Source organism: Malaclemys terrapin, chromosome 1, assembly GCF_027887155.1.
Source record: "Malaclemys terrapin pileata isolate rMalTer1 chromosome 1, rMalTer1.hap1, whole genome shotgun sequence".
Taxonomy (NCBI): Eukaryota; Metazoa; Chordata; order Testudines; family Emydidae; genus Malaclemys; species Malaclemys terrapin.
Window position 1 is genome coordinate 298579981 of NC_071505.1, and position 127439 is coordinate 298707419.

Here is a 127439-nt window from a genome sequence, read left to right on the forward strand (position 1 = left end):
TTTCATTTCCTAGATTTTGATTTTCTATTAAGCAGGTAGTTACACACACAGGAGTTGAGCTTTTTGCCCTCTGCTTGCACTGACAGTAAATGCAGAAGTACATGATTGGCCACAGTGGAAGACAGAACCAAGGGAGACGAGCAAAAGGCTGTGGTGATGGTGAGAGGAGACTGCATAAATCATCATTCTCCCTCACCAGCCCAGTCTCCACAGGTCTATACGAGCAGTGCTGGCACTTTGTTTGCTGATTGCCTCCTTCTCTCTTGCGGTCAACACACAAACCTACTGCCTGCCACTCAGCAGCCTCATTGCTGCTGACTCCCCTTTCCCAACTTTATTCTTATGTTATTGCCCCGATGCCCTAATTGAGCTCAGAGGCCCATTGTGAGGGGCAGTGTATAAAGAGAGGCAAAATACACAGCTCCGTCTTCAAAGAGTGAAGAGTCTGAACAAGGACAAAGACATAGCAGCTGAGTACAGAACATAAAGAGAGGTTGAGGGTGTGGGACTACCAAAGGGGTGATGACAGGAAATGAAGGTTACTCACTGGTACCTGGAGTTCTTTGAGATGGACTCTGCGTGTTCACACTCTGGGATGTAACAGCAGCACAGCTCTGAGGGTGAAACAGTTTGTAGCAGAGTTCATTGGAGTGCTCTTGTGTCCCCTCCTCCTACCCCTCTTCTCCCTGTGCCTGCATGTTCTGAGGATGAGGCTATACAGGAAGGGTGGTGCTTGGATTGCCTCCGTTCCAAGATTAGAATTAAGATTCAGAATAAAATGGTGAAAAAAAAATCCTCACATCTTGCTTTCTACACAAAAATCCACCCCTTCTGTAGGGTGACTCTGGACTCTCACGTTGGCAGAACCTTCCTTCCACCAGAAAGATTCCTGAACATTCAGTCAGCTGTGCTCAGACTTCAGAAGAACTCCAACCAGACAGTCATGTTCTTCCTCAGACCAATGGGCCTATTGGCCTCAGCTGCATACATAACCCCCCCTATACTTGACTCAGAGTGAGGACTCAGCAACACTGGCTAGCCAAACACTATCAGCCACGTTCAGACAGCATGGTCTTGAAAGTGACTCTCCCAAGAGAAGTGCTCCTGTTCCTTCATGGTGGATATGGTGTCTAAACATCCCGAAAGAAGTAATATTCAACCCCCCACATCTCCATCAGCAACTACCACCTCTAACACTTCCAACATGGAACAGGGCCCACTTCAGTGACCTAACAATTCACGGTCACTGGAATCACGTGGCGAAGAAGCAACATAGCGGACCACTCACTGGGTTCTCAGATCTTTCCTTCCTCACTTGAAAAGCAAGGTACTTTAAGTAGTTATGGACAACAATATACCACTCTACAACATGAGAGGGTATCTACTGTCATAACGGAAGTTGGCAGCACCAAGGAACTGGAACGGACATCTGGAATTAGTAGACTTGTTACAGTATGACCTGTGATGCTAAGAACCCCTTGATGCCAACTGGAAAAGGGTTCACTGTTCTGTGACAGCAACTCTTACCATGCCTGACAAACTCACCTGTCAGTCATAGTATTTATTAAGAATGTTGTGCGAAATGTTAAATGATAGCGAGGATCATGTTGGTCATTAATACCATTATGAAATGTATGCATTGATTATATTTAAAACATTAGGTCTTTAAACTGAAAATATGTCCTTATAGATTGTATGAAGGTGTTACTCCCCATCAGAGGTAAAAAACGGATATTGCCAGACAGAAGGATGTATTTTCAGATGCCTGCCTAGGTTCATATGTAGATTAAGCATTGTAAAACCACCACAGTGGAAGCCCTATTTACATGTAAAACTCAACATGAAAAACAGATTGATGGGGGGGATTTGAAACAAACAGTATGGGATGACACCTTTGAGCCCAGAAGGGGAATCCTGGTGGTCATCCTGTCTTTGGGGGAGAAAACAATTAGTTTTGGAAATATGAGGAGAAGCAAAAAGACATTTTGCCATCCTTCACTGAGAAAGCAAGTTTTTTGCATTAATGAAAGTTGGATCCTGGCCTTGTGGGGTAGTGATGCTGAGAGGTTGCTTGAGGTGAGAAGTTGCTTTAGACCAGGATTTTAGTCTGTTAAGTTTAGACTCTAAGAAGCACATTATACCTTTTGTTTTACATGTAACCTGTTGGTCTTCTTATCTTTGCACATTATTAAATGGTTACTTACTGGAATGGTGGTTCTTCAAGATGTGATGCAGACCTGTATTCCACTTTGGTGTGCATGCACCCAGTGCACTGGACCTGGAGAATTTTGCCTACCAGGACCCATGAGAACAGTGCTCAAACCTCATGGCCATCACCCCTCCACTGGCTATATGAGACGGCACCCTGACCCCCGCCCCCCAGTACTTTTGCACCAAATGTCAAAGAGTGAAGACTCCAATGCAGAGGGGACGAAGGGTGGGTGGTGGAATACACATCTGCATCACATCTCAAAGTCTACAGTTACAGTAAGGAACTGTTTCTTCTTTGAGTAGATGCAGCTGTGTATTCCACATAGGTGATTCACAAGCAGTACCCGCAGGAGGAGGGGCCTGGAGTCTACTTCAACAAGGATTGCAGGACTGCTCTACCAAAGTTTGCATCTTCTCTGGATGCCACGGTAACAGCATAAGGGTTGGTAAACATATGCACAAATGACCAAGTGTGTCCCTGCAAATGTCCAATACTGAAACGTCACTTAAAAACACCACCGACGTAGCCTTTGCCCTCATCAAGTGAGCTCGCACCCTTTGAGGGAGCATAGCTTGCGCTATTTCATATGTGGTCTTGATGCAGGAAGTTATCCACCTAGAGATAAACTGTGAAGAGACTCCTTGTGCCTTCATCTGGTCTGCATATGGCACAAACATATAAGGTAAACAATTAAAGGGTTTAGTCTTGTCCAGGTAAAAGGCGAGGCAGCACCTGACATCCAATAAATGAAGATGCTGCTCCTCCAGGTTTGAAAGCGGCTTAGGACAGAACACAGGTAGATACACTCCCTGGTTCAGGTGCTTTGGACAGCACTGTAGATAAAAACTTAGGGAGTGGCCACCAGGTCACTGTCTTTAAAGAACAGAGTATAAGAAGGCTCGGCCATCAAAGCCTGCAACTGACACACTCGCCTCATGGATGTAATAGCTAGAAATACAGTCTTTTGACACAGAAGAGAAGGAGAAGACCACCAATGGCTTGAATGGAGGTCCCATCAGAGCCACTAAGATCGTACTGAGGTCCCACAAAGGGACTCTCACCGGTGGGTGAAAATAAGGACTCCTTTCAAGAACATTGCTACCATGGCATTCAAAAATATCGACTTTCTCTGGATGGGTGGATGAACTCCTGAAACCAAAGCCAGGTGGACCTTCAATAAACTGAGTGCAAGACTTGAAGACTGAAGATGCAACAAGTACTTCAAGATGTTCTGAATACCAGTCAACATCAGTTGAACCCCACAAGCCAATGACCACAGTGAAAAACATTTCCATTTGGCCAAATAACCCAGTCTGATGGAGGGTTTCCTACTGTTAAGTAAAAGCTGTCCAACAACTTCCAAAATTTTAGCCTCCTCCTCCTCATTTAACCATGGAGCAGCCACACAGTGAAATGTAAACAGCTGAGTGAGGCATTCAAGATCTGATTGTGTTGCTGGTTCAGGAGATCAAGATGAAGAGGAAGAGATATGGGAGGCTGAATCAATAACGCCTGAGAACCAACATTGCCTTGGCCATGCTGGAGCAACAAGGATGACCTTGGCATGGTCCAGCTGGGGTTTGAGGATTACCTGTGGGATGACTGGGTTTAGAGGGAAAGAATACAGAAATGCTGTTTCCCAACCCAGGTGAAAGTTGTTGGCCAGGGAGCCTGGACTGAGCTCTTTCAAGAACAAAACAGACTGCATTTCTTGTTGTGTCTCACAATGAATACACTGATCATAGGGAATGCCCCAAATTGCAAAGATGGACCACAGGACACTGGGCTCCAGAGACTACTTGTGACTCATGAGTTGATCCTGAGCTCCAAGTAAGTGATGAGCCACCAAAGTAATGTTTTTTCCAATGCAAAACCACCAAAGCCTGATTGCTTCCTGGCAAAGCACTCTTGAGCATGCTCCTCCTTGTCTATTCACATAATACATCACAGTGGTATTGTCAGAATGTGTACCACTGAGTCCCCCACCCAAGGCGATCTTGAAAGGCATGACATGTATTCTAAATAGCCCAAAGTTCCAGAATGTTGATATGAAACATAGCTTCCTGTTCTGACCACAGACCCTGAGCTCTCAGAGGCCCCAGATGTGCTACCCAGCCTATCAAGGAGGCATTGGTGACAATGGTCCTGGTCAGTGGGGACCCAGTAAAGGAATCACCCTGGAATACATTACCCTGAACCATCCACCACTTAAAAAAAAGTCCAGGATCAGCGGAGGGAGGCAGACCAATCTGTTGAAGGGGTGATGAGTAGGATGATAAACTGTCCTCAGCCACATTTGAAGAGTGCAAAGATGCAACCTGGCAAATTGGACTACCTGAGTGCAAGCAGCCAGGTGACCCAACAGCCTTAGGCACACTCGAGCTGAAGTTAAAGGCTGGGAGTGCAGCTCTAGACACAAATGACGAATCTCCTGAAAACAGTCTGTTGGTAGACGTGTTCTCAAACTTGTAGATTCTATTAAGGCCCTAATGAATTCGACCAACGTTGACTTGTCTCTGTTAATAATGAGACCCAGGTGATCGTGTAAATGTAGTTTGAGGAATACTTGAGAAAGAAATTCATCCCTGGACTTGCCCCTTAGTAACCAATTGTGCAGGTCTGGGAAGATATGAATTCCCCTCTTTCTGAGGTACGCTGTCAATACAACCACACATTTGGTAAAAACCCAAAGAGCAGAGAACAGATCAAAGGAGTACCAGATACTGATAATATCAGTGTACCATGATAATGTGGAGAAACAGTCTGTGGCTTTGGAAAATCGTCACATGAAAATAGTGTCCAGAAGGTAAAAAAAGTGTCCAGAAGGTCCAGAGCAGCATACCAGTCATTCCGATTTAACGTATTTGATATTTTTGTTGAGGTTTCAGAGATCAAGAAGAGGTCTCACCCCTCCTGTAGATTTGGGAAACTGAAAGCACTGGAAATAAATTCCTTAGCCTCAGTGGGAATAGAAGTCATCAAAGGTACATAATATGCATGCATAGGTACAAAATAGAGATGCTCTGAGTGCTTTGCTGTGGGTGGCACTGAAGTCAGAGTACTCCAAAGAACCTTTACAGGCTCCAAAAATGCATCATTAATAAGGAGGGCTACTGTTCCCATGGCAGACAGCTGGAGAATATCCAGTAGTTTGTGAATATTCTCCTGCAGGAGCTCTTCCTGGATGCCTAAGGTAACAGCCATGTGCCACAAAAGGTTCTGGTAGGCCTTGAAGTCCCCTGGCACCAGGAGTGAAGAGGAGCCTGGTACTGCTGAATCATCAGGGCATGACAATGAAGTGATCAATTGCACTAGGGATGGGTCCTGGCCCTGAACTGTTAGACCTGGATGGGACAACTCCAGAAGTTCCAAGAGGGGAAGCTCAACTGATGCCTGAACTTGTGGTGGATCAGCAACTACAGCCACTGATGTGCCTGGTGATCTTGATCTGGAACGGGATGAGGAGTGAGATGGAGGAGCATGCCACTGATTCCAGGGAGGCCACTGGGGATACAAGTAGGACATTGATGGCCACTAGGCCCCAGACTAGGGGCCCCTGTCCTGACTTTGTGGAGTGTGCTGTTCTTGGTACCACGGATGCTTCAAGAATGGTCCTTGGCACCAATTGGGCAATGGATCTCAACGAGTCCTGGGTCTCTGGGGGCAGTGGTGGAGCTAGATCCAATGGCACAAGCAGCTGGTCTGACTCACCTGCTACCCAGTAGGAAAAAGGTACTGGTGCCAACGATGAAACTTGCACTGCCAGTGCCAAATACACCATAGTTGCATCTGATGCCAGGAGTGGGGCTGGTACCAAGGTCAGTGGTGGTGCCGCTGCAGCTGATGGTCAGAGGTAGGAGACGGGATCTGCCACCAAGACAACGTCGGTGCCCAGGAGTGTTCTGGTGCCAAGGAGGTCCTCAGTGCTGGGCCTGGCAGCGGTCTCAACTCTGCAGTCTGTGGCAGGGGGAAAACCAGGTTGCCAATGGACCCCGAGATTCTGCGACACGCCCAGACAGCACCAGCGAGGTCATGGATGCCGTAACCCCAGCAAAGTCCTGGATGTATGGGGAGTCCAGAACCAATGGGCGGAGTAGATCTGCTGCTGCCTGGTATGCTGCTGGCATGGAGACAGCTGGTGTCTGTACCGGATTCAACAGACCTCAAGGCTGGAACCAGAGTCAACAGTACAGGCTCCTGAATGTCTCTACACCATACCAGAGAGTGGTTTGAAGGATCTCCACCATCCCATGTACCAGCAGTAGTGTAGTGCTGGTCTGTACTCCTCTGAGACAAAGAAGAAGGGTCTCCAGGAGACCTGTGACAGTCCCAGTTGGTTTTTTTGAGACCTTTTCCTTGGTGCACTCGAGGAAGGAGAATGGTTTCTCCATCTCTCGGGAGAGATGCCAGCCCTGGAATGCAGAGTGGTGTCATTCACTGAACCCAAGGGCGATCACTGATCTGACATGCGCTGCGGTGCTGAAACAGGCCTCATGGCCTACTTGAGGAGGTGCTGCTTCAGGCAAAGGGCTCTAGCCACCTGAGTCATTTTAGTGAACAATTTACAGATGGAACACTGTGCCTTGGCATGACCCTCACCCAAACAGAGCAAACGCCTCATAAAAATCACTGATGGGGATTGCCCCTTCACACGATGGACAGTGTTTGAACCCCAGTGAGGAAATCACGTAGGGCAACTAACTATACTAACACTAACAGTAAACAGGGTATACAACAGGGAAAACGATATACAGAGAAAACACTCAGTAACTGAGAAGGGATTGTGAGATGAAAACCACACAGAGCTGCGACGCTAGCCCCGGGCAGTGAGAAGGAACTAAGGGGGTGGGGATGTGCTGCCTGATATAGCCAGGGGAGGGGCTACCACCACAAGATGGCAAGCACCATCCCCCTACGGATCATGCTAGACAAAATTTTCTGGCTCTGGCGCACACACACCTAAGTGGAATACATGGCCGCATCTACTCAAAGAACACTTAAATCTTAATCTTTGCAAATAAACTTATATTTGTTTTCTAAGTAGATTCCAGCGCTGTGTTGCTATAAAGGACCTGGTCCTGAGTTGTACCAGTTGTACCAGTCAAACTGTGGGTTCACGGTCTCTTTGTCTAATAACTTACCTGGTAATTACTGAGTGTCCAGGGGCTGGATACTACAGGGGGATGCTTCTGAGGAGTTCAGGGACAGGGAGACACCAAGTGTTAACCTGAAAGGCAAAGTAGGGACTGGCAGAGCCCTGAGGAGAGTAATTGAGTGGCTGAAGGGGTGGCAGTGTCAGGGAGCTGACCCTCAGCTACCAAAAGCAAGACTCTCTCTCACTGGAGGCAGGAGAGTAACACAGTGCCAGACAGTCCTGGACACCCTGAGAGAGTGTCACATGATCCTTCATTAAGGATTTGTCCTGTGCTGTGGCCTTAACTTTTGGCCTAGGTTTGAAGGACATTTTCAGAACCATCCCTGAAGGATCCAAGAGGGACACAGAATAGTGCTTGGCCCTGCTAACAGAACCTGTAGCTCATGTCATACCCTTATCCAGAGCTGGAGGAATCTGATCCAAAGGGTCACTTTCCATTAGGATGGGTTCCGCTAACAGAGGCAGACACCTGTGCGGTTCCATTGTCTCTGGACCGATGCCTTAGGATCTCTCGCTAGGTTTTGTTTTCACTCCAGGAGTGGATGACAGTACCTTCTGCAAACCCCCATTTCGAGTTTACCAGCTTCTGCAGGGCCAAACGGAGCCTCTAGGGGTTCCCACCAAGGGACAACTATAATTGGTACCAGAGCCCTCTGACACCATTTCCCACTTCCCAGCATAGTTGGAGTCAGGGGTGGGGACAGAATTGACTATTAGAAACTCCTGCTATGGCCAATAGGAAAGCTTCTGCATGGGGTGATACGGAAAAACAATTTGCTGGGCCAACGATGAGCCAGGGCTGATCAGCCCCTTAGTGGGAGGGGCAGGTTGACTCAGAGACAGGAGACTAGTTTTAGTCTCAAATTTAATCTTTGAGTTTGGAGCTGAGAAAGAAGCAGAACAGCTCAAGGACTCTCTGATTAATTTCCCCTACCTCTCCACAGAGGGCATCTTGGAACTGCTGGGCCAGGTAATTCCAGCCCTGCAGAGACCAGGGTCAAGAGGGGCAGAGATCCAACACCGTGCCAGCGATTGAGAGCCAGCCGAGACTCCAGGACTCCAGATCAGGAATCCAGGAGAAGACCCTACCTCACCCAAGGGCAAAGACATACTCAGGGGACCCTTTTTATTTAAGCTGGCCAATGTTCACTGAAGTACTCAACTCAACCTCAGCATACCATCTGCCTGCCTGGGAAGGTGCCAGGGAGGGAGCTGGGGGTTGCAAAGTTTTGTGAGAGTGTTGGGAGGTGTGTAACTGGTAAATTTGTTAATGTTTAGTACTTATTAGTTAACCCTAATCTTTTCCTTCCCTAGATCCTATTTTCCTGCTCCCAATAAAGTCCTCCTTGCTATACTATTATGTTGGGTGTGGTATTCCTTTGGTGGGTTTGTTTCATGTACTATATTGTGCCCTATTGTACTGGGCTTTACACGCCTTGTCAGTAACATTAACGTTCTCCAGGGACAGCACCCCCGTGTCTCGGGCAGAGTGAGGAGTCATCATACGAGGAGCACCACCTGACAGGAAAAGGAATCAGGACTCAACCCACGCAAGGAGAGGGGAGAAGCCACTCCGACTAGCAAACAACAGAGAGGAGGCTTGAGCCACACCTCAGGAGAGGGGATGCGTTCTGTTCCCTGTGGGAGTAGGGGCTGACGCTGGCCTCCCAGTACAAACAGAGCTGGTGGGGTTTGGCTGCTAGAGACTCCTGCGGCACTAAGGCTTGGGGGGCGGGTTTTGACACTTGCTATAAGCTCTTTGGGCAAAGATGCTGCAGATCATTCACCATAAGGAGTGCCCGCTTCCCCCAGGCAAGTCAGACGCTGCCTAGGAGCATCTTAAGTGGGGAACAAGCAGAAGAAGAGCAACACCTCTTAAATCCTGGCTTTTCCCTCTTCACCTGCACCACAGGATCCATCAGCCCACACCAAGATGAGGGAAAAGACGGTTACTCACCGTTGTAACTGTTGTTCTTCGAGATGTGTTGCTCATATCCATTCCATTAGGTGTGTGCGCGCCGCGTGCACGATCGTCGGAAGATTTTCTACCCTAGCAACACCGGCGGGTCGGCTGTGGAGCCCCCTAGAGTGGCGCCTTCATGGCGCTGAATATATACCCCAGCCGACCCGGCGCCCCCTCAGTTCCTTCTTGCCGGCTACTCCGACAGTGGGGACGGGGGGTGGGTTTGGAATGGATATGAGCAACACATCTCGAAGAACAACAGTTACAACGGTGAGTAACCGTCTTTTCTTCTTCGAGTGCTTGCTCATATCCATTCCATTAGGTGACTCCCAAGCCCAACTTAGGTGGTGGGGTCGGAGTGAGACATTGCTGTGTGCAAAACCGCTGATCCGAAAGCAGCATCGTCTCTGGACTGCTGCACTAGTGCATAGTGAGCTGTAAATGTGTGGACTGATGACCAAACCGCTGCTCTACAAATGTCCTGGATCGGAACTTGTGCCAGGAAAGCCGTCGAGGAAGCCTGGGCCCTCGTGGAGTGAGCGGTGAGGTGCGGTGCTGAGACACCTGCCAGGTCATAGCAAGTCCGGATGCAAGACGTAATCCAGGAGGATAGGCGTTGTGAGGAGACCGGTGAGCCTTTCATTCGGTCGGCCACTGCAACAAAGAGTTGCGTCGTCTTTCTAAAGTGCTTTGTGAGGTCAATATAGAAGGCCAGGGCCCTTCGTACGTCCAGGGAATGCAAACGTTGATCCTGGCGAGTGGCATGTGGTTTGGGATGAAAGACCGTGAGAAAGATGTCCTGGTTGATATGAAAAGGAGAAACCACCTTAGGGAGAAAGGCAGGATGTGGACGAAGCTGCACTTTATCCTTATGGAAAACTGTATAAGGGGGCTCGGATGTAAGCGCCCTGAGTTCAGAAACGCGCCTTGCTGAGGTGATGGCTACAAGGAAGGCTGTCTTCCAGGATAGGTACAAAAGTGAACAGGTGGCCAGTGGCTCGAATGGAGGACCTGTGAGCTTGGAGAGAACCAGGTTGAGGTCCCACGTCTGAACGGGCTGACGTTGTTGTGGGTACATCCGGTCTAAGCCCTTGAGGAATCTAACGACCATCGGGTTAGAGAATACCGAGGACGCGAGTTCCCCTGGGTGAAAGGCCGATATAGCGGCCAGGTGAACTCTAATTGAAGATATCGCCAACCCCTGCTGTTTTAGGGAGAGGAGATATTCCAAAATGAGAGGAATGGGTGCCTGCAACGGGGACATGGCTCGTTGTTCGCACCAACAGGAGAACCGCTTCCACTTGGCCAGGTACGTGGTGCGTGTTGAGGGCTTCCTACTGCTCAGCAGAATCTGTTGGACAGAGTGCGAGCATTGCTGCTCTGCCTGGGTGAACCATGGAGCAGCCATGCCGTGAGGTGGAGTGATTGCAGGTCGGGGTGACGCAGCCGGCCGTGGTCCTGAGAGATGAGATCCGGACACAACGGAAGCGGGATCGGTGTCTGAACCGAGAGTTCCAACAGTGTGGTGTACCAATGTTGTCTCGGCCACGCTGGAGCGACCAGAATTACCTGTGCCTGGTCTCTGCGCAATTTGAGCAGTACCTTGTGGACCAGAGGAAACGGAGGGAAGGCATAAAACAGGTGGTCTTTCCAGGGAAGGAGAAACGCATCCGAGAGGGAGCCCGGAGCTCGACCTTGTAGGGAGCAGAACACGTGGCACTTCCTGTTGTCTCGAGATGCAAACAGGTCTATCTGGGGAAACCCCCACCTCCGGAAGATGGAATGTATGATGTCCGGACGGATAGACCACTCGTGCGTCTGGAAGGACCTGCTGAGTCGGTCCGCTAGAGTGTTCTGGACTCCAGGGAGGAACGATGCCGTGAGATGGATTGAGTGGGCGATGCAGAAGTCCCACAGGCGAATGGCCTCTTGGCATAGAATTGACGAACGTGCTCCTCCTTGCTTGTTGATGTAAAACATGGCCGTGGTGTTGTCGATGAGAACTAACACACATCGGCCACGTAGGAGGTTGAGAAATGCCTGGCACGCCAGGCGCACCGCCATCAGTTCCCGAACATTGATGTGCAGGGCTAGCTGGGGTGCAGTCCACAGGCCCTGGGTATGGTGTTCGTTGAGATGGGCGCCCCAACCCAGAGATGAAGCGTCTGTGACCAGGTGCAGAGAGGGTTGTGGGGCGTGAAATGGCATCCCCTCGCAGACCACATTGTGATCTAGCCACCAGGTGAGGGAGGTCAGGACCGAGATCGGGACCGTGACCACCATGTTCAGGCTGTCCCGATGTGGTCGATATATTGACGACACCCAGGTCTGGAGTGGGCGGAGCCGAAGTCTGGCATGCCTGGTTACGTACGTGCAGGAAGCCATGTGACCCAGCAGGGTAAGGCACGACCTCACCGTGGTAGTTGGGAACGCCTGGAGCCCTTGAATGAGGCTCGTGATGGTGCCAAATCGGTTGTCTGGCAGGATGGCTTGTGCACGTCTGGAGTCTAGAACTGCGCCTATGAATTCTATTCTCTGGGTAGGTTCTAGAGTGGATTTGTCCTTGTTGAGTAGGATGCCCAACTCGTTGAATGTGTGCACTATTATGTGGACGTGAGCTTGAACTTGCTCCTTGGTGCGACCGCGTACCAGCCAGTCGTCTAGGTACGGGAACACCTGTATCCCTTGCCGACGAAGGTATGCTGCCACGACAGCCATACATTTCGTGAACACTCTTGGGGCCGAGGATAGGCCGAAGGGAAGGACTGCAAATTGCTAGTGTACCGCGTTTACCACGAATCGCAGGAAGCGTCTGTGAGGTGGGTAAATTGAGATGTGAAAGTATGCGTCTTTCATGTCGAGGGCGGCGAACCAGTCTCCAGGATCGAGGGAAGGGATAATGGCCCCCAAAGAGACCATGCGGAACTTCAACTTTACTACAAATTTGTTGAGTCCGCGCAAGTCCAAGATGGGCCGCAGACCTCCTTTGGACTTGGGGATCAGGAAGTAACGGGAATAAAATCCCCTGCCCCTTAACTCTATCGGAACCTCCTCTATGGCCCCCATGGCCAGGAGCGTAGAAACCTCCTGTATAAGAAGTTGCTCGTGAGAAGGGTCCCTGAAGAGGGACGGGGAAGGGGGGTGGGAGGGGGGGATAGAAGAAAACTGGATAGCGTATCCCCTCTCCACCGTGCGGAGGACCCAACAGTCCGAAGTTATAAGGGACCAAGCGCGGTGGAAGTGGGAGAGACGATCCTGAAAGGAGGGGGCTGGATCCTGGGGGATGACTGGGGTGCTGTCCTCGACCGCACCTTCAAAAGTTCTGTCTAGGACCTGAAGGTGGTCTTGGTGGCCCCTGGTTCTGACCGGGTTGAGGGCCAGCCCATCTTCTCCTACCACCTCGCCCTCGCCTCCGGGCCGAGTCTTGTCTCTGACGAGGCGGGGGGGGGTAGAAGCGCTGAGGCTGCGGCCTAAATGGTCTGCGCTGAGGGCCCACAACATGCATCCCCAGGGAGCGCATGATTGTTCTCGAGTCCTTGAGGCTCTGCAGCCGAGAGTCCGTCTTGTCCGAGAACAATCCATGTCCCTCAAAGGGCAGATCCTGTAGGGTTTGCTGTAGCTCCGGAGGCAAACCCGAAACTTGAAGCCAGGAGATCCTCCGCATAGCGATACCCGAAGCCAGGGTCCTCGCAGCTGAGTCTGCTATGTCCAAGGAGGCCTGCAAGGAGGTCCGAGCCACCTTCTTACCCTCCTCTACCATGGCTCCAAACTCTTCCCTGGACTCCTGGGGAATCAACTCCTTAAACTTCCCCATAGAGTTCCAGGAGTTAAAATTGTAGCGGCTCAGTAGCGCCTGTTGGTTCGCCGCTCTAAGTTGCAGCCCTCCGGCTGAGTAAACCTTACGGCCAAACAAATCGAGCCGCTTAGCCTCTTTTGATTTAGGCGCTGCAGCCTGCTGGCCGTGGCGCTCTCGTGCGTTCACTGATTCCACCACCAGTGAACACAGTTGGGGGTGGGTATACAAGTACCCGTAGTCCTTAGACGGGACAAAGTATTTCCTTTCCACCCCTCTCGCTGTGGGTGGGATAGAGGCAGGAGTTTGCCATATCGTATCCGCATTCGTTTGAATCGTGCGGATCAGGGGTAATGCCACCCTCGATGGGGCATCCGCTCCAAGGATATTCACGATCGGGTCGTGCACCTCCACTATCTCCTCCGCCTGCAGGTCCATGTTACGGGCCATCCTGCGCAGAAGATCCTGGTGAGCCCGAAGATCTATTGGAGGTGGGCCTGTGCACGATGTGCCCGCCACTGCCTCATCCGGAGAAGAAGAGGAAGATGCCTCCGGTGGAACAGGATCCAAGGGCTGGTCGTGGTCTCCCTGTTCCTGGGCTGGAGCATCACCTGTGCCTGGGTCCAGGGCGTCAGGTGGTCCGGACCCAGAAGCCTCCATGCCCCCTGGCGGAGGCCGAGAAATGGTGGACTCCGGGGCCCCTCTGATGGAGTGACCGGAGCGAGAGGTCGAAGCAATTGGAGCCCCTTGCGCCTGATGGTACGCCCACGGGGTCCAAAACGACCAGTGAGATGGGCCATGAGAATGGTCCTCTGCCATCTCCTGCCAATGGCCCAAGTCCTGTTCCTCGGCTTGCCCCTGAGGGGGGTATGCCGATCTCGAGAGGTCCTCCGAGGAGTGGGACACCGATCTCGATGGCCACGGCGGTGCCGAGAGCGTCGAGACGATTCCCATTGGCTGCGGTGCCGCACGGTGCCGGTCCGGAGATGATCTATCTCTACGCGGTGCCGGCGATCGGTGCCGGGACCGCGACCGGTGCCGATGACCTCGTCGGTGCCGGGGAGTCGGATCTGGACCTCGACGAGGACCTGGAGTATGCCCGGTGCCGGGAGCGGCCTCTCGACGTCGAGCGTCGACCGTAGTGGTGCCGAGAACTACGTCTCGACGTTGATCGGTGCCGACGATCATAGCGGTGCCGAGACGTAGAGCGGTGCCGCGAAGAAGATCTTGGCCGCGAGTACGACCGGTGCCGAGGCGATATTCGGTGCCGGGACTGCGAGCGGCGTGGGGACCTGCTTCGGGACCTGGATCGGTGCCGAGGTTCCAGCCCTTGCGATGGAGGGCGCATCAAGGCAGGTTTCCCCCTCGACTGGACCGGGCGAGTCAACGGTGCAGTCGGTGCCGGTGGTTGAGGCGGTGCCGGCTCCGTGAGAGCTATTAAGTCTCTCGCCGCCGCGAAGGTCTCTGGAGTCGACGGGAGGCACTGTATCACTGCCGGTCTCGGTGGAGACGCTATCTGCGCCGGACTCAACGGCCTCGGCGCCAGAGTCGACGGTGCTGGAGGCACCTGTTTCCGGTGCTCCACCGGCGGACGCGGCTCTACCCCCGGCACTGGGGGAGCCGGCGTCTTCGGCACGGATGTCCCCGTCTTATGGGCTTTTTTATGCCCCGGGGATAATGACCGGCGCCGAGGCACTGCTTGCGGTGCCGACGAGGTCCGGTGCCGGGGAGGCTTGTCTGACGCCACTCGCGTGGTCGTCATAGCCGGTGCCGCCGGGGCACTGCGCACCGAGGTGCTAGGTGCCGGGGCCTGACTTGTAGATGGAGCGTCCGGACTAAGTGCCGCCTCCATCAGGAGTTGCCGGAGCCGAAAGTCCCGCTCCTTCTTGGTCCTTGGTCTGAAGGCCTTACAGATCTTGCACTTGTCTGTTTGATGGGACTCTCCCAGGCACTTCAGACAGGAGTCGTGCGGGTCGCTCGTGGGCATAGGCTTAGCGCAGGAGGCGCACTGCTTGAAGCCGGGAGCGTTGGGCATGAGCCCGGCCCCGCGGCCGGGGGAGAAAGGGGGAGACGACCCCCTTAATCCCCTGAACTACTTAGAACAACTAGAACAACTTTTAAACTATTTAACTATTTAACTATAAACACTAGAACTATAACTATAACTATAACTGTGATACAACAAACTAAGCTAGGGAGAGTGGAGAACAGCTAAGCAGCGCTCCACAGTTCCAACGACCGTCAGGGGCGGTAAGAAGGAACTGAGGGGGCGCCGGGTCGGCTGGGGTATATATTCAGCGCCATGAAGGCGCCACTCTAGGGGGCTCCACAGCCGACCCGCCGGTGTTGCTAGGGTAGAAAATCTTCCGACGATCGTGCACGCGGCGCGCACACACCTAATGGAATGGATATGAGCAAGCACTCGAAGAAGAACTAATAAAATAAATCACTTATTTTACACAAACAAAATGAAGAAATCCAAAATAAGTAATGGAATGTACTGAGGTTTTGAAGAGGTTGGATTGACCCCAGAATGGTTCTGGTTTGTCTGCTACCCTGGCTGGAAAGCGCTGAGGCAGCTGGAGCACCCTGTTCCATGAGGAGGGATAGGAAGGGGAATGGCAGCACTCCAACCGGCACTGCTACAAACAGTTCCACCATCAGAGCTGCACTGCCAGTGCCTCTCTGGAGTGAGAATGTGTAGCGGCCACTTGAAACAGAGAATAGAGATGTATAAGAAAAGGGGTAAGGTATCTTTATAGTACCAACGCCTTGGAGAGTGATTTCCTGGTCTTAGAACTAGGGGCTGTGGAAAATAAATCTCTAGAAGCTACAAAAGAAACAACGTGAGGGGAGATCTTAGCCAAAACAGGGACTAAAAATCAAACTAAAAAACCAAAATAAAACAAAACAAAACCCCTCTACTTATGTCCTCTTCTGATTCTTCTTTTCCCACTTTGACTCCTTTCCTCCTCTGATCCCAGAAAGTGAGCTCATTTCCTACTTATCCAGCTAGTTGATTGTACCTCTGCAGAGTCAAGGCCCTGTGCAGCTTCAGCAGAAGAAGCTGCTCCACCTCCCATTGTGAGCAGGGCCTGCTCCTGTTGAGGGCTGAATGTGCTGCCAGCAAAGGACTGAGGAAGCACTGAGACTGTGCTGTTTTTAACTCCTTTTGCCTTCTCCATGACTCCTGGTATTTGTCTGCATGTGGTGGGGCAAAAAATCGAATAGCAGCCGGGGTGGTCATGGAAGTCATCTTGAGAACTGGGGTGTGTGTGTGTGTAAATAACAGAGTGTGAAAATCCTATTATTAAATTGGTTGTCATTCTGCTGTCAGCACAGCTAGCGAGAAGTTGCTGTTGCTGATCAAACCAGAGAAAAGGTGCAGTTTTAAAATAATACAGTGAGGAACTAAGGAAATGAAAGTCAAGTATCGGGGGGTAGCCGTGTTAGTCTGGATCTGTAAAAAGCGACTGGCCTGCCTCCCAAGGCCTCTGAAAGCGAGGGATCCTTGTCCAGGATGGGATGTAGATCACTGATGATGCGTTGGAGAGGTTTTAGCTGAGGACTGTAGGTGATGGCCAGTGGAGTTCTGTTGGTTTCTTTCTTGGGCTTGTCTTGCAGCAGGAGGCTTCTGGGTACATGTTTGGCTGTGTTGATTTGTTTCCTTATTTCCTCGTGCGGGTATCGTAGTTTTGAGAATGCTTGGTGAAGATCTTGTAGGCAGGTCCGGCTCCAGCATTTCTGCCGCCCCAAGCAAAAAAAAAGCCGCGATCGGCGGCAACAGTTCAGCAGCAGGTCCTTCGCTCCTAGAGGGAGTGAGGGACCTGCTGCCCCCGAATTGCCGCAGGTGCCGCCCCTCTCCCTTGGCCGCCCCAAGCACCTGCTTGTAGGTGTTGGTCTCTGTCTGAGGGGTTGGACACACAATAGCAGATTTAAAGGTAGCCATCCTGCAGCAAAAAAACTTCAGGACCAGACTCCAAAGAGAAACTGCTGAACTTCAGTTCATTTGCAAATTTGACACCATCAGCTCAGGATTAAACAAAGACTGTGAATGGCTAATCCAACTACAGAAGCAGTTTCTCCTACCTTGGTGTTCACACCTCAACTCTAGAAGAGGGCCTCATCCTCCCTGATTGAACTAACCTCATTATCTCTAGACTGATTCTTGCCTGCATATTTATACCTGCCTCTGGAAATTTCCACCACATGCGTCTGACGAAGTAGGTATTCACCCCCGAAAGCTTATGCTCCAATACATCTGTTAATCTATAAGGTGCCACAGGACTCTGTCGCTTTTTAAGGAAATGAAAATATATCTGCCTTGTCTGTATGATCTAAATTGACACAGAGCTGCATTTAAGTGCGGAAAATGTTTGAAGCTGAATATTGATTTGCAAAGCACAGTGAATATCTTTCACAAACTTTAAAACCCCCGTATTTTCCATTCATGAGCATCTTTTATTCTATTCTAAACCCCAGAAACAGGCTAATTGGCTTAACAAGTGCAACAAATGGCTTTCTATCGACAAAAAGAATCCTGTGAAATGCACATTACATTCATAAAGGATAAAATTACACTATTTTACTGAAAATGGATAAAGATTACTTTGATAAATCACGACTAATGTTATCTTTGGCAGATTAAGAACTTTGTGCATATCTGTGTGGGTTCTATAAATAGCGTGTTCTGAACGTCTTCTCCCTAAATATAGTCAGTGATCCTGCCTGGCAGGCATTTTCCTCTAATTTGACAATACCACATCTGTGATCTAGCTAGCAGTGAAAACTTTACTGACTGCATGTTAAACACTCAACAGATTAATGGTGTTTTTACTCAACCACTTTACATTAATGACACCTCACGCTTCCAACCATATCTTGCTTGATCTTTTAAGTTTCCTTTAAAACTTGAACAAAGCAGCCAAAAATAAAATGTATTTGAGAGAGTGAGGTTCACCTCTCAAATGCACATCAAATTCCTGTATGGGGTCTGTATCATTAATGGGTCAGACCCTGAGCTGTGGCCAAGGAATACTTCCTGCAGCTCAGGGAACGTGTATGCACGAGCATGTGCAAAGGTGCCCTTTGTGTACCCTACCTACCTTTGGAAGGCTCAGCACCAGTCTGGTCCCCTAGTCCTGGAAAACTGCACCTTTGCTGCTGGCCCCACAGGGGATGTTCAATTATCTGAGGATCACCAAGGTATAGGGGAGGCCCTAGCCATACTACCCCAGCCAAACCTCCGGTGTGAGGGGCCACTAAATTGGCTCTAGCCCTGCAGGGATGCAGCAGTAATCTTCAAATAGCTGAAGGGAAGATTCAAATAGCTGAAGGGATGCTAGAGCTGCACTAAACTGCTGTACCTAGGCTGAGTACCTGACCCAATGTATTGGTTTAGCACCAATCTGCTCCTGCATAATAAATACAGCAGTGAGGTGAAAATTCTAATTATGAAGTGGATACTGAAGTCCAACTGAGAAAAGCATTTAAGCCTGTGCTTCACATTAAAATATATTCTTCAGTCCCACTGATTTCAATGGGATTTACGCACATGCTGAGGTTCTATCTTGAACGGGACAAACAAAAGGAGAAATTTGATTGCCATAAAGGATCCAATGTAGATCTGGTTGGAGAAATTCCAAAACTTTTTTTTTCATTGGAATTTGCTGATTCATTGAAATCTACATTTTTTGCAGAGACTGATTTTGATGAAGTGCTGACACAACTCAGGCACAGATTCTAAATTTGAATGAAACCAAATTTCAAAGTTTCAAAATCCTTTGTGAAATGGAATTACCTTTCTCCACCCAGCTGTAATCCATCAGTACAAGCATCCAGTTCAAACATCCTGCTCAAGATTCATTCATTAATCACAACAAGAAAAGTTTTCTAACTATCTCACGAGTCAAAGGGGACCCATTGCCAGCTCTGCCACTGACTTACTGTGTGAGCTCGTGCAAATCATTTAACCTTTCTATACTTTACTTACCCATACACAGAAAGGGTATGACCTGCTCTGAAGTTTATTTATGGCTTGCCTTTAGATTGCTGTATGACAAGGCTAGGAATGTTGGGTTTTGTTCATTTGTTAACCTGTAAAAGAAACACTCGAAGAAGTACAGTTATACAATGCAACTAGATATTCTTTTATATTAGTGTTTCATAATCTGGGCTCTGAAAATCTTTTTGATTAGCTAAACATAATACATCTGTGATGGTATTCAGCCCACTTTCGTCACTAGTTAGAATTGCTGTATTTCTACAAAACAAATGCTTCTTGGGCAGCTCTTTCCCTCATTACAAGTGGGTGACAGTAGCTTTCAAACAGCTCCACACCCATGTCTGCACCATCATTTAGTCATAAAAGTAAGTTTTACCCCTTCATTTATTCTCAAAATGTTCTACCTTTTTTCTCACTGGAAAATGACTCAGCAAGGCAAGCAGAGAGGTTAAAAAAGGCAGTAATTTTTAAATTGGAAAAGATGAGTTGTCCTGAAAGCCTTTTTTCATTTTTTAAAAATTAAGCTTTTGAAATAACAATTAATCATTCTTTTGAGAGAAAATGCAGGGATAGAATCACAAATTGCACAGTAGAGCTGGTCAGGAAATTTTTAACCAAAGGCTTTTTCATTGGAAAATGTCAATTTATCAAAACAAACTTTTTATTGAAAGTATCAGCTTCAACAAAACTTTCTTCAGGAAGAAATGGATGGAATTTCTGGTCAGAGAGCCCCACTCCTCTCAACAGCCCACTGGTTAGGTCACACAGCTGTGATATGAGAGAGTCCGGTTCAAGTCCCTGCTCTGCCTGATTCAGACCAGTGACTTGAACCTGTCTCTCCTGCATCCCAGGTGAGTATTCTAATCACTAGGTTATTGCCTATTCTGGGGTGGAGACAACTTCTCTTCTGTCCTTTGTAAGGGGTTAAAAGAGGTGACAACAGCCAGCTAAAGCAGGGCATGATAGAAATTACCTGAAGCAGTGAAAGCATTTCTACTGAAGTTCCATGTTTTTCTCTAGTCTTTTATCTCTGACTCCGAAGGGGAAGTGAGGAATGGCTGGCACAGCTGGGTGGCGCAGGGAGAAACACTGTGGTGAGGATTCCATTAAGCTTACATTATATTTTTGTTGTTGCTGGGGCACTGTGATGTGGGAGTAAACAAAGTGAGTCTGCTTATTTCTGAGTGTACTTTTAAATAGATCATCCAGGGCTCCCAGAGTTTGGAATAGTCATGAGGTTGTGGTAGATTAAAAAAAAAAATCCTGGTGGAAATCAGAAATTAAAATCACATTGCTATTTTTATTGTCCTGTCTACATAGCACCATACACCGCACCAATCAACATAGTGTCTGGGGCAATATATAAAGATAAGATCTTAAGACAACATTTTCCATAAAGGACTCTACTATTTATCACTTAGTGTAGCACCAAAGTGCTACGTCCGATATCACATCATCTTAGACCTTAAAAATCACATCCTGAACATCTTGTTTTCCTTCCCCCACGTAAACTGTAACATGATTTTAGCAGCAAATCTCACAGACTGCTAAAATTCAGGATTAATACTTTATAACATTTGAAAGTTGACATTCCAAGCATTCAGAAAGTATAAAGCAAATGTTTTTACCACTCTCACTTGGAGAAAACAGCTGCTAAATTCACATTGCAACTGAAGTGGGGTAAAACTAAGCAAGTTAGCAATCCAGATGATATTATTATAAACTTTTGAAATAACTTGCCAAGACAAATTGAGATGTGTCACATCACTAAGCAGCTGGGATTGCCAGCTTTTTAAGAGCATACAGTATTTATTTCTTGTTCAGTTATTTCATGAGACATTGGCCTGTAAAACTCTGACTAGTTCCCCAATCTAGTGTTATTTTGGCACTGCCACAAGAGTCAATATGGCATGTCACAGATTTTTCAATCTGTGATTAAGATTAATCTAGGGGTGGGAAAACTTTTTGGCCTGAGTTGCCGCAACTGTATGGAGGGCGGGGTAGGGAAGGCTGTGCCTCCCCAAACAGCCTGGTCCCCACCCCCTATCCGCCCCCTCCCACTTCCCGCCCCCTGATTGCCCCTCAGAACCCTCAACCCATCCAACCCCCCGCCGCTCCTTGTCCCGACCGCTCCCTCCCAAGATCCCCTCCCCCTAGCCAAACCCCCGTTCCCTGTCCTCTGACTGCCCTCCTGACCCCTATCCACATCCCCGCCCCCTGACAGGCCTCCGGGACTCCCACTCCTAACCCTCCCTGTTCCCCAACCCCTGACCACCACCCTCAGAACCTCTGCCCCATCCAACTGCCCCCTCCTCCCTGACTGCCCCCCAGGACCTCTTGCTCCCTTACCCAACCGCCCCCTCCCCCACTCCCACTTAACAGCAGGAGCTCAGAGCTGCGACACCCGGCCAGAGCCAGCTGCGCTCCCGACGCTGCCCAGCAGGAGCGGCGGGCCAGAGCACGGCGGAATAGCTGCGGGGGAGGGGCCAAGGACTAGGCTTCCCAGTCAGGAACTCAAGGGCCGGGCAGGACGGGCCCACAGGCCGGATGTGGTGCATTATTTTCAAGTATGTGGGATAAGGTATCATAAAAACATAGGACTTGAAGGGACCTCAAGAGGTTATCTAGTCCAGTCCCCTGCACTCATGGCAGGGCTAATTATTACCTAGACCATCCCTGACAGGTGTTTGTCTAACCTGCTCTTAAATATCTCCAGAGATGGAGATTCCACAACCTCCCTAGGCAATTTATTCCTGTGCTTAACCACCCTGACAGTTAGGAAGTTTTTCCTAATGTCCAACCTAAACGTATATATCAAGAAGGCTTGAGCTGGCCTTATGTTACGTGAGGTAACAGTTGCGCAGTACAGGAGAGCTGGATTCAGAAGCCATTGTGGGTGAAAAGATGGCTAGTTTCTACATTGGCATTTCCTATGGGCCAATTTGCAGAGTGGTATATTTGGTTCAGTTCTAAACATGGTGCTGATCCACTTTTTCAGGACTGAAGATGTCAGGTTACAATAGCAGGATTTATTTTCTTGCTGACAAACTGGTGGCTCTCCAGATTAAAGAGATTGAAGTATCCTAGACCCCCATATGGAGGAAGAATACATTGTAAAAACATCAAGAAAGGTGTAACATGCCATCATGCACACACACACACACAAAAACACGAGTAAACACTTTTCCTGCTAACATGCCACCAACCTATCCCTACATGTGCACAATTTGGCGTTGAAAATACATTTTTTCTTCTGAATTCAGCTCAATTGTATTTGCTTTTACTTTGGTTCTATTTTGTGCATTGAATCATCTTGAAGTAATTACTTTTTTTTTTTAAATATACTGGCTTCCCCAATTTGATTTTGATAGACCATTAATAACATGAGTGCATCCACACCTGTTCAAATTGAAAGCAGTTGTACAATGGGAGCTTTAAAAACTGAAAGCTGTATTTAAAGAACAGATTTCAATATGCACAGATGGCAAAAAGTTTGTTTCTACAACATCGACATTATGTATCAGGTACAGTATTTGAAACCCAAGGCCTAAAGCATAGGCATGCAAATTCTGAAAATCTAGCCCTAAATCTCTATGGCTAAAAGTAAGCTGCTTCTAAAAAACCCAACACTTTAACACAGTACCCTATGTAATTTCAGCACAACATGGTATATGGGAAATGCACTATTATAGCCTACAAGTAGCAATATGTAAACCTGCTTATTAATAACATGTGAACCATATGTTTAACTCTACAAGGAATATAAACATGGCTCCTGCTACTATTAGACACTACTATGAAAGCAGTTTTTATTTTACTTTTCTCAGTGGTTACATATTATATCTATACACACACACACGCACAGGAAAACAAAACCTATATGAAAGTGTCAGGACACCTGAAGAAAAGCTCCATGTAAGCTTAAAAGCTTGTCTCACATACACCAACACAAGTTGATCAGATAAAAGATTTTACCTCAGCCACCTTGTCTCTCTAATATTGTGGGACCAACATGGCCTCAACACTGCACACAATGATAAGTGAAAGTTAGTCCATTTCCCCACCAGTAATCCCATTTGTTACAATACTTATGGGACTGCTCACAGGAGTAAATGCTAACAGGGCTGGCTTTAGGACCTGTGGGGCCCGATTCTGCGGTCCGGCTCTTCTGTGGCGGGGGTTCCGCTCCGCGTCTTCCATGGCACTGAAGGACCCCGCGCTGCCAAAATGCCATCCAAGACACCGGAGTGCGCCCCCCCCCCCCGCCACCGAAGACTCCAGAGCGCCCTCCCCCACCACCACCGCGGAGCGGACCGCCGCTGGGTGAGCCTAAGGCGCGGGGTCCTCTTACCCACGGGACCCGATTCCGGGGAATCGGCCTAAAGCCAGCCCTGAGCGCTAATGTTGAGTAATAGGGGTCTGCAGGCTTTGGTCCTTTCAAAGGAGAACACTGCTTCACATTTTCTGATGAATGTGTGTTACAGGATCAACATGGGCAGTTTTTTCCTTATTGACTTTTATTTTACAAATCGGAAACTGCAAATAAAAAGCTCATCTAGTCTTTTTTTCCTTTCAGAGAATAAGAGGAAAAATCAGGCGTCACCACCAAGGAAGACATAATCAGTTACTCTTAAGCTTTTATTGACTAATTTTCTCAACTATGATCCTTTGTTGTTCACCTCTATTGATCAAGCCAAAATTAGCGATTGATTTTCATTTTTTAAAGAAACAACTTTATGACCTTTACATTACTAACAGGAAAGGATGAAAGGGTTAGTTGAGGCACATCATGGAGAAGTCTCAGCATGGACTCAAGCATAGGAAATAACTTCTCACAAATCCTTTCGCAAGCTATTGACTGCTTATTGAAGTTTGTGGTCAGTTTCTGTGACTGGAGAAAATATTCATTTAGTCTTTCCTAAACTTCAAAGCCGAAAAATTGTTCAGTTTCATGCGTCTTATCACAAGCCCATGTTTATTGTCCTCTTACTACTTGTTATGCAATTCCCATAATTTAACACGTTAATTAAACAATAGTATACAGCGCGTTACACAACTTCAACAAAACTGTTTTCATACATATCATGGTAATGTAAAGACCAAACAATTTAAGATGTCTCACCTGGTATCAGATGAATGAAGTACTGAAGAATTGTTTTCCTTGGGAGCGTCTCAATTCAAATATGTTTTATGAATTGGGGCTGGGGTCTCCATATGAAGCTTTTTCCAGGCTTGCTGGATTTCTTTCCTTGCATGATGTTAAGAGTTCAAAATGATACCATACTTTTTACTCTCCCTTTAAATTATTTAAAGACCCAAAACACCCATAACATTCATGTTTATAACAGATCAGAGTCATTATTCTAAGATACTTAGGACACTTATATTTTCTAGTTCTTTTATATTATGCCAGTATACTATATACTAGAAAAGGAAGATGATCACTGCCCTGTGACATTACCACTGCAGTTGATTCCTAACATATAGTTGGATTGGACGATTTTTCTAGGATTACATTCTGAGTTGCTGTTCTTCTCTGCCCCCTGGTTCTTTTACAGACATACACTGGCTGTCGATGTGGCTGCTGATTAGCACATAACTGGTATGGAGGTGTATTATTTATATAAACCTCTACAGGTGCTGGTCACAGATTCGGTCAGGTGCCCCCTGCAGGCCATCTACTCCACTGCTATGAGGGGACTCCAAGTCTCTGGGTGCCTCATCCCCCCATGGTTTAAGCCTTCCTTGAGTCTCAGCAATTTTGCCCAGTATCTTGTCCTCCCTTGGCCTTTCTGGCACATTTCCTGGGCAATGACTGTCTGCTACCCCTACACAGTTTCTCTCAGCCCATGTGTCCTAGCCCCCCAGGACCAGTGCTGACCCCCAAGATACTCCAGTTTCTTAAACACACCCTGTCCCAGAATCTCATGGAAAAATGTGAGCCTTCTGGTTTACAGCTTAATTCTCTCAGGAGGCATGTGTAATTGTGAAGCATATAACACAGATGCATTGCCCAGAATCTAACACAATTCTCTTGTACTTAATCATATCAAGCACAAGAGAGTATGCATCAGTTAGAAAACAAACATCCTAGCTACAATGCCCCTCGCTAGTTCACCCTGCCCTTGGGAGGCCACCTGGGCTCAGGAAGGCAGGCAGGGTTTCCCTGCCTCATGCAGGCTGTTACATACTGAGTGGCTTCTCCCTCATGGAGTCTTCCTCCCCAGTCTCTCCCTCAGCATCCCTCAACTGCACCCTCTCTTTTCCTGTGTGTTTCCTCATTTAAATCCCTGCTTTCTTTGTTCTGTGTTTGGTAACTTTCTACTGCTCCAAAAACATCCCTCAGAGAAGACTGGTTTTCTTTAATGATAGTGCTTTGACCACACAAAGGTTATGCTAAAAACTGCCTGCATCCTAACTGTTAAATATTCCACACTGTACTCAGCCTGCAGTGTGCGCTTCCAGTATGTCTTGTCAGCGATAGTGAATCCACACATACAGGCTTACAATAACACAGTAATGGTCATGATACAATGTCATATCATCCAGAATTCATACGTTGTACAGAGTCCAACACAATAAAAAATAAAATACACAATACAAAATTCTATGTGAATGGTAGCTCATCCCATCTAAGTATGCACCAGCTTAAACCGAAGCACCTGAAACAACCCGCTGTCCACCTTCTACACAAAATCTTGGAGGAAAAGAAAACATGGAAACTGAGGTCTCCCAAAGGAAGGTTTCCCACCTGTGCCTCCTTCTTCCATAGTATAAAGATCCCTTATTGGTAACCTCTGATTTTCTGGGCAGGATTTCTTGAATGAAGCAAATATTCTCAATTTATAACAATGTTTTCACTGTCTCTTAACAGGTCAGTTGGAAATCCAGTAAAATTTCTATTATATATTTTACTCTCCTTCTGGAAGCACAGATCATCTGTAAAAATCCTACACTGGTCACCAATAACTTATTTAACAAAGGTAAGTAGTTCATTTCAATTTGTTCTGAAAGTACTCTCCATGCTAAATACAGGAAATACCCACAGTGATAAGATCTGCTTGCAAAGACAAAATGTAATGGTGACTACCATACAAAACAGTTCTTCATTTTCCAGTAGTACCCAAAGCCATTGCTGACACTCGGGCCACAACAGTACAGTTTTCAAGCAAGGATTAAAAATGACTTTTTTTTTTGGTTCTGTTTAATGATTTCTATTATTTAAAGAAAAAACATTTAATCAAACACAAATGGATCACCATTTCAGCTTCCAGAACACGAGAAAAATGCATTATGCCAACTAAAAACTATATTCCCAGTAGGTTTTACAGAATCATACAAGAGTTGTTGGGCTATCCGCAGGGTTTCTACAGAATTTTACATCCAGCCCACATTGTGAATGACACCACAGACTGCACGAGTAATTGAAATACAGTAGATTAATATTAACAACTCTTGGTTAATAGCATCATTTTGCCATGAGCCAATCCCGTCTTATTGACTTTAATGTTAATGGGATTTGGAGATTGTTAATAAGCAGCGTGCCCTTGCCAATGTTGTTCAGAAGAAAAGCACCACCTGCAAGCAGGTTTGCAAGGCTGCAGCCAGAGAAGGAAGTGCTGAACGTGCCTGCCCAGGTTGAAGTCCCAGAAACATGCTCGGGGCCATTGATCAGACCATCCCAACACTTCCTTCTGGGACTGCATCCCTGGAAACCTGCCTGTGCACAGGACAGCATGTGGGGAAGGAAGTGCTGGGACGTGCTGATCCCCAACCCCTGGAGAGAGCAGGGAGAGGTATGGTACAGCGCCACAGCACCACATAGAAAGCCCTGGCATCCACGCTGCAGCCCTCCTCCCCGCTGCTGCCTTGCCTACAGGCAGTTTTGCAGGGCTTCAGCCAGGGAAGGCACATCCCAGCACGTCGTGTCCTGGCTGTTGCCTAGCAAACCTGTCTTCTGCTTATTAGCAACTGCTGGATAATAGCAACTATTTGCTGGCAACTGAGGGGGTGCTAGTAAGTGGAATCTACTATATTTCCTATTCTTATTGGAAATGTGTTATACATTTTTTAACTGCCTAATGGTCTGAATTATTTTCCTTGTTAACAATGGAATATAATTCACAGTTAAGTTACTAACCTTCTAAATTCTCCTTTACATTTGGAAAGGCAATGTTTTGTTCTCTGAATTGAGATTGTTTTGGTATGGGCACCAGTAGCATCAAGAAAAGCACCAGAACCAATAACAAACAAAATTCATTTTCTTACCTTGTTCCAGAGACACAAAATCAGTGGGCTTTAAAGAATCTTAGTATGCCACAGTGCCAAATATTTTGAAATGACATACAGGATGTAAAGCTGATTTACTTCTAGATATTCAGAAGTATATCAGCTATATCCAAATTATGTACTATTAGGAGGGAAACTCTTTTGTTCTGTGTTTGTACAGCACCTAGCACAATGGGATCTTGGTCCATGACTAGCGCTCTTAGATGCTATGACAATACAAACAACAATAATATGCGTAGTTGTAATGGGCTGTTGAATAAAGCACCTAGGAATAGAATGGAAAAAAGCAGGGGGAAACAGCAATTAAGAGAGTATTGGCTAGTTCACTAATGATGTCAGAAGACAGTGTTTCAACATCTTATTCAAAGAATTAGGTGTAGTAAGTAGCAGACTATAATTTTTCATTTCTGATCAGAAAAGTTGTCATGATCCTTCATTTCCTTTCCAAGAATAAGTTAAAAATAATTATTAATCTATATTCTATTTTCTTGTTCTTGTCTATAGCAAGAACTCAACACAAAGTGTATAGAAATGGCCAGACTTCTGTTAGAAATATTAAACAAAACCCCATCACTGCCCTTCAAGGTAACTGTACGGTTATAATCAAAATTCAAAAATATAAAAACAGACTGCAAATATTGAAGGCTTTAATATTAAGGGAATGTAATGTTAAGTAACATTACGGTAAGTGTTCCGCAACATAATTTGGAAAATAAGTTTATGAGAGAAGTGATTGAACTTGATGAGGAGATCTGTGTAGTATGGTTTCTGGATCCTTATATTCATTGGCTGGATTCATCACAGCTGCATATATATCACTGTAGGCTCTGCAGACCAGTTCTGTGGACTGTTTTATTATCTGCTCTCTAAAAAACGAAAAAGTTATGTGAACAGAGTGTACAGTAAAGTTACGATCAAGATATTAAATCTATAACAGAATATATGTGGAAGATTTTCCACTATCCAAGATTTTTGGATGCATCACAAGTCCTTTGTTTCAATAGTGAAAATAATCAGCTTAGCGTTTACAACAAAAACGTTTTTTTGTCTCTGTGTACTATACACACGTAAGACCACATATGTGATCTTGATAAGCATGGAATAAGCCTCTTTATTTCTGCAACATGAAAAATTGCAAAAAATGGAATAAACTGCATTTAATTTGCATACATGATCTTTTTACCTGCAATTTGCTGGGACTGCTAATAGAATGTTAATCCTATCAAGCGGTTTTTCCTCAGCTACTATTTTTTTTAAATAAAAAGAATCTACCACCAAAATGTGTTCCTCCCCTTGTGATATCCTACTTCACAACATGGCTCAAATATGAGCAGGTATTGAAAGTTTCCCAGTTCTGTCCAGTGTATTGTTATATTTTACTTTGAACCAAAAACAGTATTAAGATTCTGTCATCTTGTTAATTGCCAGGGCTAGAAATGAATGCTACTGGAAGTAGGAGAGTTTGGAGACTAAAATCATAACACTGTGATTTCCAAAAAATATTTGAACATTTTAAACAATGAATTGGTGTGTTTTTTTTCATTCTACCTGTACATTCAGTTTGCTTTAGTTACCATAACAACTTGTCTATAGTTATGCATATCTACAGTACATAGCTAGATGTAGATTAACTGTACAGTAACTGTAACTTCTGCTATGTCGGTTCACAAACACTGGGAGTTCTCAATGATATCAGGATGATCATGGGTCATAGTCACATCTGGTGTAACATGCAGTAACTTCAGAGAAGACAGCAGAGTTATACCCACTAATGCCATGTCTCAATTTGGCACCAGGTCAGCTGGACTACTGGGATTTGAGAAGTTAAAAGAATCTCAAGACGTATGTTTGTAAGTCTCCAACTATTTTTCAACAAAATTTCCTACTTTTAAATATTTGAACACTAAGCAACAGAATTTATAGCAAATAGGATTAGCAGAAATAAATTATTATTAAACTGTATTTTCTTTTGATAAACTGCTAAGAATCAGGCGTTTGGATTTCCTAAATTTCTTGACTATTACAATACATGAAAATGGATCAGACACAACAGCAAATCCAGAAATCCTGCAAGTACAGGAATACATTCACATTTTCTGGGTAAACAGATAGCAACTCTCTTCTCAGCATATCCTAAAGATGTTAAACTGATGACATGTGAAAATCTTTAAGCAAATATTTTATGAAGCTACTCATCTGGAGCTGGCAAACTGAATTACATAAGATAATATTCAGTTAAAATAATTTGATGGAAAACCAGTTTATCAAAAATATTTCTATTAAGTAATGAACTGCATCAACACCTGAGCCTTTTCAACAACTGGTGTCAGTGGTGCATTTGTCATTAATTATGGCATTTGGATTTCAGATGTCATAACATAATACAATTTTTATCAATACAAACAACTGCATTTACTAAAAATAGCATCTTATTTCAATTTTCAGTTTCTGTTTTCCTACTCAAACTAAAATGGAACTTTATTATAGCCATAACTAAAATATTAATACATAGCTTTCAAATAAAGGAATTTTCTTTATTTGGAAACAAGTACAACAGGATCCACTATAAATATTTTTCCTGGTTATAGCGTTTAAATGTTACAAATCAATTATCAGAATGAATCAATAATACGGCTAATCTCCTGCTACAAACACATGTCCTGCTTTATAGAGACAAACAATCAGCTCTCAGCTCCCAACAGGACAGAACAAGTGTTCAGCACACTGGTGTGGGGCAGATTTATACCCCAGCTTGCCGTCAACTTAGTGTTTGCACAGTCACATCTGGAGTCTGGTATATTACCTTATAATTTGTTGTATTAACAATACATTTTAAAAAATAGGGGTATTTTGTACCCAGTTTTCACATTAGCTATTCTCTGTACAGTTTTCCTGATGTCCTGACATCATCAGGTCTGTCCAGCTATGCTAGCTGTGCTCCACAATCCTTTCTTTTCTCTGAAGAGTGCCACATGTACATCTAGTGATGTCTGCTTGGCAGCCTATATGAAATCTGAGATCACTGAGGTTGTCTCCTGACCCTGTCTGCCATTGCTGTGGTGCTGTTCCTCTGACTCCGGTCACAGCTCCCATCATGAAATTCCTCTGTTGCACAGAGGGTATGTAAGGCACTCTACCAAACATACACAATTTTCTCCAAGAACTGAGGGTGACAGCTATGGCAGGAGCAATCTAGCTGAGACTAGAGAGACTATGAATGTCTGTGGATAGAACATCTCGCTGCACTTCCCCTAAATCTCCTTGTTTCTCCAGGAGATTCCAACTCCCAACTGGGATCCCATGAGAGGGCACCTATATTTATAAGTCTGTGAGACCTCAGCTGGCCTCCTTTTTGGCCTTCTCCAAATACAGGCCAAGCAGGTGGTGAGTAGTGAAAACTGCTGCTGACTGATTAGGAACTGCACACACAATTAGTCTGTACTAAAACATCCTATTATTTTTGTTACTTAGCCTCTAATAAAAAGGCCATTGAGCTGATGGGCATAGAGACTGAAATACTTTACCACCCTTAGAGGTGGGCACTCTGTAAAACGGAGGCACCTCAGCTTGCAGAAGCTTACATTGCCACATGCCAAGTCTCTTAAAAAAAACATTAGGCAGGCAGAACTCCTGTGATACCAAACAAGGAAGAGCAAGCACTAATCAGCAGGATTCACCAACATTGCTAGCAGCAAGAAAGCAGGGGAGGGAAATGCTAATGATTCTTAAACTTTATGGTGGCAAAAATAATTTTTCAGTCATACATACAACCATTTTAATGACAAGACAGTGTCCTGTGTAATGAATACATAAAAATGGACAGTTAATGTTGCTGATACTGCTGACTTCTGTAGTATTAAAATAACAAATTTAATCTCATATTAACAGTTTTTCACATGATACTATATAATCAGTGTATTTTCACAAAGTGCCAAAAATAGTGGCAAGAGACCTTTTGATCACTGTAGCAAATCTAATTTTTTGAATATAAGTGTTATACAATGTCTTCATGAGCTTCATATTTAATTGGAAAGAAATTCTTGGCATATTCTAGCCTTAAGGTGGAGTATGCCCGTATTTGTCATATTTTAAAATATATTCATGAAAACAAGAGGAGAGATACATAATAAAATCCTCACTTTAATACTTCAAAGTAGAAGTCACAAAATTCTGCAAAAAATAATTGCAGCACCACATTAAATGAGACAAGAATATCAATATTCTACAGTACAGTGCAACAAAGCTGTAGGACTCTATAAAGCAGATATAGAAATTGGAATAAAAAAGTCTTCTGTGGGGAATTACATATTTCATATATCTTTGGAAGGCTTATAAAATAACTAAAACAATTTCCAACAGAGACGAGAAACTGACAATGATACAGGGAATATGTTCTAAATCAGTGTTTCTCAAACTGGGATCGCCGCTTGTGTAGGGAAAGCCCCTGGCGGGCCGGGTCGGTTTGTTTACCTGCCCCGTCCGCAGGTCTGGCCGATCGCGGCTCCTACTGGCTGCGGTTCGCCGCTCCAGGCCAATGGGAGCTGCTGGAAACGGCGCGGGCCAAGGGACTTATTGGCCACTGCTTCCAGCAGCCATTGGCCTGCAGCGGCGAACCGCGGCCAGTGGGAGCCGCAATCGGCCGAACCTGAGGACGGGGCAGGTAAACAAACCAGCCCGGCCTGCCAGGGGCTTTCCCTACACAAGCGGCGACCCCAGTTTGAGAAACACAGTTCTAAATATATTAGTGTGATTCATAGGCTCGCCAAGGCCAGAAGGGATCATTGTGTTAATCCAGTCTGCCCTCCACTATAACATAGGCCATAGAACTTCTCCAAAATAATTCCTAGAGCATATCTTTTAGAAAATCATCCAATCTTGATTTTAAAATGGTCAGTGATGGAGAATCCATCACAACCCTTGACAAATTGTTCCAATGGTTAACTACTCTCACCGTTAAAAAATTTATGCCTTATTTCCAATCTGTATTTGTCATGTCAGTGTGTTCATGGACTCCAGAGTAGCTACTTTAGAAAGTTATAAAATTACTCCTTACTAACTACTTGCTCAAGAAAGTGCAACCAAAACAAATTAAAGTAGAACCTAAAAGCATATCTGAATAGCATTTACAACTGAATAATTCCACTTCTAACATACTCTGCTATATTCCACTCAATCTATACCTTTTTAATGTGCAAAAGTACAGAACAAAGAAATTCAGTCAAAACACTTACTTCACAGTAGCACTTAGAAGGAAATTGAGTTGTGGCATTAACAGATTATCAGGAGCAGAGAGGTAACGATCAAACTGAACCTAGAAGAAGTAATAAAAAGTAAGAGCTTGGCAACATACACCACACCAAAGCACCAAGAACATGCTACAGACCACAACATGCAAATTTCTTCTAAAATGCAGTCCTCCTCTGAAAAGTGACTATATTAAAATGGCACCTTCTTACCCAGCCAATTAGCTCCTACACACACACACACACACACACAGTTAGTTGTATTAGCCCTACAGATACAACATAGCTATGAGAGAATTAACTGCTTTTTTTTCTCGCTATTTAGCCAACAACATTAACAACTATGGTGCATTTGCAGAAACACTTTTGCAATCCCACTGAACACAACTGAGTTGCACTGGTGTTAATTAACAGCACAATTTGAGAAAAAAAGGGCTGCGCAGACATAACTGAGGGCAGATTTTAGTCTGCAGAATCTTTATTAATAGTGACAATGCATGAATCAAAATATACAGCATGTCCTACACAACCCCGTTTGAGTTTTTTAAGGCTAGAACTCAGGAAAAAAAATTCTTTTTTCATTTATGAACTCAGCAAGTTTCATATGGAAATCAGTGAATCCAAGTAGCTGTGGAACTCTAAAATGCCATTTGCATAGATAATCACCTTTCCAGTGAACTGTACTTCAAAGGTTTACTGAGAAGATTGACAGTTCATTTATAGCTAGCTGTTGAACTGTGAGATTGCATCTGTGTCATTTAACTTTTGCATGTTGTTTAAGATGAAAAGCATTAACTGATAATTTGTTTTTAAATCTACAGTGTAATGAAACTTAACACCTCCCCAAAACAAAAATCAACTGCAACATATGCTCAGTACCTAACTTTTGAGCTTCACTGAACTACTTGCATAAAATGAAAGGTTTACTTTTCCCTATCATTTATAACTATAATTCCTGTATTTCAAAGCACTGAGGCAAAAGAAATCTCAGTGATTACAACTCATTAGAATTAATATTTGCTCTCAGCAATTCAAAATGTTTCACAGTGTAACATCATTGTAAGCAAAATTTTGTTTCTCAAGACTTAGAAACTTGATAGTCTTACTACCAGTTCACAAATAATTTTGTATTTGTACTACTTCAGTAGATCAAAGGCCCACTATTAGAAACAATTAAAATATTCCAAAACACAGTTTAATGGATTTTTAAATTTCAATATGAGTGTTTCAGAAGAGTGATGGGTTTCTTTTATGTGATGCAAGATTACTGTAGTTCAAAAAGTTATGACTAGGGCTGTCAAGTGATTAAAAAAAATTAATCACGATTAATCGCACTGTTAAACAATAATAGAACACCATTTATTTAAATATTTTTGGATATTTTCTACATTTTCAAATATACTGATTTTAATTACAACACAGAATATAAAGTGTACAGTGCTCACTTTATATTATTTTTATTACAAATATTTGCACTGTAAAAAACAAAAGAAATAATATTTTTCAATTCACCTAATACAAGTACTGTAGTGCAATCTTTATCACGAAAGTTGAACTTAAAAATGTAGAATTATGTACAAAAAATAACTGCACTCAAAAATAAAACAATGTAAAACTTCAGTCCTACTTCTTGTTCAGCCAATTGCTCAAACAAGTTTGTTTACATTTGCAGGAGATAATGCTGCCTGCTTCTTGTTTACAGTGTCACCTGAAAGTAAGAACAGGTGTTCACATGGCACTGTTGTAACTGGTGTCACAAGACATTTATGTGCCAGATGCACTAAAGATTCATATGTCCCTTCAGGCTTCAACCACCATTCCAGAAGACGTGTCCATGCCGATGACAGGTTCTGTTCGATAATGATCCAAAGCGGTGCAGACCAATGCATGTTCATTTTCATTATCTGAGTCAGATGCCACAAGCAGAAGGTTGATTTTCTTTTCTGGTGGTTCAGGTTCTGAAGTTACCGCATCAGACTGTTGCTCTTTTAACTCTTCTGAAAGCATGCTCCACACCTCTTCCCTCTCAGATTTTGGAAGGCACTTCAGATTCTTAAATCTTGGGTCGAGTGCTGTGGCCATCTTTAGAAATCTCACATTGGTACCTTCTTTGTGTTTTGTCAAATCTGTAGTGAAAGCATTCTTAAAATGAACAACATGTGCTGGGTGATCATCCAAGACTGCTATAACATGAAATATTATGGCAGAATGCGGGTAAAACAGGGCAGGAGACATGAAATTCTCTCCCAAGCAGTTCAGCCAAAATTTAATTAACTTTTTTTATTATTATTTATTAAACGAGGGCCATCAGCATGGAAGCATGTCCTCTGGAATGATGTCCGAAGCATGAAGGGGCATACAAATGTTTAGTATATGTGGCACATAAATACCTTGCCATGCTGGCTACAAACATGCCATGTGAAAGCCTGTTCTCACTTTCTGGTGACATAGTAAATAAGAAGTGGGCAGCATTACCTTCTGTAAATGTAAACACACTTGTTTTTCTGAGTGATTGGCTGAACAAGAAGTAGGACTGAGTGGACTTGGAGGCTCTAAAGTTTTATGTTCTTTTGTTTTTGAGTGCAGTTATGTAACAAAAAATCTACGTTTGTAAGTTATACTTTCATGATAAAGAGATTGCATTACAGTACTTGTATGAGGTGAATTGAAACATACTATTTTTTTATCATTTTTACATTGCAAATATTTGTAATCAAAAATAATAATATAAAGTGAGCACTGTATACTTTGAATTCTGTGTTGTAATTGAAATCTATTTATTTGAAAATGTAGAAAAACAACCAAAAATATTTAATACATTTCAATTGGTATTTTATTGTTTAACAGTCTGATTAAAAGTGTGATTAATCGTGATTAATTTTTTTGAGTTAATTGTGTGAGTTAACTGCGATTAATTGACAGCCCTAGTTATGACCCAACACAACATTACAAAATTTCTTTGTGACATGATTGCTATGGGAAACAGTTGAAAAATATTTTGAATTCTTCAAATCTTTGAATTAGTTTTGTAATAACACACATTACCATCTGTATCAAAATACCCCATTTTATTCTTGAATAATTTCTGAATAAGATAAATGTTCATTTTTCTTTTCTAAACAGTATAATTGATTTGTTAAGACCTACAGCTAGATGAAAACATAGTTAAAGGGTCACAGGACGAAAACCAAATGCACAATTTGGCTTAATTCTATTAAAAGTTCCTTCTCTCATAGTATATACCTACAACTTTAATTCAGTATATTATGCATGGTTTTTAGAATGTTTTTTACCTCTTAAAGTCTGTTGAATGGATTGAAAATGTTTATAGAAGAAATACAGATATTAAGCTCCAAAAACAAAACACAGATTTTTAGATAAATATTTTTGCCTTATAACTTGGACACTATTCCTTTAAAAGTCATAGCAACAACACAGCTCAACATGAAATTGCAAAAAGCTCACCATTGCAGCCTTCAGTGACACTGAATCCAAGCTAGGCAAGTTTGCCAGGGGCCCCTAAAAATAGGTAATCAAATAAAGCAGCCTTTTAAACAAGTGGATAAAATGTGAAAATAATCCTAGATTAAGATTTTATTGTAATCCAACACTAGATTGTAAACTCTTTGGGGCAGGGACCATGTCTGGCTACCTGTTATGACTATCAACAACTACACCTGTAGGTACAGGAAAGCAGTAAGTAATACATTCACTAAAACAGGCCATTTATCATTTCCTATCACTTCTTTAAATTAAAAATAACTAAAACTGAGCTCCTCATCTGTCCTCCCAACCACTTCCTCCTCCCTTTTCATTACTACAGACAACATCATTACAGTCTCCACCGTTTTGCTGTATTATAAATTGTTTCATGGAATCAGTATAATCTAGAACAGAGTTTGAAAATAGGCTTAGAATAGGAATTGGCCTCTGTTGACCAAAAAATCAAATTTAGCATCTTAATGGGGATTGCCACGTTTAAAAATGCTTGTTTAACATTATTTCCCCATTATGTTGGGGCATTCACACACATACACACTATCACTCTCTCTACTGGTTTAGGAAACAAGAACCCTAAATCTAGGTATCCTCCTCTACAGAACAATACACTACCCTCTCTCCAAACACATGCTTAATTTATCACCTTTAATCATGGGAACCTATTTGGAGAATTTTGAGTTCACTGAAGTTAAAAGATAAAGGACAAAAATCTAGCTGAAGAGAAAAAGGAATTTAATAATACCTGTAGTATAACAAATAAGCTATATAAAAAGATGAGTGGACAGGAGCTAAGATTGCAGGTTTTCAAGAGATAGTAAAAACTTATTTTTGTCACACTAGTTCTGACTGTCTTGAAGTTAGGATAGCCACAACAGAAAATAGATAGCATCACAGTTTCAGGCAAAACAAAGTACTCCATTGGCTGCTGAAAAAGTAAATTCTTACCTGCTCTGGTTTGTGCTGCTGCACAGATTTGTATATGCAACTTAGACCAGCTCTAGTTAATACACAGGAGGCTTGTTCATTTATTAGCGTATCCAAGTGTGCTTCAATCTGAAATTTGGAGGGGAAGAAATAGTTAAAAGAAACAAATAAAAGTTGTTCTTAAATTACAAAGTGACAGTTTAGTAGTCATCCAGAAAATCAACTCAGAATAAAAGGAGAATGAGCACCTAAGAATTCAAATCACATGCACTACGGAAAACCAAGAATAAAAAGTGACAATGTGGTTTATACCTTTTAAAAAGATTTAATTTGCAAAGCCAATTTGGATCTTGATTATTTTGCATTACCAGGGAACTCAGTGAAGCAAGATGTTTTGACAAAAGCTGAGGTCCCAATCCTGCAGTAAGCTCCACGCAGGCAGACCCTGTGCACAGATGAAACCCCACTAACTTCAGTGGGGCTTGGACACATGGGTCTGCCCACATTGTAATACTGTGGCCTAAATGCTCAAATCTGAAAAATCCATAGCCATAAAAGACAAATACTAATGCTTTAAAATTAAAACTTCAAAAAGTTATAGTAAAATATCAAAATTAGAATGATATAATGCATTGCAACTACATGAAAGAAATAATCAAATTCTTGTTGAAAATGCTGAAGAGTGCAAGACAAGATCAAACAAAAAATAAAATGAAACCATTAAGATTTCATGAAGAGAATAAAACTGAAACCTAAACCATGTTAGGCAATCAGTACAGGATTCAAAAGGCATAATTGAATTTATTTTAAAGAAAGAGAAAGTTAGCTACAAGCACCTATTCAAAAATTAGGCAATGAAGAGCTGTATAACTGTCAGCTCTGCTTTTATCATCTTCAGAAAAAGCTTCCTTATTACCTCTGAGATATCAAAAATGCCATATATTCATAAAATCATTTAACAATTTTTGTACAACTGCAACTTTGCTAGAGATAAAAACAAAGAACCCAAATCTAGTCAATTCAACCCAAAGGAGCAGCAATTTTCTTCTTCAGGTTTGAGTGGCCTTACAAAGATGTGAAGAAATATACTTTTTTTAATACATCATCCTCCATTTGCTTTTTCTCTCTCCTGGTCTACACAAGAAACAAAAACTTCTATTACAGCACAAAGAGTCCAATTTAATTTAATAGATATAGCAGATACAGAACCTTTATTAGGTATCCTACAAAACTTTGATATCTCAAGAGAAGAATCATCATTTTCTAATGAATTTATGGAAACTAGAATATAATAAAATACATCTTTTCCTCCTGATCTCTAAGGAAAGGCTAGTATTTGAAAATGGTGATTTCAATAATTTTCAAAGGTCTCTATTTTCCTATTCAGTAAATTATTCTTGATGAATACCCCCAATAAATGTTTCTGTTCTATACTAGTCTATCTCAAAATCAGTAACCTTCTTTTGCATGACCTCAAGACATCCCTTCCAATTTAGATCTAACTGTGAAATGTTTACAGAAAGTGAATGCGGGTTAGCAGCAAACATTTCCCACCTAGTCTCTAGATTTTGAATCGCAGAATAAATGGATTCCAGAAGTATCTTAAAAACACCACATTAGTAGTTTGGTTTTAGACAATCTGAATTTTTTTAATTAGTTAAATGGCCAGCTTCAAGTGCCAGAGTTTCTATTGCTAATGACATAGTGGTGATACTAAAGAGGGGTAAGAGATAACCTCCACAACGCTCTGAAATATTACAGGAGAGTCACTAATTAAAAACATGTCCAGAGAAACCCCTTGTAATTGTGCTTTATGTTGGGAAACATTTTAAAGAAAGACATGGGATGCAGTGCAGAGTTGCGGGCATAAGTAATCTATACATCTGAAAATGGATTGTGCCAAACGTGCCCCAAAATTAACAATCCAAAAAGCATGTATTTTAATGTCTTAGTGAACTGTGGATAGTGTTAACATTACTTATTAACTTCAAAATATTACAATATGTAAAATATTGTTTTGGCATGTTAAGTAAAAACAAGCACTAGGGAAAAAACTTAACATCTAATCCTACCATGGATATATCCCCATGTTCAGGGAAACAGAATTTGATTATTCATAATCATAGTTTAAGGCCAGAAAGGGTCACCAGATTGTCTAGTCTGACTGCCTGTATATCACAGGCCACCAGCACCTGCTCACTAAACTAAAAAAATCAAAATTAGATCAAAATATTACAGCCCACAGAAGACTAGACTATTATACACCACAGACAGAGACTAGGAGGGACTGAGGTGCACCAGTGCCCAATTTCCCCCACAGGGAAATGATTAAGTGAGCTATACCCACATAGTCCTGGCAAATGATCCACATCCATATGCTGCAGAAGATGATGAAAACCCCTCAAGTCACTGCCAATCTGACCTGGGGAAAAACTGCTTCCTGACCCTACATATGGCGACCAGTTAAATCCTGAGCATGAGAGCAAGAATCAACCAGCCAAGCACCTGAAAGAGAGAATGCTTGGTGCCAACTCAGAGCCCTGGCTCTCCCTGTCCAATCTCCAGCCATAGTCATCCCTGATGCTTCAGAGTAAGGAGATAAAAAAAACTTCACTGACTGATGATCATACTTTGATCATTACTCCTGGGGGAATTGTATGCCAAAAAGTTAAAAATTCTGCATCAAAAAATTAAAAATTCTGTGCACAATATTTTAAAATTCAGCATATTTTATTTGTCAAAATATCACAATATAATCACACCAGTTTCAATTATTTTGGTAATTTATTTCAAAATACCTGTCAGCAAATATGTCTAACAATACAGACGACAAAAAAGATTTAGGAATTTTTTTTTTCTTTTGACAAATAGATTCTTTAGTAGGCATATTAATACAGAACTCTTAGGGCCTGTCTACATTACCCGCTGGATTGACGGGCAGTGATCGATCCATCGGGGGTCGATTTATCGCAGCTAGTCTAGATGCGATAAATCAACTGCCAAGGGCTCTCCCGTCGACTCCGGTACTCCACCGGAGCAAGAGGTGCAGGCGAAGTCAACGGAGGAGCGTCAGCTGTTGACTTATCACACAGCGAAGACACGGCGGTAAGTATTTCTAAGTACATCGACTTCAGCTATGTTATTCATGTAGCTGAAATTGCGTAAATTAGATCAATCCTTCCCCCCCCCACACACACACAATGTAGACCAGGCTTTAGTAATAATTCATTTAAACTACAATACAGAACCGTATTACCCGCACCCCTCAGAAGCAGTGGAAAGGCTTGGGGGAGTCAGAGGCAACTGAAGAATGAGAGAGAGGGAAGTAAATTGCTGGGAAGGTGCCTGGGTGTGAACTTGGAGGGTTATTGGGTATGGATGGGAGAAGTAAGGAATGGGTATTCTGGGGGGGGGAGGGAGGGGGGCAGGGAGGGATTGCTAGGGAGCTTCCTTCATGCACACCCTGGCTGATCCCTAGCCTCTCCCATTCAGTCAGCCACATATGCCCCTGTCCCCATGTGTCCCTGCACCACATGTTCTTGCACCCCCGTCCACATCTCTCCACCCCCACTCAGACACCCCTCCCTCCATCCCCTCCCTGTCCCATGTGTCTTTGTGCCCCCACTCAGTCGCCTCCCTTCTCCCATGTGTCCCTGCACCCCCTCAGCCAACCTCCTCCACCCATCTCCATGTGTCTATGTGCCCCCACTCAGCCACTCCCTTCTCCCATCTGGTCCTGCACCTCCCCCACATCCCCATGTGTCCCTGTGCCCCCACTCAGCCACCCCCTTCTCCCATGTGGCCCTGCACTCCTCCCTTCCCCCTGTGGCCCTGAGCCTCCACTCCCATTCAGCCTCTGCCCCACTGGGGCAGTCTGTCCTGCCCCACTAGCCCTTATGAGCCTCTGTCTGTGACCCCCCAGCAACCCTACGCTGTCTGTCTCCCCATATCCCCAGTCTCCTGACTTGGCTTGACAGGTGCTGTGAAGAAAGCACTGCAGACTCTCTCTCTTCCCTAGCTGACTGGAAGTGGGCAAAAGGCAGAACTGCAGCAACTTTCCGGCAAAGCTATTTTCTGCAAAAAAATTAAAAATATGTGTGGCGCATTATGCATGCATGCAGTGGCGCAGAATTCCCCCAGGAGTAGATCATTAGGGATGTTGCATATTGGTGTTTACACTTCCATTTGTTTTAACTATATCAGATCGCTTGTCTTAAAAAAATGAGTGACTGGAATAAACAATACTTTCACTTATATTGGTTTACTTTCGGATAAAAAACCATAGGTCAAAATTTTCAAACCTGGGTGCCTGAAATGTGGCTCCTAAAATCAATATTTAGGTGCCTAAATAAAAGAGGTGTAATTTTCAAAGATACTATGTACTTTCAGCTGTCACTGAAATCAGTGGAAGTGGGGCTCCTCAGCATCTATGAAAATAATGCCTCATTTAGGTGCATATGGATTTAGAAGCCTAACTTTAGGCACCCATGTTTTAAAATGTTGGTTATGTCTGCTATTCACAGCTATAAAACAATATACGATAAACTTTCTACTTATTGTTGACACTTACCTGAAATTGTAACATTTCCAGACGTTTGTCAGTGAATTCAAAGAGAGCCAGGGTAGTCTTCATCATATATAGTGAATTTACCATGAAGGTTGCCATGTCAGCTGTGCCTAAATTACTAGCAGACACAGTACATAGCTGTAATAATGGATCTAGCACACAAGACAGAACCTAAAAGGGAAATATGAACAAGAGGAAAAAAATGTTTAATGAGACTTTAGACTTGCGGGGTAGTGGCCATTTTGCCTTTATCATCTATTTATTTCCCAAAACAAAATTTAAAAAAAATGAGAGGTCCCCTATTGAGATCTAATGAAAATAGCTCTTGACCAGCTGGTGATGAGCTACCAGACTAGCGGTGTGGTATAAGAACCTGAAAGGAACAGATTTTACCCTACCAGGAGATGGAGCAACTCAGAAGAGAAGATTGGTGGTTCACAGAATCATAAAAATGTATAGGTGGGAGGGGCCTCAAGAGGTCATCTAGTCCATCCGCTCACACTGGGGCAGGACCAAGCATATATGCATAGTATATGTGTATATATATATGTAATTTTAAATAAATAATTATCAATGGGATAATAGAATGTGGATATTGTAATAGGACATTCCATGCTGTAATATAACTGTCCATTTTATTAGCCACAGTCTTATCAGTATTAAAATCTGGGGGGGCGGGAGGAAGCCTATAAACAATTGCAGACAAAAACCGTAAGAACATAAGAATGGCCATACTGGGTCAGACCAAAGGTCCATCTAGCGCGGTATCCTGTCTTCCAACAGTGGCCAATGCCTGGTACCCCAGAGGGAATGAACAGAGCAGGTAATCATCAAGTGATCTATCCCCTGTCACCCATTCCCAGCTTCTGGCAAACCAAATTCATGCCTCTTCAGTATTTTTTATATTGAGACCAAATTATGTGCATATTTCTCTGTGTTCAAATGAACTCTACAAACTATACCTGGACAAAGTCAGCTTGACGCGCATCCAAAGGCACAACAGATGAGTCATGGGATGCCAGAACCTCACGTAGCAATGTGAGTGTTTGATTCAGTGCAGAGCTTGGGCCAAGATCCGGTGGTGGGAGTTCAACCTAGACAACAGATAGTTTATTCCCTACTTGTGTTATATTCACAGGAAATAATAAGCAGTATGTATCCATGTTACTAGGTACCAATCAGCTACTGGTAATGTCACACACAGTCAAGCAGAGATGGAGTTCAATATTTTGACACTGGACAGATCTATAACTTGTTCCAAAATATACTTGCCTATGACACCCAGCGTTACAATATCACTTATTACTTACTGACAGTAAACAAAACCAACCTTCCCCTAACATCTCAGTCATATCTAGCATTAAACTTAGTATTCAGCAACGTGCATCATGGGTGCTTCAAGAAATTGGCAAAATTAAAATCTGTAGTGGCTTGTAAAATGGAGAAGAAAAGTAATATAAACTTAAGTCCTTTTATTGAAGTTCGGAGTGCTGGAAGTCAGTCAATAGCCCATCATGCTATTTATACAGCTCTTCATAATGGACAAATAATTTAGACACCTTGTACAGTTTCCAGGGAAGAAAAGTAATCAGAGGAACAGAGGCTATCAAGTGGACAAAATTCTGCAATGAGTGCGCTACAAGTTCCCCACAGAAGCTGGGATAACAGAACTTTCTTAAATAAAATCAGAACCAAAAAGGGGGAGTATTCTGGTTAAGAAAGGACAATTTTCCTCTCCCTTGGATCTTGCACATAAGCTTTCATAATTTGTACATTTAGGAAACATTTAAGGCACTGTGAATATCTACCTGCTATTGGTAACAGGCTGAACAAATAGAAAACTTAGATCACATTCTTCTTGATAGAGTATAGCCCAAATGTTCTTCCACTTTAGCTTTCCAACTGAAATTATAATGAAATGTATAGGGATTCTATGACTTACCAATGGAAACCTAAACTACATTCAGGGGACTCATCCATCTTTCAACTTAATCTTGACTTTCTGACAGCTTTATACAGAATACTTTTCTGGTGATAAGGGAACACCACCAGTAATGGTATTAATGTGGACCAGTTCAGACCACATCACAAAACTATTCCATTTGAAAATGCAAGCCTTTCTGGTAGATGGCTTTGGAAAGACCAGCAGAGGACATGAGCCATCTACTCAGAGACATCATGTCTAAGGAGCTCTATACTGGATGTGTGCGATGGAAACTACAAGACCCATTGAGGTAATGGAATTCAGTATTCAAAATTCTATCTCAATGTTGGCAGTTAGTTCTGGAGCTTCCCACTGTTTGAGTGGAGAGATTTCAATCTCTAATCTGGAAAATGAGTTTGGGGATGAGCCATACATCCAGAGCACTTACTTATTCCAAACGTCTGCTCTGTAACATTGGAACTTTAGAGTCATTTATTTGAACTCAGTAATTCCAGCATCCTGATAGTGACCCAATAGATAAGGGAAGACATATACTGTACTAAAAAGTATAATAGTGTTATCTGAAATTCAAGGGGCAATGTGTCCAAACAGGAATTCAAGCACATGTTTCCACTGATAGGTCCAGACAGGCATTCCAGTACAAGGCTGCATTGTCTACCACAGGGCTTGTAGATATGGGAGCAACGAAGAGCCAAAACACCTCATATGAGCCAATTAGGCCAGAAATATTGATGATGTCTTGAGATATCAAGAAACATCCCAACTAGCTGCTAATTAAATGGTGCTTGACCCACACCACCTACCTACCTACAATCTTGGAGCCTAGGTCATACACACACACTGATGTAGTAATCTTAGGAAGAGGCAGAACATTGACTGAGGACATCAGTATGGCTTGAAATCCACACTAGAAGACCCCAGCACTAACAATCCTTTCTGAGATAATCAGAAGGCAAGGATGCTAACTGCACTGACAGAAGCAGCCTGTGCCTCTTCTTAGTAATCACAACTCTGTTCAGGGCATGAGAAAGTCATTCACATAAAGGTCAGCAAAATATGTTGGGTGATGCAAGTGTCAACATCCTTGCTAGAAGGTGGGAGTGCCTGTATGAACTAGTGCCACAGAATCTTCCCACTACCGTGGGTCAAGGGAACACACACTGGCAAGTGCAGAGTTGAGGAGAATGTGTCAAAGCTTATACAGTGCAAAAGCATCACAGTTGTAGGACTTCAGGCATTTAAAACCAAACAATGAATGTGCAGGGAACACCAGAAACCACACAATATGAGGGCTCAAACTACTAAAGGTGCCCAAATTCTAATGACAACAGTCCAGAAATCCAATAAGCCAAGGATATGCCAATACTCCCAAGGAGCTTGCTTACTTCATTTCAACAGTGCAAATACCACCAGCCACGTGAGACTCTAATGCTGATATCCTGAGGGCTCTGAGCAGCCATGTTATTCTGGTACTAAACCACAAGAATAGCAGAGGAAGAATCCAAAATTCCTAGACTTTTGATCTGCCAGCACAGAGCAAACAGAGGCATAAAGAAGGATGCATAGAGATTGAATAACTCTGACTATGGTTCTAAACTGCTCCACCAGCACTGATACACTGAATTCAAGAAGGCATGGAGAAGACCGATGCTGAACAGTTTCTTCAGGATAGGAATCCTGTGGGAGTGCAAGAAAGGTCCCCTGGCAACACATTATTCTGACAGTGCTGATGCGCTGAACCCAGGAGGCCCTGGGAAAGTCCTTTTGTTCAACCAATCTGTTGGCTCTGACATACAAAAGCCAAGGCAGCATAGGAAAGACTCCCTGACACTGAGCTCCTGTATAGACTCTTGTCCTTAGGAGGCATTCTTTGGTATTTAGTGGGGATGGAAAGACCCACACAACTGATGCACTGTGGAGAAGATCCCTTGCTACCAAACTTTGCCATAGGTGTCAATGCTTCAAGCCTGGTCTGGGGAACCAAGACAACTTCCCAGTGCCTATACTCTCCACAGGTCAAGATTTACTTATCTTCAGGCACCAAGCTGAGGATCTACATGTGTTACTGATGTACAGTATTACAGCTCCTGAGAAGCCAAATCAGAAGCCTGAACAGAAGCAGGAAAGAAACAGAAAAAAGATTCCAGCAAGAACTGAAACTGTGTTGGTTGAATCTGCTGGGAACTTTTATTGGCTGACCACAGAACTGGAGCCTCAGAGACACTGGAAGTATGCTCACTACTGCAGTGCTCTTGAACAAGCCCACATGTGCTACATAGGATCAAAAATCTTAAGAGCTAGGCGTTTTCCATCATAACTTATACTGAATTCATGAGGATCAAAGAGCGAGAATCCTGAACTCATGGTATCTTGAGAAAAACACACTTTGGTAGCTCTATGTACTAGTGACACTTTTTACTTACTAATATAATGTGGGGCACATCAGTACTCAAGATCAAGAATTGCTCAAATGTGATTCTGTTCTCTCCACAGACTACTAGACATAGAATGTAGATCTATCAAAGCAGGAAGCACTGCATCCATATTGTGAGACTCGACATTTCAGTTTAATCTAGACAGTCATTCTGCATTATTTACCTCACTATAGCAAAAGTACATTTCCAATTCAGCATTCGCAAGTGGTGTAAAAGAGCCCTAAGTCAAATTTATAGAGCATAGGCAGGAATAAATGGTCTAATCATCTGGATTCAGCATGTGAACAGTAACTAACAAAAATTGAAAGGTCCTTTAGAAAGAAAGCAGTTCCAGGAATCTAAACAGCAATTTATTTAAAATCTCCAGATAAATAGTTTAAGACTTCGGGTACGTCTTCACTACCTGACGTATCGGCGGGTAGCAATCGATTTATCTGAGATCAATATATCGATCCCCGAACGAACTCACCATCGACTCCGGAACTCCACCAGAGCGAGCGGCGGTAGCGCAGTCGACGGGGGAGCCGCGGCTGTCGATCCCACACCGTGTGGACCCCAGGTAATTCGATCCAAGATACTTCAACTTCAGCTACGCGAATAGCTATTCGCGTAGCTGAAGTTGAAGTATCTTGGCTCGATCCCCCCCCCAGTGTAGACCCCAGACAATCACAAATAAATTAAGCTATCCAGGGACTATTATAATCAAAATTATATTTTAACCACATCAGATTTATTTCTAGTTCTCAAACAAAAACAGTCTAAATAAAAAAGGGTTCATTTGGATTACAAAAAATAAGTTTAGTAATTACTTACTGGTATTCCTAAAACATTTTTAAAGTGATTTTTAATTGCTTTATACATTATTTTTATTTCATTTATATCCTTAATCGATATTCAATATCCTCTGAAACAGGCGTAACAATCAAAAGACTTAAGATCTTATAGTAGTTCCTTTAAAATAATTAATTCCAGCAATAATGAAGAAATAGAGGAAATTGTTTAACAATCTAGAAACAATAAAACAATAAGCACATTTTACTTTTACAAACAAGTATTCTCAAGTGGGCCTGCCAGGTGATCTGCACTGAATCCTGAGCAAATGGCATACTGTAAACTCAACAGACTGCTTTCTAGTGCTATAATCTTTCCTGAAAACCATAATGTTTTCAGAAACAGTTTCAGTGTGCTGGTACATGCACATAAGCACAATCCAATGAACTGGTAAAAAGGTAGGGGATGCTCCTACACACACTTTGAAGCACATTTATAAAAAACTGGATGATTAAAAACATAATCCTGTAATTCCCTCCTAATTACAATAAAAAAAAAAAAAAGACATTTGCCACTAACTTAAAATCAACAAAAGGCTCCAGTATAAATGTTTAGCTGATTGTCTGCATGTTTAAACTTTTGCAGAGGTACTGAAAATTAGTTACGACTAAACAAAGCACTTTATTTTATGGAAATTATTTTGAGTATACAGTTATGTCATCAATTTTGCATTTTTTTAAATCAATGTAGAATTGATTTGAATCACAGGAAATGCTACACTGGATCAGACCAGTGGTCCATGTATGAGATGCACGTTGTATTAATTTAAATGGAATATATGGGCCAAAGGTGTTAACATTATCCAGCCGCTGTCCAACATTAAATTGTTAAACAAGGTCCAGGGTTTGGTATACAGAGACCTCAGCTCTCTTAATGCCATGGCAAACACTCCCTTAAAAAACCTTTTAACTTTGTATTAAAAGGAGGAAAACCAGTTAAAGCATTTTAAATTTAAATAATTAGGTAAGGCTTTCATTTAACAACATCCCTTATCCTTTAGCTGGAGTTTTTAGAAAGAACCCCTCCCCCCCCCCTCACTGACAGTCTCACATGGTAACAAAGATGGTAATATCTGTCCTTCTGGTGAAAAGAGAAGCAGCAGCTAGCTGAGATGGACTGGAGCTGCTGCTGCTGTTAAAGTCTAATCCCATTTCATTCCAGATGGTGTTTGGGATTCAGCTAGAGCATAGAGATGGTGGTAACATCTGGGTCCCTCTTTCTGGCCCAGTTTGGTCAGGACATCTCTCAGGATCAGGGTGACGAAGGCCCAGAGTCCCAGGAGATGGTGGGAGTGACAGCCATGGTGGTGAAGCTCCCTCATAGCCAATTTCTCTCCCCAAGTCTCTTTCTTTCAGGACCCACAAAGGGAATAGTGAGAAATATAGTCCACCCCCTCATCATTTTGTCCACCAATTAGGCCTAGTTTCTGACACACCAATTTTGGTTCACTGATTTCTGGTCTACATTTTCCTTGTTTACCAAGCATGGTGTTAACACAGTTCTTAAGTTATATCAGTAGGCCTTTTTGTTTGGACTAGTACAGTCTGTCTCCCTTTCTTGTCTTTTCCCATAAGTATCTTATGAACTTTTACGTACAGTTGATCCCACAATTAGGGTAAATTACTGGGCCCAATTATCACAACAGGAAACCGAACCAGATGACTCAGAGGAATGTGAAAAACACCCTGGAGGGACAATTATGGAATAACCTGCCAATAAAGGGAGTCTTCTCCTAACATGAGGCAGTTAGCAGTTGGTTTAACCCCATTAACCATTTTTAACACTTTTAATTCCTTTAACCCTTAACAATATTTTATTTGTATATATTACCATATGAATATGGTATCCGTTTTTAGACTTAAGTTTATTGAATGTCTTATTGTAGTATCATGAGAAAGAGTAGAGTTTTTATACTATACTGTACTCTCAATAATAGTAGAACTTCTTACGCCATTCATTATTTTTATACCTCTGTCATAACACGCTTATTTCCTCTGTAAATAGTGCCAGTCCTCTTGCATTTGAAAGTGTTTCCATATTCCTTGGCATTTTCTTTGTCTCTCACAATACCCCTCTATTTCTGCTATATCACTTTTTGAGATAAGATACACAGAATACTGTGTTAAATTTTAGTTAAGGGAACACCAATTATTTATATATTGGAATTATAATATTTTCAGTATTATTTTCTACCCCACTGTTTAAACATACTAACATTTTGTTTGCTTTTTGGACTACTACCACCGCACACTGAGCAGAGATCTTCATTCAGCTGGTCACAATGATGCCCAGGTCTTTAACCTGAGTTTACAGTAATTTTAGAACCCAGTAAGATGTATGAATAGCACAAGCTATTCCTTCTAATATGCATTATCTTGCATATGTCAATACTGATTTTCAATCAACATCCTACTGCCCATTCACCTAGCTTTGTTAAGTTCTTCTCGAATTCCTGATAACCTTCTCTAGTCTTAACTAAATGAAACAATCTTTTCATTTGCAAGTTTTGCCACCTCACTCATTTTCCCATCATTGATAAGTATATTAAATACCACCGATCCTAGAACCTATCTTTGGGATACCCACTCAATATTTTGCCTTGCTGAAAACTGATAATTTATGCCTATATTCTTATTTGATCCTGTAGTAAAACAATTCTGAATTTGTGATATAAGCCCTTTATACCACAGGACTATGACTCCTTTACAGAATCACTCAAAGAGAAGATAAGGGCTATGGGGAAGAAAGTACTTACCAAATACTAGCCAGTAAGGTGGTGGGCAGTTTCATTTGTCAAGAAATGAGAAACGCCCCAAATATTAATCCTTTAAAGGCCCCTTTCCATGGGGCTTGCTTGTTATCCACTAAATAAAGGTGAAACTCAAATGACAACCAGCAGGGGAGAAGATGTATCCTTCCTTATAGTTCCTTTTTGACCTAGCTTTTACTTCCTTTTATTCTCCATCCCAAACAGCCACATGACCTGCAACTACAGCCCCCAGATTTAAAAGGCCCAAGGGTTGTAATGCCCTTGGATTTTCCCAAAGGTCCAATGCTCTGTTACGGAGCCTAGTAAGAAGTGCACACAAATGTCTATTTTCCTAGTTTGGTGTAGTATGAAAATACTTCTCCAAAATACAGTACGACTTCATTTTATATTTAAAAACAAAAAGCAGGTTGTGATATATTAGTATATATCTGCAGGTATCTCTCATTCTGCAAACTCTATTTGTTTTGTGAAAGCCATTTTGGCTGTAAAACGGTACTGTGCCTTCACTGTTGTCTTCTTACCTCCATTTTAGACTAGGATTCCAAGAGGTGTTGGCAGAGGGCTAACAATGCAGAACAATCAGAAGTTGCTAAGCTGGATGGTCTTCCATTAAATTGGAAGCATCCTAAGCAATGATCCGTCTGCAGTTTAGGTGCAGCTATACCAGTCTGCACTCTTGCTACAGCCAAGCAATGAGAAAAGAGTCACTAAATGTGTGGAACATAAACTTATAAAAGGAAGGTTCTTTCCCAGGCCATTTGGAGAGAGAGAGAGAGAGAGAGAGAGAGAGAGAGGAGAAGACCAGGGTGAGAAGGCAAGGCTGTGCAGCCAGGAGACAAAAAACAGAAGAGTCCTGGGATAAATAAATAAATGGAGATATACACCTATCTCATAGAACTGGAAGGGACCTTGAAAGGTCATTGAGTCCAGCCCCCTGCATTCACTAGCAGGACCAAGTATTGATTTTGCCCCAGATCCCTAAGTGGCCCCCTCAAGGACTGAACTCACAACCCTGGGTTTAGCAGGCCAATGCTCAAACCACTGAGCTCCCCCCTTGGTCAATGACACTGACCAAAACCCAATCGGATGTAAGGGTGGTGTGGAAATTGAGGCAGTGTTGTGTATACAAGTTATGGTTATTTTCCACAGATCTGTAGATCACTCATGAAAGCTTATGCTCCAATACATTTGTTAGTCTTAAAGGTGCCAGAGGACTCTGTGTTGCTTTTTACAGATCCAGACTAACACGGCTACCCCTCTGATAAATTGAACAAGTTGTTGCCATGGATTTGAGGGGTGTGTATACCCCAGAATGTGATCAAGTTAATTGCAACCATATAATGTGCGTTCAGCCACTCTAAATTAATGAAATAGAATACCACATAGTTAAGGGTTAATTTGGAGACAGGCTTTCAGAAGCAAGATTAAATCTAGCAGGCAGTTTCTGCTACTCAGAGTGGGAGGAGGGAGCAGACAAGTAAACAACTGAGACCGAAAACCTTGGTGGTTGGAAAACCTTGAATCTAGACGCCTCTGATATTAAAAGTTTATTGAAAGTTAGAAAAGTGATGATCCAGTAGTTGTCATTATGACCTATGTGTTTTGCAGAAGTTAGTTATAAAAAGATTAGCTAATAGAGTATACTTGGGCGCAGTCCTTTGAAGCCATCTTGAGAGACGTTTTTCCTGACACCTTTTCTCCCCAGTGGGTGAGCAACTGGCCACTGCGAACCTGCTGTTAATTACTCAATACCGTTTCAGATATTAGGTAAATATCTGGGATGTTCTAAACCTATTGTTTATGTTTGTGCAGTTAACTGCATGCTTACTTGCATGAATCTGATCAGACGGAATGGCTGTGTTCCTATGGATTTATTCCTGACACTGCCTGGAGTGAAATAGTTGGGGGTTCTGAAAACCCCAGGTAACAAAGTAGTCAGGAGTTTTGGAGAGGTGAGACTCAATTTGGGGACAATGACCTCTGGTCACACCAGGTCTGGAAATTGCTTCAACTTCTATATGTCAATTTTTCTGCTATTCAACCCATTGTACCTCAATACAACAATCCCATTCTACATCTAAGAGCCATTGAGGATCCAGGCTTTGAAGTGTAGTGGTGAGAGACTGGGAGAGGGCTACGATGCCACACTTCTGGGTCAATAGGTCTGTCAACATGGGAAGGTGGAGACGTGACTTCAGGGATAGGCAAATCAGATCGGGAATCATACCTGCCTCAGACATGATAGAGCTATGAGAATAAGTTAATGTTCTTTCCTGTTTCAGGACCCCAAGGAGCAGTGGTGTTGGAGGACAGGCATGAAGCAGAGTTTGAGGCAAAGGAGTGAGAAAGGCAACTTCCAGAGAGTTACAACCAAAAACTCCCCTTGAGTAGAAAAGCATTTCATGCTGGATAGTGTTGCAAAGAGATCGCTCTCTGAGATGGCCCAGAAGATAAAGAAGTTCCAAAATACAGAATCACTTAGCACCCATTCATAATCTTGACAGAAAAGTCTTCTTAAGGTGTCTGCTATAGTGTTCGCAGTCCGTCTTGCAGGTCTGGAGGAGATGTCTATTCAGTGCAGTATGCACCTATTCCAAAGTTGTATTGATTCTGCATATAATGGCTTTGATTTTACTCCTCCCTGGTGGTTTATATAGTACATTGTTGCCCTGCTGTCCATCATAACCTTTATTATACGACTCCTGTTCCTGGGTAGGAAATGAAGGCATGCATATCCAACTGCCTGAGTTCTAATAGGTTGAATGAAGGGATGACTTCTGCGGAGTCCATTTGCCTTGTGTCATAAAGTCTCGGAGGTGAGTTTCCCAACCTAACAGTGAGGCTTCTGTGATAATGACTTTTGTAGGGGTAGAGAATGGGTCTCCCACACAAACTGAGGAATCCCTCAAGTAGTGGAAGGACCTGAGGAATCAACATTCACTAAAACAGGTAGTGCTTGTTGGGAGTATAATGGTTCTGAGACAGCTTTGTAGGCATCAAGAATGGAGTCTGGCATGGGGTATTATAAATGTGCAGGTGACCACATAGGCTAGAATTTGAAGGCAAGATCTTGCTATGGTCTAAGGGCTCTGGTGCACAGAGGAAATGAAGTTGCAGAACATGACAAACCTGGTATGCCACTAAGACAGGGTAACCCTGAGCCAGCCCTCTGTTACGCCAGCTCCAATCAGGAAAGGGGAATTGGAGCTGGCTGAGTGAGCCTAGGCCTAAGTGGCAAACAGGAAACAGCTGCTGGCCTCGTTTGCCAGGGGCTACATAGAGGCTGGCAGGAAGGAAGCCAGGGGAGAGGAAAGGGAGGAGTCAGGGAGCTAGAGGCTGCTCTTCCCTGCTGGCTGCAGAAGCTAACAGTCCCTGAGGCTGTTTGCCTGACACTGTCTGTAGCTATAAGGTGGTGGGAACTTGTACTGTAAATAAAGAGCATGGGTGATTGCACCAAAGCAGAGGTCTTTGGCTGGTTTGTGGGTGCAGAAGAGGCAGAAGATAGAGGGGCCTGCCTGCACCCTATTACAGCCTCACTGGTTGTCTAGTCTAGGGTGGTTCCGATCAAGTTGATATGCTAGACAGGTGTGTCTGTTGATTTTTCTGCATTGAGACAAAAACCCAGTGATTGGAAGAAGGCTAGGGGCCTTGTTGATTGCTGACTGAACCTCTAGAAGAAACAAACTTTGAGGAGTCAATTGTCCAGGTAGGGGAATATGACTATTCCCAGCTGTCAAAGATGGGCTGCAACTACCGAGAGGACCTTTGTAAAGATCCTTGGAGTGGTCAAAAGGCTGAAAGGAAGAACTCTGCATTCATACTGGTCCTTGCCCATAATGAACTGCAGGAAGTATCTGTGGGACAGAGGCACAGCGACATGGAAGTAATGTAGCCCATAGGGCTAGTTTGCCTTTATTATATTCACTGTCTTGCTTTCATTATATTCTGTCTTTTATTATATTCAGCAGTAATGCAAGGAACTTACAGGCCTGTATCCTGTAAGACATTGGCTTCAGCAGTTAGCATAAGGCTTGAGGCCTATGAACTCTGGCACAGACAAATGACCGAATGGTCACCCCTAAGTTTTGCGGCACTGGAAACAGAATGCGTGATGCCAACAAACCAGCTCAGGTTAAAATTAACAGGCCAGTTCACCTGTGTGTAACCTTTAAAAGCATGTCAAGGGGCCGTGCAATGTAGTCAGGCCAATTCTATTGTGTGAGAGTATTAAAGGGATGTTAAATGGGCTAGAGGACACCAGCCCATTCACTTGTTTTTGATAAGAGATCAAGGAAATGTGGATGGTATTGTTTTCATCTGTCTGTATTCTGTACTCAATCAACCTTCAGATCAAAGATGTGTACATACTGCATGAAACGAATGATACTACCTGTATTGTCTTCAATTATCTATCCCTGTTATTATGAATGGCCAGCAATTACCTTATCTAAATCAATGTAACTGAATTATTTGTGTATGCATGGGAAGTAGAAGGTAAACTTCAAAGCAGGAGTGGCTGGTTTAACAATGGAGATTCACAAACTGTCTGAATTACCTATTCTTCATCAAAGGAAATTCCCACGTGGAAATAATGACAGTCAGATTGCTAGCCTGTTTTAACTATAAAAGAGAAGCCTTGGGCCTGATCCTGCCATCTCTAATCTGCTGAAGTCTAAACAGGGGGAGTTTTGAGCCACTAGACTGAAATCCCCAAAAAGCTAGTTTTGGGAAAGCCCTGAAAGACTTATGGAGAATTAGCAGACATAGTATCTCTGCTATCAATTGGACTCATATATTCTGATTCAACTGTAATGTATTTTATCTGCTTTTAATCTTTCTAATAACTCATTTATTTTTCTTAATAAATAAAGATTTAGTTAGATTACTAATTACTAAGGATTAGCTAACGGCATTGTTTTTGATGAGATCCTGAAGTATCCAGTGAACACGAGTGAGTGACCAACTCTTTGGGGCTTGAAAAACCTAATATGTGATGGTTTGGGTTTTAATAACCTAACATCATAAGATCCAGTTTGCCTGGGTGGTAAGTAGGGGCTGTCTGTACTCTGTGGTAAACTAATACAGTGATCCACAAGTACCCTTTTATTACTGGGTTGGTGAAATCTAATGATAGAATATACCACCAGTTTGGGGTGTCTGCCCTATTGTCTGGCAGTCTGTCCTGAGTCTGGGCATTTTCAGCTGTGGCCCACTTTAGGCGTCACGACACAGTGGAGGCGCGGGGGCGGAAGGGAGGGGGGAATTTGTCCATAATGACATCAGCCAGCCACAGGAACATGAGCTAACACTAGCTTTTGGACAGAATATCCGCAAACATCTGACCACAAGAGTGCCATGGCAATGAGTTGACAGGCATAGCTCTGAGACCCTGAGCAGGCACAGCAGGAGCAGTGCTGGGGTCTGTGCCATGCCCTAAGCCATGGGCACAGGTTCCCTCCCCCCGCCCCCAGAAAAGAAACTGCCCAAGCTCCTGCTGGAACCTGGCATGGAATGTTTGCTGCTGGAGCTGTAGTCGGAGCCCAAGCTCCTACCTGCATGCTGCGCTCTGGAGGAGCAGCTCAGTTTTAAAGGGACACAGCTTGCACCACGTGCCCACTGACACTGCGGTACCCCAGGGTGCCTCACTCATCACTCAGTGGGTATTCACCCACGAAAACTTATGCTCCAATACGTCTGTTAGTCTATAAGGTGCCACAGGACTCTTTGTTGCTTTTCACGCATTACTCTTGCAGAAAAAGGGGCTAGAACCAGCTGCCTAGGCACACATCCACCCACTGGGCAGCCACTTACAGGTAGGAGGAGAAGACGCTGAAGTTTGCAGGCACAGCTGTGAGCCCCCGCTTTGAGCAGTCCGCCCTGAGGAGCATCTCATAACATCTTGTTCAGAGTTGTGAACATTTCACAGTTAGGAACAATCTCCATTCCCAAGGTGTCCGTAACACTGAGGTTCTACTGTAATAAATATAATTAATACATAACCTATAAATCAAACTACAGTATGAATCCTAGAGGTCAAGGGTGATGAATCAGTCCCCCAAACCTAAAGTTGAAATTATTGCTGCAGGGCTTACCATCCTGAATCACTTGCATGGGTAAAATGTGTTCTAAGTCCTAAGTTCCAAGATCTGTCTCCATTCTCCTTTTCCTTGGGGCCTAGGAAGTAGCTGGAATAGAAACATTTTCTGCTGAAGTTGGGAGGAACATGTGGGATTGTACCCCCCGTCTTTAAAGACTCTTGAGAAATGAGTCCCTGAAAAGGGACTGGGGGAGCAGGAGGGGTATGGAACTGAATTGGATAGAATAGCCTATGGAAACTACTGTGATACACCTGTCCAAAGTAATGACCTCCCAGAACAGTAGGAAATGGGAGAGGCAGTCCCCATAGGGTAGGTGGAAGGTAGGGCAATGGAGTGATTCATGACCGATAAGTCAAAATGGTCACTTGGTAGGCAACAGAGGAAGATGGCCCCTGCTTGTGGACCCTGGGACACCTCTGGGAGATGAAATGCTGTACTGGGAGAGATCACTGGGCTGTCTGTGATCTACATTTTCTTTTTGTTGTAGTAGCATAGATGCCCAGGGATTGAAATGTTGCCCTAGAGTCCTTGAGAGAGTGGAGAGACTTGTCCATGTTGTCACTAAAGAGCATGGGTCCTTCAAAGGAAAAACTCTTCACTATGAGATGTACTTCCCTGGGGAGACCAGAAGACTGCAGCCTTGGAATCTGATGCATAATTATGCCTATTGCCGTAGAGCAAGATGTGGTATCAGCTGCATCAAGAGAGGGCTACAGAGAAGCCTTGGAAGTCATCTGGCACTTGGAAACGAGGGCTTGTGGTAGATGGTCAAAAAAAATGAAAAAAATTACTATATTTCATGTAGTCACATTTTGCCAACAAGGCATGGTGGAACTGCAGTGTAGCAAGAGATTAATTTATGGCCAAGAAGGTCCAGGCATTTGAGCCCCTTATCGTGAAAAGCTGATCTGGATCAGCACCATCTTTTTCTTTTGTTAACCACGTTGACTACCAGAGTTTGGGGTACGGTGAGAAAAAAGGTACTCCGAGCCCTTGGCTACCACACAGTACTGCTTGTCAGCCCTCTTGTATGTAGGTAGGAGGGTAGTTGGTGTTTGCAAAATAGTATGGGCAGGTAACAAGAAGGCATCATTAGCAGCAGGGCTATCTTGCCTTGAGGAGAGGTATGTAAGATATCTACCAATGATTGTTGAGATTCCTGTATCTCCTCTAGAGGGATCTGCAAAGTCTCAGCCAGTCTCTTGATCAGTTCCTGAAAGATGTTGAAATCATTAGCATAGGATGCAGGAGGAGGCATAACAACCTCATCTGGGGAGGAAGAGGATTTGTTTGAAGGGTGTATCCCCTCCTCTGCCCTTAGCTCCTGTTCTTCCAAAGGGTCTCCCTAGGGAAGAGAGTCCCATCTACTGGTGCCTACTCATCTTGATGGTTCTTCTTATGTGGGAACATCCTATAGAACTGGTCACTGTAGGGAGCCCCAGGTTCCAAAAAACACACTGTGGAGGAGCATAAGCAAAAGAGAAGAATCCCAAGATATTCCTGCCAGAGAGGGTGGATTGGACAATGACTAGTCCTTAGAGTCTCATCATCTGGGTATGCCACGAACGGAGGCTGGAATGGGAAGAATTCCACCACCTTGACAGAAATTTCCAAGTCAGAGAAAGTGTCATCCCCTGTATACAAGGGAAGAGCTAGGGGTGTTGAGGCCAAGTGAGTACTACCATCTGCATCAGTACCGGTGGTCCCAAAGAGCAATTCATAAGGAGTAGCTTCAATCTGTCCTCCCTCATCTTTTCGGATCTACTTTTGAAGCCGAAGCAGACCTTACATTCAATGGGATGTTGGACTCTGAGGCAGCTGGAATGATCCTTGCTGAGGGGAAAGGACCAGAGACAGATCTGGCATGGTTTGAAGCTCATAGTTTTGGGCATACCCCTGTAAGTTAGGCTGCAAACAAAAGAGAGGCTGTGGGGGAGAAGGCCATGACTACGAATGTGGGGGGAACCCTCATGAAAATACAAACCTATGCTATAAAATAGAGAATAAAACTACAAACTAAATAAAAAAAGGACAAAATACTAAAAAAGTAAAGAAGAAAATAGGCAAGCTAAGGAGCTAGCTTGTTGGTCCTGCTTTGAGCAGGGGATTGGACTAGATAACCTTCTGAGGTCTCTTCCAACCCTAATATTCTATAATTCTAGCTAGCAGACACCGCAACACTCTGTCTCAAGCTACACAGGTGGCTGAGTAGGAACTGAGTGGTGGTGCGTCTGTCCCTACCTATATACCCTCGGTCTGGAGCACGAGGGTGTATGGTGCGCAGGTGTGGACTTACAGAAGCTGCTAACGAAAAGTCTTTGATCAGGAATGTGCACACATCTATAATTGGGCAACTGGCAGAGACAATGTGAATAATTTACTGTATGTGTTATAGAGCACATGGAAACATGAAATGTCAATTTTAAGATAATGAATCAAAATGTAAACAACAATTTTTACTCCATTAGTCTCCTTATATTAAGGAAAAACTGGAGAATTTGTTTTAAAATATGAAAAGCTTATATTTCTGAAACAAACCTTTTCCATTAGTTTACTTGCATGTAGGCTCAGACTATTGAAGAATATCTTTTTGCTTAACAAATGCATTTCTTCAACTGTGGTTAACAACGTGGCTGCACTGTTTCCCAAAATACCACTGAAACCAAAAAGAAAATACTTTGTTAAATCCAAGAAATAAATATAAAACAGATCCAGATATTTTAGTCAATGTTCAAGAATATGACACCAAGTCTAAAAGTTGGAAATGCATAGTGAACTGTCACAGGAAACAGCTTCCCCTATTAACTAATTCTAATAATAATTTGTAAGATAGGATGATTAGTGAGAACAAGCACCTCCAGCCAAGATAATAAACAATTAGATACTATCTCAGCTATAACATATGCATAACTTAAATTAAGTAATATATTCCATTAAAAAAAATGGAATTACAGCTTTGTTGAAAAGGAAACTATCTATCTAAGCATCCAATTCAGGTTTCGCTTAGTGGGTTTTTGTTTGAATGTTTAAAGCCAACAAGGAAGAGAAAATGCTAAATTTTCAGTTATACAGCAAAAAACATAGTACATAATGAAACTAATATTTTATTTTTTCAAGATGGGCTAAAAATATTTACCTATCCAATATGCTACTGTCTTTTTAAATAAGGGGGGAGGGGGGGATGCTCAACTTTGTTTCTGCTATAGAGAACAAAATCCAAATGAGAAAGATGTGTTGATAACGTCATTCCATTTCCACTACTTTCCAGGTAAATATGTCTCTTCACATACAAAATTGTACTCTTTAACACTTTAAAAATGTACATGCTTGGCTAGTGTAAAATTAGTTTATTAGTTTTACTACAACTGTGTTATACCCATCATGACATGACATTTTTCTACATGCTTCTTGCATATGAGTTTGTCGTCTAAATTAAAAGTGATTCTAAATTACCCATATCTTGGGTAAAAACTACCATATCTGGGTGGGACTAATGTGACATCCTTAAAAAAAATAGCAGCTTGGTTTTCAGAGCACTATCAGCCCCAGTAAAGTCACCAAAGTCTCAAATTAGACCTTGCTATAGTAATTAGACCAGTTTCCCTCTATTTTTGAAAAAAACATTTGGCTAGTAGGATCAGTACTATAATCTTTGACCTTTAAATAATACAGTATAGGCAGCAATGCCTATAGTTAAGGCTGCCAAACACTCCCCATTATAAAATTGTTTTCAGTTGCTTGTAACTACTAAATTTTAACTGTTTGGGCTTAAAAAAAATTAAAATAAGAAAGAGAATTCTGGTTGTCTTCCTCACCCACTTTTGGAAAGTTTTAGCAAAAATGGTTCTGCCAATTTGAGAACAAGATTAGGGGAAAATATGCTGTTTAACTTACTAAAAAAAAATTCTTACAACTGTTTTACTGAGAAGCTGTACTGCCTCAGACTTTAGAGTAGGGACTTGAAATTTGGCAGGCAGGTTGAGTTTATGTTAGGGATGTGCCTTTTACTGTTCCCATAAAAAACCACGAAGATACAAGCCCCTGAAAAAAAAAATTGTACGGTGTACATATTCAGAGACTTGTAAAGCGTTTAAACTGAAGCTAAGGTTTCAACAGGTAACTTTAATTCTGGCATTTCCTAATTTTGGCGTGTTTAATTTTGCAACCTTAACGTTCTTTTAATGTAGTTTTTTGTGTGCACTTTAATATCTACAATTCTACAGAGTGATAAAGTATGTCTATATGTTGACATTTTTTTCCATGTACAGACAGATTTCTATCAAAATCATTGATTACTACTTCAGGTCAGGGTTGTGTCTTCCTCTTTGTTCCGTACACAACTGAGCACAGTCAGAACTCAAACAAACAACCCCCCCAAAAAACAAAAACAAAACAAAGCAAAACAGAGGGAGTGTTTTTTACTGTACCAGAATTGGTGCATGTTCAAACAGGAGAGTTACTTAACATGTTTAGTTATTCCGTATACCTAATTGTATGGTGATAGAACTTGAGAAGATTAGATATTTTGTATAATAAAACTGCTCCTGGTTCAGCAACGATCACCTGCTCAATTCTAACCTGTGGAACAAAAAATAATCATTTTTATTTATAGGCATATTCTGAAAATCAGCCTCTACACTTTTACATGCATTAGGGATATTCACGGACAAATAAACTTTGCAAGAAGCATAAGAATATCACATGGTCTGCTTCTATGGCAGGATTCCTCTTGAACAGGGCATTTTTTTGCAGCAACCTGAAGGGCAGAAAACAAGCAGGTGTATGCCACTCCTTAAGAATGGCCCTATTTCCCACAGAGTTTTGTATGTAACTTGTTGCTGGAAATTTCTATATAATGAAATCATTTTGTGGATTAGCAGCAGTACATACTGGAATTCCACCCAGCCCTGAATAGCAAGAACAGCTGCAAAATGCCTAAATTACAACAGAACATCAATGGCAGAGATGCAGAATAATCAGAACTGATATATCAGGGGGTTTATTTAGGTTTATTTTACCTGATTTAATCTCACCTCCGAGTGATGACCTCTAGTCAGTACTTTATCTTGAAAAGAGATGCTAACGGTAGGTAAACAGATATATTCGAAGCTAATACATGCATTTATTGACATGCTGACTGGGCCAAGAGATGCTGGATTACAGAGCAAAACAGGCCTGACTTCTTTCGCCTCCATAGCACATGCAGCCTCCACACAATCATAAGAGGGCTGCCCCACGATCAGTTTTTAGGCATTTATGAAGCAATCATGGTCAATGACTATTATAGCACTATTCCTCAAGTGCTTATATGTGACAAGTCCATCTACATATTGCTAACCATTCATCATCCTTCCAAATTATTTGTCTGCTGCTCAGTGTAGCATCCCAGGGTCAGATTCACAAAAGAAAATTGGTCGTGGTGACACAGAGCGTTGCCATGCCTAAATTTTAGGTGCCTAGAAAGTCACTGAGATCACAAAGCCGGAGTTTGGCACTTAGGCTCCCTATTCAATGAATGGGGAAAGATAGGTGCATCAGAATGGGATATACAAAAGCCAGCACTCTAGGCAGCTCCTCACCTAAGCTAGTCAATGGGAGGTGCGAAGCCAAGGGCATATATTAAACTTCACCCCTCTTGGGGATAGGTGCCTCAAGTTGGGCTGCAAGGAGGCATTTCCCTTTGCTTGGGATTCTCAGCTGCAAAACCTGTCTTGGCATTAGGCAGCTATGCATTTTAGCAAGAAGCCGAGGGGAGGCCCTCCCTTGTAACTTAATGTCCAGTGGTCAGGGCACTCACGAGGGATGTTGGAGTCCCTAGTTCAAATCACTAGATCGAGGGACTGGATTTTGGGTCTCCCACATCCCAGGTGATACCCTAACTACTGGGCTAAAAGTTATAAGGGAGCTCCTCCTCCCCATATAGGCAAGTTTTCCAGGTTGACATCTATCACCATCACACTTTCTGATTTTTTTTTTTTTGGTTGTGTGTTTTGGGAGGACAGATAGGATGCTAGGAATTCTATATTTAATTGTCTTTAGTAGAATATCAAAACCTTTTAAAATCAGAAGGAAAATAATATTTTGTGATTTTTAACCACAGTCTCCTCTACGATGAAATGGGAGAGTTAATCACTAACTCAGATCAAATTTTTCAACCTTAATTCATATCCAGGTGCCTAAATAAAAGTGGCCTTATTTTTCCAGTCCCACTAAAGCAAAAGAGAGTTGCAGATTTTCAGCCACTCTGAAAATTAGTTTAACAATTAAAAAAAATAATCATCAGAATTAATTCTGAGATTAAACAAAATAATCACGATTAATCACTGCTTTAATTGTACTGTTAAATAATGGAATTTAAATTTATCAAATTTTTTGTTTTTCTACATTTTCAAACATATTGATTTCAATTGCAACACAGTATACAAAGTGTACAGTGCTCACTTTACATTTATTTTTATTACAAATATTTGCACGGTAAAGATAAACAAAATAGTATTTTGGTCAATTTCACAGTCATAAGATTTAAAAAATCATCAATTTCATGATTTCAGATATTACCATCTGAAATTTCACGGTGTTGTAATTGTAAGGGTCCTGACCCAAAAAGGAGTTGGGGGGGGCTGACAAGGTTATTGTAGTGGGTGTTGCAGTACTGCTACCCTTACTTCTGTGCTGCTGCTGGCAGTGGTGCTGCTGTCAGAGTTGGGTGGTCTGAGAGCGGCAGCAGTTCTGTCCAGTTCTGAAGGCAGAGCCACCACCAGCAACAGCGCAGAAGGATGGCATGGTATAATATTGCCACCCTTACTTCTGCGCTGCTGCCTTCAGAGCTGGGTCCTCGGTCAGCAGCCACCACTCTCTGGCCATCCAGCTCTGAAGACAGCAGTGCAGAAGTAAGGGTGGCATGGTATGGTATTGCCATCCTTACTTTTGCACTGCTGCTGGTGGGGCACTGCCTTCAGAGCTGGGCACCCAGCCAGCAGCCACTGTGCTCTGGCCGTCCAGCTCTGAAAGCCTTGCAGAAGTGAGCGTGGCAATACCACGCCTCACCTAAAGTAACCTTGCGACCCTGCCCATAACTCTCTTTTAGGTCAGGATCCCCAATATAAGAAACGCTGGTCTCCCCTGTGTATAGTATAGGGTAAAAGCACACAAAAGGCCAGATTTCATGCGGGGGGAAAACAGATTTCATGATCCATGACACGTTCTTCATGGCCGTGAATTTGGTAAGGCCCTAATAAAATCCCTCAATATTCAAGTTATGTATGTACCACTCTTGGTAATACACTATTATTGTCTTCAGCTGAGATATATGACAAAATGCATTTTGCAATAAAAACACAACACAGCTTTAAAGAGCGGCAGGCACACACAAAACACACACAAACAAAATATTCCACCTTCAGAGGTCTGCAGACACCTTCTGTGATGTGCCCAACTACTTCTTGTACATTTTCTTCCACACCTACAATTAAAAGAAAACATACAGTAAGCATTATACAAATTTACTTCAGTTTTTTTTTCTTCCACACATTTGCTAATTTTGTTTTATCTTACGTCATGCCTCTTCACTAAAAGCAATTTACGTGCACCCTGGAAAAACTGGTACATAAGATACATATGCACTATGTTTTAACCACACTTACTTCCCGGCCATAGCATACCATAACATATACCTGTTCATTGGGACCTTAGCTAGTTCAAGTGATTAGTGCAAACACATACTTCCTCACAAAATAAACCAACAAACAAAAAAACCTATTGTCCTGTCTTCTTATCATGAAACAGAAAAGCAGTACTGTCATAAATTTTTCCAACCAGAAATACCTGCCCTACAGGTTTCAATATAATACTGTCTCAAAATATATTATCAGAGTCAGTAAATCTCTAATTGTAATTTAAAACCTATCAACATGAATTCAACCTCAGATGAGGCCCATGAGGTAAACTGTAACTAAGTGTGGTTAAGCCACGTGATAAAATCAGGTGACACTCAGCCACGTTACTTCCCTATTTCACACCAAAACAGATTATCTTTCAGCCACAAAATGAAGACACGAATTGTGAACACAGTAATCCTTGGGAAGCAAGATCAGAGACAAGCCACGTCATTTTATATTAACATGAAAGAGGTTGTTTATGAAGAAGCAACTAAAACAAGGCAACTACACTGAATTAAGAGTTTTAATGCCATAAATTGGTAAATCAATAGTCACTCAGAAATTTAACATGTATAACATTGACAATAAGGAAAATCAGCTAACATAAGAGAGCATGTTGCACCTATTTTGTAACTATTACTATCTAAAAGAGACGTTCCTGATTCTGCATTATCCCTTTTAATAGAGTTTACCTGTAAGGCTACCACTTTAGTGCTCATCAGAACAATAAATCCTTGCCCACATACACAATAGTAGATTAAAAAACAGGTTAAAAATGAAAAATCTGTATCTTAATGCATAGGGGTTAAATTTTAAGTTGCAGAAAAGTCAAAATTCAGTAATAGTAAAGTAGTAATACTTTACACACAGCAACAAGATTTGTTCATACTGCACAGGGCTTTGGAGCGGAGCCCGGAGCTGGAGCGCTGAGCAGTGGAGCTGCAGGTTTTTGCCTGGAGCTGGAGCGGAGCCGGAGCACAGAAAATCTTGACTGCTCCACTGCTGCAGGCTTTTTTTTCCCCATTTTCAATCCAAAATGAATGATATTTAGTAAGAAATTCCTAAAGGTGCCAAAAAGTTTCAGATTGTATAACAATTGATATTAACATCTACTTTACCACTTTATGTAATGTCACAGTTATTCTCACTTCAGCCGAAACCAAGATTTAATGTACAGATACAAAATTACAAAGTTTTTTGGAGATATGTTTTATTAAAGAATCAGACATCTGGAAATGCTACAGATTGCTCCCACCCTTGTGCCAAGGTTAGGCGAGTACGTACTCACGTAGATTAGTTAGATAAGTATGTGTTGATACTTCTTTTGTAAGGGTTGATCAACGAGACACGCTGAGATTACGGAAAAGTGTGACGCAAGACTGCAACATTTAAGATATCACAAACAGGTATATTGCAAAAAAAATAATGTTTTTCTTTATTGATATATTAAGATACGCAAGAGATATTAACCACTTAAGCTCATTTCTCACATGGGCTCCTGTTACCGGTGCATTTGTTCATTTGTACATGCTCCCGTATCACTCTGGTGGACTTATTTTATATGTCATCTGTTCAACGGTCTTTTGGTAGCGTTGTTTGTAATTTTAAATTTACTGAAAAAGTCGCGTGCAGCAGGCATATAAATATACAGTAAACATTTTTCCATAAATTAGGAGTGATTTTTGTGATATATCCAGAGTGATTGGAAAATGTCCACTAGAACTTTGGGGGTGAATCCTTAGGTCATTTTAACAAAAAACATTTCTGTGAACAAGTGTCCTAAAATTCTTCCTAAGGGAGCCACAGTCCCTTCAAGGAGGTGATGAAAAGTTAATTTCTGATTAATATCTCAAAAACGCTTTAATATAAAGTAATGAAATTATGTCTGTGTCTTAGCGTTAGTATGTGCTACCATATTACATTATCCAAAATTATTAAAACCATAGACGTCCCGAACTGGTGGCTGGTAATTTTTATTTCATATTTCAAGAAAGGCTTGTCGTCGACTGCCTCTGGCTACGAGCGGTAATATTATGTTCCATAATAAATTAATAATTTTTGGTTATTATTTATTATTACGTTTAAAATTTATGGTTCCAAAGTTGAAAAATTAGTAATAAGTAAAATTGTATGTATCATTCTAAGCCTCTAAGCAGATTAAAATTTTTAAACAGTTTTCTCGGAAACGGTTAATTATACAAAATAAATTAAGAGTACCATTTTAATGCATGTTTTAGCATTAAATCATATTCCAGGGTCGTATCTGTTAAACAGTTGAAGATTTAAAAAATATTAAATAAAACTGTCCCAGTCCCCCCAGTTCACAACGCCTGTAGTTTAAATAATTTTATTTGAATGATGTTGTATGATAGAATGTTGGAAATAAACTTTAACGGGAAAGTGGATTCAAATTGCAAGCATAGTCCTTTTAGTAAAGAGAGCAAATTTTCGGAAATACACCTCTACCTTGATATAACGCTATCCTCGGGAGCCCAAAAAATCTTACCGTGTTATAGGTGAAACCGCGTTATATCGAACTTGCTTTGATCCACGGGAGTGCGCAGCCCTGCGCGTCCCCCCCGGAGCACTGCTTTACATCCGAATTCATGTTATATCGGGTCCCCTTATATCGGGGTAGAGGTGTATGTTTTTCCTTCATCAGGCTGGAAACATTATACAAGATAGAGCAAATAACAAGTTCTATCTTGTATAATGTTTCCAGCCTGATGAAGGAAAAACATATTTCTGAAAATTTGCTCTCTTTACTGAAAGGACCGTGCTTGCAATTTGAATCCACTTTCCCATTAAAGTTTATTTTCAACCTTTTAATGTGTAGCCTCGTTACTTCCCAACAAATTATGTTGTAGAACAGCGATAGTACATACTAACGCTATGGCACATACCAAATTTCATTGATATATCTATATTAAAGCGTTTTTGAGATATTAATTAAAAACTTGGAAAGTATTTCAAATATTTTTACCGCAAAATGTCATAAGAAAAACGAACTTACAATTTATAAATAAAAATTATATTAATGATGTATATTAAAAATACTACTTACTTCATTAAAACTGCAAGAAACATGTTAAAATATTAAAATACACCTTAATAATAATTTTGTGTAAAAAGAAAATGTGATCATTTTTGTCCAGAAAATCCAAAATAAATTCTAAGTACCTTAAGTGGTTAAGATATCACAAGCAGGTACATTATAAAAAATGCTTCTCAAAGACCATAACAAGAAACATTTGGATGCGGTAGTAGCACAAGAAGATCTGGCCATAGCTTCAACAAAAAAAATCAAATCTGCCCCCCATGACTGATAGCCGATTTATGGAAAAGGATCTCAATGACGTCTTTACTTTTGAATTTGAAAAGCCCAAATTTGGGCTTTTGGGAAAAGTGAAGAAGAAATCGGCAACGTGCAAGGTGGAAAAGGAAGTGAATGGCGAACTCAAACCATGTAGCTTCAAGACAAGTGAAGCAAGTGCCGTGAAAAGTTTCAACCTTTGGCGGCACGTAAAACATAAACATCCTGAAAACTATGTGGCTCTGGTTACAAAAAAGGACCAGGAAGATGAGGCAAAACAGAAAGCTGACGCGGCTAAACGACGTTCATCTGGCTCTTTGAAAACTCCTGGAGAAAAGATTTTTTGCGGAGCTTTATCTGAAAAGAAACCCAAAATTGAGCAAAAGAAACCCGAAATTGAGCAAAAAAAACCTTGACTCATATTTTAAATCCTCAAAGATTAGAGTCACCATGGATACCAATACTTTCCATGAAGGGCTGATGGAAATGGTTTGCTTGAGTTCAACACTGCTCACTACCTTCAGGCTAAAGAACAAAGGATTCCAAAAAATTGCAGGTGAAATGGGTCGGCAGCTTGGCGTTTTGATGGGGCATGATGCGGTTCATCATTTAGTTGTTAGCACATCTGAGTCTGGTCGCGAAGAGCTCAAGAAAGCTTCGGAGCAAAAATTGTGCTACCTGAAAATGGATGCGGCAATCCGTGGAAACAGAAATTTCCTTGCAATCAATGCTCAGAACTATGAAGAAGGAAAAGATGAAAGCTGTGGTAAAAACCTTGGACATAAATCGACACTGAAGGGCGTCACAATTCTTCATGCGTGAAAAGTCAAGTAAAAGCTATTTTAGAAAAATTTGGGATCAGTAAAATGCAAGTGCTAAGCATCTGCGTTGACAATGCAGCAAACATGACGTGTGCCGGCAAAAATTTCAGCGAGTACAATGAAACCATTTCTACCTCTGAGAACAGGGATGTGGACAGAACTGAAGGTATTTTGCCTGATGACGGAACTAAAGGAATGGATGAAATTGAACTCAACATGGATGCTGTTGCACAATGGGTTAATGACCCTAACCCCATACTTCCAACATAGCTTCATGAGGACGACTCAAAAGTCCAACTGATGAGGTGTGGTATTCACACTCTTCAGTTGGCAATCTGGGATGGACTGAACAAAGAACACGTGAAGAAATTTCTGGCAAAAATTTGACAAGTCGAATCCCAAGTATTCGAAGTGTTCTGCTTGATCTACATGGGGTAACTCAATCATTGGTTACTGTGACTCGCTGGGGTTCAACATTTGCGATGATTGATTGGCTTCTTGTTTTTCAATCTTACTGTGAACAAGTGGCTGCTGCTGGAACAAGAGAACTCAAGTTAACAAAAGCTGAATGGGACGAAGTGAAGAACCTGCGAGACCTCTTGGCAAAGCCAAACCAAAGAACCGTGAATCTTCAAGCTGTCCATGTAACCCCAGGAGTTTTAATGAAGGAATGGCGAAAACTGTCAAAATTCTTGCAAGAAAATGGTGGACAAATTGCAGAAAGAATTCTATCCTCCATGCAGAAACGCGAAGAGAAGCTTTTTGACAATATTCATTTCCTTGGTGGAGTTTATGTTGACCCACAGTATCGGATTCTTCTTACCTCAAGGGAAAGACCAAAGGCAAAGGAAGGGCTCCTTGATATTGCTCGATGACTCGAAAAACAAAATCTATTGCTTCATTTGAACTCGGCGAAAGAGGTTGAAGAAAACGAAACACAACAAAAGGAGTCATCAACAATCAAATTTGCGGTTTTGGAAAGTTCACATCCTTCAGAAATAGCAGGCTGTTCTCAAACTTCCGTCTCCACTCTGAACTTGTTCGAGCGTCCATCCCTGAGACGTCTTCAACCATCATGGGAAAATGGAGATAATTCAAGCATCAATTCTTCAGAAGATGATGACTTCGAAAAGGAATTGGATTAACAAGAAAGACGCTGGCAAGTTTCTGCGATTCAGAATTGTAATGAAGTATTATTCGAGAGAAACTTTCGGGAAGATTGTGAGGCAATGGAGTCTATTGGTAGGCTAAAAGTTAAGTCCATTTTTGAGGCCATTCACAGCTACCCACACCGCATTCATGCTGCCTGTATAATTACTTTGAGCATGCCAACAACTCAAGCTAGTGGAGAGCGACTGTTTTCGGCTTTAACGTTAATTTTAAATGATTTGCAGTAGGCTATGAAAGACGACTTGATTCCTGCAATAATTTTCTACACAATGAATTATGAATGATTCTAGTTTGTATCTTTGTTGATGACATTTAAATTGTTTTAAAAGTCTGAATAAAAATAATGTTTTTTCAAAGTTACAGTATGCACTTTTTTATTTAGTTAAAAATTAATTTGAGTCGGAGCGCGGAGTGGAGTCGGAGCGGAGCTGGAGCAGTCATTATTGGTGCCAGAGTGGAGCTGGAGCGGAGCAATTCAAAAATTTGATTGCTCCAAATCCCTGATACTGCATGCACATAGGTGCATTAATGTAGATTGTTTTTGCATTTAATTTGGTAATTTTCATTTAATAAAAATAAACCTGCCAGCTCCGTTAATTGCACAATAGTTTGCCTTTCCCCGCCCAAAGTCCCAGAGCTTTAGAAGGCACCTGCACAGTGGCAGAAAGCAGATGTGAATAACAGGCAGGAACATATCAAGTATCTTTCTCCCACTCAGTTCTTTACAGTAGAATCCCTTTAACTTCACAGAATAGGGAGTCTCTGTTGCTTCCCTTTAGCAGAATTCTTGAGCGTCTCCCTTCCTGTGGAGCTCAGGAACTCTGCAAGAGAGGGAAGTCTTTGCTACTTCTCTCTGCTGGAGCAACTAAGCTCCACAGAAAGAGATAATCTGCCTGTTTTCCGTCTCTACAATCTGAGGGGTATAATTTCTTTGCACTTGCTATTAGCCCTTTCAAATTTAAAACAGCACAGTTGTTGGATTAAATTAAAAATTAGAGTTTGAAATGCAAAGCTTTTAAATAGTTTTAAACTATTTTTAACCATGTGATTATGTGCTACTTGACTATTTTTATTGAAAAACAAAAACAAAGGGCAGTTTTCTTAAAATGTGAGCTTGGACTTTTCACATTTTTCTTCAAATGTGTCACTTGAGCCTTGAACAGTTTTTCCTCCATCAACACCAAACCTCCATCCTCCTCACTCCCCTTCCCCTCCCGCCCGATTCTGTAGGGAGGGCTGGACCTATGGCCTTGTGTTTGCAGACTAAAGGAAGTTTTCAGGTGATTCATACATTTTCCTTTTCTTCATTGCTGATGGTTTCATAGACCCTACATGGGGCTTACTAAGAAGTGTGAATTTTGGGAGGCAGACACTGAAGTTAACAACTATTTAACTACAAAAATTATTTATGATAGAATTTTGTTGTGGCATCTTACTGAGCTACCTCACTGTGCAACAGCAGTCATCTGAAGGCTTCATCAGTTGAGGGTTACATAATGATCTTTTATTACCTTAGCTGACATACTCAATGGTGACCAAGTAGCAGCTTTCCATATTTATTTGTACAAGGTGTATAATCTCTTCGCTCAGGATGTAGCTACTGCTCGTGGCCCGATCCAGTTCCCACTTAAACCTTCCAGTTGATTTCAATAGGAGTTGGAATAGGCCCTTAGTGAGTAGTCTCACCTAACAGGCTTATGGAGGATTTGGAGTCCTTTCCTCACAAACTGCAGGAGAATTTTCAAGCAGGATATCAGTCTTTAACATCTCTGTGTACAACGTTCTCTCCAGAATGCTTGGAATTTGGAGAGAATAACCAGTGACCTATTTTTGTGGGGAATGAAATTTTACTTTGAGCTTGAATGCTGGGTTTGCCTTAAGACTACATTGTTGGAGTGCAGCTTTCCCTAGGAGACTCCCAGTTTTGGATAGCCTGTCATGGGTTCTCAGTTAGGTACCTGATTCTCCCAGAAAACTAAACCGGAATTGTGGTCAGACACTCTTCCCATGCAAACTCCTAGTCTTCATAGTCTCAGATACGTTGGTCCAGTCTATGGCTAAGGGTGGTTATGGCTATAGATACTACGAGTGCGTGTGGTAAAGCATCTAACCCCCAATTCCTATTATATAACCTCAGAAGGGAGCATTTAAGTAGAGAGCCTTACACTCCCAGTATATAGTGATTTCAGAGTGGGAAGTGAGGCTGTGGGGAGAGGAGTGGCTGTAAGGCACAGCCTGCAGCAAAAGCAGAGCATGGAGATGGACTCTGTGATTCCAGCATTCAGAGAGCTCTTCCTAAGAGAGTGTCTCCCGCCAAAAGAAGTGGAAGCATAGGGCTCTTGTGGCACATGTAAAATTAATGGAATTGACATGTCTTTTCCTCTTCCACACCCCACAGCAGTGTCTGGGCTTCTCGCTCCCCCTTCTTTAGCGTCTGGAGTTTGTAATGGGACACCCCATCAGATTGTGAGTAAATAAATATATTAAACACGGTACAAAAAAGTATTCAACTTTTATAGTGTGCCTATAACTGGAGCAGAACAACTGACAATGTAGTGAGAGTTGGGGATAGTAGAAAATGTTTAAACATTTTCAAAGGACAAAATATACATAACCACAAAATAGGACAAAATTTCCACACTTCTCAATCTTTGGCCTTATGGTGATTTGATTGAAACTGGGAGCTCTTCCAACACCCTTCTTGCTGATGTGACATCTATTAGGAATGCCACTTTCTATTTCCAAAAGTACAGGAAAACAAGGGTGCGTTAAAGAAGTCAGATTAAATTTAAATCCCAGGGCAGAGCCCTGTGAACCAGTTAAGGTCCAAGTAGCTGTTCGTATCTCAGTATGACAAGAACTTGGCTTTCACTGGTAACACTCAATACCTGTTATAGGTGAGGCATGTACGCTCAGCTGTAACAAGCCCCTGGTTGTAGCTACAGAGGTAGATCACACTGGCATCTTCTACAGGGATTACCACTGTATTACTGACAACAGGTCCAAATCTACCTCAAAAGCTGCAAGCAGGCTGAAGACTCAATGCAGGCTCTGTGGACTAGTTGATGCAGAAGAATTTGAAAATTATGGAGTTGCATAGGTGTAACCAGGGGTCCTATTTGACATTTGGACCATTTTAATGGTGATATGGTACAAGATGGAAGGAAGCCAGACTTGACTCATAGGCTGAGCAGGAGCATGCAGTGCAGGCTGTTAGAAAAATATTTGTTTACTAGAAAAAGTAAATCTGATACCAAAATCCCCAAGATACAAGCAGGGTACACGACAATGGCATTTTTACAAAGTTCCTTTTCAGAAATGCACTTGAGTTCTGAAGTCTAGCATGAAAAGTTCCCTTCTAAATCTAAATATATTGAGAGGGCAGAAAAATGCACACATTAGTGAACTTTGAAGTATTCTCTCTGATTAATGGTTTTCTTCCTAGCAAACTGAACTATTACCTTTTCTGAAGTCATTTACAATACCATTTACCCTCAATGGAGCAACTGAAGTCCACTCTAGGAATTTTGTTGTAGTTTTCTGGCATATTGCTCACCACTAACTTCAGTTTCTACAGATTTGCAAAATATGCATTAAAATCTAATAATACCTTGAGTAGTTACAAGCTTTAACATAGCTTCCAGATGTTCTTTTTCAGAAGCAGTAGCTTGATGCAGCCATGCCAACATGTCTCCTACATATCTAAATAAAAACAAGAATTGCTACATAAAGGATTTATTGTATGAATGACAAAAAGATTATGTAATGCACAGTTTCACTACTATCCTACCTCAAAGGATCATGGGAGTGCATTTCTATAGGTCGGGGAGTACCGCCTGGACCTCCTCTGGTAAGAGCATCAATAAAGCCACGGACTACTGCACTTCTTCTAGCTGTTCCAAACTCATCCAGGGTGTACCTATAATTGAAACATGAAGATCCTCAGAAAAAACATTTTATCCCTCACAATTTATATTAGCCTAATTTAAGAGCATTGTACCTGTGCCCATTCATTTGGCTATATACAAGGTTGTGTCAATGTTTCCAATATACAAAGTCCAAATTTTGAGGTAATTTTTAGCTGTAAAAAATCTGATTCACTATGACCCTCTCTCTCTGCAGTTTTTTTTTTTTTTTCTTTTTAAGAAAACTAAAACCCTCTTCAAGGCTTGGACCGCTGGCCAGATCACAAGAAGTTATCAAAGTCTCACAGGACTGGCTGACGGTATCGTTCCCAACAGTCCTCCAACTCACTTTCCCAGTAGCTAGTAAGGGAACCCCGGCCCACCCAATACTCTGGGTTCCAGCCCAGGGACCCTTGAACCAGCAGCCAGGGTCTGCACCATCCAAAACCTTACTGCCCTTTTCCTGGGCCTTTCCCTATTCCACCTCTATCAGGCTTCCTTGTCCACCCTCCTCTGTGTAAACCTTTCCCTCAGGGCCAGCATCCCAGGACTTCAATTCTCCCTGTGTTTCCTCCTTTCCCTTTCTAAACCCAGAGAGTTACTATAGGCCTTCATACTGCAGCCCTCTTCCTGCTACATATTTCCTGGCTTTATACTAGCCTGCCTGCTCAGCCGGGCTTCATTCTCAATCAGTGCTTGCTTATCAAGCCTGACTCTTCCTCAGCTGTGGCCTATCAGGTTACTTCCCCCTTTTGGGCCACATTAACTCTTTCCAGGCTAGTGTGGGGGAACATCCCATTACACACACCCCTTTAAATTCTTTATTAGAGTCCCAAATGGATCATTCCATTATTTTGCCCAGGATTGATGTCAAGCTGACTGGCTTATAATTACCACATTATTCCATTTACTCTTTTAAAATATTGGCACAAATATTTTCCTTCCAGTCTTTGGGAACTTCCCCAGTGTTCCAATATTTATTGAAAACCAACATTCATTGTCCAGAGGGCTCCTTGACCAGCTCTTTAAAATTTGTGGATGCTAACTATCCAGACCCGATGATTTTAAAATATTTTACTTTAGTAGCTACTGTTTAACATTCTCCTTAGTTACTACTGGAAAGTGTAGTATTATCAGAACATGGTATGACTACTTTATCTAGCTTTTTCCCGAATACAGAACACTTCTGTCTTTGCTGCATTATTATTGACAATTCTACCATTTTCAACTAGTAACAGATCAATATCACTGTTATAATTCTTTTTGTATATATAAATTCCTCCTTATGGGTCCTTATCTCTAATGGATATAGATTTTTCCTTGTATTCTTTTGTTTCTCATATCAATTTTTTACAATTCCTAGCTTCTGGTTTATATTAATTACTATATATTTCCACTTTAAAAAATGAATAAATTTTATTTTGTATATCTACTTTTACTTCCCCTCTAAGCTTGTGAACATTGAAAGCAAATGCAATCTTGTCTCTCTGCAAAGAGAGAAAAAGTAATCGTATATTATCAGAATGTTCTAAATAGGAGCGTTACTGCCCCCAGCTGCCAAAGGCTGAGGAAAGCTCTGCATTTTCAAGAAATGTTGTGAATGTTTTAAAGGATCACTGGACAGAATCACATTCTGTATGACATAAGGTAAAGAAGGATTTGTGGTAGTCATGTACCAATAAGTACTTTTTAAAAAAAATATACACTGAGATTGCAAGGGTATTTGCTTTTTAAATAATTTTCTTTTTGCACACAGTTCATTCACAATGTATTGTTCTTTTGCAACAGTGGTAAGGTTACTGTGCTGAAGGGATCAATAAGAAAAGTTTTATTTATCTTGACTATAAATCGCTAGTTACTTTTTTGCAAACAATAAGCACATTGATAGGTACTTAAATTTCTGCATAATCCATTATATTTTTACCCCCAAATTAAGTCTGCTTGCCACCCACTGGTAAAAAAAATGTAAACAAAACAACAAGCTACTGCTTGATGAATCAAGTGAAAGGTGTTTTTTAAATGAATTTTAGTATTTAGGAAGAGTATCTGATTAAAGCACTTGAGAGCTAACGTCAACTCATTACCCATAACACAGGGACAGCAGTGCCAGTGCCCTCTCTCCTCCCCCACCCCCACCCCGAAAAAAATAGCACAAGACCATAGGTGTTTTGCACAAACCAAATTGATTCTTTTTTCCAAACAAGTAATGATATTATAGAGAGTATCAGATATTTGGCAAATGACTAGATCTTGTAATTTTGTTCTCATCGGTTTTGAGAACTGTAACATAACACTGATAATTATGTTTGCAAGAGGAAATAGAAAATTATATTTTTCTTTTTACCCACAATAGAATACAATATAATTATGGCATAATTCTGCATTGTATAAAAATTCAGCAAAAACTAATTATTATCTGCCCTTGAAATGGTGTATTTACTACAGCTTTATAATAAGTATTCATTATGGAGAAGGAAAATAGTATTTGGATTCTTTTAGCTTGTCTTCCAACAATAGACCAAATTCCCAGTGGAGCTATAATTGCAGATGGGGGAGGGAAGAGGGTGGAGAAAACCTTGAGAAATCAGCAGGGAAATGTCCTTCTTGCTGTGGCTGCTCATGCGTCATCTACAAAAACCCAGTTTTCAAATTTGTCTTTATTCTAGTTGGGAAGAGGAAGTGAAGACCCAGATGAAGCATTTATTTCAGTTGCTCTGGACTGACTGCAGTTCCAGGAAGTATGTCAGTAGTGCTGTTAAGTTTTGTTAACTAAATTTGACAAGACAAAACATTTAAAGTATGTTCAATTTTTTTTCTGAGTGAGAGCGAATCTTCACAGCAAAGTCAGGTTGAGTTATAACTGAAGTTTTCCCACAAATTAAGTGGTGCATTAAGCTTGAGCTAACTAGTTTGGGAAGGGGGTTGAAACTTAAGCTGGCAATGCAGTGGAGATGCAACAGCTTGAGATACCACAACTCCTCTGCAGCTAATCATTTGTGCTGCTAATCAAATCACTCTGTAACTTGAGTGTGGTTTTGAAGTATGGTCACTGGAGCTAGGCTAGCTCAAGTGCAGTTACCTTGTGCGTGCTAATTTGAGCTAACTGTGCTTTGATTGGTTAGGAAATGATCATCGTTTTTATTTAAGTGTTTCAAGAATGGCAATAATGTTTGTCAATCATATTTTATGGCACAAAGGTTGCAATGAAAAAGTGTCTTCAAATTAGTTTGTAAAATCAAAGTATTTTGGAAACATTCTCAGTATTTTAGAGACTTAATTTCAAATTAGTGTTCATATAATTTTTAAATTTGAGAGATACTTAAATTTTAGACTTTGTATTGTATTTTTGATTAATTGTGAGGCCAGAGTGATGCCAAAAAAGGAGGAAATGTACATAAAGTGCTACTATGTTATGGTGATTTGAATTGAAGATTATATTTTTTACTCTTTTTTTCCATTTAAAAACAAAACCAAAAAACCACAGCCATTCTTGCACACAAACCAGTGGTGTAAATTTTATGGCCAGTAAATTATATCACAAACTACCACCTCTGTTCTTCTTGTGTAAGCCTATCATTGGCTCTAGTAAAGATTTAGGGCATGTCTTCACTAGCAACGTTAAAGCACTGCCACGACACTGCTTTAACATGGCTGTGTAGCGCAGCACCAGCGCTGGGAGAGAGCTCTTTCAGCGCTATAAAAAACCCACCTCTATGAGGGGAATAGCTCCCAGCACTAGTGCACTGTCTACACTGTCACTTTACAGCGCTGAAACTTGCAGCGCTCAAAGGGGTGTTCTTTCACACCCCTGAGCGAGAAAGTTGCAGCACTGTGAAGTGCCAGTGCAGACAAGCCCTTAGAGACCTTTAATTGAAGCAGGCATTAGCATTTAATCTTTGAGATTTTATAAAGCACCAACACGGTGTTTCATTAGTGTTTACCTTTTCATTTATGGGAAACAATTTCTTTCACACTCCTAGTTTTGCAGCAAGAACAGAAATCTGACTTGACCACAGAGAACCTTCAAAAGATATCTGAAATCTTTTTCCCCACAGACGGTAGTACTGGCATTACCAAAGATCAGAAACTTTCTGTAAAGGTTAATAACACATTTCTGCATTTTCCAAGGTTTTGAAGTAGGATAATTTAAACACAACACAGTATTTATTGTAGAAGTATTGTATAGTATGACTCTAATAAAATATAATGAGCAATATTGTGGCTTACCCTAAACTGGACTGAAAAAGGCATTGGGGAGAGATTTAAGGAATCTCTGTTTCATCCCCAGGGGAAGATGAAAATAATTTTTATTTCTATTTAAAATTACTTTTGTTTCAAATTACTTCTACATATAATTACTGAAAATTAACTGCATTCAAGTCACAACACAATAACACAATGGCTGGAAAAAGATAATGGATTTCTGATGTTATTTCAAGAGTTTGATGTTCAGCATGATTATTTTCTTTCAATTCTGCCACATAATATCGCTCATAAGGCCCTAATTCAGCAAAGCACATAAGCCCCTACCTAATTTTAAGCACTTAAGTAGTCATATTGAAGTCAAAGTTACTAATCGTGTGCTAAAAATTTGACACACTTAAGTATTTTGCTCTATCCAGGCTAAATGCAGTACAGTGCATAACAGGCTAACATGAGCAGCCAAAGCAAAAACAAAGACAGTTCTGATAGTGCCACCTTGTGGTTAATTTGCCTTTGTTATCAGCAAACTGGATTTAGGTTTAAAAGTCTTGTCAGAAAATTCTGATCAAGAATTAAGCTTTCACTATAGAAGATAAATAGTTACTCTTTAGCTTGCGCAGTCCATTTACTGTAGTGCAGGAAATTAACAAATAAATAAAGTTTCCTTGATGTCAATAGAACAGTTACACATACAATGTTCTTTCTTTATAAAACAGAAATTCATATTTTAAAAGTTAAAGTTATGTTATTAAAGTAGAAAGTTAAAGCATTCAAAAGACAGAAAAAAAACAATTAACTTTATTCATGTTGGTGGGAAAGGCTAAACATAGACCAGTAGAGGAGGGTATATGGGCAAGATAGAAACCTGGACAATACACAGTTGACCCTGATCCCCCATTAGTACTAGTGAAGAGATGTACTTGTGCATTTTGGATCAAGTCCTTCAAATCCTGACTGAGGCCTCCAACAATACAGGAAATGAGGCTGTCAGATGATCTCCATTTTAAACCGCATACAGTAGTTTGTACTTCAACATTAACTTTTTAAGCAATGCACTGAACTGGAAGACCTAATATCTTCAAGTGCCTTCTTTATATGAAAAGAAAGCATGTAGGGCATATAAATATATAATGCATTGCTTTTAATAGACTACTATAATTTACATAATAGGAAATACTCTCAGTACTGGTACAATCTGGATAAAAATTAAGTAGGCTTTGGCAAACTTACTTTCCATAAGTAAATGGACTAATTAGATACCTTGCATTCTGACAAAGGAAACTTAAACTAGCCCCACTAAAAAAAAAACAAAAAAACCTTAAGAGAGCACACACATTCACATTTAAATTGGATGAAAGTATAGCTAGTATAACATTTTTTTTTAAATAAAACCCAAATATGTTTGCAGAAGACCAGCAGTGAGACTTCTTGTACAGTGATTGCACAAAGACTATACCGAAAGTTTAGAGACACTGAAACATGCCTTTCTTAAAGTTTTCTTAGAATATCAGGGTTGAAAGTGACCTCAGGAGGTCATCTAGTCCAACCCCCTGCTCAAAGCAGGACCAATCCCCAGACAGAATTTTGCCCCAGATCCCTAAGTGGCCCCCTCAAGGATTGAACTCACAACCCTGGGTTTAACAGGCCAATGCTCAAACCACTGAGCTAGTCCTCCCCCAAAACTAATCATCATCATGTTCAGCATCATTGTTTGTAGGTTACAGACTCGGAATGGATCTATTTGCTAAGAGAAGAAAAGATACCCTTACATGTGTTAGAAATAATCATGAATGTTTACTTACTTATACAGAACAGGTCTATCCTGCAGGGCTTCCATGGCCTGGGTGAGAACTGGAGAAATGTCACATGATTCTTGTGTCAAAGTCCTGCACTCACCTATAAAATAGCAATACAATATCAGGTAAACCTATGCTATTTAGACAGTAAAGATGGTGTAACATCTCTCATGTCCCAGAAAGATATTAGGCTACAAGTAGAGTCTCTTCATTTTACAATATAACTTTCAGAATATGTAACAGGTTGCCCATGTCTGTATCACTGTAATTTCCCCATGAGCAGTGTTTTTCTATATGAGTGATGTGGGTCTCAATTCTTAACAAACAATTTTTAAAAACAGTGTAAAATGAGACTTATTGAATACAGATTTGTGCATGCCATCAAGTTAGTATTTTTAAACCAGGAGTATTACTATATAAATTTAAATAAAGAGCATTACATGGTTTTAAAAGACTGCACATTTTACCTCGATTTTAAATGAAGCAGTGCCTACAAAGCGATAACCAGACACTCCTATACTGCAAGAAACAAGCTAGCTCAAAATGGAATAAAGCCACCTAAGGGAAAATTCTCACACTGGCCATTGATTTTGAGTGCTCTCACCTGCAGGCACTGCCCCTCCCCCACCCCCTCCCCAGCTCCCATTGGCAGAGCCAGACCTGCTGCTGGCCTCTTTCGGGGCGCAGTGCGGTGTCAGAACAGGTAGGGACTAGCCTGCCTTAGCCGGGTAGCACTGCCGACAGGACTTTTAACATCCCAGTCGGTGGTGCTGACCAGAGCCGCCACGACCCAGTGCCTTACATTCTTTAAAAACCACTGCTCTACAGTGTAGTGTCTTAGATTTCCTTCTGATTTAGTCGAAGAAAGGCTTCTAGCTAAACTTACCCCCATTTTAAAAGAACTAAAAAGTTGATCACCCTAATATTCATAAATCTAAATCCTCTAAAAAGAAAAATAAAGGTGTAACCCTACTTTGAGCCCATCTGTAAAGTCGCTCATAAGAAGTCTCTTGGAGCAAAGCCATCTGTTCCATAATTTCTAGGCTACAAAATAAAAATATTTTATTAGATGTTTATAGAAGCATCTAAAATTTAATGTAAAAGTTAGCATTATAAAGAAACGGAAATTTCAAAATGAATTCCTGTTACGTGTACATTTTGTTCATATTTGCAGCACCTTTTGTCATCATTTGAAAGAACAAATAAGGCATCTCCATACAATTACTGTTTTAACTATTAAATGACTACTTTGCAGTTATTCAGATTAAACTCACCCTGTTCTCTGTTGGTTTGTACGGAGAAGAATCTTGACATCATTATGAATTTGCTTTACTCTTCCTAATGCCTTGAAAAAATCCTTTAAAAAAATGAATTTAATGATTTAAAGCATTTCCAGTTTTTAAATGAAGAAAAATAAACTTAATAACAATACTAAAATGCTATACAGGAGGTTGTACTGACAACTATTTGATATTAGAAGTCAGCATTTTTGGATGAAGTGGCATATGCAACTGGGCAGAATGTCTCTTGCACAGCACGCACATGCTCACAGCAGCCTTGTGGCAACCACAGCAACTACATACATGGAAAAGTAACACTGGAATGACTTTTGTGGAATGAACATTTTGTCCCTTTTGAAACAGAGCAATCAGACTGCCTGCTTTTGCTCTTCTGTTTGGATTTTCTCCAGTGGTAAAAATGGCAACTGCCAGCAGCACATTTGGAACACCAGCAAATGTTCCGAGGATCACAATTAGGAAACCTCTGCCCTACACACATTTCACTTTGTGACCTCTGCCATATCTAGAGTTTTGGCAAACATTTCTTACATCTACCGTCTGACCTCTCCCACATTGGGTTCAATTTCACATCTCCAGTAGTCTCACTTGCTTCTCCGTTTGGAGAATCATAGAATATCAGGGTTGGAAGGGACCTCAGGAGGTCATCTAGTCCAACCCCCTGCTCAAAGCAGGACCAATCCCCAGACAAATTTTTGCCCCAGAGCCCTAAATGGCCCCCTCAAGGATTGAACTCACAACCCTGGGTTTAACAGGCCAATGCTCAAACCACTGAGCTATCCGTCCCCCCCACTGCCATTGCAAATCAGATGTGATAAAAACTGAACATATCATTCCTCCCTATCCCTCTTTTTTCTCCATTAATTCTTGTTCAAATCTGAATGGAATAATAATCCATTAAGGAAACTAAGTATTTGCAGTGGACAAAATAAAATCCAGAGTTTTTTAATTGTAAATCATTCTGCATATAAAAATAAAAGCCAAAAATATACAATACACTATCAGCAGTTAAAAAGACTCCCACGATAGTCACTTTGTTGTATTTGATATTATCATTAAGGATGCACCATATTTCCACTACTGTCCCTGATTTGGAGGATTTATAACTAACACGGTAGAAAAATATAGGTTTTCTTTCATTTAAAAAAAAAATGAAAAGGCAAAGTTAGTCTTTGATTAATTTTGACATACAAGATCTCCCCAGATAAAATATCTGAAATTTGAAACAATTTCAAAAGTGTTTTTTATAGTTTAAAAATGTCTCTGTCTCTAAATCTGAAAAAGTACAGAATCATTGGGCATGCGTGTCAACTTTTTATTTCCTAAGAAGTTCATAATACTTTGCAGTGCATGCATGTCAGCCTGCACAGTAAACTTTGGCCAAAATGAGTTTAGACAACAGCTTAAAAATTACTCTACAGATATTTTCAGATTAAAGAGGCTGGTATTTTAAAGTTTTTAATGCATGAGTGTGGGAGTGGGGATTTGAGAACAGCTTTGCAAATTCACACATACTAAGCTACATAACAAAAATAGTAAATTTCTGACAGAAAATAATAAAAGCAAAGAAATCAAGGCTAACATGCACCATAAATTCTCTGCTAGCATAGCCCAATAGTTGTCTGGTGGCTTTCTGAATTAACCCTACTGTGCTTAATTATTGGAGGACACACATGAGGTCATTATGGTCCACTAGGCCTCCACTATATTTTTACACAGGAAATCTAATTTTAAAAATTGTTTTGTTTACTTGAAGTATTCATTGATTGTATAATCAACTACAGTATTTTCTTATCACCTGTGTTAAAGGTAAGAATCAAATAAAACTATTTTCTGATACAGTTTTACCAACTGTGTTTTTCAACTCTGAGGAATTCAACTCTCAAGACCTACAATAATATTTTTTTAAACACACTAGAATTATCTTCAGTCCAGGTCCATACTAGACTTGTAGCTAGCTGATTGTGCATCAAGTCTGCTGCTTCAGTACCCCAACTGCAATTCTATTCCCACAATTTCTGCACAGTCTTAGGTAGATTAAAAAGAATGCACAACAAAGGAATGTTCCCTGCTCTACCCTGAGCCAAACGTTGAGTAAACTCAATTATTGGGTGCTCATGTCCCCTACTCTTCTCCAGCCCTACCTACACAAAGAGAAGAGAGAAAACTTGAAAGGAGTTTCATAGAGTCATAGCTTATACTCCATTTAGACAGGGTAGGGAGAAATGATCTTCTAGCCATTGCTGGAGAGCTCACCAGGAGGAAATATACATTTTCTCCCAGGACGCCAAGGAGGAAGACAGCAGAGAACCCCCTTTTTCACAGGTGTGGTGTAGTGAGAAGGGTTAGGATTTGGATTTAGTTTAGTTTCTGTCAGAGTCTGAACTTCAGCAACTTCATTCAGGAATGGGTGAGAGAATCTTTTAGGACTTGATCTTGTGAGTTACTGCACTCCCTCAACTGCAATTGGATTAGAGGACATGCAGCACCTTGTAGGATTGCCTCCTACATTCAAGGAGGAGAAGGAGCATGGAGATAACTGCAGAAATAAAGGTTAGGGCCTAATCCAAAATCCACTGAAGTAAATTAAAAAAAAACAAACAAAACAAAAAAAAAAAAAACTCAAGGAGTTTTGGATTAGGCCCTTGAGAAGTAAACATTTGAGAAAACTATTTTATGAAAATGTCTGTATTTTGAACTTAATGTTTTCTATCACAACTGAAATGTTTCTTTCAAGGTAACATTTGATGTTTTATTAAGTACATGGCAATTACTCAAGTGCATGATCATTTAACATGCTTTCATTTGTGCTTTTGTTAGTATTGTTTATGGCTATCTGCTCCATGTCTTTAATAATGCTCTCACTGCTAACAGGATGTCTGCGGAAATGAGATACTGCATCTCAGCAGGTATTCTGTATTTCAATGAAAGTTTCCATGTAACTAAAATAATAAAAGCTATTAAATATACTTAATTCTCTGGATATTTTAATTGCTTTCGCCATAGAACAATGTGCTTTCTTAAGCAAAAACATATCAATATGTTTAAAAACTTAGTTTAGAAGGTGACTAAAAATAAGTGAGTCAGCACCTAATATTTCAAACAACAACAAATGAAACAATGAGGGAAAGTCCTACTTTAAATCAACTTAAACAATTTATATATTGCCGTAGCCAAGTAAAATATATACACACACAATAGTGGTGCTACATAATCTGAAAGTACCATGAACTGTTAAGTTTCTTTACTTGGCCAAGACAGAGTTTTAAAAAACTAAAAATATAGAATTTGAGGCTTTAAAAAAAAAAAATCTTTTTACAGTGGAGGAGAAATACAACATTAAAATATCAATTTTATTGCCCCTCACCAGTCATTAATCAGAACAGAATTTTTTACTGTGATTATTTTTACTCATTATGATATCCGGACACTTACAGACATCATTCTATTAAGAGATAAATTCATTCGATATAAAAGAAAAGTAACGATGTGACAGACCTTCCTACGTATGCTGCTCTAATAGTACTGTTGTGTTTTAACTCAGTACAAAACTTATAATGTATTTTGAGTTACCTCGGTAATTGGGCCATCTCTTGTGCCTCGAAGAAGGTTCATTTCATCTGGAGTCAGTTGGAATTTTTCTATGAAAGCACCTGCAACTTGTGCTTTCATTTCTAGTCTTTGACTGTAATAAAAGTGCCAAGGACATTAGTTTTTTATATTATCTCTAACTTATTTTGTATCTACTGATTTTTGAAAATATTCATATTTTAAAAACCAATGCTCTCTTTATTTCTAATAGTGCAATCTTACCTTCAGATACTTAAATTGCATCACCATATATCTGATATTATTACTTACTAAGCTCACACACATCTTCATCGATTTTACTCAGCAATGTGAGCCCATGTATTTGAAAGTAGGAACAAGTTACTAAAATATTCAGTTAGCATTTATATCATAGATTAACTGGCACAGGTATCCACACTTACATAGTTCAATAGATGCCTGCCATTTCCTTTCAAGAAGTTCATTGTGAGAATGAAGTCTGCTTGAGCCTTTAGCTCATGTTTTCACAGATACAAAAAAGGCTATACCCACAGAACACCAGAACTGAACCAATTGGCATATTAACTCACCCACTTTTCTGGAGAACAGGTGCAATTTCTATTGAAGAACACACTGTCAGGGCTCATTTACTAATTCCATACACCCTCAAAAATGTATTAGCCATATCCTCTTGCCCCTTCGCTCTCCCCTCCCCCCCCCCAGGTAAATCTCACAGACAATTAAATGGAAAAATCACTGAGTGGGCAGTATCTACGTGCACATTGGGGCAAATCCAGTCCTACAATCATGGAAGGCCCTGAATGTAGCCCAATGGGTGTAGTTATGCAGAGGTCAATCTGCAGTGGTGGACAGCTTGCAGTGCTGCCTTCACTGCTTAACTAAGCTGCCTTCACTTAATGGCTGATCTGAGTTCCTCTAGTTCTGAAGAAATTTTTGGTTACTTTCTGGTTAAAAGTTGATAGCCACAAATAGACAGTTCAGTCTAAATCTATCTTTTACTATGATTTTTAAGTTATTTTTATAAATGTTCTTAACTGTACCCTGTTTACTTATTCATAGATTCTAGGACTGGAAGGGACCTCGAGAGGTCATCGAGTCCAGTCCCCTGCCCGCATGGCAGGACCAAATACTGTCTAGACCATCCCTGATAGACATTTATCTAACCTACTCTTAAATATCTCCAGAGATGGAGATTCCACAACCTCCCTAGGCAATTTATTCCAGTGTTTAACCACCCTGACAGTTAGGAACTTTTTCCTAATGTCCAACCTAGACCTCCCTTGCTGCAGTTTAAACCCATTGCTTCTAGTTCTATCCTTAGAGGCTAAGGTGAACAAGTTTTCTCCCTCCTCCTTATGACACCCTTTTAGATACCTGAAAACTTATCATGTCCCCTCTCAGTCTTCTCTTTTCCAAACTAAACAAACCCAATTATTTCAGCCTTCCTTCATAGGTCATGTTCTCAAGACCTTTAATCATTCTTGTTGCTCTTCTCTGGACCCTTTCCAATTTCTCCACATCTTTTTTAAAATGCGGCGCCCAGAACTGGACACAATACTCCAGCTGAGGCCTAACCAGAGCAGAGTAGAGTGGAAGAATGACTGGCTTACATTTTCATAAATGACCAATGATTCTGGAAACTCAATTTTGAGGTGCTCTCCTTATGTGGCCTGATTTATAGAAGTACGGAGGCCCACACTCTCAGGAAATAAAGTCCATTTAAAGTGGTCTCAGGCTGACCACTTAAAAACTGAAGCACTCAAAATCAAGTCACTTTTGAATTTTTAGGCCAGTATTATTATTACAATCTTAAAGGCTTGGACATTTGAAAGGAACAGTCATACAACAATATGCTAATGTAGTTGCTCTGGAGAGAATTACCTTTCAAAAGAAAATACAAAAATAACTGTGTGAAAGCAACCACCATTAGTTACCAAAGAAATGGAAAAAAGCAACAGTCCTCTCCTCTCATTAGCCACATTAATAATCTTTTTATTCATATCCCCCAATCCATCTGCAACCATCCACCCACTGAAACTTCACTCCTTCCAAATGTCCTTATTTCATATGATCATCTCTCCACCCTTTCCCATCTCTCCCCGGTGGCCACCAGGATCAGGAGTGATGCTCCTCCCAAAACAATGCTTTAAATCCACTCTAACCCCAATATGTCCTTGGTGACTGTCTGCCAGAACAACAAACTGACCCACTCTGAGTTCTCACAATAATCCAATAATTTCAGTAAAACACAACCTAATTCAGTAAAACCCTGAGGATTTGGGTTGAACTTGTCAAATATCAGTGTTACACCTTGCATGCAGCAAAATATGCAAGAGCCTCTAGGTGGCAGCAATGTTTTATCTCTATCTTATACAATTTAATTTGATTATAAAGAGGAAAAAGATTAAAACAAGAATCCTATCAATTTGTGTGTTAATTAAAACTCTGTTGCTTACTCATTGTTATGTTAATCAAATTGACATTCAATTGATAATGTGTTTAACGTAGTTTAAAACCCCTCTTTCTACATTACACATCCACCTCATACTTAGGCTTCCATCAAAATATGTTAATGCTCTTCTTTGAGGGACTTTTGTGTAACAAAGGACTTCTTGCCCGTCCAAGGGATTTAAATTAGTTTCTTAAATCTAGGTCCAGAACTAGATTATACTGCACTTATGTTTAGGCTTGGAAGAATTTGATTTTTACTTCTTTATAATTTCAATGGATAATACTGATGTTTATTTTAAAGCATTTTTTCCCATTTTTATCTAGTTAAATGTTCACAGTTGCATGAAATTATGGAGAGATCAGACAATTATTTAATGACAGTAGATGTTGAGATTCAAAACGTTAAAGCTTTATAAACCACTGAAAACTTGTCAACATCAGATATCGAAATATTCAAAGTAAATATCCTTAAATGAACATATCATACCTGCAAAAAGAAGAACAGGAGTACTTGTGGCACCTTAGAGACTAACAAATTTATTAGAGCATAAGCTTTCGTGGACTACAGCCCACTTCTTCGGATGCATGGGCTGTAGTCCACAAAAGCTTATGCTCTAATAAATTTGTTAGTCTCTAAGGTGCCACAAGTACTCCTGTTCTTCTTTTTGCGGATACAGACTAACACGGCTGTTACTCTGAAACATATCATACCTGTTTTTACTATTCATTCTTTAGTTCATTTGTAACAAGCCTAATTCAAAAAGCCTAAATCACTGGATTTTGACTCTAATGAATTCTAAAGCAGCATTTTTCTTGCTTTGTCTATTTGTAAAATTCAATTATAGATAGAAATATTTTTGTTGGGTTGTGGTGTACTGTGAAATTGAAGTTTACTGACATTTATCAATAAAAATGTAATCCTTCCAAGCCTATTTATGTTGACTAGTACTTTATTGTGAAAGTAGCCCCACTGATTTCAACATGAATAAGGGTGACAGAATCGGACTCCTAGGCAGCAGGAGACTGGAAAATCAACCAACGTCTTCCACATGGCAGTATACAGCATTAATATAAAGCCACTTACACTTGAATTTTTTTTAAAGTAGTATATTTTCTTGAACAGCATGCATGTGAACTTTGTAGTTAAAATAAATTGTGGAATTTAATATAATAGTTCCAAGAGCCATCAATTCAGCAGAAAGCAAGCACAATCGAAAATACTGCTAATGCGTGCGTTCACACATACGAGGCAAAAATGCTGTGCAGTTTACAGAGTATGTACAACAAAAAAAATTAAAGGGAGGAGCATCTTTTACACATACAACATAATAAAGAGATTTGTCTAGTACCTGGTAGTTTTTCAGGCCCTATTATTTTATCTGACATAGTGGAGATCATTTTAAAATTGTGTGCAGAGCATGTACATTATAGCAGAGGGTATGCAGATACTGTACTGCTATGCAAAATACAATGGTTCCTTTCAAAAGTCAACTCTGCATAAAAGAACAAAACTAACATATCATGGGAACATACCACCAATGCAAAAGGGGGAAGTACCAAACACTGTTGCACTTTAAGCTCTCAGGGGGAAACTAGTGAAGAGCCATTTCCCAGTTAATAGTTACCATGGAAACAGAATACTTCTGTGAGAACACTCAAACTGCTGGGAAAATTATGCACTTCATGCACTTTTCCCTTGAACCAAACACAAAAGTGCTCTGTTAGGATTATCACCTAGACTCCTCAATGAACGAGGTGGGGGAGAGAGCGCCTTTTCTGAGGTTCAGTTTTATATTGCTACCGAACATTTCCTGGCAGTCTTAGTCTCCTTCATATGAAGAGTCACAGCAGCACATTCTGACCCCTTGAGAAATTAATTTCAGTTTACTGCACTAAGGATTCATCACATTTTAAAGCTTTGAAATTTACAAGTTTCAAGATCAAAGTGTTTTAAACAAACAAAAAAGCATAAAAAGAGACCATAGCCATCATTTTTAACTCTCCCACACCCAGTTGTTAGAAAAATGTTTTTCAATTCTGCTTTTTCAGGGAACGTATACTAGGAAGGAATATACACAAAATAAAACATAGGATGACTTCTTCTGGAGACACTGGTAAGTACAAGGAAACCATCCACAAACAAGCACTTCAGCAGCAAATAGGAAAACAAATGTTGTAAATGCAGAGTGGTAATGTACCATTAATGTTTGTGTTTTATATTTTACCTAATAAGCACACATTTTAATACAAGAGGTTAGAACCATTAGTTGCTGAATGTCTTCACGTAGTAAGTCATAGGATATAATAAAGAAAAACTATAAAACAGTAAAAATTTTAAAATCATACTAAATAGCCTCAATGCAAGCTAGGGTTGCCAACTTTCTAATTTGCACAAAACCAAACACCTTTGCCCCAGGGTCCCTTTTCCACCAGGCGTTCAGGTCGAAAACTGAACATCTGGCAACCCTAATGCAAGATGACAGACAAGGTGGGTGAAGTAATACCTTTTATTGGGCCAACTTCTGTTGGTGAGACACAAGCTTTTGAATTTACACAGAGCTCTGTGTAGACTCAAAATTTTGTCTCTTACTGAAAGAAGTTGAGCCAATAAAATATGTTACCTCACCCACCTTGTGTCTCTAATATCTGGGACCATCACAACTACAATACCACATACATTAATACAAAATGGTCAGGCCTACCTTACAATATTAAAGATCTGCACAAGCACTGGCATAAAGACACTAACCTTCCACCATTAAATCTTTTAGGGGAAAATGAAGCAAGCTAAATCACAAGCAATACTTTAGGTGCCAGATGATATTAACAGCACTGAAATGGTACAAAACTTCTTCCTTTATGTATTATGGTTAACAAATTCTAAGATTACTAAATATTACAACTAAGCAAATTATTCATTGCAAAGAAATTCACTAAATTTAATCTATTTTTCTGTTCATGAGCCAATCTTGATTTCAGTGAATAAGTTCTCTTTTGTAAGCATTCAGGTAACTCAACCAAACACCAGCTTTACTCTAAAGCTAATTTGCATGAAACAATTTCATTGGTTGAATGAGGGAAACTGCACAGATGGTGCATTGCCTGGCCCAAATGATACACCCAGTAACACACAACAAAAGCATACACATTAAACCCAAATACACAGCCTCTCAACACAGTACACAGTTCCTCATCTGCCACCTGCACAAGTCCACAGAATTCTCCCAGCACAACATAACCCATCAACAACTCAACACAACCCACAAAATCATTCTAAAGCAGGGGAGGGCAAACTTTTTGGCCCAAGAGCCATATCTGGGTGGGGAAATTGTATGCAAGGCCATGAATGTAGGGCTGGGGCAGGGGGTTGGCGTGCAGGAGGGAGTGTGGGGTGTGGGAGGGACTCAGGGCAGGGGGTGGGGGTGCAGGAGGGGGTGCAGGGCAGGGGGTTGGGGTGCAGGAGGCATGCGGCAGGGGGCTTAAGGCAGGGGGTTAGGGCACTCAGGGCAGGGAGTTGGGGTGCAGGAGGAGTTCAGGGAACGGGCTCCGGCCCGGCACTGCTTACCTCGAGCAGCTCCGGGATGGCAGTGGCACGCAGCGGGGCTAAGGCAGGCACTCCTGGAAGTGGCCAGCATGTCCTGGGGGTGGGGTGGGGCAGGCTGCTCCGCTGCACACTGTCCTCGCCTGTAGGTACCACCCCCGAAGCGCCCATTGGCCACGGTTCCCCGTTCCTGGCCAATGGGAGCTGCAAGAGGTGGTGTCTGCAGGCGAGGGCAGCGCATGGAGCCCTCTGCCCCCTCTTCCCCCAGGGACGTGGTGCCGGCCACTTCCAGGAGCCGCGCGGGGCCAGGGCAGGCAGGGATCCTGCCTTAGCCCTGCTGCGCCATAGAGCTGGCAATCCTGCAGGCCAGACTGAAAGCCCTGACAAGCTTTCCAACCCGTGGGCCGTAGTTTGCCCTCCCCTGCTCTAAAGCCTAGAATCTCTGTTGAGTCAATGTGAAGAAATGAAAACAACTACAAGCACGGTTGAGAGCTCTGTTTGTTCAGAATACTACCAGGTTCAATCATCAGTGGAATCTGTGGTCTGTTACAATTCAATTTTTAAGTTCTACGCCATTTGCTGCTTTCTTACACATGTGAATTTACGAATTACACCCATGCAACAACATGGGATTTCAACTACTATTATTGAATTAAATGGCCATGAACCAACCAGCCATCCAGAATTCAAAAGGAAGTTCACAAAAATCAGTTTTTCAGTATTTCACAATGTGGTCTCCAAAAGAAGGTTGATACAGACAAATGAGAAAGTTGTTTTACATCAAATAACTTTAGTTCCTTGTCAGGATGAACCTCTTTTTGTAGGCCACATTATTAAATATAACTCTGAGCCTGATTCTTGTTTATACTAAGGCAATGTTTGGGCAGTGTCAAGGAGCTTAAAATGGGTATATATGCTCACTGTAATGCCCTTTTACACTCTTACAGTGATGTAAAATAAGGATCAGGACCATAGTTTTTTATGCATTCATGATTTCTCTTATGATGAAAGGTTAATGTTCCAACCAGCATTAACCTGCACTGATTTTCCCATTAAGAACTTACTTGTTCATCTTCAAGAATCGTAGAAATGTGGGGCTGGAAGGAACCTTGAGAAGTCCCCCAATGGTGGGGCAGGACCAAGTATACCTAGACCATCCTTCACAGGTGTTTGTATGTATAACCTATTCTTAGAGAATGATTCTTACAGACGGATTCAGACTCAGCTCAGTTCTAATACAGGATTATACTTAGCACACACAAAAATTCCCAATAGATAGATAATGTTCAATTGCAGTGCAGGTGGCCCATAGCTAGCATTGTCTGAAATAGATGAATTTCCTACTGTAGATCGATGGCCCAAATTGCATCTGTTATACCATTTTTTATAGTGGCAAAACTCCACTGACCAGAGTGGAATTATTCCTGCTTAATGCCTCATTACTTATGCCTTATATATTGGTATAAGTGAGAGGAGAATCAGGCTCCAGGTCTTAACTTTTCCCTCCCAAAATTAATTTGTATTGAACTTTAGGCAATCAGTCGATCTTCCACATGAAATATTCTTCACAGAAAGTGTAATTCCAGCAAGATTCAAAAGGTCAGGACACAAAGTACAACTCAGTAGTACAAATCACCACTTTCTTTTCTCCATGGATACTGATGAAAGCATATTTCTCCAACCTGCAACAAACATTGCTGAACTTCCTGAAGTCCTTCTAAATCAATTACTAATGGGAAAGTAATCTATAAAAAAAAAAATCCAACACATCAATAAGATTCTCAGTTAAGGGAGTACTATACAATGTGCAAGATTACTGTAGCAGAATGCATGTTTATTGAAAACATTGTTCCCAGTGAAAGGCTTTCAAGCCTGTTTTTCTGAGAACTGTGGGTGCTCTCTCTATGCTCACTCTTTTTTCCTTTATAAATAGTATAAACACTAGTAATGCATTTAAGACAACCATAAAAATAATTTATAAAATATAGTTAAACGTTATTTGTTTAAAGCTTATTAATGTTTCATCTTGTTTAATTTACTTAATGCTACAGGAAACAAATGCTCCAGAATCAATATAACTAACACAGCTACATGTTCCAATAACACAATAGGTTCTTTTTTTGGATTCATTTTTATTAAAACAAAACAAATATAAATGAAAGATTGCTACAAAGAGATAAAATTTATTGTTCTCAATTTATCTAGTTTTAATGGCATGCTCATACAAGCCGTTTCAATTTTAAAATAACAAATGCATTTTAAAAATAATGACCCACAGCAGACAATACACCTCTTATAACAGCATGAAAACTGAGGAGGAGATTTTAAAAAAGTCTAAGGTATTTAGAAGCACAAGTCTCATTGAAAGTTCTTAAATCCCTTAACGAGACAAGAAGGGTGAGGTAATATCTTTTACTGGACCAACTCCTGGAAGAGACAAGCTTTTGAGCTATGTAGAGCTCTTCTTCAGGTCTGGGAAAAGTACTCAGGGCAAGTCTACACTTAAAATGCTGCAGCAGTGCAGCTGTGCTGCCGCAGCGCTTCAGTGAAAATTCTACTATGCTGACGGGAGAGCTCTCTTAGGCCTTGTCTACACTACGAGAGTAGTTCGATTTTACTTAAATCGAATTTTTGGAATCGATATTGCAAAGTCGAACGTGTGTGTCCACACTAAGGACAGTAATTCGACTTTGTGAGTCCACACTAACGGGGAAAGCGTCGACATTGGAAGTGGTGCACTGTGGTCAGCTATCCCACAGTTCCCGGAGTCCCCGCTGCCCATTGGAATTCTGGGTGGAGCCGCAAATGCCTTCTGGGTAAAAAAGTGTGTCCAGGGTGCTTTTGGGTAACTGTCGTCATCCGTCCATCACTCCCGCCCTCCCTCCCTGAAAGCGCCGGCGGGAAATCAGTTCGCGCACTTTTCTAGTCAGTGACAGCGCGGACGCCACAGCACTGCGAGCATGGAGCCTGCTGCAACCATCACTGCAGTTGTGGCCGCTCTCAACGCCTCGCAACTTATCATACACCTTTCCCTGAGGCAGATGCAGAAAAGTCAGGCGAGGAGGCTACGTCAACGCGGTGATGGCCTGAAGTCTGAGAGTAGCACAGACCTCTCAGAAAGCAGGGGACCCAGCGCCGAGAACATCACGGTGGCAATGGGTCATGTTGATGCCGTCGAAAGGAGATTCTGGGCACGGGAAACAAGCACTGAGTGGTGGGACCGCATAGTGCTGCAGGTCTGGGATGAATCCCAGTGGCTGCGAAACTTTCGCATGCGGAAGGGAACTTTCCTGGAACTTTGTGAGTTGCTGTCCCCTGCCCTGAAGCGCAATGACACCCGGATGCGAGCAGCCCTGACTGTCCAGAAGCGAGTGGCCATAGCCCTGTGGAAGCTTGCAACGCCAGACAGCTACCGGTCAGTCGCGAACCAGTTTGGGGTGGGCAAATCTACCGTGGGGGTTGTTGTGATGCAAGTAGCCAAGGCAATCGTTGATGTACTGCTGCCAAAGGTAGTCACCCTGGGAAACGTGGAGGCGATCATAGATGGCTTCGCAGCGATGGGATTCCCAAACTGCGGTGGGGCCATAGATGGAACTCACATCCCTATCCTGGCACCGGAACACCAGGCCAGCCAGTACATTAACAGAAAGGGCTACTTTTCCATGGTGCTGCAAGCACTGGTGGACCACAGGGGACGTTTTACCAACATCTACGTGGGATGGCCGGGCAAGGTTCATGACGCTCGTGTTTTCAGGAACTCTGGTCTGTTTAGACGGCTGCAGCAAGGTATTTACTTCCCGGACCACAAAATAACTCTTGGGGATGTGGAGATGCCTATAGTCATCCTCGGGGACCCAGCCTACCCGCTAATGCCCTGGCTCATGAAGCCCTATACTGGCGCCCTGGACACTGAAAAAGAACTCTTCAACTACCGGCTGAGCAAGTGCAGAATGGTGGTGGAGTGTGCTTTTGGCCGTCTCAAGGGGAGATGGAGAAGCTTACTGACTCGCTGTGATCTCAGCGAAACCAATATCCCCATTGTTATTGCAGCTTGCTGTGTGCTCCACAATCTCTGTGAGAGCAAGGGGGAGACCTTTATGGCGGGGTGGGAGGTTGAGGAAAATAGCCTGGCTGCTGATTACTCACAGCCAGACAGCCGGGCGATTAGAAGAGACCAGCGGGAAGCGCTGTGCATCCGGAAGGCTTTGAAAGCAAAGTTCCTGAGTGAGCAGGGTAACCTGTGACTTTAAAGTTTGTGTATTGAGAAGCTAAACCTGCCCCCGTTTCTTTGCCCAGTTAATGTTGACTATCCTATCCAGTTACATACCCCCTTCACCCCACTTCCAACACACGTTTCAAAATAAAAATAGTTCTACTTTGTTAAAGCACACCGTTTTCTTTAATACTGTATTCGCGGGAATTTTTTAAAACTGGGACGCAGACTGTGGTGCGGAGCGGGTGTACTGTAGTGGCGCGAATGCAGCTTCTAAACTCAAGGATTGACAGGCTCCGCTGCGGTGGGATGGTTGTTTCAACGGAGCCTGTCACCCCTCCTGATAGGGACTGTGTGTATGGGGGGGTCTATGTGACTTTGTGGCAGGGGGAGGACGGTTACAGATCCCCTGCTGTGTGGCTCTGTGATCCTGCCTAAGGACCGCCGCTTAAGATCTGTAACTGCCCTCCCCTGCCACAAAGTCACAGAGCAACCCACCCCCCACCACATAACATGAAAACAACCTCCCAGACTAACCAGGGTAACTAGTCACTGCATCACTGCACTATGTATGTGCCCTGCTGCTGTGCCTGCCCCCGACTATATACCCTGCCAAAGGTGACTGTCCTGTCGAATTACCAACCCCCTATTCCCCCCCTCCTCCAAAAGAACATGATGGAAACAGTAGTTAACAGAAACGTATTTTTTATTATCAACCAAACATGGAACTGGGAAAGTGAAACTTGGACGGGGGCTTGTGTCAGGCGGGAAGGAAAGAACTTGTCAAATTTTGGGGAATGAGAGCCTTCTGCTGCTCGAGCTCTCTGCAGGGGTGGAGTGAGAGTTAGCAGGGACTCTGCCGCCTCTCCTTCTGTGCACTTTGGGTGAGGGGAGTATGGGACTTGGTGGCGGGGGAGGGCGGTTAGAGATGGACTGCAGCGGGGCTCTGTCCTCCTGCCTCCGTTCCTGCAGAACATCCACAAGGCGCCGGAGCGTGTCCGTTTGCTCCCTCATTAGTCCAAGCAGGGTTTGAGTCGCCTGCTGGTCTTCCTGACGCCACCTCTCCTCCCGATCCATGTTGGCTTGGTGCATTCGGGTCAAGTTCTCCCGCCACTGGGTCTGCTGTGCTGCCTGGGCTCTGGAGCAGGCTATAAGCTCCGAGAACATGTCCTCCCGTGTCCTCTTCTTCTTATGCCTAATCCGCGCTAGCCTCTGGGAGTGTGATGACAGGCTAGGTTGTGAGACAGTCGCAGATGGGGCTGTGGGAATGGGAAAAAGGGAGTGAATTCCTCAGAAAGATAAATGTAGTTGTGAACAAAGAACATAGTCTTTCTCTGTTAACAAGACCATGCACAGCACCTATCACATGCGCACTCAGCACAAGGTCGAATTCTCGGCCTTCGCATTCAGTGCCTGGGGTCTTCTACAGCACATTTGAGAAGCCTCTCAGGACAACGGAATTTCTGTTGCAGGCAGACATGGTAAGCCGTAGACTTGTGGCAGCTTAAAACTTTAATATTAGCAATGGCCTCATTTCACATTGAAATCAATGTCGGTCCCTGCTGCCAGCAATTCGGCAAGCAGGAAGTCTGCTCCTGTCCCACACCCTCGCGGCTGTCCCCGGGAACGATCCCTTTCGGCTGCCCCTCTCCCGCCTCCACCGCGTGGCTGCAAACCAGCGGTTACAGTTCTGTAAAGGAACGGCAAAGCAGTCCCAACACTAACATTCCCCTACCTCATTCAAAGCAGGTCATCATGAGCGACATCACCCTCATGAGGATCTCTGACAGCGAGAAAGAGAGAATGCTCCAGGAAAGCCTGCAAAGACCAGGGCCGTATGCCGCCATGCTGTGCAGAGCAATGATTCCAGAGTACTTGATAGTCTCGTGGCGTGGCAACGTGTCCTACTACGGAGGACCCAATAAGGCCGCTCTCCCCAAGAACCTAATGCAGCGGATTTCCAATTACCTCCAGGAGAGCTTCCTCGAGATGTCACAGGAGGATTTCTGCTCCATCCCCGGACATATAGACCGCATTTTACTGTAGCTGCTGTAGCAGTGACTAACCAGTAGAGCGGCTTGGGCAGGACAATCATGCAAAACCGGACATTGCTAGATTTTTTTTCAATAGTTGCACTGCCCATGACTGAATCGTTAAGCTAATCAAACTAATCATGAGAAACCCATTTTTTAAATTGTTAATATTCCTGTTCTGTTAAAAATAAATGTTTAGATGTTTACAACACTTACTGGCTGATCCTTCCCCAGATTCTGTGTCCGGGGTAACGGCTGGGGAGGGTTGGTAGGGGATCTCTGTAAGGGTGATGAAGAGATCCTGGCTGTCGGGGAAATCAGCGTTGTGAGCGCTGTCGACTGCCTCGTCCTCCTCATCTCCTTCCTCATCTTCCCCGTCCGCTAACATGTCCGAGGATCCAGCCGTGGACACTATCCCATCCTCAGAGTCCACGGTCACTGGTGGGGTAGTGGTGGCGGCCGCACCGAGGATGGAATGCAGTGCCTCGTAGAAACGGGATGTCTGGGGATGGGATCCGGAGCGTCCGTTTGCCTCTTTGGTCTTCTGATAGCCTTGTCTCAGCCTCTTGATTTTCACGCGGCACTGCGTTACATCCCGGCTGTATCCTCTCTCTGCCATGTCTTTAGAGATCTTCTCGTAGATCTTTGCATTCCGTCTTTTGGATCGCAGCTCGGAAAGCACGGACTCATCGCCCCACACAGCGATGAGATCCAAGACTTCCCGATCAGTCCATGCTGGGGCCCTCTTTCTATTCTGAGATTGCACGGCCATCACTGCTGGAGAGCTCTGCATCGTTGCCAGTGCTGCTGAGCTCGCCACGATGTCCAGACAGGAAATGAGATTCAAACTGGCCAGACAGGAAAAGGAATTCAAATTCAAATTTTCCCGGGGCTTTTCCTGTGTGGCAGTTCAGAGCATCCGAGCTCGTACTGCTGTCCAGAGCGTCAACAGAGTGGTGCACTGTGGGATAGCTCCCGGAGCTATTAGCGTCGATTTCCATCCACACCTAGCCTAATTCGACATGGCCATGTCGAATTTAGCGCTACTCCCCTCGTCGGGGAGGAGTACAGAAGTCGAATTAAAGAGACCTCTATGTCGAACTAAATACCTTCGCGGTGTGGACGGGTGCAGGGTTAATTTGATGTAACGGCGCTAACTTCGACATAAACGCCTAGTGTAGACCAGGCCTTAGCATAGTTAATCCACCTCCTTGAGAGACGAGAAGTCCTCCTTGTCAACATAGCACTGTCTACACCATCGGATAGGTCGGTATAACTGCATCACACAGGGGTGTGGAATTTTTCACATCCTTGAGTGATGTAGTTACATTATGTAAGTTTATAGTGTAGCATAAGGTAGTTAACACATACTCTATGAGACCGTTCACGGTGAAGTGCCCAGTTAACACCTCTGCAGTCATCACAGGACAAAAAGGGAAATATGACTGTATTAAGTCGTAAATCCAGTGTCTTTATTAAGACCATGATTTTTAGTGTCTAGCACAGTTATGAATTTAAGCTCCCAGGCACAACTTTTGAAGGTGTAGTGTAGGTTTCCTTTGAAGATGAGCACTGAGAGGTCAGATATGGTGTGCTCATTTTGAGAAAAGTGTACGGCCACAGTGATGTGGTGTTTTTGTCTTATTTTTATGTGAGAGTTCATTTAAGAGTGTGGTGATCGTCTGGTTTCACCCACATAGTTGCTATTAGGGCCTATCACAGCATGTGGTGTACCTCATCCAGCACATTAAATGCCCCATTAGTTACTCAAGAGTTATGTAACCCTCTCTCTCTCTGTATATATGTTTATATATGTAAAATATTAAATAAAAACTACATTAAAAGAATGTTACGGTCACAAAGTCAAGCACTCAAAGGTTAGGAAATGCCATACTTAAGCATGCCTAAGCAACCTAAAATTGTCCCCCTTAGGTGTATGCATTACAATATGGTCTTTAAACGATCACTTACAATTTTTTCCACATGGGAAAACAACATATTTTGAACTAATCTCATTCTTGAATATTGCCACCTTTTAGTTGAAACTTTACAAAAATCAGCTTAAGGCAGACTTAGCATGACAATTTTCATCCCAAATGGTAAAAGTTTGGCAAAGTTATAAGCAACTGAAGACTGAGTCCTATGATAGAAGGTAATGGGCAAACAATTAGAGGCAGTGTTGCCAGTTCCTCTTATAATAAACTATGTACTGTTATATCCAGAGACCCCAATCAGTTTCAGGTCACCATAGTTTTAGGCCCTTTACAAATGCAGACAACTCTTCCTCACCCCTCCCCTCTCCCCCCCCCACCCCAAAAGAGAGTCCTGAGAAGATATAATCTAAGAACACAAGCAACATATGAGAAGAGGGGAGGCGGGAGGTGATGGGGAGAAGAGATGGGGAGAAGAACACAATACAATATTCAAGTCACTTAATTATACTTACATAACAAATGGTAACATTTTAATTGTGCAAAAATTAGTTCTGCTTTCCTGAACCAGCCTGCTTCAAAAATGCAATAAATACCTATGAAGTGTTTTTAGAGTGTTCTAAGGAGCACAATAAAGCACAAAGAAATTGTCCTTTTTAGCTTCTTACTAGATTTCAGATCACAAGCTACTTTGAATCTGAGCTACTTGTTTGACACATACAAATGCTTTGGTGCCAAGATTGTTGGAAAACTGTCATCATGTAGGTGTCCCTTACTTGGTTGAGAGCCTGCTTGAGTCTTATCTATTTTAGTAAATTGGTGGAAATTGCTCATAATTTAGTTTTATCACTTGCTGTCTTTCCTCAGTTCCTTACCCTTATCATGCATTAGGAGTGTATTTCAATAGGATAGCTCAGTGGTTTGAGCATTGGTCTGCTAAACTCAGGGTTGTGAGCTCAATCCTTGAGGGGGCCACTTAGGGATCGTGGGCAAAAATCTGTCTGGGGATTGGTCCTGCTTTGAGCAGGGGGTTGGACTAGATGACCTCCTGAGGTCCCTTCCAACCCTGAGATTCTATTATTCTAATAGGTGGAATAAGTAAGTTAGTAAAATACCTTCATATGATATAAATTAAAAAGGAAAGCTGAATTGCTCAATTTTTGGTAACAATCTGAGTTGTGCGGGGAGTATGTCCAAGGAGAACTGGGCCCTAGTTCATCACTGTTGTCCAATATATACATGAAGAATAGTTTTTGGTTTGCTTGTGAAGGATCTTGTAGAGCTACAGTATGTTTCAGAAAACAGATGGCAAAGATAAACAATTTCTAGTAGCATTACACATTAGTCAAGGTTTTGTATCCTACGGCAAAGATTAGCACCAATAAAGACATGTAATCCCATAAAGTACCAAAACCTGTAGATTACAAGTCTGTCCTGACATACATATTTCCCTAGCATAAAACAAAGTGCAATTCAAATTATAATAACAAAGCAAGAAAAGAAATGATGCATCCGACGAAGTGGGTATTCACCCACGAAAGCTCATGCGCCAATACGTCTGTTAGTCTACAAGGTGCCACAGGACTCTTTGCTGCTTTTACAGATCCAGACTAACATGGCTACCCCTTTGATACAAGAAAAGAAACAATCTCAAGGCAATCCTCCAATGCTGTCCTCAATATTGAGTGTGAAGGGCATGCTGCAGCAGGTATTTTCCTGTGTATTCTGAGTGGAAAAGATGACAGAGCAGTAAAATTGTCCTGAAGGTATGGAGAATGGAAGAGAGGGAAATTGTATTTTCAAAAGAGTTATGTCACTTCCTGAGACCCATCATAAAAACTGTTTAAATAGCTCTTCAGCCTATAGTAGCTCAGTTCTTGCTAATTCTTGATTTTGATGAAAAACAACTTGCTACTCTTTTTTCATCCAATGTATAATGCTTTATAAATATATGAGAGAGGTCAGTGGCGTGGACATGCTTGTCACTCTCAAGATGCTTGGCAATTTGCCATCAGGATGACTAGCATATACATCAGAATTACAAATTCACTGCAAGTGAAATCAAATCATAACCCACAGTAGAACTAAGCAGGATACATAAATATTTGTCCATTTTCTGCTACTGCATAGGACTTTCTCTCTCCCATGATGGCTGTGTATCTTGGATTCTGTTACACTGTTTATATCCAACACACTTATTAGGAAAGTCCAGCTGTGAATTAATGTCAAGATTAGATATAGATGGAACATGTAATAAATCCCAATACACAGCACAGTTAAGACTGAATTGAGATACACAGAATCTTAAAACAAAAATGAGACAGGTAAAGAACAGTTTGTCCCCACAAAGTTCCACCACTGCATCCCAGGAGGACCTAAGAGCAACCACATCTAGAGGAGGTTAGGTCAGTGTGCAGTAAAGGAGGATGGAACAGTCTCCATTACTACGCTTTTTAAGGTCTTTTTTACAATAAAAACTGCCAACATTCAATTATTATTAATGGCAATTTAAATATCTTTTCAGCAGACTTTCACTGTCATCAATTCATTTTTATTTCCAAGCACTACTCTTTTTGTGGTCTTTCTTAAATCATGCCTCTCTTAAAAAGCGGCAGTAAAACTGGCATGGTGGGATTCCATTTTATCTTTTCAATTACTTCACTACCAAAGAAACTGCTAGCCCTGCCAAATCAATGTGTGATATGAAAGTCAAGCTGGGTACTTTCAGGTTGCACATTACCATCAGTAATAAGAGATTCTGCAGTTGGAACTTAATAATTTTATTAATGATACATGGACCAGAAAAGAATCTTGCTGACTCTACCATATCTATATTGCCTTTGCAGTACTAAAAAGAGGAAAAAGCTGTGAAATCTTATTTTAAATCACTAAAACAACTAATTACCAGATTGGCCAGTAAGAATTTTACATAGTAACTTTTCTGAACACAATTGCATTCTGTACCCAGGTATGCATTGATAAGATATGCTTTTTTTTAAAACCAAGATACAGCACATGTTTTGTTCATCTTTTATTTGTTTCAAGGTAAAAAACAGATCGGCAAGATTTACAAGGCACATCTATATGGTAAATGTGACTGTCTTATAGAAACATTTAATATTTGTATTGAGTCGCAAATAATTTTAAGATAATTATTTCGAAATATACATCCACCTTGGTAGTGAAAAGAAATTTAAGCTGTCACTGATTCTAGCCATTCTTAAACAAGAATTAAATGTTCAATGATTCATAACAAATCTGTGGATGGAAATTCTAGACAAAAGCAACATAAAGCCCCGAGACAAGAAAAAGTCAATCAGCTCATTATGGCTCATTACTTTCAATATTTTGTTTCTCCCAAGAAAGCATTCAATTGTTTCCTAACTGATCTCAGCAGCTCAGCCTGAACAATCTTGCCCAATAGGCATTTCCATATATATATATAAAAACTTTGCTTAGCAGAGCACTTGAATTTTTATCTCCAGTGTAATAAAATGTGTATTTGGGCTGACAAAGAATTAAATGTAGTATTTAAACACTCATTTTATCCGTTTAAACGATTTTCAGAATTACAGCATTACTTTAGTCTTTTGGATCACACATTCTTTTCCCTTATCTTATTCTGATGGTGCTCGCTAGGTACTACAGTCTCTCCACCTTTCCAGTAATTCATTTTGCGGGATAAAATTTTGATACAGCACAGACCAGAGACAGCATTCCCTCCAAAAAGAAAAAAAAACCTTACCAACTTGTTTCAGATACATGCCTCATATTTAAACCATGCTACAGTGAACACTTAAATGGAATATAAGCTTTTCATAATACTTATCTAACGAATAATAAAGGTTCTGTGAAAAAAGAAAAGGTAGCATACCTGTAGCCTACTTATTTCAAAGTGATTTGTAGGGCAAGAATAATACACAATGCTGTGTAACACTGCACTGAAAGATCCTATGTCACAAAATCATCATAATTGGTAATGTATTTTATCTGACCAAAAAATGTTCTGTATCTATATAACAGTGGGCAGAATTGAGCCCAGTTATTTTAACTACTGAAATAATCTTATAATCTCAGACCCAAAAATGTATTTCTGTTGATTAACAGACAATGTAAGACAGCTAAGGTTGATGTTAAAACCCACAGATGCATCAAATTTCTGAATTACACTATTAAAACAAATACAGAGCCCTTCACAAAGACACAAGCTATATGTACGCAAGTGCTTACTATCTTTAAAAAAATATTCTACATTAAAATAATGTCCAAAGGCTTCTTAAGCATATCCAAAAGTAAGGAATTTCTTTCTATATTGCTACTGTATTCCTTGCCTACCTGGTTTATCTAGGCATTACAACTCATTTCATGTTCATGATTCACCACTGTTCTGAGGCCCCCACGAAAACCATCTGAGCTGCAATTGCTAGAAAATAAACAAAATGAAAAGGATACATAGCTAAACAAGTACCTGAAGAGAATTACTAGAGTAGCAGGTTTAGATAGGCCCACAATAGCAGATCTAGGAAAGCCTCCGTAGAACCCAGGCCCCAGGCAGTACCATGCTGACGTAAGGTGTAAATATGCTCCTAAATCTTCACCACTGTGAGCTGACAAAAGGACCTGTCCACATTATGGGCTAGATTTTCAAAAGAGCTCAACATCCTACAAATCCCATTGTCCTCACTGCTGTGGCCAAGCTTGTAGGATCAGAAGAAGCCCCTAAAGGAAAAGAGCCAACTTCTTTGTTTAGGATTATTTTATGGTAATCCAGAGGAGGACCCTTCATTTACAGACTCCATCAATTTCCCCAAGTCCTTCTCTAAGTCAAAAAGTAAGTTATCAATAAGTGTCATGGCCAGCTCAAAAGCCTTCAAAGTTTGTCTGACTAACCAGGAACTAACGAGTCAAATGACCTGTGAACAGCATATGAGGCAACTATACTTCAAGCAAAAAGAAAGGATAAACAACCAACCTATAGAACATAACTGAATAACCCTGCAAGGTCCCTGCACTGGGCCACTATCTTTGGCAGCTACCTTGGAAGAGATCAATGGGAATAATCTGCAAAGATGGAAGCACTAAATGAAGTCTCAGAGGACTTAAAGACTTCTTTTAGGCTACGTCTACACTACCCGCCTGAATTGGCGGGTAGAAATCGATCTCTCGGGGATCGAATTATCGTGTCTTGTTGGGATGCGACATTCAATCCCCGAATCGATGCTTATACTCCACCAGCGGAGGTAGGAGTAAGCGCCATCGACGGGGGAGCCGCGGAGATTGATTTGCTGCCGTCCTCACAGCAGGGTAAGTCAGCTCCGATACGTTGAATTTGTAGCTGAATTTGCGTATCTTAAATCGACACCCTCCCCCCCCATAGCGAGGACGTTTTTCTTGCCCACTGGCTATCCTGGAAAAATGGCCTACCCTTTCTAGAATAGTGTGATTCCTGCAAAACATGAGCAGCTACCTTTAAAGGAGAGTATTAAGACCTGTGATTTGTGTGAGACGAGACAAATGAAGAGAGGTCTATATGTCTGTGAGGTAATTAAAATGTTGTAAAGTAAGGGGAAAAAAGGTCTTGGCATTATTTCAATGCTTCAAACAAGTATTTTGTTTGTATTTGTGAGACCCAATTGAAAAAGGTCTCCATCCCCCATTCCAGAGTCTGAGTATTTTTATTTGTTTTAGTTTTAAGTGAACCTAATTGCCAGACAATTTCAAACTCAATACTAATTACAACACCTATTAACAAAATGTTCTTTTAAGTGAGAGCTGAACAGGCATGAGGTAAGCCTTACTGAGTTTTTACCTGTCATTTATTGAAAACATTCTTAAGAATGTAATAAAAATATATCATTGTTTAGAGTCAATGCTAATCCATTTAAAAATCTTACCACTCATGTAAGAGGGAAATGTAAGAGGAAAAATTATGTGGGAAAATAACTTGCAACATCATTTGCAAGCACAAATACACTTTAGGTCCAGAAGTCGAGGGCAAATGGATTTTCCCTATATCAATCACTTATTTTTTGGTACAAATGATATAGTTCACAAAAAATGAGCATGCATTATTGATTATTTGGTGTACCTAAATATACCAGGTTGAGGGTACCTTTGAAAACTAGGCCCTTCATATTCATTCCACTGGCTTCCTGTTCTCCACCACATCAAGATTAAACTTCTAGTTTCCCCTTAAAGGCCTTCAACTGCCCCACACTCTGCCCTGCCTGCATATCCACTTTAGTCCCTTATCATAGTTCCGTTTCCCAATAACGTCAGCCTCTCCCACAAACATTTTTGTATTCTTCTTGTCACAGTACCCCCTATGCTTGGAGTGCCGCACAAGCCAAGTCCACTCAGTCACTAAGTCTCAACGAAATCATTCAAAACTCACTTAAATTCATATAATCACAGAAATGGAGGGCTGGAAGGAACCACAGGAGATCTAGTCCAGCCTACCACAGTGAAGCAGGACCATGTATACTTAGACCATCCCTGATCAGTATTTATCTAACCTGTTCTTAAAAACCTTCAATGGTAGCAATTCCACAACCTCCCTTTGAAGACTATTCCAGCGGTTACCCATCCTTATAATTAGAAAGCTTTCCTATTATCTTTCCGAATAACTTTTCCGAATATCTAACCTAAATTGTCCTTGCTGCAGATGAAGCCTTCTTGCCATACCTTCAGTGGACATGAAGAACAATTGATCACTGTCCTATTTATAACAAATCTGTGCATATTGGAAGACAGTTATCAGGTTCCCCGCCTCAGTCTTCTCTTCTCAACTGTCCACACTGTTGGCTCGTATTCAATTTGTGATCCACTATAACCCCCAGATTCTTTTAACCAGTACTACACCCTACCCAATATTCCCCATTTTGTAGCTCTGCATTTGTTTTTTTTCTTCCTAAGTGCAATATTTCGCACTTGTCTTTATTGAACCTCAATCTTATTGATTTCAGACAAATTCTCCATACAAATTCTCCATACTAAATATTAATATATAGGATATCTACTGCTTCCCTCCTATTCACTAGGCCAATAACACCACCAAAAAAGGCAATTAGGTTGGTTTGGCATGATTTGTTCTTGACAAATCCAGGTTAGCTATTCCTTATCACCCTATTATCCGCTCAGTGCTTACAAATTTCATTGTTTGATAATTTCTTCCAGCATTTTTCTAGGTATCAAAGTTAAACGTCACAGTTCAGGGCAATGGCTCCTGTATTCTCCCTTTGTGGTCCATGAAGGGCACCCACTTTAGGCTTCTGGCTCCTCAGCAGTCACCTCTCTTGGGCAGAGACCTGTGTCCCTCTCCCTCCTAACTGAGGTGTCTCCAAGCTGCACAGTTCCCTGGCAACACTGCATTATTCCCAGCAAGCCAGACTGCCAGAACAGGCCAGTACCTGCATTTTGCTTCCTCTTTGAAGGCTATCAACAGTGTAATGGCACATTGCCATAAGTTACCACAAAGATTTTTCTAAGCAAGCACATTTATTCTTCAGGTAAAAGCATAACAGAGGAAATATATTAAAAATGGTTAAAAAAAACCACTACTTTTAGGTAAAAATTAGCAAACTTTGCAAAAGGGCTATGAGAGTGAGAAACTGTTTTAGCCAAAGGATTGTAGACTGTTAAGTTTTAGTCATTAAAAAGTGTGTTATACTCTGGTTTTATTTGTAACCATATTCTGTTTCTCTTATCCTTGCTTAATATCACTTGAATCTCTACTCTTATTAATAAACTTATTTTGTTTTATTATAAATTTATCTCAGGTGTGCATCCTCAGCTGAGCCACCAGGCTGGTGTGTATACTGTCTCTTTGGAGACAGTGGAATAGATAATTTCTTTGAGTGTCCAATGACAGGGGCTGGATATGGCAGGGGAACGCTCTCCAAGGGAGTTCAGGAACTAAAGTGCACCAAGTGTTACCTGCAAGCTGAAATAAGGGCTGAAAGGATCCTGAGGTGTTTGTTGGGCTAGCTAACAGTCTGGAGTATCAGGGAGCTGACACACAGTTTAACAGCAGCAAACCTCTCTCGCTGAGGCAGAGGGGTAACAAGGTGATTTACAGTTCTGAACACCCCAAGAAAGCATCACAATTTTACCTCTCAATTCCCTGAGTTTGGTAAAATCTGTATTTTTGACGTCCGTTGGCTTTATTCTGCTGCTCTCACTCCCTTTCCTTAGAATCATGAAATCTATCATTTCATGATCACTTTCACCCAATTGCCTTCTACCTTCAGATTTGCAATTAATCCCCTTAAGTCGGAAATTCCTGCAGAACTACGTTCAACTACAAGCAGCCATTTGTTATTAAAATATATTTTTATATCCATCGAAAAGATAACCGCATCTCAATTCTAACCATTTCACATACTCATTCATCTTTCAAACTAATGAATTATCAAAGTTACCTACCTTTTACTCAATTACTTATTCAAAGTGTGAAATTTGTATCAAGGTTTTGGCAAAGCTTTAATCTACCCAACATCCTACATCTTATTTTAAATCTATGTTTAAATTACAGTACAGCCCCACACTCACACTGTCATAGGGCACAATCCAGCTCCCAGTAAAATCCATGATACGCTCCCATTGACTTCTTTCGAAGCAAAATCTGGTCCACTCTAGTTCATAATTTATGTTCTAAGTAATTATTTCCCGTGATAAAGTAATCTCCAGTAATCTACATATATTTTTCAGAGGAAGACACAAGAGCAAACAGTTTCATTCTCCTTAAGATGACAATAAAGACTAAAGCTGTAACAAGATATGTCCTAACCACAAAACATGTAAAGAGTACATAAAGCTATCATGGCCCATGATGAGTCCCATGAGTAAAAGCAATGAAAAGATCAGAATACAAATCTTCCTTTTCACTCGTACCGAGTATCTAATGGAGTTTAAGGGGAAATTATTCATTTTAATTCATACTAAAGAGCAGTTTTGTATTTCAGAATGGAAAATATGGCAAAATAGACCTGTATTGTGATTTTTTTGGTACCAATATACTTTTTTTCTCCCCTGCAGACTTAACACAGTACAATATTAACCCACTGGATGAGTGGTTTTCAACAACAAAAAAACAACCTACAATGGGAGACTGAGCACTGAGATCTAGGTGATGTTTGATTAAGAAGTTATTTGTCTAGAATTTGTAAATGGGAACAGATATTTTGGGGTGGGAGGATCTATTTAATGATGGAGAACAAATCTTATAGCTTGGCTCTGTGAGTGACAAGTGCTTCCAGTAAAGCTAATAGGAGTTGCGAGTACTTTTGAAAATTTGGGCCTGATTTGCCCAACATCACACAGTAAGTCAGTGGCAGAGACAGAACAGAACTGAAGTCTCCTGACCCATCCCCCTACTTTATTAATGTTCCAAGATTTTTCTAACTTTACATTTATAAATTTGAGGAACTTGCTTGACAGACACAGATATTCTCCTTTTTGAATTTGTGAATCCTCTTTCCCTTATATACCAACCAAGTATTTCTTTGCAAGGTGGAGACGTCCCATTTAACAACACTTGCAGCAGAATCAAATCATGCCACTTCCTATCAAAACAGTGCAAGAATCCTAGTTCTATGGGAACAAGTGTAGACAGAAGAGTAGTCAGTCATTAGTATTAAATTACAGTGGGACCACTCTGAAACAAACAAAAGTCCATATAGAACTGTAAGACATCTACACCAATGTCAAAAACCTTTATCACAATCAGTGTTAAGTCAAATATCAGATATTAGAAGTCAAGCATTCTAAGTGTTCACAAATATACAAGTACAATAAATAAGTTAAAATGTCAACATGTATTTAGAAGTTTTATTTTATAGAACTGATGTACCATGTACTATGTATAAGCCTGCGAGTTTGTCATGGAGGTCACGGATTCTGTAACTTTCCACGACCTCCGTGACTTCTGCAGTGGCTGATGCGCCTGGCTCAGGAGCAGCTCAGGCAGCCCCTGCGCTAGGTACACCGGCTGCTGCTGGGGCAGTCTAGGGCCCTTGTGCCCCACCCCACCCCAAACCTCCCCCCAGCAGAAGAGATTGGGTGTGGGAAGGGGTTGGGGCAGGGGACAGGGTGAGGTGGGCTCTGGGTGGCGTTTACCTGGGTTGCTCCCCGGAAGCGGCAACATCCCCCTTGCTCAGCTGCTAGGCAGAGGCATGGCCCGGCAGCTCTGCATGCTGCCTCCGCCTGCAGGCGCCACCCCCGCAGCTCCCATTGGCTCCCCCCCCACCCCCCGAAGTTTTAATCACCGGTATTTTTAGTAAAAATCATGGATGGGTAACGGACCATGAATTTTAGTTTACTGCCTGTGACCTGTCCATGACTTTTACTAAAAATACCGTGACTAAAATGTAACCTTAACTATGTACCATGAACTGATATATAATATATTATTGTAGTACATGGTATATACCAGCTAAGCATCAGATAAAGTGCATTATTGTTCACCATACTATACCACAGTAAGTTGTTCTTTTCTACTGGAAACACTGACTTTTGATAACAACAAGCAGCAGTGTGTTAAAGAGCTTCATGTCATCTTATCATAACTGGGACCCAATTCTGCTGCCTTTATTTAAGCTGAGTTTCAATTGTACCACTTGCAAAAAAAGGTACTTCTTAAAACAAGGATGGCAGAATCCAGTTTAAAAACAATCCACAATGTTATATAAAGTATAAATAAGGTAGCATACATACTTCTCTGCTTGTAGCTTTGTCGTCTTCACCATCAGATCCTGAGTCTGTTCCTTCGCTGCCTAGAATATAATTTGTATCACTGTAGCTATATGAAGTTAACATACAGTACCAAACTAACTCCATTTCTACTGTTTTTAAATATACTTTAAAAAGCCCTCTAATTACAAGCCATTTAAACAAAGTACTCTTTGAACCGCCTTGTTATAATAACAATTAATTGATTATTTCCTAGTTTTCAATATTTAGGCATTATTAGGCATAAAAAAAGAATTCCATTTAAAATTCTTGACCTGTGCTACAAAACCATTTCAACACATATTATAATTAGTTTCAATTATTTTATTTGGTCCTTCAGTTGCAAATACTTTGTGCTACAAATGAGTTGGACACGCTCATATGAATGCAAAAGGGCTCATATCTATTCAGCCCTGTTCTCTGGGCAGCCTTTAAGCATAGTGCACCCAGCATAGGCTCTGGCTGCTGGGCAGTGACAACCCAACGGATCCATTAGGGCTAGCCCCCCAGGTGACAGCCAACTGTACCAGAGCTGTGGCTCTCCTAGTGTCAAAACGAAACAGCACAGGAATGTGACTTTGAGCCATGAGGTAATGAGCTCTATTTTATTACTGTTGGTCTATCTGTGCTCCCTGTAGAAACTGTGGATATCATTCCAGTGACAGAGGAAACCCTAAAGCAAGATTTAGGCTGAATATCAAGAATAACTTCCTAATAGCAAGATATATTCAGCCGCAGAACAGAAGTAGTGGAAAAAGAACTAGAAAGATATATGATAAGAAATAATCACGTAATCACAGAATCATAGAAATGTGGGGCTGGAAGGGATCTTAAGAGGTCATCTAGTCCAGTCCCCTGCTCTGAGGCAGGACCAAGTAAACTTAAACCATCCTTGATAAGTTTTTGTCTAACCTGTTCTTACAAACATCTAATGTCAGAGATTCCATAACTTCCCTTGGAAGCCTATTCCAATGCTTAGCTATCCTTATAGTTAAAAATCTCCTATATCCTAAAACCTAACCTAAATTGCCCTTGCAGCAGATTAAGCCTTCTTGTCGGACTTTCAGTGGACACGGGGAACAAATGATCACTGTCTTCCTTTTAACAGCCATTTGCATATCTGAAGACAGTTATAAAGTTTCCTCCTCAATATTCTCTTCTCAACTGCATAACACTGTGAGCCACTATAACCCACAGATTCCTATCAGGATTACTACACCCTAGCCAGTTTTTCCCTATTTTGTAACTATGCATTTGATTTTTAATTCCTAAATGCAGTACTTTGCATTTGTCTTTACTGAATTTCACCTTGTTGAATTCAGACCAATTCTCCAATTTGTAAACATCATTTTGAATTCTAATCCTGTCCCTCCAAAATGTATGCAACCCCTCCCAGTAAGGTGTCATCTGCAAATTTTATAAGCATACTCTTCATTCCATTAGGCAAGTCATTAATAAAATGAATGAATAGTACCAGACTCAGAACAGACCTAGGACTCCACTTGATATGTCCCCCCCCCCGTTTGACAGCGAACTACTGTGTGACGATGCGGTTCTGGCGAGACCCAACTGAAAGTGCCAATTCAGGACAAATTGCTAAAACAGGGCAGTTACAGCCCAAGGCTGGGGTTTCTCCACCTCTATGGCAAACCAAACCAGCCAGACAAAGAGGACTTTGGTTTCACCCCACTGGCTAACCACAAGTCACACAAACAATTCCCTTAGACACTCCAGTTTCCCAGTATCACCACCAGTGCCACTCATTATGGGGACAAATGGTTATGAAAACCAATATCCCAATATACACAAAAAAGGATCTCTCAATCCCAAAGGACCAAGCGCCAGACCCAGGTCAATATATAACTCCGATCTTTCCCACAAATCACGCTGTTGCCAATCCTTTAGAATCTAAAATCTAAAGGTTTATTCATAAACGGAAAAGGACAGAGATAAGAGTTAGAATTGGTTAAATGGAATCAATTACACACAGTAATGGCAAAGTTCTTGGTTCAGGCTTGCAGCAGCGATAGAATAAACTGCAGGTTCAAATCAAGTCTCTGGAACATCCCCAACTGGGATGGGTCATTCAGTCCTTCGTTCAGAGCTTCAGTTTGTAGCAAAGTCCCTCCAGAGGTAAGAAGCAGGATTGAAGACAAAATGGAGATGAGGCATCAGCCTTTTTATAGTTTTTCCAGGTGTAAGAACACCTCTTTGTTCTTACTGTGGAAAATTACAGCAAAATGGAGTCTGGAGTCACATGGGCAAGTTCCTGCATATTTTGCTGAGTTACAAGGCGTCTCTCCATGGGTCAACTGTATAGCTGATGGTCCTTAATGGGCCATCAAGCAGGCTAGACAGAGCTAACACCCACCTGTCTGGGAGGTTTCCCAGAAGCACAACATAAGTTTGAAATACAGACAGTACAGAGCCAATATTTATAACTTCAACTACAAAAATGATACACATATCTAGGCAGCCTAATCATAACCAGCAAACCATAACCTTGTTTTAGACACCTCATTTGACCCTCCTTTATACAAGATTTGGTGCCACTACAGGACTTTGGTTGCAACCATGTTCTATATGGTTCCAGATTATATCAACAACGTCAACCTAGGACTCCACTTGATATGTTCCTCCCCTCCCCCCGTTTGACAGCGAACTACTGATAACTACTTTTTGAGTATAGTCTTTCAACCACTTTTGCACCCACCTTATGGTAATTTCATCTAGATCACAGATCCCTAGTTTTTATTATGAGAATGTCAGGTGGGACTGTCTCAAAAAAACCTACCAAAATCAAGATAGAACATCTACTGTCCCCCTCTATTCACTAGGCCAGTAGCATCAAAGAAATAAATCAGGTTGGTTTGGCATGATTTGTTCTTGACAAATCCATATTGGCTATTTCTTATAACCTTATTATTTACTAGATGCTTACAAACTGATTGCTTAATAATTTGTTCCAGTAACTTTCCAAGTAATGATGACTGTTCTGTAATTTCCCGGGTCCTCTTTATTTCCCTTTTTAAAGACAGGTACCATGTTAGCCCTTCTCCAGTTTTCTAGGACCTCACCTGTCCTTCATGAGTTCTCAAAGATATGGTTAAAGTTCCAAGATTGTTTCAGCTAGTTCCTTAAATATCCTGGGGAACATTTCATGAGGCACTGCCAATTTGAATGCATCTCAATTATTAATATTCTTTAATGTTCTTTCCCTATTTTGGCTTATGTTCCTTCCTCATTGTTAATACTGTGTTAAGCATCTGATCACAATTAACCTTTCTAGTGAAGATAGAAGCAAAATAGTCATTAAACACCTCAGCTTTCTTAATGCCAGCCGTTATTAACACTCCTTCACCACTAGGTAGGGGACCTACATTTTCCTTAGTCTTTCTCTTGTTCCTAATGTATTTAAAGAACCTCTTATTGCCTTTTTATGTCCCTTGCTAGGTTTAAATAATTTTGTCCCTGAGCCCTTTATGATTTTTTTGCTGTTGTTGCTGCATGTTAGTGCTAGTCTTTTGTACTCATCCTTAAGAAATTTGTTCATGTTTCCACTTTTTGTAGGATTCTTTTTTGAGTGTCAGGTCATTGAAGAGCTCCTGATGGAGCCATATTGGCTTCTTCCTGTCTTTCCTCTTCATCAGGCTAGTTTGCTGTTGTTTTTAGTATTGTCTTCTGAACTACTTTACTGCTAACATTTTTCTACCCAATGGCCCTTACCTACCAGTTATCTGAGTTTATGGTTTGCTTTTTTGAAGTCCATGGGTTTTATTCAGAAAAGTAGCTGAGGGTTAGTGACAGAATATACCCATGTTCACATCCTACACAGCGTTGTAATAATTTCTGTACAAGGCATATCTCGTCAGGTATCATTTCAAAACTCAATTTGCTGATCAATAATACCATGACAAAATGCACATAGCAGCATTATATGTGAAGACATAAACACAAGCTGAAATCATGACTAAAAGTATGTTTGCCAGCTAAGTCTGGGGAGTGGCCAGAGACACAGGACAAGCTGACACTTTAGCCAGTTATAAACAAGGCTGACAGACATTACTCACTAAGTAGCCATTCTTTGGCAGGAAAGGGGGCAGGGGCAAAAATCTACATCTTAGCAAAGCAACAGCATGGAGTTTCCTTCCATGCAGACTGCAGGTTGCCTTGCTCCCAGCTGGAAATGCTTCTCTAAGGGGGGAAAAGGACTATAAAAAGAAGAGACAGACATCCACCTGCCTTTCCCCCTGCCACAGAAGAGGCAAAGGATGCAACCATTGGACTCTAGGGGAGGGGTCCTAACCAAAAGAGCTTAGGGATAAGACTGCTGGAAGCATGTAGTGAGAAAACTTTGCTTTGAATCTAATGTAGTTAAGTTAGGCATCAGTAAGCATTTTATCTTTATTTTTCTTGTAACCACTTCTGACTTCTATGCTCATTGCTTGTACTCACTTAAAATCTCTCTTTATAATTAATAACCTTGTTTTGTTTTACCTGATCCAGTGTGTTCAAGATGAAGTGCCTGGGTAACCCCATTTGGGGTAACAAGTTTTCTGCATAATATTCCCTTAAAGGAATAAGACTGAATATATTTCTACTGTCTTGGTGTAGCGGAGTGGTTACCTGCTCTTGCCCTGCAGGGCTAGAAACAGCCTAGGACAGGGCTATGGCTGGGGCAGAAGCCTGGGCTGATTGGGGGAAAGTAGGCTCAGCTGGGGCCATGCCCCAATCAGGCCCAGCTGGCCCTATAAAAGGCAATGCCTGTAGCAAGAGAAGGGCCTGGCTGCAAGGTGCTAAGAAGGGAACCTAGATTGGAGCAGGGCTGGGGAAAGGCCTAGGGAACCAGGGAGCTCCGGCCTAAGAAAGTCCCAGGCTGCAGGTCTGGTAAGGCCCATTAGATATTGGGTTGCAGGGGTCAGCCCATGGGTAGGCAGAAGCAGCAGATCCAAACCCCCTTTGCCTATGATGAGTGGCTTATACTGCAGTCTGCCCCAGTGAACGGGGGCTAGATGGGGACTGGCAGTAGCCGAACACTGAGGCAAAGTGGGGATAGTGGGTGGGGGTTCCCCTAGGGGGGGAGACCCTGAGTCTGTAAGGAGTTACTGCTAGAGGGGCAGCACCCCAGGTAAATGGGGCACTGGGGTCCTGGGAGGGACATGGGGCCAGCAGTAAGGCAGATCACCAGCCTGCAGAGGGCACTCCAGATGCTGGGAGAGCTAATTCCCTGAGGATGACCAGCAGGAGGCACCGCAGGGGTGAGTCCGCACTCTTACATTTGGAGAGGGCTGGGTAGTACAGGACATACGTTCCCACGGGGAAAATCTGGGCTTAGGAGTGTGTTGGGGTCACTCTCTTACTCTTTAAGGCTGGTAAGAGAACATGTACTGGCTGACTGCAGCACACACAGAAAGTTGGAAGTGATTTACATGCTGAAGATTTGTGAGCAGTCCCGGTTGGAGGCTACAGCAGCAAAGCATTGTAAAGGGCATCCCACATTACAGGGCAGGCATGACAGTTACTCATTGGTCTGAATTGTATGCTGGTATGCCACAGGGTTCTAGTGGATCACACACTTTATAATATAAGCAAATCATTCTGCGATATATTAGCAGGATTGTTGTAAGCCAGACACAAGAAGTGATTCCTTCCATTAAACTAAACCCTGATAAGGCCTCAAGTGGAGTATTATACTTCAGGACAGATGTGGACAAACTGGAGAAAGTCCAGGGGAGAGCAACAAAAAATTAATCAAGTTCTAAAAAGCATGAGGAAAGACTGAAAAAATTGGGTTTGTTTAGTCTGAAGATGACTTGGGGCGACATAAGTCTTCAAGTACATAAAAGGTGATTAAAAAGAAGAGGACAATAGACTGTTCTCCTTAACCAATGAGGATGAGACAAGAAGCAATAGGCTTAAATTGCAGCAAAGGAGATTTAGGTTAGACATTAAGAAAAACTTCCTAATGGTAAGGGTAGTTAAGCACTGGAACAAATTGCCTAGGAAGGTTATGGAATTCTGATATTGGATGTTTTTAAGAACAGGTTAGACAAACACCTGTTAGAGATGTTTGAGACCCCTGATCTAGACCATGTGGCCCGCGGGTGCTATTTCCTGCAGCCCGCCATAGGCGCCAACTCCACCGGCTGCCATGCTCCCCGCATCCCCTCTTGTCCTCCGCCTCCAAGCGTACCGCATCCCCACTCCTCTGCTTACCTCCCAGCACTTCCTGCTGCCAAACAGCTGTTTGGTGGCACTTAGGACGGGGGGGGGGTGAGGGGGGAGTGGGGACACAGCATGCTCAGGGGAGGATGCGGAGAAGAGGTGGGGCCAGGGCAGGGATTTGGGGAAGGGGTTGGAATGAGGGCAGGGAAGGGGCGGAGTGGGAGCAGGGCACGGGGGGAGGGGGCTTTAACCAAAGTAATTCTAAAAGTAAATGTGTGTCATTTTGAGTGAGGTGCATTATTGATGGTTTATATTTTATTAAAACCCCTCTTCGCATTAGTTTTAAAAAAGTTAATAAATTGGCTTTCAATAGCATGCTACATTACTCTTCATTTTATTCATTTTTGACTATACTTTTGTATCGTTGTATGAAAAGGTTTCAGTGATGCGGCCCTCAGGCCAAAGTTCTAGTCCTCATGTGGCCCTCATGGTGATTTGAGTTTGAGATTCCTAGTCTAGATAATGCTTAGTCCTGCCTCAGTACAGGGAGACTGACTAGATGACTTATTGAGATCCCTTTCAGTCCTACATTTCTATGAAACATTATCCTCATTAACAATTATGCCACATCAAGATCAGCTGAAGAGTTTCTGAGAACAGCCCCTAGATTTTTATCACTAGTGATATGGAAGAAGATCAGTCCTATTCCAGAGCCCTCAATATCATGCATATGTCAAAGCCAGGGGCTATTGATCGTAAAGGTACACCTCTACTCCAATATAACTCAGTCCTCTGGAGCCAAAAAGTCTTACCGCACTATAAGTGAGACTGCATTATATCAAACTTGCTTTGGCCTCCCTGCTCCTTGTCCCCTGATCACCCCCTCCAGAGAGCCCTGTCCTTAATCACCCCCAGGACCACATCCCCTACCCAACCCTCTTGCTCCCTGTCCCCTGACTGCCCCGAACGCTATCCACACACACCTGCCCCCTGACAGGCACTCACTGGCAGCAGCAGGAAACGGAGCAGCCAAGCCCTAGCCTGCTCCGCTTCCCACCGCTGGTGAGTTCGGGGAGGTTGGGGAAAGGACGCTCCCCGTACTCATGGGAGGCGGAGTGCTGCGGGCCCACCCTGCTCCGCTTTCCTTGTCCAGGCCCCAGCCATGTCACGCGGGGGGGAAGGTCCCGCACTCACCAGCACCGGCGGAAGCGAAGCAGCCCGGCCCCAGCCCGCTCCACTCTGCCAGCTCCCAGCCGCAGCGCTCCGCTTCCTGCCGCAGGTGAGTACGGGGGGCGTCCTTTCCCCAACCTCCCCACACTCACCTGCGGCGGGAAGCGGAGCGCCGCGGCTGGGACCTGACGCACTGATCCGCCGGAGCGCTGCTTTACCGCGTTGTATGCGAACTCGTCTTGTATCAGGTCTTGTTATATCGGGGTAGAGGTGTATACTGTAATGCTCAGCAACAGGTTTTTGTTGGGGGTAGGGAGGAAAAGGGTGACTCTACAGGGAAGAGAATTAGGGGTTTTTAATATAGTTAAAAGTTTAACAGCATGTATAAATATACTCTGATAATATTCTTCAGAGGTCTCATTCAACCTCCAAGTAACACAGTTTGGGTACTAACTCCCCATTATCAAACTGCCTTTGCTTCATCTCTCTCTCACTGTGTACTTTTATCAGAGGAGCAGTGTGGGAGGGGAGAAGAGGACAGGTAAGAAATATCTCAGTTATTAATGAAGTTGCACTGGGATGGGACTTTGCCCAGGCACATTTCATATTACTGTGTAAGGTTGAATCTTTTTTTCTTACTATCCCCAGTTAGCTTTTCTTCCATTGTAACTGATTAGTTAAATATACTATTAGCCATTGTCAAAAAGGTAGCAGAGCATGCACGTTGTGAATTGCTCTTTAGAATCACACCCTCCTTAATGTAAAGAAAGCATCATTAACCTTAAAGCAAAAAAGGAAATAATAAAGCAAAGGAAACATTTTTAAAATGTGCATGGCAATTTTTTTCCAGGTTTTATTCCAGAAAGCACATTAAAATGCATTTACCTTTTTCCTGAATTCATTAGTATCTACAAAATGTTAAGATGTTAACAAGAGATATAATACTGTGTGGCTGGATTATGAAGTTGAATGTCTGTAGGACCTTTTAGAACTGAACATTATTAAACAAATGTGAAAAATGCGAATAGGTCAGTAATAAAGAAATGCAGCTTTTAATGGTCATTAAAATGAAATTCAGGTGCCCAGGATTAAGGACTTGAGTCTAAACCATTTTGTGAAGAAGTGCATTGTATCCAGATCTTTTCTCCAAAGTTACACTTTATTTAATTAAAAAAAAAAGCCCAAAACACAGAAGAAGGTATCAGTTTCCTTTCTGAAGAACACCTCTTTTGGAGAAGTTGAGCTCCTAGTTTCCTTTCTGAATTGAAATACAAATTACTAAAAGAAATACCAACACCAAAACTGGAGAGAGAAATGAGAAAGATCTTGGTTCAGAGCTGGCTATATACATCTGTAGGAATGTCTTATTTACTTAGCACCCAAAAGTGGGCTAGATGTTGCACATATTAAGCTGACAAAACTTTGTAATGTAGACAAGGCCTTAGACCAGTAGTTCCCAAACTTTAACAGCCCGCGAACCCCTTTCACTAAATTGTGAAATCTCATGAACCCCCCTCCTAAAAATGAATATTTTCAAGGGTTAAAGTTTAAATTTCCTCAGTGTGATGGATGCCCCAACTGGCCGGCCCCACTCTTCCTGGGGCTCAGGCTGGGATTCGGGCTGCCAGCTCCCCCGCTGACGGGGGCAGGGCTTGGGCTGCCAGCCCCAATAGCCCAGCCCCGCTCTCCTTGGGGCTCGGGCTGCCAGCCCCACACAGAGCGCTGGGGTTTGGGCTGCCGGCTCCCCCACTGACTGGGGCGGGGCTCAGGCTGCCAGCCCCATGCAGAGCGCTGGGGTTTAGGCTGCCGACTCCCCCGCTGACCGCCGGGACTCGGGCTGCCAGCCGCAACTGCCCGGCTCCGCTCTCCCTGGGGCTCTGGGTGTCTGCCCTGCAACCGGGTCCCACCTGCTGTCTCCAATGCCCGGGATCCTCTGTCCGCTATTAGTGAAATTTTTCGGGCGAACCCCAGTTTGGGAACCACTGCCTTAAACACAACAGATAAACACAGAACAATGGGAAAGTACAAGGAACCAATGAAACAATATTGGTCAAAATGACAGGCACTCCTTTCATATAAGAGAGGACCAAAACAAGCTAGAAGAGATTCAAACATGCAAAAAATGAACAAGTTGTTGTTTGTCATTTGCTGATTTTAGTTCCTCCCCATCTTCCCCTACTAATTCAAATTCCCATTTACCCTTCAACCTCTTCACTCATTGCCCACTCCCACACTTATAGCCTCCCTTTCAATTCAGCTACTAGCTACATTGAATCCCTGGCCCAGATCATGGTAGCAAAGTCAATATATGAAAAAGGGTCACACTTCTGGCCAGGGGAAAAAAGGCAATCCTGGTCACTCCTGTTATAAGATGGCCTAAACAGCTGGGGATCCAACAGTATCCAGTTATTCCCAACTTGAGTAAAAACGGAAGACACATTCAATTAAAAGGGAAAATATATTCCTGGCCATATCGTCTATTTGCATCGCTCACTCTATCCACATCCCTCCCATATTATCCAGCTTGAGATCCAGCTAGCTTTTCTCTGTCCCCCATGATCTACTGTACAGTGGCCAAGGCATTTGACAGCACTGTCTGTGTTTGATGAAAGTGATCTAGAACTTATTAATCCTCATAATAGTTCCATACACACATTAAGAAGGAACAAGGTAGTTTTTTTATACTATATAATACACTTTTAGATTCAAAATTAAAGTACAGCATTCTTCATATAATCAGTTTTTCACCATATTAAAAAACTGATTGATACCTTGATACTCTGAAAGAAAAATATTCCTATAACTGGAATGGAAGTAGTGATATGTAACTCCCCCGAAAGTAGCTGAACGCCTTTTCTTTAGAACTAGAAACACACTGATTACTATACCAAGATAACAGTTACATAGTAGCATTAATATTCTAGAGTTGCCTTAATAGAGCTGTTAATGGAAAAAACTTCTTTGGTTACTGTGTTAAGCAGTTAAGTAATCTGCCAAGATGCAGCAGGGAAAGATAGGGAAAAAACAGACATCTATTCCTACAGTACCTGCAAACGAATGGTCATGTCCTGACAGCAGTTGCTCATTGCCTGAACATCTTCATTTATACTTTCAAGCTCCTAAGAATAGAATAAGATTGGTAGTTTATTTGTATTGTGGTGTATTTTTCTGTAATGGTTATGCTACATCAAGTCTACAATTAGAATCTATCTACAGAATTTTTCAAAATGTTGGCATGCATGATTTATCTATGTTTCAGCAACAGTTCCCCTTCCGCACCCTCTCAGAAGAAGAAGTTATCTAGTCCAGTTTTCTTCTTGGGTGTACTTTTCCTAAATGTGTTTAATTTCACTCAGTGATCATACCAGTGAGCTTCTTAGGGTTAAAGAACAGCAGATAATATTGCCATTTTATTTGCCAAGAAGCAGTGCACACTCTGTCTTCCATGATGCATCAGCATCTGTATAGAGTGTTCAGTATACTGCAATTCTGTACTGCTGAGCAAAATATGAAGGACCTTTTATTACTACAAAAGAAAACTTGCCACTGCTTTGGCTCTTCAGGGGCAAGTCTATCATACCAATAAAAACTAAATCTGGATGCCAGAGAACGTTTAGTTGGTTTATTTATAAGGGAAAAACAGCTAGCTTTGGAAGTTTAGCATCGCTTTGTTTCTTGTTAGTCTGACATTACAACCAAACAAATTTCAAATTGTAGTACTGAGACAATTCAGTAAAAGAGCATCTGGTTTGCTTGATTTTAGTGAAATCACTTTATAATCACATCCAGTTACTGAGGGCTCTATCCAACCTCATATTTACATGTACTGAGTCAAGTCAAGTCATTTCCAGGAAGGCTTTAGCTCCAGTGTATTTATGTTCATAAGTCAAAGTGATGAACACCTTACATGTGAGAAAAATGGTCAAATTATAGAAGAGGCTGAAACAATTCTACTATGATGGTAAATTTGCTTCGGAAAAGGAAAAATTCTTTGAGGCTTGGTTTTCATGTAATCAATACTAGAGACAAGGTAAGTGAGGGAACATCTTTTACTGGACCAACGTCTATTGGTGAAAGAGATGAGTTTTCAAGCTTACAGAGGTTTTTTTCAGATCAATTCTAGATGTTTTAAGATGAGTTGTTAACAAAAATGTTACCTCTTTAACTTGCTTGAAAATGCAGACAAATTCTTCATTTATGGCTAAGTTACGGCGCTCAATGTCTCCACGCAAGTTTCTTCTGGTGCGCAAACTGTTTTCGACAAAAAAGGTTGAAAGAGCCTTGAGAGCTTCCAGCATTTCCTGTACAATATAAGAAAATTAACTAAGAACTTCTGTTCTAAGATACATAAGAACGGCCCAACTAGGTCAGACCAAAGGTCCATCTAGCCCAGTATCCTGTCTACCGACAGTGGCCAATAATAGGTGCCCCAGAGGGAGTGAACCTAACAGGTAATGATCAAGTGATCTCTCCCTGATTCAAGACATTGATGTTGAGTATTCTTTAACCATCTAAAATTAACACATTTTTAAAAAAAATATAACTCCTCAAGCAGTTTGATTGTCTCTATTTTAATTTTTTTCCCAAATGTTCATAGGTGAGGTGGTGCACAATCACTTTCAACCACTATATTAATAACTGATATGAATGTTCCATGCACAATCAAAATTTAGATTAACGCCAATTAACCGTAAGGTGTTCTTGAGTGTGAATTTCCTTATGGGCAGAAAAGAGTGGATGATACTTGATGTTAATTTAAACACAAAACACATGAATTTTAATGTCCAACTAATAAAGTCTTAGAAAATACGGTTGAGACAAACACATAATGTAGATAGACTCTAAGGTGCCACAAGTACTCCTATTCTAACAAGTCCTGTTCTTTTTGCGGATACAGACTAACACGACTGCTACTCTGAAACCTATCATAATGTAGATAGTATTTATTGTTATTCTGATTGCAGTTACAGGATATTATAACTGCCTGCTGAAATGTGTTGGAGGACTCTTGGACAAGCACCTTTCCCACCACAACTGGATAGGGTACTTTTATATAGCCTAGTGAACATACTTTACTATCAACATTGCAGGTTTTACCCCCAGAAGACCAGACACCTACCCCTGGGTTGCAGGCCTGAGCCACACTTGGGTTTTTACACTCCAATGGGAAAATGATGAAGGATAAGAGAAGAGCGTAACGGTGTACGGGGGCAGCCACCATCACCCATTCATTCCAACATCAAGCCACCCTTACCCGCAGGCTGGCTCGGTAACCCGCCAGGCCCAGTACGGTGGGTCAGGGTATGAACAACTGTGAACACCTGTTTCGGGTGTGCATGAGAGCATCTCGGCAAGCACCGACCGCGCTGGCGATCAGTCAAGAAGGGCTCACCTCTCTCCTGGGAGGCTCAGGGGCCACACGGTGTAGAGCATCGATCCCAGGCACATTAGCCCCCCGCATTCTCTCCTGCTCTCCACCCCGCCAGGGCCTCTCCCCATTCCCGCGGCTCTAGTACTCCCCGCAACCCGCACGGGCAGCCTGCTCCCCCGGGCCTGGGCAGCCTCCACCCCCCATACTCGCCCCCTCCGGCCTGGGCAGCCCGCTGCCCCCCAGGCAGTGCCCGCCCCGCTCGCACCTTGTCGTTGTCCAGCCGCGTCTCCAGGACCTTGTGGAGCTTACGGGACAGCGGGTTGCTACTGGGCGGCGCGGTCCCGGTGCTGCCGGGGGGCCCCTGAGAGGAGCCCGACGGCGGAGCCGCCACCTCGCCCCGGCTCTCCGCCATCTTCCCCTCCCGCAGCGGAACCGGTCTAGCCGCGCCACCTCACCCACCTGCCGGGGAGCGGCCCGAAAATACTCCCCCCCGGCAACCGACTCCGAGCAATTTGATTCCGCTGTCTACACCCGTGGGGGACAGTGTGTCCTGGGACACCAGGAGCGACTGGCGGCGGGGCTCCAGGGCGGCGCACGAGGGTATGGGGGCGGGGCTCCATAGAGAGGCGGAGGGGAAGCGGATGGGGGCGGGGCTCCAGGGCGGCGCACGGGGGTTTGGGGGCGGGGCTCCATGGAGATACAGAGGGGAAGCGGATAGGGGCGGGGCTCCATGCAGAGGCGGATGGGGGCGGGGCTCGGCTCCAGGGCGGCGCACGAAGCAGTTGGAGCTCTGTTGACATCCCTCAGCTGACGTCGCTCGCGCAGGGAGTGCGCTTGGGTCGGGGGCTCTGAGGTCTGCCCAGTTCATGCAGGGCCTAGCACCGTGGTCTCTCATGCTTTTACACCCAAGATCACTTTTTGAATTAAAAGACAACCCAGTATCTACCCCATCCCCCTCCCTCCCTCCATCACTCGCTCTCCTCCTCCACCCTCACTCACTTTCACCAGGCTGGCAAAGAAAGGACTTGAACTGAGGTTTCCCATTCAGGAGAGTGCTCTAAGCACTGAGCGGTAGGGTGGTGCTCCCTCAGGCTGTTGAAGCTGTTCCGCTGTGAAAAGTAATAGAGTGGAGCAGGGGCTTTGAACCCTGGGTATCCCATCTCCCAGTGGGTACCCTAACTACTAGACTGCAAAAAGAACAGGAGTACTTGTGGCACCTTAGAGACTAACAATTTTTTTCCACTCCATACGGCTAAATGCAGTGCCTTGCATAATGACAGGTTTCAGAGTAGCAGCTGTGTTAGTCTGTATCCGCAAAAAGAACAGAAGTACTTGTGGCACCTTAGAGACTAACAAATTTCACAATGCCACAAGTACTCCTGTTCTTTTTGCGGATACAGACTAACACGGCTGCTACTCTGAATACTAGACTGCAGTTTCTCTTGCCTAATGATTGTTGCCCTGTTGATATATCATTAAATTGTCAGTGGGCCAGTCCTGGATCATTAATCAGAAATAGGTGCTGTCATGTTGTCTCCAGTGGCTCACAACTGTGAGAGTCTGCCCTGAGGTAGGCAATCAAAAACAGTGCAGACACCCCAAATTGGCAATGTGTTGTATAATTAGATTTTACCAACCGATAAGAAGTGTGAACTTCAGGATTACTATATCAGTCTCACCACAGAGTCACAGATGGCTCTCCAGTCTATCTTGCCGCGCAGGCAAACTGGACTTAGTGATAAATGGTTATAAAAAAAATCATAAAATATTCAGGTTGCTTCCAGTCCCAAGAAACCAATCACTTATCCCAGATCAGTTAGTACCCTAGGTCTTACACCAAAGACATAACCTGTAGCCAATCCTGTAATAAAATATCTAAAGGTTTATTAACTAACAAAAAGAAATTAGAGTTATGAGTCTCTGGCCCTGTGAGAGTTCAAACAGCAAAGAGGTGAAAAATTCTCTTGTGATCCTGTTTTATCTTTTACATTTAGTCTTCCAGTCCACAAGAGGAGCTCTATTGCAGGTAGCATTTCCAAGGTGTGATAGGGCCATTCACAAATCCTTTGTGTTCCAATGTTCCTTAATGGCCCATTTAATCTTTATAGGCCTCCTGAATGGGGGTGGGGTGGGGGAATTCCCATGCCTCAGTTCACAACTTGCGAGCAAACATTTTCAAAGTTATAAAGCAAAACTTACATATTTTCTTATAGCATGGAATACAGAATTACACATGAGATTAATGCATGCAGCAATTTACAAGCATTTCATAGAGACTAAATATATTCATATAAGACTAATACCTGTTTTGAACAAAACTAACCTCCAGGTGAGCTGGTTTGGTTTCCAGCTATGAATTTGTCAGTTCTTAGCAAAGGGCTACAGCTTTGGCCACAGCTGGCACTTCATTTACCAGTGTCACAGATGCCTCCCTACAACCTGAAACTCCGGGGCCTCTCTCGGAGATGGGTGGGATTTAGGACACACCCCTCTCATCAGCATCTCTCATTGGCTGGTTTAGACAGCTCCTTACCTAGTGTGCTGGCTTTTGTGGATCACGTTCTTAAGTGCCTGTCTTTCCCCATTCATTGTATAGCAGCATTTTTCAAAGTGGGAGTCCAACTCAAAAGCGGGTCACAAGTCTGTTGTAGAGGGTCACAAGATTATAAAAAATATTGCTGGGGGACTTGAAGGGAGTACAGCAGCTGCCACTCTCCAGCCACCCAGCTCTGAAGGCAGCCCCGTTGCCAGCAACTGCACAGAAGTAAGGTGGCAATATCATGAGTATGTTCCTATAAGTATGTATGGATAATTTGCTATCACTTTTTTGGGAGGAGGGGTCATCACACCCTGAAATATTTTCAAAGGGGTGGCCCAGCAAAATAAGTTTGAGAACTCCCACTGTATAGGAAGTCTAGGCACCTAACTCAGGCTTTGTGGATCACAGCATTATTCCTGTGATTTTTTAGGCTCCTAAAAATTTGATGCCATGATTTTCAGTGTTGCAATGCCTAAGTCCCTTCATGGATCCCTAGGTGATTTTGAAAATCCCTCTTGGTGCCTATCTGCAAGTTTAGGTGCCCTAATGCCTTTAAAATCTTACTCTTAATAGCTAAGGAGACTGAATTGCCTTCCCACACCAGATAACAGTCCCTTCAGAACATGGTGCCACGGAGTGTGGGGGAGTCAGGGCCCCGCACCCCTCACTTCCTGTGATTCACCGTGACTCTCAGCCAGCCAGTAAAACAGAAGGTTTATTAGACCACAGGAACACAGTCCCAAGCAGGGCTTGTAGGTACAACCAGGACCCCTCAGCCAGGTCCCTCTGGGGGGCAAGGATCTTAAACCCCAGACTTGGGGTTCCCTGCCTCTTCCCAGCCAGCCCAAAACTGAAACCAAAAACCCCTACAGCAGGCTCTCTCCCTCTCCTTCTCTCCCCCGTCCCTTTGTCCAGTTTCCCCGGCAAAGGTATTGACTCACCCCACCCTCCTTCCTGGCTCAGGTTACAGGCTCAGGTACAATCCCTCACCTAAAATCATCCCCTGCTCTCCCATCCCCCATGCAGACAGTCCAATAAAACTAAATGATATTCCCAGGTCAATCCACCCCGCTCCCTACTGCGTCACACATGGTAAGACTGACTGATAACGCTTGCAGTGGCACTGTTTGTGCTCCTGCTGTCCTGTGGGTAATTAAAGGCGTTAGCCTCCAAAGACATAGAATCATAGGACTGGAAGGGACCCCTGCACTCATGGCAGGACTAAGTATTATCTAGACCATTGCGAACAGGTTTTTGTCTAACCTGCTCTTAAAATTCTCCAATGATAGAGATTCCACAACTTCGCTGGGCAATTTATTTCAGTGCTTAACCATCCTCACAGTTAGGAAGTTTTTCCTAATGTCCAACCTAAACCGTCCTTGCTGCAATTTAAACCCATTGCTTCTTGTCCTATCCTCAGAGGTTCAGAAAAACAATTTTTCCTCCCTCCTCCTTGTAACAACCTTTTACATACTTGAAAACTGTTATGTCCCCCCTCAGTCTTCTCTTTTCCAGACTAAACAAACCCAATTTTTCCAATCTTCCCTCACAGGTCATGTTTTCTAGACCTTTAATCATTTTTGTCGCTCTTCTCTTGATTCTCTTCAATTTGTCCACATCCTTCCTGAAATGTGATGCCCAGAACTGGACCAATACTCCAGTTGAGGCCTAATCAGCATGGAGTAGAGTAGAAGAATTACTTCTCATGTCTTGCTTACAACACCCCTACTAATACATCCCAGAATGATGTTTGCTTTTTTTGCAACAGCGTTATACTGTTGACTCATATTTAGCTTGTGATCCACTATGACCCCCAGATCCCTTTCCACAGTAGTCCTTCCTAAGCAGTCATTTCCCATTTTCTATATGTGCAACTGATTTTTCCTTCCTAAGTGGAGTACTTTGCATTTGTCCTTATTGAATTTCATCCTATTTACTTCAGACCATTTCTCCAGTTTGTCCAGATTATTTTGAATTTTAATCCTATCCTCCAAACCACTTGCAACTCCTCCCAGCTTGGTATTGTCCGCAAACTTTATAAGTGTACTCGCTATGCCAGTATCTAAATCATTGAGGAAGATATTGAACAGAACCGGACCCAGAACTGATCCCTGCGGGACCCCACTCATTATGTCCTTCCAGCATGACTGTGAACCACTGATAACTACTCTCTGGGAACGGTTTTCCAACCAGTTTTGCACCCATTTATAGTAGCTCCATCTAGGTTGCATTTCTCTAGTTTGTTTATGAGAAGGTCATGCAAGACAGTATCAAAAGCTTTACTAAAGTCAAGATATACCATGTCTACCGCTTCCCCCCTATCCACAAAGCTTGTTACCCCATCAAAGAAAGCTATCAGGTTGGTTTGACATGATTTGTTCTTGACAAATCCATGCTGACTGTCACTTATCACCTTATTATCTTCTAGATGTTTGCAAATTGATTGCTTAATTATTTGCTCCATTATCTTTCTGGGTACAGAAGTTAAACTGACTGGTCTGTAATTCACCAGATTGTCTTTATTTCCCTTTTTATAGATTGGCACTATATTTGCCCTTTTCCAGTCTTCCATGACTTTTCAAAGATAATCGCTAATGGCTCAGATATCTCCTCAGTCAGCACCTCTTGTGCTCCAGCCAGGGAGTGGGACTGGGGGCTTGCGCAGCTCTGCTTGTGCCGTGGCTCCGTGCGACTCCCGGAAGCAATGGCATGTCCCCTCTCCGGCTTGTATGTGTAGGGGCATCCAAGGGGCTCCACACGCTGCCCCCCGCGCCGACTCTGCAGCTTCAATTGGTCGGGAACCGTGGCCAATGTGAGCTGCAGGGGCAGCACCTGTGGACGGGACAGAATGCAGAGCTGCCTGACCGGTGCCGCGCCTCCACTTAGGAGCTGGGGTGGGGGGGCACATGCTGCTGCTTCCGGGAGCTGCTTGAGGTAAGCGCCACTCAGAGCCTGCACCCCTGACCTCCTCCCATGCCCCAACCCCCTACCCCAGCCCTGATCCCCCATCCCACCCTCCAAACCCCTCTGTCCCAGCCCAGAGCACCCTCCTGCACCTCAAACCCCTCATCCCCAGACGCACCCCAGAGTTTGCACCCAGCCGGAGCCCTCACCCCCCCACACTCCAACTCCCTCCCAGAGCCCCCTCCTGCACACAAATCCCCCAGCCTAGAGCCTCCTTCCATGCACCCCAATCCTCTGTCCCAGACTGGAGCCCACTCCTGCACCCTGAACCCCTCATTTCTGGCCCCACCCTGGAACCTGCACCCCAAGCCCAGAGCCCATGCCCCCTCCCACATCCCAACCCCGGGCCTCAGCCCAGAGCCCCCTCCCATACTCCGAACCCTTCTGCTCCACACGCAGCCCCCTCCTGCATCCAAACCCCTCATCCCTAGCTTCACCCCGGAACCCGCACCTCCAGCCAGAGCCCTCACCCTCTCCCACATCCCAAACCCCTATCCCAACCCAGAGCCCCCTCCTGTGTGGGGATGTATCATCCCTACACCAACCTAATGAAAAGTTCCATGAGGAGGTAAGGGTCACGATGGGATACTTGCCAGGTAAACAAATCATGGCCTTATGTAAGGCCCCCTGGTGGTCTAGGATTATATAAGATGATCATGGCCTTATGTAAGGCCCCCTGGTGGTCTAGGATTATATAAAATGATCATGGCCTTATGTAAGGCCCCCTGGTGGTCTAGGATTATATAAGATGATCATGGCCTTATGTAAGGCCCCCTGGTGGTCTAGTATTATATAAGATGATCATGGCCTTATGTAAGGCCCCGTGGTGGTCTAGTATTATATAAGATGAGGTAAACAAATCATGGCCT

The 127439-nt window shown here is 42.2% G+C and overlaps 1 protein-coding gene across 2 annotated transcripts; it reads right to left on the reverse strand.

The window, feature by feature from the left end:
* Positions 1-28046: 28046 nt before the first annotated feature.
* COG6 (component of oligomeric golgi complex 6) lies at positions 28047-121667 on the reverse strand. Of its 2 annotated transcripts, none has more exons than XM_054015230.1 (19): positions 121527-121667; positions 119854-119997; positions 118744-118815; positions 108347-108405; positions 83468-83579; positions 79871-79953; positions 79570-79640; positions 78603-78696; positions 72483-72611; positions 72303-72394; positions 63128-63192; positions 60217-60308; positions 58269-58386; positions 42614-42745; positions 41655-41822; positions 37106-37213; positions 36125-36178; positions 32648-32727; positions 28047-28282 (listed from the first exon to the last, which is right to left on the reverse strand). In XM_054015230.1, the coding sequence occupies exons 2-19, from the start codon at positions 119992-119994 to the stop codon at positions 28135-28137; spliced, it is 1818 nt and encodes a 605-aa protein (XP_053871205.1). In that variant the 5' UTR covers positions 119995-119997; positions 121527-121667; the 3' UTR covers positions 28047-28134. The 2 variants fall into 2 exon arrangements, with proteins under 2 accessions (XP_053871205.1, XP_053871204.1); XM_054015229.1 differs by lacking the exon at positions 121527-121667 and adding an exon at positions 121333-121516.
* Between the last annotated feature and the right edge of the window lie 5772 nt (positions 121668-127439).

Coding starts and splice junctions, on each gene's coding strand:
- COG6 (XM_054015229.1), bottom strand. CDS start 121,479: ATGGCGGAGAGCCGGGGCGAGGTGGCGGCTCCGCCGTCGGGCTCCTCT. Junction 42,746..58,268: donor CAAGTAAACTAATGGAAAAG/GTTTGTTTCAGA, acceptor TCTGTTGTCTAG/GTTGAACTCCCACCACCGGA. Junction 41,823..42,613: donor GTCAAGCTGACTTTGTCCAG/GTATAGTTTGTA, acceptor TTTCCCTTTTAG/GTTCTGTCTTGTGTGCTAGA.